Source organism: Schistocerca piceifrons, chromosome 4 (assembly GCF_021461385.2).
Source record: "Schistocerca piceifrons isolate TAMUIC-IGC-003096 chromosome 4, iqSchPice1.1, whole genome shotgun sequence".
In the NCBI taxonomy this organism is placed as follows: domain Eukaryota; kingdom Metazoa; phylum Arthropoda; class Insecta; order Orthoptera; family Acrididae; genus Schistocerca; species Schistocerca piceifrons.
In genome coordinates this window covers 525,112,976-525,257,154 of record NC_060141.1, presented here as the reverse complement: position 1 = coordinate 525,257,154, position 144,179 = coordinate 525,112,976, and the positions used below count along the sequence as shown (strand labels likewise).

General features: G+C 39.8%; 1 protein-coding gene across 1 annotated transcript; it reads left to right on the top strand.

The window, feature by feature from the left end:
- The first annotated feature begins 61,046 nt into the window (after positions 1-61,046).
- Positions 61,047-139,635, top strand: LOC124795979. Its single transcript, XM_047260061.1, has 9 exons — positions 61,047-61,164; positions 83,582-83,731; positions 84,167-84,475; positions 103,992-104,105; positions 110,651-110,791; positions 115,876-116,126; positions 130,078-130,536; positions 138,848-139,566; positions 139,617-139,635. The coding sequence occupies exons 2-9, from the start codon at positions 83,605-83,607 to the stop codon at positions 139,633-139,635; spliced, it is 2,139 nt and encodes a 712-aa protein (XP_047116017.1). The 5' UTR covers positions 61,047-61,164; positions 83,582-83,604.
- Positions 139,636-144,179: the final 4,544 nt, after the last annotated feature.

Here is a 144,179-nt window from a genome sequence, read left to right as displayed (position 1 = left end):
AGACAGGTTCAAATGGATGTTGGTTGCAACATTTATGCAGAGCTGAAGAGCCTTGCTCAGTATAGCCTATTGTGGAGAGCTGCACCAAACCAGTAACAAGATGTTCACACAAAATTTAAAGGACGTTTAAGTAACACTAACATAGTCCGACATATTCAATTAAATATCCAAAAATAATTCTGCTGCCATGACTGTTTGTGATAACACACTCACATCAGAAATAAGTTTGTTAATAAATATTAAGTATACATGTGTACTTTGTGACAGTTGTTTTCCCTATAACTCATTAGTATTTCAGAATTGCTATCTCAGCACACGCAGATCCTCTGAACGAGAAAAAACCTACTTCAAAACAAGTCATGCGCAGCAACCGTCAAAATTTAAATAACGCCTTCTGATAGTGTTAAATAGCAATTCAAACAAATATCCTTGTTGGGCAGGCAAGAAGCAGATAACTGTGGGGATCCACGAACCATAGATAACAGGCATGAACGACTGCTGCATAGATGTGTACGGGCGAAAAGACTTGCAACTGTTGAGCAACTGACCGCCCAGGTGAGCCAGTGGGCTACCAGCACTGCCACCTCAGCGAACGTTGCTGCGTATGGGCCTCCGCAGCAGGCTCCTGGTTCATGCATCCATGCTGACTGCTGTTCATTGACTGGAATTTGCACGCCAGTACCGGAACTGGACGTCCTATGAGTGACGACAAGTGGTCTTTTAAAATGGAATACGTTTTATGCTCCATCGTACAGATGACCGTTGGCGTGTACGGCGTTGAACACCTGAAAGCATCCTGTAACAATGGTCGGAAAGGTCGAGGGAAATGTTTTCGTGGCATTCCCTGCGCTAGCTCGTCATTCGGAAAGGCACAATAGGTCAACACAAGTATCCGTATACCATTGGGAGCCAAGTCTACTACCACATGCAGTTTGTTTTCCTCGTCACGATGCACATGTACCAAGGATGTAGCCAAAGGGAGGTCCAGGGGGTTCCCCCCCCCCCCCCCCCCATTCCCCTGCATCATCTAAATAAAATTACGCACGCCCTTGTTGCCGTGTAGTGAAATTAAAAGATATTTTGATTTTCAATCATACGACGAAAAAGGGATACTCACTATCAAATAGTCAACAAAGCCAACGGTCGATTTAAACTATCTATAATACATAGCGCTATCGGCTAAGCCCATCCCAATTGTACCCAAGACCAGTTGTTGGCCTTGCTTGAGCTCAGTTGTTATTTTTTTAATCAGTTCAGTCCTTACTTGCAGTTGAATTTAAAGTATGTGCTACCGTTTATTGTTTTTGTGCTATGTTCTGTTGTGATAGTATCTAATTATAGATGAGACAAAAATGTAGAGAAAACCAATTTTAATTCGTCCGCTAGCGTTTTGGTAAGTTAAAAATATGTTTGGACTACTATAATAGCCCAATTACCTATCTATAGCAGTTTAATGTTAGCAATAGCGTCATTATTTAGAGGCTGGTAGAACTTTGAGGTTGAAATATTTCCGTATTTCACAAGGCAGCGAAGCGGTAAATATCGTAACAAACAACATTAAATTAAAATTAGCGCATAAAAATATACTTAGATTTGGCTGTGTCACCCAATAATCGCGTTGATCAACAGAAATATCGCCCAAATGGCGATGGTAACATTTCTTTTAAAAATTTGCTCAATATTCTATCATTAGTAGCCGAAATGGCAAAACATCGCCATCGAGCTGCTACTACGGTCGCAGGTTCGAATCCTGCCTCGGGCATGGATGTGTGTGATGTCCTTAGGTTCGTTAGGTTTAAGTAGTTCTAAGTCTAGGGGACTGATGACCTCAGATGTTAAGTCCAATAGTGCTTAGAACCATCTGAACCAAGATATTGCCCAATCTGGTCACCCGGCGGTACTCAGTTATGAAAACCAGCTCCGACATGGAACGATGGGGAGGGATTTGTGGAGAGCGGAAGGAGAGTGTGATGACAACACATTCTATACTTCGTTCGTTCCTAAAAGGCTTTTTCAGCGGGCTGCTTGAATTCGTCCGAGCCGGCAGAGCCCTTCATCCCACCCTCCCCCTTTCGTCCAAAATCTATTTACGCTCTTGTAGTATTATAATAACTGAAGCCAGCAATCCCATGGACAATTAAATCTTAAAAAAATGCACATGGTTTTAATCCATCCTCAGGCAACCTTGAAGATGATTTTCAGTGGTTCCCCATTTTCAGTTTAGGCAAATGCCGAAGTTGATCCTTACTATAGGCCACAGCCACTTCCTCACGAAAGCCTCTTTTTCCTGACAGATTCCAATTCCCTTAAAGATGCAACCCCTCTGCTTAAATGAAAAGAGTTCCATCGAAGGCGAGCCGAGCATCTCTTCGGAGACTTCCGGCACCAAAAGCCATACGGTAAATAGACAATAATCCAAATGTTCCTGATTTACGCTCATGCATTTGTCTGCTGGGATATTCTTGGATACAGAAAAGTATCTTCTTACATTGCAAAAAGTGCTATTGACGTCATGGATTCTCTACCGTGAAACCTATCGCAGCTCGTCACTGCACTGGAGACGGCATGGCTCCAGATCCTTGTAGGTACCTTCCAGAACCTCAGTGACTCTCTTCCTGCACGACTCACAGCGGTTCACGCTGCAAAAGGTGTTTATTTAGGCTCTCGACAGATGGACACAATAATGTGACTGGACAGTGTAACTGATGTGAGTAGTAGTATGGTATTCTGCCTTACGGCAGGTCTTGTCATGGGTTAAGAATCTTCCACTTTTGTCTGTCCATAGCCAGTCTTTTCATGACTGAATATTTGCCTCCATTGATACTGTCCATCATTTGATATCTTCTTTTTCCTCTTCCTCTTTTTCCATCCACCATCCCTTCTATTCCTTCCTTCAATAAACAATCCCTCCGCAAACAATGTCCAATCCAGTTCCATTTCCTCTTTCTGATGACTTTCAGCATGTTTCTTTCCTCTCCAACTCTTCTTAATACTTCTACATTCCTTACTCAGTCTTCCCATTACACTTTTTCCATTCTTCTCCATATCCACATCTGTAGTGCCTCAAATCTTCTTTCATCTCCCTTCCTCAATGTCCAGGTCTCCGCACCATATAGTGCAACGCTCCAGATGTAACATTTGGCAAGTCTGTTCCTCATATTTTCGTTTAGGGGTCCACAAAGTAATTTCTGTTTCCTCTTGAATCTTTCTTTTGCCATTGCAATTCTTTTCCTAATTTCTGTCGAGCAATATCTATCATCCATTATTACACTCCCCAAGTAATTGAAGTTATTCACTTGCTCTATTTCCTCTGCCTATATTTTCTTATGGCATTTTCTCCCCTTTCCTCCAGTTACCATACTTTTCGTTTTCTTCTTTTTAACCTTCATTCCATAGTCTTCTATCTGATGTGAAGCCCCTGTTTAACATTAAACCATTTTTCTCTCACTTCTAGTACGAATATTGTATCTGTAGCGGGGTGTGCGCTGATTTGAAATTTTCTGGCAGATTAAAACTGTGTACTGGACAGAGACTCGAACCAGGTAAGTTCGCGGGTAAGTTCTCTGTGCCGGCCGGAGTGGCCGTGCGGCTCTAGGCGCTACAGTTTGGAGCCGAGCGACCGCTACGGTCGCAGGTTCGAATCCTGCCTCAGGCATGGATGTGTGTGATGTTCTTAGGTTAGTTAGGTTTAATTAGTTCTAAGTTCTAGGCGACTGATGACCTCAGAAGTTAAGTCGCATAGTGCTCAGAGCCATTTGAACCATTTGAACCAAGTTCTCTGCGGACTGATCTTTCCAAGCACGAGTCACGACCCACCCTCACAGCTTTACTTTCTTCCAGGACTGCCACTCCCGCGAGGTATACACACAACCTCTGTGGAAAGTAGATGATGTACTGCCGGAAGTAGTGCTGTGAGGGTGGCGTGAGCCGCGCTTGGTTAGCTGAGTAGGCAGAGCACGTGTCCGCGAAAGATGACGGTCCCAGGTCGTGTCCTAGTTAGGCACATGGTTTTAATCTGCCTGGAAGTTCCATGTGTGCTGTTATACAACAATATAGTCTCCTGTAAATTGATTTTTCTTCACGATATCTTTTACTGTGCACTTGTAAATGTGTCACAACACACAACAGAAAATTAGCGCGAACATCAGGAAAAATTTATTTCATTAAAGACAGAGACACTCGTGCTCGTGCATTCCTGATTACTTCCTCCACTCAGATCCAGACTGAAAGAAGGAGAGCATAAAATGACCCTGGATGGTGAAGGGAGATTGGAACAAGACTGCTTGTTAGTGGTTTGCCAATATACAAAGTGGCTCTAAGCGCTACGGGACTTAACATCAGACGCCGTCAGTCCCCTAGACCTAGAACTACGTAAACCTAACTAACGTAAGAACATCACACACATCCATGCCCGAGGGAGGATTGGAACCTGAAACCGTAGCAACACCGCGGTTCCGGACTGAAGCGCCTAGAACCGCTCGGCCACATCGGCTGGCTGTCAATATACGGCACACCTAAATATCAAGGTGGTATACTCGCAAAGTAATGCATTCCATTCCTCATTCAAACAATAACAGGTGTAGATGATAGCGCTTTCGATTTATAAGTATATTAATTAAAATTTACTCTCTAGTATGTAATGAATATACAAGGTGAACCAGGACTCCACTGACAAACTTTCAGAGGTTGTTGAGGGATACCTACTGGGTCTTTTGGTATAACGGATGCAAGGCCGGCTCGCTACAAAGTTATAACTTAATTATGATTGTTACCGCAGTCACACTTTTTTCTGTGAAAATGACTTCACAACAATGAAGCAGCCTGTAATATGCAATAATCAAAACGTAATACACATAAAACAGAATAATGCAACACCCCTCAGACGAAACACGTGCACTTTTATCAAAGTGTATTCAGTCTGTTCTTTCAGTGTACGGCACACTACGTAACAAATGTTCTATTACAGGCACTGTTCAAATTGTTGACTACCATGGTCACGGCTGATTCTACAGAAATGCACAAGCGATTGTTCACAAGCTCAAGAATTCCAGGAGTCTGGCGTACTACTTCCGTGGATGCGATACTCTTAGCGTACAGGTCCGTGCGATTATTATCGACCTGAGTCTCGTTAGCTTTTGTATTGGTAGTGCGCAGTAAAATTGCGTTCCTTGCGTACCAGTAACTAATCTTTCTTTTGTGTAGACAGATCTAATGTAAGCGTGCCTTTAGAACAATTTGTATTTAAATTAATGTAAATTAGTTATGTCTCATGAGTTCTCATTTTAAGTTTCCTAATAGATATAAGACACATGGAGTAGATATAAGACACATGCTTAACAGATCGTGGCGCGGAGACGCAATGACGGAATACAAGTAGTATTCTGCCATTTACTCATTTGCTACTTGCTACAGTGTCACTGAGATTAACTGCTTATCATCAAGAAGCGTTTTGGAAACTTGAATGCAAGCGCGGAACCTTAGATGATCTACCCGCAGTTTCCGAGCTACTATTCCATTTCGCCAGTATTAACAGATACAGACCCCACAGAAATGATGGTGGTATTATAAGATGTAATTTTCTCTAAATTTTACAGCATTTTTCTACAAGTAAATTTGCCCACCAACAGAAATGCAGCCACCATCAACAATGGCAGTCTGCTCCAGTTAATTTTAACAATTTTCTTTCCAGTGATTAATTTCAATTTCTACTTGAAACCAAATTTTAGCAATCTTTCTTGAGCAGAAGCGCCAAAGCCGTACGTGGGGACTTCTGCTATTAAACTTGCCCTCTCTTGTAAACACTGCCTCGTCTGTAAACAACATCAAAGTAGGAAAATAGCGGTTTCCTGCACATTTCCGGCCGGAGTGGCCGAGCGGTTCTAGGCGCTACAGTCTGGAACCGCGCGACCGCTACGGTCGCAGGTTCGAATCCTGTCTCGGGCATGGATGTGTGTGATGTCCTTAGGTTAGTTAGGTTTAAGTAGTTCTAAGTTCTAGCGGACTGATGACCTCCGAAGTTAAGTCTCATCGTGCTCAGAGCCATTTGAACCATTTTTCCTGTACGTTGCTTAGGAATGAATTTGCAAACGTCACTCGAAATGGGAAACCCCCTGGCTACAATGACTGCACGTTCTGTGGATGATACGGGTGCAATTGTTGTTCATGTAAGATTCTCAAGACAGTTGACTGGCTTGTGTTCAGAGCTCGTGAAAAATTAAGTCTGCAAGAGGCAGGATTGACAAAAATCGCGTATAACACGTTCTCTTCCATATCAGATGTCCTAGCATACCTCACACAACCAGTATGTTCCACTCTAACACGAAGGATCCAGTGTGATACAACTGCCGTCGGGTACTAGCTCGTTGCATCAGAGATCACTAAATGCTAAGTATAAACGAAGATATCGTCTTTATTAATAAAATATATTAAAACAAATGACAGGAATATCACTAAGTAGCATTCAGAATGAGAACTTACAAAAACTGAACTGTATATTACACTTTCATTCTATAAAAATATTCTTAGCCAAAATGTCCCTCTGAGAAACCACGCTCCCACAAATTACCTTATAAGACCATTAGCACTGTATCACAACACACAAACAAGCCAGAGTAATTGAAAGTCAACAGAGAAAAATAAGTAATCTCGTGCCGAGGAACGATGATAACATCAATAAAACAGCAACAGACATTTAAAATATATGTATTTCCTATTAAAATACCTTGTCCAAGTGTGTATCGTTTCTCATCTTTATTTTACGTATGATTGTACTGTAAACAATCGACCAGAATGTATTTGATTCGAGGATTAGTGAAATAAAAACCGCACACAACACTGCCAGTCAAACTTGAGCTAGCTCGCAGGACGCACCTGTGGCATAGGCAACCCGCGCTACCCAAGTGCAGTAGAGGGTGCATACAAAGCAGGAACGCATCTATCAACAGATCTGCCTACGCTTCTTTATTTTGTTGCGTAGTGAATGTATTGCAAACAATTGTTACTACTGTTGTTATTATTATTATTATTATTATTATTGTTATTATCGTATTTTGAGTCTTAGTGGACCATGTGATGTACAACAGAGCATTTTCAGAGTTTTGTTTCGGTTTTTCTGTGTGTCCATCTTACTTTCATTCCCTCAAAATGGGTTCTTTCCCGCTAGTAGGGCCAAGCTGTTACGGTCTTCATGGATTTTTCTAACAAGCGTACTGTCCAGTCTTGAATCTCTTGCATACAAATTTTTCTGTCCAATATATCAAGTTCTATTATTCCTGCTTGCTTCAAGTCATCTGTTACTGCACCGACCCATTTTGTTTCAACTTTAGCTTTACTGCGACTTTTAGCGAATTCCACAACCTGTCTAGTTAATTAGACAGGTTCCCTTTTTTAATATGCCCATAGATATTTAGCCTGCGTTTCCTTCGGATCCGAATAAACGTTGGTGTATTTTTCAACTTCTTTATTTGCTCTTCAGTATAATTTAGATCCGAAATTTTCGTTATTACTTTTCGTTTTCTACCTTTGATTTCTCAATTTTCTCTGTGTTTAAAACATTTCAGCCCGATAATAATACTCTAGACTGATGATTGTTGTAGTATCTCAGATTTGTGTATTTTGAGATGCATATTTTTATAGATATCTTTCCTAAGTCTGGAAGCTGTTTCCAGCCCCATAAGAATACTCTGGATTCATGACTGCTGTATTGTCTCAGTTTTTTGAATTTTGAGATGCATATTTTATAAACATCTTTTGTAAGTATGAAAGCTGTATCCATTTGTGGCAACGAATTTCGCAGCAAATCTTTTCTAGACCAGTCTCCTGAAAGGTTTCACCTAAATATTTATGTATGAGGTTCTCCCGTACTTAAATAAACTAAACTCCATCCCTACAGGCCATGAAGGAACAACAGTACCTACCGGCCACTGTACGCGGATATGGAGGGTGGAGGGGCATGTGGTCAGCACACAGCTCTCCCAGCCGTATGTCAGTTTAAGACAGGGGCCGCTACTTCTCAATCAAGTAACTCCTCGGTTTGCCTGACAAGGGCTGAGTGCACCCCGCTTCCCAACAGCGCTCGGCAGACGGGATGGTCTCAAATAGAAGTGCTAGCTCATCCCGACAGCGCTTAACTTTGTGATCTGATATTTCCTGTACCTAATTTCTAAAATTTTGGATGCCAGGTTGTTGCTAGTCATCTATATTACATTTTCAAATGGTATTTGGAGACCTACTCTTTCCGCTGTTTCTTTAATATATATATATATATATATATATATATATATATATATATATATATATATATAAAATACGGGGCTGCGGTCGGAAACGCCTATATAAAATAACAAGTGCATGGCACAGTTGTTAGATCGGTTACTGCTGCTAAAATGGCAGGTTATCAAGACTGGAGTGAGTTTTAAAGTGGTGTTTTAGTCGGCACATGAGCGATGGGACACAGCTTCTCCGAGGTAGCGATGAAATTTGGATTTTCCTGTACGACCATTTCACGAGTGTGCTGTGAATATCAGGAATCCGGGAAAACATCGGATCTCCAACATCCGTGCGACAGGAAAAAGATCCTGCAAGAACGGTACCAACTATGACTGAAGAAAATCGTTCAAGATGACAGGAGGGCAATCCTTCCGCAAATTTTTGCAGATTTCAGTGCTGGGCCATCAACAAGTGTCAGCGCGCGAACCATCCAACGAAACATCATCGATAAAGGCTTTCGGAGCCGAAGGATCTCTCGTACACGGTTGAGGACTACACGACACAAAGCTTTACGCCTCGCCTGGGCCCCTCAGCACTGAAATTGGACTATTATGACCGGAAACATGTCACCTGGCCTGACGAATCGCGTTTCAAATTGTATCGAGTGGTTGGACGTGTACGGGTATGGAGACAACCTCATGAATCCATGGATCATTCACGTCAGCAGGGGACCGTTCAAGCTGGTGGAGGCTCTGTAATGGTGTGGGGCGTGTGCAGTTCGAGTGATATGGGATCCCTTTACGTCCAGATACGACTCTGACAGGTGACACGTACATGAGCATCCTGTCTGATCACCTGCATCCGTTGATATCCATTGTACATTCCGACGGACTTGGGCAATTGCAGTAGGACAATGGGACGCCCCACACATCTAGAATTGCTACAGAGTGGCTCCAGGAACACTCTTCTGAGTTTAAACACTTCCGCTGGTCACCAAACGCCCCAGACATGAACATTATTGAGCATATACGGAATGGCTTAGAACGTGCTGGAGAGATCTCCACCCCTCGTACTCTTAAGGATTTATGGACAGCCCTGCAGGACAGCATTTCTTACGCTGTCTTACAAAATTATCATTATTATTAGAAGTAAGCCAAGAATTACTTGCAAAACACCATATGATGCATAAAAGGAATAGACGAACAATAATAGAATACATCGTCATTACGATTATGTTTAATAGCTTAATAACCCCGTTAGCGGACTTGAAGATGGGTGCAGAGGAGCGCGGAATAGCACAGAACGTTGTCACGTTGGATGCGTGCGAAGCGTGCCACAGGCGGAGCCACTGGCCCAGGTATTTGCCATCTTGTGCCAACACTCCTTGTCCGGCAGTTCTGACGCCAAGCCTTCACTTCGCACAGTGCTGTCTTTCCGTGTGCTCAGCTGTCGGTCGCTCGCGGTGGTCGCCTGTTGTGTGTTCCTCCGCGCTCGTTCTCTGTGTAGTTTTGGAGTCTGCTTCCCCATATATTCACTCACATGTCGAAATTCGTTCCCTCTTACGGGTTTCAGCTCACTGGCTGGTAGTCGACCACCTGTCAGCTGTTATACAGTCTAAGACAAAAAGAAAACGACGTACCATCAAAGGAATTACGCGAATATGACAGAAACCGGTAGATGTGATGCACACTATCAGACAAACAAATGATTACAGTTCCAGAAAAATTGGATGATTTATTCTAGAGAAAGAGTAGGTCAGTAGCGCGTTTGACCACCTCTGGCCCTTGAGCAAACAGTTTTTTTTTTTATCAAACGTATTAGTTACAAAGAAGGTAACAAAAATGCTTAATAGTTATAAACATGTGTGCATGGACCACAGATATTAACATATTTAAACATGGAAACAGACTAGCATGACACTAATTAAATCACTTTCACCCATTACATCACTTCCACGCATTAGAGTTACCATGCAGTTGTGAGTGTTTGTAAATGAATAAACAGTCATAAATACATTTAAGCGTAGAACTAATAAAAATTAAATTAAATTGTTTTCGCCCAAGACATTAGAGTTGGCCAGCATTAGATCCTCTTCGGTGCATAATGACAGACACAAATGGCAGTTACACGGACGATACATAATCTGCTGCTCTCCACATTCACAGGTTGACGGTCCACTAGCGCAAGCCCACTTTTCAAGAATTTCTTTACACCACCCAACACCAGTTCGTAATATGTTGAGAGACTTTCAGTTACACCAGTTCTCGTTGACACATAGTTCTTCTTTAGCTTTTCTACAGCCTAAAGGAGCATTGTCTCCTTTCTTTTTGCACATTACGCTTCAAATGTGATGCTGCTGGCGAGAGTTCAAACTTAAAAAGCAGCTGATGTCAGGTGGAGCTATACCCGCTGTTACATGTAGTTGCTCCACTTTAGTTGGTCTCAAGCGTCCAGTAATTATGCAACACGTCTCATTCACAGCGGTGTCCATTTACCTAGCATGGCAGGAATTTTGCCAGACAGCCACCATACATTTGCCCGCAGAACAGCACTAAGTCAACGCAGAAGTCCGCATTGTGGCTGGTTGTGAATCCGAGTTAGAGCTCCTTAGTTTCCGTATATTATTCCTTGCGGATACTTTTATCTTGCTGTTACGGCAATGCGTTTTAAAGGTTAAGGTGCGGTTTGAGGTCACCCCAAGGTATTTTGGGGAAAAAGGAATGTTCGAGCTGAGTGCCATTCCATGAAATATTTAGTTGTTGCCTGGTCTGTCTGCTTTTTAAGTGGAAAGCACAGATTTGTTTTTTGGTAGAAATAGGCCTTAAGTTATTATTTTTGTAGACCTATCCTAGTTCTTTAGAGGCTTCGGACAAGTTACTTTCAACATCATGAAAATCCTTTCCCAGCGTAGCAAAACGAGATAATCCGCATACAGAAAACTTTTGGTGTGTAGGGGAAGTGGTTGGTCATTCGTTCGTGGAAGGAGCCACCCCGTAAGATGTGCATGTATCTGATTTAGAGCACATCCGGGAACATCGTGGTAACAGTATAACAGCCGGCTAATCCTTCAACTCCAAAGGCATCAACCATTACAAGCAGTTGATCGGCTTAGCATTGATAGAGTTGGGTGTCTTCCTGAGGGATATCGTGTCAAATTTTGTCCAATTGGCATGTTACATCGTCAAAATCCCGCGCTGGTTGGAGGACTCTGTCAATGATCTCCAAACGGTCTCAATTGGGGGAAGATCAGGCGACTTTGCTGGCCAAAGTAGGGCTTGGCATGCACGAAGACTATCAGTAGAACTCTCTCAGTGTACGTGCAGGCATTATCTTACTGAAATATAAACCAGGATGGCTTTCCACTAAGGGCAACAAAACGGTGAGTAAAATATCGTCGACGTACCGCTGTGCTGAAAGGGCGCCGCGGATAACAACCGAAGAGGACCTGCTGTGAAACGAAATTGCACTCCAGACCATCGCTGTTAGCTGTCGGGCCGTATGGCAGCGACTGCCAGGTTCGTATTCCACCGCTGGTCATCGGGGCTCATTTCAAAGCGAGACTCATCACTGAAGACTATTCTACTCCAGTCAATGAGGTTCCAGGCTGAATGTGCCAGGCACCACAGCAAACGGGCTTGTTGGTGCCCGGAGGTCAATGTTAGTCGGTGCAAGGGGCGTCGTCAGCTCAGCCCCATTTCTGTGAACCAACTTGAACGGCCCCTGTGGTCACTGAGATACCACCTGCCCCTCGGATAGATGATAATGATGACTCCGGGGATCAGCGTGCCTCTCTGATGACTGCTCGGTCTTGTTGTTCTGTCGTCTCTTTAGGTCGACCGCTTCCTTCTTGACATTGTGTTCGGCCATAGTGTACGCATTCGTGCCAACATCGTCGAACACTGGCACCGCTTCTGTTCAAATGTCGAGATGTTTCCAAGCGATCTCTTTGAGCCCAGATACACGTCCTCTCTCAAATGTAGACGTCTGCGTATATTGTTCACGTGCCAGTCTGCGAGTCATAGTTACTGTCCAACTGACCACATAGAATGAAATCCGCAAAGAGTTTACGCCCTGGTATCGACATGTTCCGTGTTTACTATCCTTCCCAGCTGCTCTGCGAAATTGTACATGCATACATCGGCTGCCAGAGTTTACAATTTTGCATTCTCCGTCCATACCGGTGTGAATATCAATTTGCGCCAGATTTGCTTAACTCCTTCGTGATGCGTCTCTTTTTTTTTTTTTTTTTTTTTTTTTTTTTTGTCTTAGAGTGTAGTTACATTCGTGCCGCACTGACGAATTCGCGGCGCTATCACACCTGCGCAAATACTAGAAATGGGTAAGGAATTCATTCTGAAAACGTGTTAACGATGTCAGCAAACTGCTGACATACACATAGAATATTTATCAAGGGGTTCGAATATTGTTGAAATACGATTCCTAAGTGTTTTCGTGTAACTCATGCGCTCCGGTTGATGGTTACAGAGTGATATTGTAATTATGATTTATTGTTGTTACCCCAGTTAGTTATGTTTTCGTGAAAATACCTTCACAACAATGAAAAAGATTGTTGTGCACAATTATCAAAATGTACTACTCAAAACACAGGAATCTGGTTGATTGTAGATGTCCACATACACATGTAACACTGCTGTTATGTGATTTGTGTCACAGCACATCTTCGTTTTTGCCAGACTTCCATTGTTTGCATTGAACTCATACATGACGTACACGTCAACCAATTCCTCTTTGGTGAACATATGATAGTGCTTTACACTGAGGCGACAAAAGTCATGCAATGTCTCCTAATATCGTGCCGGACCTCCTTTTGCCCCTACGTAGTGCAGCAACTCGACGTGTAGTGTACTCAACAAGTCGCCGGAAGTCCCCTGCAGATATACGAGGGTCGTCCACAAAGTGAGTTCCATTTCTATTTCTATCGGTGGCAGCGCTACGATCGCGGTTCCGAGCATGCGTGGCGGTCGCTGTGACTCAAGAAGACCTGTACGCCATTTTCAGATCACTGCTGCCGACGTGTGCTTTGTAGTGCTTCTTTATAATGTCAGCCGTAATTGAAATTGCCACCGCGTGCGAAATCAGATCTGTGATTCCTTTTTTAAATGCAAAGAAAGTTAAACGAAAGGAAATTCGTTGGCATATCTGCGAGGTTTTCGGACAAAATGTCATAAGTGATTCAATGGTTAGAAGATGGATCAGACTGTTCAATGAAGGACGCAATCAAGTGCCCGATGAAGAACGAATTGGATGCCAGTCTGTGGTTACTGATGAACTGGTTCAAACAATTGAAGAGAAGATTAAGCACAACCTGCCCTTGCTATGGAAGTTCCACAAATCTCACGATCCCTAATTTATGAAATTGTTACTGAAAAACTGAAATTTCTAAAACTTTGTTCACGTTGGGTACCAAAAATTCTTACTGAACAACAAAAAAAGTAACGGATAGGTAGTGCACTTCTGTTTTTGACACGCTACAATAAAGAAGGTGATGGTTTTCTTTCTCGGATAGTCAATGGGGCTGGAACTTGGGTATCGTACGACACCCCTGAAACAAAACGGCAGTCAATGGAATGGAGGCACTCTTCATCCCCAACGAAGGTTAAGGCTAAGCAAATCTTGACGCCTCGAAAAGTCATGTGCACCGTTTTTTGGGACAGAAAAGGCACTTTGCTGATTGATTTCTTACCATGTGGCCAAGCAATCAATGCAAATGGTTACTGCGAAACCATTAAGAAATTGCGCTGCGCATTACAGAACAAGCGCCAACCATTACTACCAAAAGGTGTTTTTTCCACTATAATGCCCGACCTCACACGACGAATGTAACCAAACAACTCTTCACTGAGACACGTTTGATCATTCTCCGTACAGCGCAGCTCTCTCTCCTAGCGACTTTCATCATTTCTTACACCTAAAATCTGTCCTTCGTGGTCAACACTTCAACGATGATGACGAGCTGAAAGAACATGTTACTACATGGTTGAATACACAGACGGCAACCTTCTATGAAGAAGGCTTCCAATAACTTGCGCCACGCTATAACAAGTGCCTACAAAATTTCGGAAGCTACGTACAAAAGTAGTTAACGGTTGTAGATTTACGTACAATAAATATTTTTTCTGTATCTGTAAACGTTTGCTTTATATAACCAAACGGAACTTACTTTGTGGACATACCTCGTATTAAGCCATGTTGCCTCCATAGGCGTCCATACTCAGTACAGTGTATATCCACCTTTCGCAGCAATGCAGGCTGCTATTCTCCCATGGAGACGATCGTAGAGATGCTGGATGTAGTCCTGTGGAACGGCTTGCCATGCCATTTCCACCTGGCGCCTCAGTTGAACCAGCGTTCGTGCTGGACGTGCAGACCGCGTGAGACGACGCTTCATCCAGTCCCAAACATGCTCAATGGGGGACAGATCCGGAGATCTTGCTGGCCAGGGTAGTTGACTTACACCTTCTAGACCACGTTGGGTGGCACGGGATACATGCGGACGTGCATTGTCTTGTTGGAACAGCAAGTTCACTTGCCGGTCTAGGAATGGTAGAACGATGGGTTCGATGACGGTTTGGATGTACCGTGCACTATTCAGTGTCCCCTCGACGATCACCAGTGGTGTACGGCCAGTGTAGGAGATCGCTCCCCACACCATGATGCCGGGTGTTGGCCCTGTGTGGCTCGGTCGTATGCAGTCCTGATTGTGGCGCTCACCTGCACGGCGCCAAACACGCATACGACCATCATTGGCACCAAGGCAGAAGACGACACGTCTCCATTCGTCCCTCCATTCACGCCTTTCGCGACACCACTGGAGGCGGGCTGCACGATGTTGGGGCGTGAGCGGAAGACGGCCTAACGGTGTGCAGGACCGTAGCCCAGCTTCATGGAGACGGTTGCGAATGGTCCTCGCCGATACCCCAGGAGCAACAGTGTCCCTAATTTGTTGGGAAGTGGCGGTGCGGTCCCCTACGGTACTGCGTAGGATCCTACGGTCTTGGCGTGCATCCGTGCGTCGCTGCGGTCCGGTCCCAGGTCGACGGGCACGTGCACCTTCCGCCGACCACTGGTGACATCGATGTACTGTGGAGACCTCACGCCCCACGTGTTGAGCAATTCGGCGGTACGTCCACCCGGCCTCCCGCATGCCCACTATACGCCCTCGCTCAAAGTCCGTCAACTGCACATACGGTTCACGTCCACGCTGTCGCGGCATGCTACCAGTGTTAAAGACTGCGATGGAGCTCCGTATGCCACGGCAAACTGGCTGACACTGACGGCGGCGGTGCACAAATGCTGCGCAGCTAGCGCCATTCGACGGCCAACACCGCGGTTCCTGGTGTGTCCGCTGTGCCGTGCGTGTGATCATTGCTTGTACAGTCCTCTCGCAGTGTCCGGAGCAAGTATGGTGGGTCTGACACACCGGTGTCAATGTGTTCTTTTTTCCATTTCCAGGAGTGTAAGTAGCTTGCACAAAACTGTGCAAAAAGGCTCAGTTAGGTTGGCTAAGAAAAGCAGAGCCCTCTGCGCAGCCGGTCTTCTTGTTCGAAACCCGAAGCTTTTAATAATTCCATCAGCAAGAACTCTGTTGCGTGGCACCCGAGTTCTTCTGCTATCGAGACGCGTTTCTGTTGCTGGTACAGTTACTCTCCAGACCAAGTGATCCTACCGTTTACACGCCATGCTGAGACAGTTTAGCTGTTGCAGGCACCAGGAGGTCCATAAGAGACTGTCGGTTAGTCAGAGAAATAATTAATGCCCTTGTTGCTTGCTAATTGCCACAATAAACGCTTCCACAATTAGGATGGCAACTCGTAATTTCGTTGTATACTTGTCACCGGCGTCTGTAAGCTGCCACTATGGCAATCTACAAGTTCTTTTACCGTGTGCCATCCTTAGGTAACATATCTCTCTCTCTCGCTTTCAATTTTATCTCAAATTTCTTTCTCTATATATGTCCTTTGACTACTTATGTGTGTGGTTTTTTTAGGATTAATCGAGCATTGTCTCCTGGTCTTGTAATAACTATCTTGTTGCCAGGAATTTTTGCCACCTATTTCAGTGCCTTTTTATTTTGCTGTACCGTGTTCGCTTTACATTGAGGTGACAGAAGTCATGCAATAACGATATGCACATATACATATGGCTGTAGTACTGCGCACACGAGGTGTGAAAGGGCAGAGCATTGGCGGAGCTGTCATTCGTACTCCGATAATTCATGTGAAAAGGTTTCTGGAGTGATTATGATCTCACGCTGGGAATTAACAGACTTTGAATGCGGACTGGTAGTTGGCGCTAAGCGCACGGGACATTCCATTTCGGAAATCATTAGCGAATTCAGTATTCCGAGATCCACAGCGTCCGGAGTTTGTCGAGAATACCAAATTACAGGAATTACTCTCACCACGGACAGCACAGTGGCCGACGGCCTACACTCAGTGATATAGAGGAGTGGCACTTGCGTAGAGTTGTCAGTGCTAACAGACAAGCGACACTGGGCGAAATAACTGCAGAAAACAATGTGGGGCGTACGACGAACGTATTCGTTAGAACAGCGGAGCGAAATTTGACGTTAATGGGCTATGAAAGCAGAAGACCGACGCAGGTGCCTTTGTTAATAGCACGACATCGCCTGCAGTGCCTCTCCTGGGCTCGTGACCATATCGGTTTGACCCTAGACGACTGGAAAACCGTGGCTTGGTCACGTGAGTCCCGATTACAGTTGGTAACAGCTGATGGTAGGGTTCGAGTATGGCACAGACTTGACGAAGCCAGGGACCCAAGTTGTCAACAAGTCACTGTGCAATTTGGCGGTGGCTCCATAATGGTGTGGGCTGTGTTTACATGGAACGGACTGGGTACTCTGGTCCCACTGAACCGGTCATTGACTGGAAATGGTTACGTTCGGCTACTTGGAACCATTTGTTCTCAAACAACTATGTAATATTTATGGATGACAATGTGCCATGTCATCAGGCCACAGTTGTTCGCGACTGATTTGAAGAACATTCTGGACATTTAGAGAGACCTGCATCGCCCGACATGAGCCCATCAAATATATATTGGACACAATCGAGAGGTAAGTTCTTCCACGAAATCCTACCCCGGAAACACTTTCTGAATTATGGACGCCTATGGAGGCAGCATGGCTTAATATTTCTGCTGGGGACTTCCAACGACTTTTGAGTACACGCCACGTCGAGTTGCTGCACTACGTCAGACAAAAGAAGGTCCGAACGATATTGGGAAATATCTCATCACTTTTGTCACCTCATTATGTCACTATGGAATTAGTGATCTTTATCAAAAATACGTGTATTTGGTTGTAACTGGAGTCGACACTTGCGTAAGCAGAATTTCTGCTACCCACTTCCGTCCTTAATCCCTCATCACGCATGTTGTACTTCACTGTGCCCATGAAGACAAGGTAGAATCACAGCTGTAATAGGAGATGAATTCGATGCTTTAGGCTCGGTGAAGGTAGGGGATGGTGCAGTGGGAGCACTTTTCCAAATCACGCAGCTTGGAATGCGGTTTCACCGCTTCACAACGGCAACAGGAAGTAACCTGGCGAACTATCACACGGTCTACTTGACAGCTCATATATCCAGGTCTTGGTATGAATAAAATACAGAAGAATGGAAAAGAAAATAATACATCTGGTAGAAAATAATAAATTTGACTTTTGAAAGATAAAGGCATTAGAGTGACAATTCTGATTTTACAATTGACAATGGAAGAGACAATAAAAGCCAGGACATGTAAACAGCGTTCGACAATGTAACTTCTTACAGGATGTTCGAAATCCCCAGGAAAATAGGTATATGCTATAGGTAAAGATGTTGTGGCTCGGAAAACGTTGAGAATACTAAGTGATGGGGGCTGTATGGGCATAAATACTAATCAAGCATGAAAAAAATTATTATTAACCCAATCCAGCAAATTAGAGTGGATGAGCATAATAAAAACATAAGGAAATGTTACTTGTGTTCAAAAATCAACTGTTGGTTGTGATTCGTACGGGCCGGATGGGTGTTAATGCAGCACTGCGTTCGGAAGACCGCTTTTCCATCTTCGTGCGAAACCATGTGTGGCGCTCCCCAGCCCGGCCGTTGTCCTCGGCTGCGAGAGGCTTTCTAGCAGGCTTAAGATTAAATCGGATATCCTGTGCAGGCCATGTGCCAGGGATGCACTATTTTCACATATTTTAGCATTATTTGTGGAATAACATTTTGATATTCGCCTGAAGATGTGTACATGAGCTGGAACCAGCTTGCGCTCTTCTTTTTAAAAATAAATAAATTTTACTACTGTTTACGTTTATTAAGCATCTAGAGGCTGTCGATCCTTATAAATACAAAATTTTACAACTGTAGCGGACTTTATCATTGACGAAATACGTATGAACTTCATCTATGACTTACAACGCTAGCTTGTTAGAATTCTTGGCTCTTAAAGTAAATGCAGAGGAGAGCACAAAGCAAATCAACAAGCCTACAACTAACTGACTATCCAAGCTGGAAGATACAGTAATGGAAAAGTGTAGCTGGACACAAGTTAGGATAAAACTGAAGATCTCAGCTGAAATAATGCTAAGGGACACTCGGTGAGAAGCAGAGTAATTGCACATAAAACAATACGTGATGTGCTTTATTCTTATTAGTTGATGGCTCCATGACAAACCCAGAAATGGCAGCTCTATCTCTAATTTCAGATTCTCACTAATGGCAGTTTTGTCAGGATGTGTGCATGTGAGCAGTGGTAAGTGCCAAAAACATGGATACTAGCACTAATAATGTAAGCGATGTTCGCTCCATAGAAATACTTTTCACGGACGATTTGTACAAACCTGAGGATGATGTGAATAAGCACGACTCGGATAAAGATCTTGAATTCACTCTAAGACAAAAAAGAAAAAAAAAGTCACGCCACGAGGGAATTATCCGAATGGAACAGAAACCGGTGAATGTCATGTACACGTACAAACAAACAAATGATAACAATCTTAGAAAAATTGGATGATTCATTCAAGATTAACAGCTTCACAAAGCTAGCAAGTCATCATTCAAGAAAGTGGCGAGATTGAGTGAGCAACGGTTGGGAATTTGTACGGGCGCTGATAACCGCGCAGTTGAGCGCCCCACAAACCAAACATCATCATCGTCATCACCGAGCAAATCAACAACGCGTTTCCACGTCTGACTCTTATGCAAGTAGTTATTCGGCTTTGCGTTGACTGATAAGAGTTGTCGCGTCTCCTCCTGAGGGATATCGTGCCAAATTTTGTCCAGTTGGTGAGTGAGATTGTCAAACTCCCGAGATGCTTGGAAGGCCCCGTCCACAATACTCCAAGCGTTCTCAACTTGGGGAGAGATTCGGCGATCTTGCTGGCCAAGGTAGGGTTCGGCTAGCACGAAGACAAGCAGTAGAAACTCTTGCAGTGTGCAGGCGGGCATTATCTTGCTCAGATGTAAGCTCAGGATGGCCTGCCGTCAAGGGCAACAAAATGAGGCGTACAATATAACGACGTACCGCTGTGCTCTAAGGAAGCCGCTCGTTGACAACCAGAGGGCTTCCACTATGAAAATAAATGGTGCCCCAGACCATCACTACTACTTGTCAGGCTGTGTGGTGGGCGACAGACTCGTTGGTATCCCGCCGCTGTCTGAGGCGTCTCCAGACTCCTTTTCGGCCTGAAATCTGGCCGTCTTCAGTGACGAGACCTGCTTGGAGCAGAGCCCTATGAAAAGCGAAGACACGTCTGGATTCGCCCCAGACAGTGGTGGGGTACCAACCTCACTGTCGCCCGCCATAGGGCCCATCAATCAGAAATGGTGGTTACGTGTGTCATTTCTTTTCGCAGCAGGATCCCTTTGGTTGTCATCTGCGGCAATCTTACAACACAGTGGTCGTCAACAATACGCCCCATTTTGTTGTCCTTCATGATAAGTCATCCTGGGCTTACATTTCTGCAAGATAATGCCCGCTCGCACACGGTGAGAGATTGTACTGGCTTGAATTCGTACGTGACAAACCCTACCTTGGCCAGCAAGATCGCCGGATCACTCTCCCAATTTATAAAGTTCAGAGCACTATGGGGAGGGCCCTTCACCCAAGTCGGGATTTTGACTACCTGAATCGTCAGATGGACGAAATTTGGCACGACATCCCTCAGGAGAACATCCAACAACTATTCCAATCAAAGTCAAGCCGCGTAACTGCTTGCATAAGGGGCAGAGGTGACTAGCATTCCGTCTTCAGGCCACAAGTGGCCCATCGGGACCATCCAACCGCCGCGTCATCCTCAGTTGAGGATGCGGATAGGAGGGGCGTGTGGTCAGCACACCGCTCTCCCAGTCGTTACGATGGTTTTCTTTGACCGGAGCCGCTACTATTCGGTCGAGTAGCTCCTCAATTGGCATCACGAGGCTGAGTGCACCCCGAAAAATGGCAACAGCGCCAGCCACACCCGACAGCGCTTAACTTCGGTGATCTCACGGGAACCGGTGTATCCACTGCGGCAAGGCCGTTGCCCGGCAGAGGCGAGCTAATACGTTATTGATTTGCTCAATTTGCGAAGCTCTTCCTCTTGAATAAATCATCCAATTTTTTTGAAATTGTAATCATATCATTTGTTTGTCCTTACATGTACATCACATCTACCAATTACCGCTCCTTTCCTATAATTCTGTGTGTCCTTTTTTTAGGATGTATTACATGTTGCATCAGCAGTCCTTTGGCTTGGAATTCACTGACTGAATGCAAATATTTATTTACTAGAAAAGTGTTTAATGTCCTCTTGAACAGATTTGCTTCCCAAATTAAGTATGTGACAATTTGTCTTCCATATCAGATCACTAATATATGGACTGTGGTTCGTAATTCTTAGTTTTGTCGTCTGGCTGAATTAGTTACCCTTAGTTCCTGTCATAGTTGCTCGCTTTATTTCGACTAGGCACAAAAATATTATAAGGTTATACAAACACAAGAAATATGTTGCCAGATACTTTGGGCAATGGATTCACAGCAACACTCTCTGGAACTGAGTTGGGTTGTTTAGGGGAAGAGACCAAACAGCGAGGTCATCGGTCTCATCGGATTAAGGAAGGATGGGGAAGGAAGTCGGCCGTGCCCTTTCAAAGGAACCATCCTGGCATTTGCCTGGAGCGATTTAGGGAAATCACGGAAAACCCAAATCAGGATGGCCGAACGGGGGATTGAACCGTCGTCCTCCCGAATGCGAGTCCAGTGTGCTAACCACTGCGCCATCTCGCTCGGTTCTCTGGAACTGACTAATATTTTCTGTAATACGAGTATTGTATTCAGAGGCATGTCTGCTATGCAGTCCCAGAGTTCAATACTATAACTAATAAAAGGATAAATTGTTTCCTAGTGCACAGCTTTTAAAGTTTGGCTTCGAACGGTTTTGGCCAGCTGGCTTATAAGATACAGGCCACAGCTGCTTATCACATACACATAATTAATATTGTTTACCAAACGAAGATTTTCATCCTGGAAGAAACCACAAAATGTAAAGTTGTCTGTGTCTATTGATGAAATACCACATATACTGTTTACTTCGTCTAATATGAACTGGTTGTCCAGACACTGTACTGAGTAACTAAGTACAAGTATTACAGCAGAACTTCTATTAACAATTCAATTGGAAAGTAAGAAAGACTAATACCAACTGATGCTCTAATTTTAATTATTACTTTTCTGTGTTGATGACACTGATTTCAAATCTAAACCGCGCGGGATAGCCGCGCGGTCTAAGGCACCTTGTCATGAAGTTTCCAATCCTCCCTCTGGCATGGGTGTGTGTGTCGTCCTTAGCGTACGTTAGTTTAAGTTACATTAATTAGTGTGTAAACCTAGGTACCGATGATCTCAGCAGTTTGGTCCCATAAAACCTTACCACAAGTTCCAAATCTTCCAACTTGAAGTCTGTTTGATTTCCGGATTATTCAGTTTACTGTCATTTTATTTTAAAGGAACTCTACAGAAGAAGTAATTTAAAACTTCACATAAGGAACTTTTTGAAACTAATTGAAAATGATATATAAGTATGCAAATGAAAACAGTTTGTCCCAAAATCTTTATGTTTATCCTCTATGCTCCTTATCTTGCTCTCTGGATCTGAGTATCACTTGTCAAAAATATGAATGATAACGAAAGGAAAAGTTACACCATACGACCAAAAACAATAGTCTCAATGGTCTGTCTTCCAGGGAGGCAGCTGCGTTATCTTCGTTCGTTAAGGTAGAGGGGGCGGGGGGGAGGGGGGGCGGAGGAGGCAGCGGGGACTGACAATGCGTATTAAAGCAGTGCAAAAAGGCTAAAAATGTTGGCGTTTAGGGGAGGGCAGTTCGATTATTTACAGTCTCCCGTTACATTTGTCTACGTCGGTATCTTGTCAAAATTGACTACCAAATGAACGCAGAGAAAATTTCAGATAAAACCGAGAGAAAGCTTTCATAGAAATTATAGAGCTTAATTTGAAAGTTTATTGAGAAACCTGAATGTATTTAAATCTGCATGCAAATTATTCAATATCTGGATGTAATTTCGTTGTGGTTGCAACATAGCAACTGATACGGAATGTGAGGAGATCGCCTAATCAGATTTCCTGATAAGAAATGATATTTGTGACGTACCAAGGGACTGTTGGTCGGTTGATATTTGGGCTATGCACGGTTCTGTTCAAAAAATGTGGCTCGATGTTGTAGTAGGGTTGAGACGTGCAGTTCTGATTTCATGCCCACTGACTAAGACAGCTAAAATAAAATTTACATATAGTGATCCATCGGTGAAATAGCTAACGCGCTGGTAAGTTCAGTGAAATTTTATACAAACACAAACTGCAATTAAATAAATATTAATAAATGGCAATAAAAGATTATTATCTAGTGATAATGAATTGATGTGACGACACCACAAATCTATGCTGAATAAAGTGATAATTTTATTCAGTCAGTCACATAAAAGAATATCTGGAATAGTGGTCCTAGAATAATTCAATTTAAAAGATATTAAAATGGTAAATATTTAATTACATTAAGACTGCGTACATCTGCGCAATCAGAATGGTAGTAGACTCCCCAGAAATCTATAAATCATCATTAGTTCGCCAAAATAACGAAGTCTCATACTTTGAACTAGGTACAAATAATCCCAGAACAGCAAGTAAATAACGTCAGAACTGTTTGACGCACATCTTATGATAACCGTTCACAGCTAAAAGTTCATACTAACTCACTGAGTCAAAAGTCCCACTTGCCTCGGAATTTCGCTAAAGTACGAACAAATCATAAACTGTTCGCGACCATGTACCCCTCATATACTATTACTAAGTGCTCCCTATCACCTCTCGAAGCCACGTCCTCTCTCTCTCTCTATCCGATCTCGACACGAAGTTCACCGTACCACTTCTCCACACAAAGTGTCTCCTCTCACATATTTACATCAATTACTTCTCTCAGAAATCCCACCTTGCTCCCAAGAGCAACTCCACAAATCTGAATGTGCGAGAGCATCACCGCTCGCGCCGATGAGAAACACTTGACACTCGATCCTCCAACAAATAGCATGATTTACTAAAATCTATACAACTGACAACCATTTACGTGATTATAAAGTTACAGATTAGATACATGGATCAAATTAAGGAACGTTTTCTCCTACAATTGATAACCATTCGCGTAACAATAAAGTTACAGGTTAGATATACAGATTAAATTAAGGAACATTTTCTCCTGCTTCTGCAGAGGTCAAACACGATATTGTATATATAAAAGTATAGACATAATTAATTAAACATGATATAGTGCATATGCACAAATAATAGAGAATACTCGTTAAGACATACGAAACATATGTTTGGCCTGCTCAACTAATGCATCTTTTCACGCTTAATCTATTTGTGATATTTAATCTTACGGGTTATTTACTGGTTTTAAGTTACAAACATTTTTATACTGGCCAACATGACTTTTAGCCATCATTCAGAAACAGTTAATAATTGAGATAAACGTAACATGGTCAAATATGACTAGACTTGACAGTTCCCGTACTGGTTTCATTTGCTGTGTAACCGTGAAGGATACTATATCTGACGCACTTACATAATAAAAAAATATAAAACACAATAACTCAAAAAATAAAATGTGTGTCAGTGGGTGACTTTCAGAGATGTAGCTAGAGCACTGAGCTACCATCCAATGCATCGTTTATAAAGATCACATGAAGCCTTCAGCAGTTATACATTTGCAGTGACTATTGTAAGTATATTTGTTAACAGTGTTCTGTTCAACGTTTTTTACGATATTTATAATGTGAAAATCTTAGTAAATGCCTTTCTATGCCTCTAGCACTCTGATATGTTTGGATTTGTTGTACTGTGAAACATCGAATTATTATGGACTTAAAAAGTATTTATATATGACCACATTTCATACTGTAGCAAAAGCCACCATTGTACTGGACACGCACTATAGATTATCCAGCAGGTCGGCCACTTGCTACCTGTTAACGGGGAAAACACCTACAATTGTCCGCTGCTGGTTGGACTTTTGTCGACGCATTTGGCCCCGTGGCCCACCCAGAAAACCTCTGCAGCTGGACCCCACTCTCATGATACATATTAAAATTTCTCTCTGGCTGATTTCTCGCGGATATGCATCGTATTATGTGCCTAACTAAAGAACCGGGGCCAACGCTGCTCACATTTGTTCTGCTTCACCCAAGACGTCTGCTCACTAAATGCAAACATCATCAACATTCCTTTGGCAAAATGCTCTGAATTTGGTCATTAGACGTCAGCGACATTTCCTGGATTAAAAGAATCCTTTAGCACATTGTTCCGCACTAAATCAATTACCTCGGTGGCAGACTATTCGGCACATTATTCAACGTTTACGTAATTTGACAGTATTCGTACTTTCTACGTGTCTGACTCTCTGAAACATCGCAAAACTCCTTTTTCTAGTCACTCAACTCTTTGCCAGTCTCGACATAACATAATTAGTCTACTTTCACTTTATTAGAATATTACATTTTTCCCATGCTGTGTTTTCAGATTGCTATTGATTAGCTTGTTCCACTGAGATGAGGCTATAAATATGTACGATGTTAAAGCATCTTTACAAGTGACATACTTCCATCCAGGCTACGAATGAAAGCCGATATTTTTTGTCTGAGCATTTCTTTTGGATCTATGCGCACCATTTTGAGACCAAGGAATCATTAACACATAAGACAAAATATTCCAGCAGAATGTGCTGCAAGCAGAGTGGCGTGGTAGTTAGCATCGCCGACTGACATGTTGCAGGTCGCATAAAGTGAATAATGTAAACAAAATTTAAATATCCACAAACTTCAAACGTTTCAAATGGCGGCAAATAATAACACTAGCAGCTGAATTCGGAATACGGCCATCTTTCACCGTTCTGTTCGTCTGCCTCAAAACGATTCTACTGGTGGAAAGCAGTTTGTTTAATGATGGTCTCTATGAGACATTACAGAAAAGTGAAGACATTAAAGAAAAGTGAAGACACCAGAAGGAAATTTGTTTAAAGTATCGAGTGAGCCACTGACCCTGGCAGCTGCAGCAGAATGCGATACACAAGCTCCGACAATACCATAAAGTTCAATGCACTTGTACTTTTCTACAGTACAGCAATTAGTGTATATTTGGATACAAATACTGTGCTGTGTTTCCCAAGCGAAGAAGAGCTAAGTGTATTGCAGAAGCAAGAATGCAACGGTTTCCTCAACGTTATGATGCTGAGACAGAATCTTCAAAAGGTATTACTAGCCCTGGGGCTGGTCTAAAATCAAAACAAAAAAACTCTTTCGTCTTCAGTCGTACGGTATGTGGACGGTATACGGCTTTGCTTTCTGTATTGAAACACACAAGTCATTTATATGGACAATGTATTGTGTTTACCTGTAGAGAAACCTGCTTCACTCTCGAAATTGGAAGAAGAATTTCAGACTGGTCACTGCGGAAGGGTAGAATGGGCATAAGACCTGAACGAACAACAAACACAGGCTTGATTGGCTGCTGCTATGCTGTTAATTCAATTAAACTCATCATCTACATTCGTCAGCTCAAAAGGATTTTGAATTTTACATATACTAATTATAAACAGTTCACACTCTGAAGTTTCCTTAAAGTTTTTCTTTTCTATTGTTTCGGGCTGAATAATTTGTTGTGAAAACTTACATTTACGTCTGAAGTGTTAAATTTTGTACTCCACTGCTCCAATACTTGCTGCATGGTCACTGACTGATCAATAACATTTTTATGGCTATTATGCCTAAATGAGTGAGAATAATTCAATAAATGAAGCACAAAAATAGCTCAGCCAGCACCAATTTTTTACAGGAAATATATTCGCAGTTGCGAATATGGACCACCTTCGGCTGCATATTAGAATGACGACAATGAGTATTTGAACCAGACTGAAACTCGAACCCGGATTTCCTGCTTGAAGTGTAAAGAAGAAAATCCGGATTCGAGCTCCAGTCTGGCTCAAATATTCATTGTCGTCATTCTAATATACAGCGGAAGGTGGCTCATATGCGCAACTACGAATACATTTCCTGTATTTCTTGACGGCTGTAGTCGCTGCAATGCCTGTTCCTTCGCACCTGCATGGACTTCCAAAGGAACGTTGCATCACATTTCTTAATAACAAAGACACTGCTGTTTTGTACATTTTATTTTTTTGTAATTTAGTGTTTATAATTTGTGAAAAGTTCTAGAAATTTCTCATATTTTCAATGTTTATACATACCTGAATATTCGATATTCGTATAAATAGTAGCACGCTCTGTGGAGGAGTTCAGTTCTGCTCTGACTGTACCCTGGTGTTCGTAGTAAACATGCTTGCTATGCACACTATGTGATCAAAAAGTATCCGGACACCTGGCTGAAAATGATTTACAAGTTCGTGGCGCCCTCCATCGGTAATCCTGGAATTCAATATGGTGATGTCCCACCCTTAGCCTTGATGACAGCTTCCACTCTCGCAGGCATACGTTCAATCAGGTGCTTTTCTTGGAGAAAGGCAGCCCATTCTTCACAGAGTGCTGCACTGAGGAGAGGTATCGATGTCGATCGGTGAGGCCTGGCACGAAGTCGGCGTTCCAAAACATCCCAAACATGTTCTACAGGATTCGGGTCAGGACTCTGCGCAGGCTAGACCATTACAGGGATGTTAACTGTCGTGTAACCATTCCGCCACAGCCCGTGCATTATGAAGAGCTGCTCGATCGTGTTGAAAGATGCAGTCGCCATCCCCGATTTGCTCTTCAATAGCGGGAAGCAAGAAGGTGCTTGAAACGTCAATGTAGGCTTAAGCGGTGATAGCGCCACGCAAAACAAAAAGGGGTGCAAGCCCCCGCCATGAAAAAATCGGGCCGGCCGCGGTGGTCTCGCGGTTCTAGGCGCGCAGTCCGGAACCGTGCGACTGCTACGGTCGCAGGTTCGAATCCTGCCTCGGGCATGGCTGTGTGTGATGTCCTTAGGTTAGTTAGGTTTAAGTAGTTCTAAGTTCTAGGGGACTGATGACCACAGCAGTTGAGTCCCATAGTGCTCAGAGCCATTTGAACCATTTTTTGAAAAAAACGACCACACCATAACACCACCGCCTCCGAATTTTACTGTTGGCACTACACATGCTGGCAGATGACTTTCACCGAGCATTCGCCATACTCACACCCTGCCCTCGGATCGCCACAGTGTGTACCGTGATTCATCACTACACACAATGTATTTCCACTATTCTATCGTCAAATGTTTACGTTCCTTACACCAAGCGGGGCGTCCTTTAGCATTTACCGGTGTGATGTGTGGCTTATGAGCAGCCGCTCGACCATGAAATCCAAGTTCTCTCACCTCCCGCCTAACTGTCATAGTACTTGCAATGGATCCTGATGCAGTTTGGAATTTCTGTGTGACGGTCTGGATAGATGCCTGCCTATTACACATTACGATCCTCTTCAACTGTGGGTGGTCTCTGTCAGTCAACAGAAGAGGTCGGCTTGTACGCTTTTGTGCTGTACGTGTCCCTTCACGTTTCTACTTCACTATCACATCGGAAACAGTGGACGTATGGATGTTCAGGAGTGTGGAAATCTCGCGTACAGTCGTATGACACAAGTGATACCCAATCCCCTGACCACGTTCGAAGGCCGTGAGTTCCGCGGAGCGCTCCATTTTGCTCTCTCACGATGTGTAATGACTACTGAGGTCGCTGATAGTGAGTACCTGGCAGTAGGTGGCAGTTCAATGCACTTTATATGAAAAACGTATGTTTTTGGGGGTGTCCGGTTACTTTTGATCACATAGTGTAGGTGTTATACTTCACTGGCGATCTTGCTTGCAGATGTGGACTTGATTCTGGTTACGATGTGACAACATTAATCACCACCAGGAGACATAACGCTAAAACCACTTCTAACATTCATAATGATCTCTATTTTGTGAGGAAAAGAGTCCACAAGTTTCTTCATGAATGCTGTATGCAGCAAAACCACTCCTTGATTATTAGATCCTGTTGCACATGGGTGGGCAACAGATCTGGCCCCTGGCTGGTTTCATTCTGGCCTGTGAAAGAAACTCCGATGCGTAAATGATTGTGAAAATCTGAAGAAGCGTGAACATGAAATGAATGTACTCTCCACAAACGTGTGTTTTGGGGCGTAATTTGTTTACATGGCCTGTCAGGAGAAGGGTATCATTCACATCATTCACAAAGGCGCATTACCCAGTAAAGATTAACGTCTCAGACGCTGTAGTTTTGACTTTATGTGGTGGGAGAGCGCTGTTGTCGCATCACGTGATGGACCGGTTTGCAAGCTTTAGTACGTGAATCTGGTCACCAAAGGATGCCTATGCCTGCTGTAGAGGTATCAAATTGTGGGGATGTTAACTGTTACATTTCACCTGTTGTTCCAAATAGTCCCAGACATTTTTTGTAAGATTAACGTCGGGTGACTTAATGGGCCATTCAAAGTGCTATGGAATGCACAAGTGTTCCCGCAACCAGAAATGTATGTGTGCAGCCCTCTGAATGCGGGTGTTGCAAACTTGTAACACAGGAGTGTACACACTGTACTCACCACGAAAATGTAGAAAAAATGCAACATTTGTACATCTAGAATGTTAAAATAATGATACTGGTTCATGTTCCTGGTACTCTGGGTGAGAGGGCCAACCGTGATGTGAAAGACGCTTCCAAAACTCACAGAATCACCATCAGTCAGCACTAAATCCTTCACACATCGTAAGTTAAGTGCCTAGTTGGGTCTTTGATGCACTCGGCGCATTGCCTTATCTGAAAAGAAGTGAAATCTCAACTTGTCAGATTGCACTATAGGCCTCTAGTTAGCTACTACCCAGTTTGTGTGTTACTTGTGCCATTAAAGTCGTGCAGTATCATGTGCCACTGTGAGCCATCTACCTGTGCGAGGTACCTGCCTTCAAATGTACATTCACTTCGCATTGTTCGCTCAGAAATTGCTTGATATGGACCTGCATTCACTGGCAGTCACAATTGCTGTTTGACTCGACGAATTTAGACTTAGGTGTTAGGAGGACTTTTTTGAAGGTATTTGTAATGTAGCCAAGTAAGGAAGTGAAACATGGACGATAAATGGTTTAGACAAGAAGAGAATAGAAGTTTTTGAAATGTGGTACAACAGAGCAATGCTGAAGGTTTGAATCACAATATTGTACTCATTTTTATAATAATATTATTATAATCTTGACGCAGTTTGTCCAGCAATGGCTGGTAAACGACAGAGATTTGGTAATAAAGTAGCTGTCGTTGCAAAGAAGTGAGACTAATTTCTGGTCGCTGTCGGTTAGAATCTTTTTACGACCAATTTTCTTTCGCCACGTTAGATAGCTGTCAGTGGGCCATCAATAGTGTAGATACGTTGAACAACCAACGTCGATGCACCAGTAAATCGGAAAACTTCGTTCACAGTGTGGTCATTGGCTCATTCAAACATGATAGCTTCTCTCTACTATTCTGTCACGTCTATACGCCGAACCATCTTATTGCACTGATTCCATACAATCGACTGACACCCATTCAATACCATGACTTATGCCAGCAAAGAGGAGTCACACGGCCGCCTGGTACAGTTGTACATCATTTACAGTGTTCCAAAGTGACCGGTGTTGTTATTTTGGGGGGGCGACAAAATTTTGTCTGGTGGACATATCTTACACAACAGTTTTGTATTTATATTTGTATTTGTATTTGCTCCAGAACATTTCACACATAGAGTACAGCACGTCAGATACTGAACAAGTCATTATTTACCACTATGTGAAATGTGAAAAGATAGTTACATAATTCTGTTACATATACATGATACGAGTAAATTTCAACATTTACAGTATATTTTTGTAATAAAATTATTAATATGTAGGTGTGGTTTCTAAATATATTAACTTTAATCGGAAAGAATGGTGTTATTCCTGTGTGTCAATTTTTTTCCTTTAAATTTCGTTCTATTAAATCCTCTGTACAATTAAGTATACTAGTAGAAAAATTGTAAAACTTTCACACTCTGTGGTCACAAAAATAGAATTTTGCTTTATCTAGACATGGTGATTGGTTTAAAACACACTTCATATACCCCAGCTGTCCTTCAGCGAGGGATAATGTTGAATTTCCTTTGCTTCACTTGTTTTGAAGAAGGGATCAAACTCTTTCAATTGTATCAACAGAGAAATATAATTCATGAATAGGGATGTCTTCGCATTGCGTCGTCAAACTTGGCTTATTCAAATAGTCTATGATAGCAAGAAAGGCAAAATCCTTACGCCACTAGAGATCAGGAAAGTTGGAGAAAGTGTACATCTTTTTCTTCAGTTCCAGTAGCAGAACTGGGAGGGGGGGAGGTGGTAATTTACTTAGGATAGGCATGTTCCGGCACATACCAGGCACACTTCTCACAGAGTTGATATTTATTAATAATACAGTTTGGTAACAAGAAACTAGTTGCAGAAAGGGACTACAGTATCACAGAACACTATCAGTTACAGGGGCGATCACTAAGTCACTACACATAGCCTCTCACAAAAGCGAGCATTGAAATTATTGGACAAACTGTGTCACAGGAGCGATAACTGACAACACTGTATACACTCCATTACTCGAGCGACCATTGTATTCAATGGACATATCCGCTGCATGAGTGAGCACTCAAATCGCTATACACAATCCGTTGTTCAGGCGACCACTGTAATCAATGCATAGAATTTCTTGCAAAACACGTAACAGACAGACAGACCTTAGTGCATGCCTATGTGGACTCTCACTATATGCGAGCCAAACGAAGGTGCATAGGTGGGAACACATCAGATTCCTCTGCTGCACCTCCCAAATTGGGCACTCAGTGACACGAAAATACTGTGGCTAGAAACTGGACGCCACTCTAGAATCGTCTATCGTTAGAGTCCTGTACTTATGTTTTTATATGGGATTGCCTCCTCACATACAATCAGTCTGTGCTGTGGACGACGCTGTAAACGTACAGCTTGGCTGACTGTGCATTGTGACCTGTATTGTAAGTTCGCAGCTCAGCCAATAGATCACGATACTGGGGCAGCTGCAATAGGTGATGCAGATGACAGTCTCCACACAGCCTACCGTGACTGGAGTGTGGAGGCGAATTGGGGCGGCAAGCACTGTCGTCTCCCAGAGCGGAATCGTCAGTCTCAAAATCGGTGGTTATGCTGACTGGGAAGATGGTAGTGGTCGAGGCAAAGCCACCTGAGGGTGGTGCATAGTGTTGGACTGAGATGGAAAGGTGTAGGCTGACTCAACATGATCCAATGACACTATACGTGTGTTATCAGTGATAGCAATCTCCAGTGTACAATGACCTCACCTAACAAAGGGCTGGGATATGGAAGATAGAGACCAGGCCTGACCCCATCAATCCAAACCATTACATGCATGTCAGCAGCAGCAGTCAATTCTGTATGTGTGAAGTAAGGTGGGTTGCCATGCTGACAGTCGGGTTGCAGATAGATGATCGCAGCATGGAAGCACATTTCATCCATGAAGTTTGGGATGTCAGGGGCAGAGATGGAAGCAGAGGGCTCAGCAAATTCTCCAGGTATCCACATGGGCTTATAGCAGACTAGCGGAGCGATTGAGGCATTAAGTTCAATCTTGAAGGGATGGGAAGTGCAGTAGTCCATGCTGTTTCATATCAAAGTAGACAAGCTTTCAAGTTGGGAAGCCATCACTTGACCATACCGTTTCTGGCTGGGTGATATGTGATCGTGCGGTGATTTTGAGTGCCCCAAGAGTCAGACAAGCTCGCTGAAGAGTTGAGATTCAAATAATCTACCACAATCCAAGTGTATGTAGAAAGGGGGGAGGGGGGGGGGTACGAAACAAACCCACGATGTACTCACGAATGCTCATGTCATAATTTCAGCTGTGATATCAGTAACTGTCATCACCTCTAGCCAGTGTGTGAAATGGTCAATGATTGTTAAAAGACACTGCTGGATGTCAGAGGTGGGGAGGAGACCGACAGTGTCAATATGGACATGAGAAAACATTCCTCTTGCTTTAGGAAAACCTTCAACAGGAGCACGGAAGTGCCAGCTAACTGCACTATGCTGGCAAGTAACACAGCAGCACCCCCAGCTTTAATTGAGCCAGGCCACACATAGTGGTGGGTAACAGGCTTCGTTGTGGCCTTAGCGCCAGGGTAGCTCATGTTGTGGACGATGACAAAGCCCTGGCAGCAAAAAGTGGCTGGCAGGAAGGATCGTGGCTTGCCTGTGCAGGTACCGGGTTAATATAATTAAGGTTCAGCTACTCAGAGTGGACCAGTAAGTCAGCGACACTTGGTAGATGTTATAACATGTTAATGTGGAACCTATTTATGCTGGAAAAATTAGTTCCAATTTCGCCACCAGGCCCAAATCTGGCACTATAAGCATCTCGTCGACATCTCCAGCACTCGTGTTGAATAAACTGTGCAAGAAGCAGTTAATAATATCAGAGTTATGCATTTCTCACTTGCCTGACCTTTTCTGCCCATATCCCGTTCCTAATCGAATACATGTGGAGGCATTTCTATACATCCTTCTTTGCATTCACAGCGCTAGATTTGCAACTGGTGGCCAAAATTGGAACTTATTTTTTCCAGCATAAATTGATTCTGCATTAACACATTAGGATATCTGCCAAGTTTCCCTTCTATACGATAATATAGTCCACACTGGGCTCCTGTTAGTAGTTGTACTTTAATTATAACCACCCAGTATAATAGAGCAATATTGTGTCTGCGTCAGAGATAGACACACACTGTAGTCTGTGTCTGTGTCTTGCCGGTAAGCATCCAGCTCTGTATCGATCTCTTGTGCTGCACTGAGTGCAGCAAAATCGATGCAATCGTAGATGCTGGCAACTCGTGATAGACAATCAGCAACAATATTGTTGCCATCTGCACTAATCTGGTGACACAGGAATGGCACCTGGGAGGCACGAAGGAAGCATTTTGAGAAATTGATAATAGCCCCAAAATTGTTGAAGCACTCAAACACAGCTGTCATATGCTCACAGTGTTGCTGCAGTGCAGAAGAAAACACAAATATGTCTTCGAGGTAGGTGAAGTGTTGTGACTTGGCAAGACAGCCAAGCCCCAAGGAGGTGAAGCCGAAAGGCGCGCGTTTAAGCTCACGCAGGCTGGCGTGAGGTCTGGAACAGTTAAAGGATTTGAGTCTAGCAAATAAAGTACGTAGCTGTTGGAATACTTAACTTTAATCCATAATTGGTGAACATCGGTCTGACGGTACATGCATCACAAGATAAATAGCAAATGATAATGGCGCCTTGCAAGGTCGTAGCAAATGACGTAGCTGAAGGCTATGCTAACTATCGTCTCGGCAAATGAGAGCCTAATTTGTCAGTGAACCATCGCTAGCAAAGTCGGCTGTACAACTGGGGCGAGTGCTAGGACGTCTCTCTAGACCTGCCGTGTGGCGGCGCTCGGTCTGCAATCACTGACAGTGCTGACACGCGGGTCCGACGTATACTACCGGACCGCGGCCGATTTAAAGGCTACCACCTAGCAAGTGTGGTGTCTGGCGGTGACACCACATGAAGCAATAGGACATGTCATGTAGCACACTATTAGTAAATCTCTGCTATGTCTGATCAGTATTTTGGAGGCCAAATGTCATATAAAGTGATTCAGAGAGGTCATAGGACAAGGTTATAGCTGGCTTTGAGGACTGGTATCTCCATGAATCCCTTGACACAGTTGAGGACACTGAACACAGAATGTCCACTGAGGAAATGATAGTGGAGGTTGGGGACCAGATGTCTGTCTGGCATGGTGCATGCATTAAGAGCATTAAGGGTCGCCAGGATGCATGATGCACGGTGGATCATATCTGAACACCAAAGGAACCATCCCACAACATAACTTCGAATTTGGGTTTAGCAGCAGCAAGTCATTCAGGGATGAGATTTGGCAATCCACCGAAAACTATAGGGCCAGTCGCGTTGCAAACGTGATAGACTGTGCTGTACACCTCTTGGTGCTCCAGGTGGCCGTACAAAGGCTGAGAAACAGTCAAGAAGGTCCTAGTACGGCCTGTATCAACAGAATCGAATAGTTTCAGCACAAATTTTTGAACATGGTGGAATCTGATGGTTGACCAACTAGAGAACTTGTCAATAAGACAGGAGCTGTCAGTTTCATGGAAGAGACGAAAATGTGCCAAAATTTTAGCACCAATAATTGTGTCTGTGAAATCAGCAAAAATGCAGGCCAAGATCCAGTTGCATTTGGTGGACGCAGCAGGTAGTGACCGACCATTTGTTGGCAGTTGACAGCCAGAACGCTGTCATCTAGTGGCGTCCAGGGAGCAGTGTGCCTGTGTAGACACACAGGTCCCACTTAGTGTTTATAAGGAAATATTGTCTCAACCATCTATCTGAGCTGAACATGCACTGTGAGGCAGGATGGCATCTGTGTGCACTTACTCACGCATACCGCTGGCGTCTGGGTGGTTGCACAGTCGGTGACAGTGGGAAACTTTGTTCACCAAATGTGCGATGGTGACAACACATAGCAATGCTCAGGGGTGCGCTGGCGATGTCTGGTGGTGTGCAAACAGCATTAAGCAGAGCACAAATTACAGACATATGTGCTATGAGGGTTTTCGATTGGGGCAGAAAGCAACTGGAATTATTGACTGGCTATGGTGGGCACCTAAGCTAATGTGGTCTGCAGCACTGGCAGGCGATGCAGCTGTCATGTCAAAGACGGCATTGCTTTAGTTGATGGTGGCAACATGAGCTGGGCCAGAAGATAAGGCTGCAGTGAGAGCCTCAACTGCAGGATGAGTAGGGGTTCCTAGTTGCTGCAGTGCAACTTTCTGCTTAGCTGCACAAAAGACAGTTGCCTCTCTACATACCTGGCTCAGCCAAAGTACACGGAGCAATTCGTCGGTAACCATGCCATTGTCGACTATGCTACGGAAGTGGCACAGGATCTGTGATGGTATTCTCTCACTAGTATCATCGCTAGTAATCAGACAACGTATGCTCTCGCCTGGTGACAGAAAGGCCGCCTGAGATGCCAGTATGGCTCAACGGGTGGTGGAGCATTAATGAAATTGGCGACCTTAGTGTCATAGTGCCGGTCAAGCTGGGTCTTTTATACGGTCCAATGTTTATCCAGGTCCCATCTTAATTTCCTACATTTTTGTAATTTCATCGGTTTAAACCTGGAGCTCACAACCAATAAATTAAGGTCAGAGTTCACACCTGCCCCTGGAAGTTACTTAGTTTAAATTTTGGTGTCGAAAACCCTGCCTTACCATTATATAATCAATCAGAAAACTTCCAGGTTTAACCTGATTCTTAAAGTAAATGTTAGCAATGGTTAAATTAAGTTCTGTACAAAATTCTAATAGACGACTTCCTCTTTCATTTTTTTCCCCGAGTCCATATTACCCTATTATTTTTCCTTCTCTTCCTTCTTTACTATCGAATTCCAGACCCCCGTCGCAGTTAATTTTCGTCTCTCTTAATTATCTGAATAATTTCTATCTCTTTGTATATTCTTTCTGTCTCGTTGTTAATTGTGGATCAGGTTAGCATACAAACTTGTACGCCTGTAGTTTCACCTTGCTCTCAGCCATTCGCAGTAGCAACGTAGCAGGGTCATGTTGGCTAACATTACAAGGCCAGATCAGTCAATCCTGTTGCCCCTGCAACTACAGAGAAGGCTGCTGCCCCTCTTCAGGAATCATAGATTATTCTGCCCTCTCCACAGATACCCCTCTAGTGTGATTGCATCTACAACATGGCAGCCAGTAGCGTTGAGGCACAAAAGCCAATCCATTTTGGCAAGGTCCATGATGGTTAATGGACACCAGCATAGGTTAATGAGAGTATCAGGTAAACTCGTCAAAGGCTGGATTTTATCTTACCGTTACTTACATCTCAAAACAGCGGCTAGTCACGCTCCTATTTACTGTGGATTGGCAAACGTCACAACCTGGGCACAGTCAGATTGGACCCATCAAGAATCCATTCTATGGCAAGCTGCAAAGATGGATAGCTTGACCACCCAGTCGTAGCAATAAACAAATTTTAAAGTTTCTGTTTTAACCATCAAGGATTCAGATAACATGGTGAACATGGTCTGAATTTTTCTTGAACGTCGAAGCCCTTCCTATTAACGTATTTTATTGGAGGCGTTGAAGAATCCGCCAATAAGTTACACGGTGACTCTGATGAGAAAATTAAGCTTTAAGTATGCCGAGCATGCGACGGTTTTGGCTTGTGCCTATGGAGTGGTGCAAAGATTGTATCTCTTACGACTTTCTGACGTTCAGAAAGAAGCGACTGTTCCAGGACTATACCGAGAAGCAATTACAGCACGTGTTACTTAATTAGCAGATGTGGCCCGCCAGCCACTCATGGTACGATCTCAGGTACTGTAGCTCATTGCTTACTATGACCATATCAGTTAATTATTATCAGTGTGTGTATATTTGCGGAGTTCTCACCAATCTTCACAGCGTGTTTCTTGTCACCAGGTATTCATCATAAAGGTACAGCTCAATCAGGGTAACGTTTTTCCAGGCACGGTATCTTTCTAACGCCTATCACTTTTGTTTGAAATGGCTGTGCACCACCTACTTGCATTATTTTCTACTGATAGTAATAGTTTTACTACCTCTATGATTCGTAGTTAGTATTTCAGTTGTCTTTCCAACTTCCTACAAGTTCTTAGACTTGTGCTGGGCCTTTTCTTGCGTTGGCTGTGAAGAGAGCTTCTGACGACAGTGATTTAAGTGGGGCAGTGCCATGTCGATACAAATATCTTGATATTTCGAAGTAAACCTGCAGTACTGAGTTAACACAGATTGTTTTTACACTGAAGCGCCGAAGAAACTGGTACACGCATGCTGATCCGATTACAGAGATATGTAAACACGGTGCTCCGATCGGCAACGCCTATATAAGACAACATGTGTCTGGCGCAGTTGTTTGATGGGTTACTGCTGCTACATTGGCTGGTTATCAAGATTTAAGTGAGATTGAACGTGGTGTTATAGTCTGCGCACGAACGATGGGACACAGCTTCTCCAGGGTAGCGATGAAGTGGGGATTTTCGGTATGATCATTTCACGAGTGTACCGTGGATATCAGGAATCCGGTAAAACATCAAATCTCCGACATCGGTATTGTAGGGAAAAGATCCTGCAAGAACGGGACCAACAACGAGTGAAGAGAATCGTTCAACGTGATAGAAGTGCAACCATTCAGCAAATTGCTACAGATTTCAATGTTGGGCCATCAATAAGTGTTAGCATGCAAACCATTCAACGAAACATCATCAATATGGGCTTTCGGAGCTGAAGACCCACTCGTGTAGCCTTGATGACTGCGCAACACAAAGCTTTATGTCTCGCCTGGGCCCGTCAACACTGACATTGGACTGTTGACAGCTAGAAAAATGTTGCCTGGTTGAACGAATCTCGTTTCAAATTGTATCGAGCGGATGGATGTGTTCAGGTATGGAGACTACCTCAGAGTCGATGGATCCTGCATGTCAGCAGGAGATTGTTCAAGTTGGTGGAGGCTCTGTAATGCTGTGGGGCGAGTGCAGCTGGAATGAATGATATGGGACCTCCGATACGTCTAGATACGGCTCTGACAGGTGACACATATGTAAGCATCCTGCCTGATCACATGCATCCATTCACGTCCAATGTGCATTCCGACGGACTTGGACAATTGCAGCAGGACGATGTGACACACCACACGTCCAGAATTGCTACAGGGTGGCTCCAGGAACACTCTCCTGAGTTTAAACACTTCTGCTCGCTACCAAACTCCCCATGAACGTTATTGAGCATATCTGGGATGCCTTTCAACGTGCTGTTCAGAAGAAATCTTCACCCCCTCGTACTCTTACGGATTTACGGACAGCCCTGCAGGATTCATGGTGTTAGTTCTCTCCAGCACTACTTCAGACATTAGTCGAGTCCATGCCACGTCGAGTTGCGGCACTTCTGCATGCTACTGGTAACCCTACACTACATTAGCAATGTGTACCAGTTTCTTTGGCTCTTCGGTGTACATTTTATTAGCAACTGATTTCCGTTTGGCACAATCAAAATTAGTCCAGAGCACTATATACAGGAAAAATTCTTTGTTTTTAAGGTTGGACTAAAGTTATCCTGAATGATAGTGTAGCTTTGTACCAGCATTAAGATTGAAATTTTACTCCAATAGGTCATAGTATAAATTTTCACTTTACCAACCAATGAGTAACTATATACATTAAATTTTACAATGTGTGTTGCGATATGTAATTTATTTTGTGTTTAGTATTTTCAAAAAGTGGTAAAATGTGGTTCAAAGTTACCCCAGTTAACTGTACCAAGCCTCGTCTGTTCCAACCCCTTGGAGAGTGACTATCATTTTCAAAGATACAGTTTTACATGTGGCAAGTCGGCTTCTTTGCCTACGTTGCACAGAAATTTATCCGCACTTCTTTGCTCTAAATGTTTTCTGCTTTTTTGTTTCCCCAACTGGTCTTCTTTTGTAGAAACCATTCTCAATATTCTGTTTTTATTAATTTTAAGTCAAATCTGGTTCAACAGCAAAATGTAAATTATGACACACACTTAGAGCAGATACCATTAGTGACATAGTAGATGAACCCACTTACTGCATAGCCAGATATTTAGATTTGTTGGTGAGACCTTTTGCAAGGAAACGCAAACGCTTTATCCATAGTTCAGCGTGTTTTATTTGCGGGTTAAAAACATTGAAACTGCAACGTTTATGCTGCACTGTGATATAGTTTTTGTTTATCTGCTACTATAACAATTTATTCACATGCGAGGCGTGCGCTGCTGTAGTTGTCCGAAGTTTGAGTTGTATTAATGTTGCAGGTTCCACTAATTGTACTGTAGATAGTGGGAAGTGGGCGTGGTAATTACGATGATGAATAATCTCTTGCACTCTGTGTCACTTACTATGAATATTTTTATTCTTGTATCGTATACATAATGCGTGTAGCATAGAGCATGTACTACAGAGAACTGATCCGGCAAAGATATAATTGTTCTTACTGTGGTAGGGCAGTGATATTGTTTGGGGTAGAGCCAGTGGTTCTACGGCCCCACAGTACGAATCGTCGAGGGTCTGGAGTTGTTCCCGTTTTATTTTGATATCGGCAGACGATAAATTGGAGTTTAGATCATTTTTAAGTGAGCTGTTGATTTGTAGTTAAACGTACGTTAACGTCATAGGATACCTCTTAATATTGTGCTGGACCTCCTTTTGTTCAGCTTAGTGCAATAACACGACCTGGCAAGGAATAAACAAGTCATTGGAGGTCCTGTATAGCCATCCATAACTGAGATAGTGTTTCCGGTACAGGATTTTGTGCACTAACTGACCTCTCGACTATGCCCCATAAATGTTTGATGGGATTCATGTCCAGTGATCTTGGTGACCAAATCATTCTGTATGTATGCATATCGCTACCCCACGATTTTTGTTACCTCATTGTATAACCCCTTAACTTTGCTGGTACATGTGTCTCTTAATACTTTGTGTCTCTTAATACTTTGTAATGGAGTATCCACAAAATTTCCCAGGCTCCTCATTCTTGTAACAAACCTTGCCAATACATTTGATCAGTTTGGAGCTGCATCAGTATGCCCACACTCCAGGTTTTAATTCTCGCTTTTTGAGCTATGGAATTATGCTTTCATAACCTCCTTTCAGCACTGACTATTAACATTTCCTCGACCAGTTTTGCACCCAGTGCTTCCCTCTGTGAACTGTGATACGGCCACTTCAGTTTTTTTCAAAAGAGTCTCTCCTATGTTCTACCAAATATTCTGCATCATTCATTAATTTAAATTTCCAGGCTAAGATGCTGTGCTCGAACAGCAGAAATTATTCCTCCTGACATTTCGTTGCCAACTACAGACAACATCTTCCAAGGTGAGCCAATGACTGGCTGCTGGGCTGCGCATAGAGGGCGCCACCACTCATCACACGCTGTCGACAGTGAAACTATCTCTGACTAACAAGGTCGACTGCCATAACTTATCTAACTTAAGCCTCCTTTTTTCTGTTAAAATTATTGTGTTGTTTATAAATCTCTGTGGCTTCTCTGTACATATGTGCATAGTAATGCAATGTCTTAGCTAGCAGGCTTGTCTCACTAAATTTTATTTCATAATCATCGTCTTCAAAAACATGTTCCACTAGAGCCGATATGTCAGTCAGTCCTAGATGATAGTTCCTTTTGTGTTCGATTAGGCAGGTGTTAAACTCCTTTTTGTTGTTCCAATATAAACCTTACCACAACTGCAAGGAATTTTATACATCTAAGGCATTGCAAATGAGTGATGTGCATCTTTCACCAATCATGAACATTCACTGAGTCAAAAGATTGCTTCAACTGGAAATTTGGCCAGAACTTTCCCAATATGGTCCGTAATATAGTGGATAAATGGAAGAATAACTTTTTCAGACGACAGTTGTTGTTGCATGTTTTCAGACACTTTTCTTCTCGGATGGAGTGCTCGATCTATCTCATTATCAGCATCTCCATTTATCTTAAAAGCTGTTCACAAATGATTTAGTTCCTCTTGCAAATAAACTGGCTCACAATTTTTTTTAACTCTGTCCAACAATGTTTTAGTAAGACCTATGTTCTGTCTGGGATGATAGATAGAATCCTTATGAAGGTATATGTATCTTTCATATATACCTATATACCTCATTATGTGCCAACCCATGAAAGAAGTAAGGTAAAGAGTAAGGACCAATCACATACAGCAGAAAGGTTTCAACTAACAACATGGAATGTTAAGAGGTCTGACACTATAGAAACAGATCTAGAACAAAACTAAACAATGCTAAAATTGGTAATGCTGCCATAACTAAAACAAAAAAGAAATTCTGGGGAATAAGTGAATTATAGAATTATTTGATGATCATTGCATAGTATTGCAAGAACAAAGAACTGCTACTGCATTCTTCATCTGGGTGCGAAAAGCATTAAAGACAGTATACATTCGTATACATTTATAAACAAAAGAATTCTACTGCAACATCTTAAAGTTGAGAGAGGATGCGCTAGAAGAAAAAAGAATTCAAAATTCTACTGAATTTTATGGCATGTTGCAGAACACTATAGGAAAAATAAGTAAACATGATTATATACTTCTCATGGAAGACTTAAATGCCCAAGTGGATAAAGGACCCATTAAAGATATTGTAGATACAGAGAGTGAAGATACACTGAATAACAATGGTAGAAAGGTAATAGAGTTTGCTACAGTTAATTATGAATAACAAACACGTTTTTTAAACATTGTGATGTCAATAAATTTACATAGGCAGCTCAAGTACAGCTTCACTAATAGACAATAATCTTGCAAATAAGAATCCATAGATAAGAATAAAAATACAAGAATTTAAAAACACAAGAGTTTACATAAGCTTCGATGTATCATCACGTCACTTTCTAGTAAGGAGTTACACAACTTTTTAAAAAGGTGCAAGAAACCACACATAAACACCCAGTCAGCTGTAAGAACTTACAAAGTGCACCTGCTCCAGGAGTATAGTATCACACTATTATACCAAGAGAGACTAAATAAGAAATGTGAAATGAAACCAGTAAGCAACAGCATAAACAGAGAATGGAATACTATTAAAGGAATTATAATGCACATGGCTGCTGAAGCATTAACAATGAGAAAAAAGAAATACTCTAAAAAGGGGTTAACGATTTGGAATCGTCATATTAGCAAGTTAATAAAAGATAAAAAGGAGGTAATCTAAAACTTTCTCATTACCTAATAATGCGAATTACAGAGAGGATTACAAAAGTAAATCTGCTTTAGTAAATAAAGAAATACAGAAAATTAAATGGGAAAGTTGAGACCAATATGTGAGTGAAATAGAACATGATATCCATGAAAGACAAAACAAAACATACAAGATCATGAATCACTTGATTAAACAGGAACGAGATATTTTGCAATTGAATGAAATATCTGAAAAAGAATGGTTAAAATACTTCAAATGTCTGTAGATAATAAAGAGAAACCAGAAATAAACACCGATACCAGGGACTCTGCAGATCTCATAATAATGGAAGAGCAACAAAATTTCATAAAAGAAACAAAAAACATAAAGTCGACTGGTACTGATAACGTAAATGTGGAGCTGATTAAATACACATCTGATCAACTGAAGCTCAGACTTCAAAATTTTATGAATGTTTGCTGGCTGAGCAAATGTGTAGCACATAAATACAATCAAGTTTTGGTATGCCCTATTTAAAAGAAAGGCGATAAATCACAATGCGCAAATTACCAAGGAATAAGTCTATTAAATTCCTAATATGAACTGTATGCTAGAATTGTATTAGGGCTGCATATTCCAATAATCACACAAGTCATCGAGGAAATAACGTTTTAGCGTTTTATTCTCCTATTAGCAGACTGTAAACTGTAACTTAGTCTGTTTCTAAGTGAGTTGTTTATCTACAATTTGTCAGAAAATTCTTGAATATTCTGAAACTATTCTAGACTAACAAGATCTGTTAACTGAGTTTCTGTTAGTTCTCTAAAAGTAAAATGAAGTTGTGATGCTGAAGTAGAAGATTACTGCTATCTCTGATGTGTGAAAGTTATGATTGCCAGTATTCAATACCGACAATTGTAACTTTCGCAGGTCAGAGATAGTAGTAATCTTCCACTTCAATGTTGCAACTTCATTTTTCCTTTAGAACAGTTGTAGGCGCCCCCGTAGTCCCAGTCGCCTACGGTGGACTGGAGGCTGAGCGCTGTGCTCTTCAGTTGTCAGGATGCTAGGAAATGGCTGTAGAAGCGTCAGAAACGCCAAAGAAACATTATTAATTCATAATACCTTTATTCCTGCCGAGTACATTGTGGCTTGGTTATATCAACGACTTTCCCGAGTCCTCGCTGACTCGTAGCGATGACACCAGCTCCGGGCCGCACCAGTCTTGCTAGCGCAGCGCCGTGTGCTGTGACGTAGCGGAGGAATGTCCTTACATCGTACTTCGGCCGCACATGGCTGGTGGCGCACGGCTGGCCGGCCGGCTCTGCTGCGGACAGCAAGCTGCAGCGCGTGGAGGCTCTGGGTTGGAGTCCCGGCGCTGTCGGCACGAGAGGCGTTCTCGTAGTGTGGAGTGTACTCTATCCCACCCCATCTTCTTCCCTGATCCTCCTGGTGGCTCGTCTGCGGTGGACGGACGGAACAGGCTGCAATCCCACAGTGTCGTCACTCACCCGGTTGTGACGGCGGATGCACAGGGCCCCGCACGATCTCGACGATGGCTCACTGATGTGGTCAGCAGTGGTGGCGAGAGTGTCTGCCGCGATGTCTGCTAGTCCTGGGTTGATGATTGAAAGTGGCAGCTGAGAGGACCAGAGCTGGTACTGTTCCCTCACGTCTGCTACTGGATGGGCCGCCCTTACTGCAACATCTCCTTAATAAAGGTTAACATGTCGATGACCAAGCTGAGCGCTACGCAGTGACCCAGTACACATCTAACTGCAAGTCTAAATGTAAGTGTGAGTGCCTTGTTGCTATCAAAGCTGGCGTATTTAAAGGAAGCAAGAGCGACGTCCTGACGTCATGCTCGTTTGTAATGAACGCATTCGTTCCACTTATACTGCTGATTCATCTGTCGTACTCGCCCCTTAGATGTTCTTGCGACAGAGTTACGTGTTGTTACTGCAGACTTACGCGAAGTTGTGAAATGCAGTACAGCTGACGCTATACCTCTGTCTTGCACTCTAAGAAAGTCTCCATCTAACACAAACCCGCGTGCTAAGCAATTCTCTCTTGCCTGTTGTGTGTAGCGAGGCCATTGCCCCTGCGTGACGACACATTCCAGACATGTGCAATCCTCCTACCTCTTGGCCAACCTACTGCCTCTGGCTCTCGGCATGGGCAACGAAACTTTGACAATATTTCACGTTTCCAACTCTTTACTATTCCGCGACACTACACAGTAACAGAAACTCTGTTAACAGATTTTCTTAGTCTAGGGATTGTAAAACCTCCATTTGATGAAAGTAAACATAAATCACAATGTCAACAGTTTTACACACTCTTCAGGATATTTTTGTTACTCAGAGCTATACCTGATGTCTCTCCTACGAGTCATCAGTCTCCATTTCTATGGTGTCTCCACAGATATTTACTATTTCGTTATTGTATTGTATGGCTGGAATTAGCCCAAGAAATTACTGCTTGTAAAATCTTTTGTGCAATTCCCAGTGTCAACAGAAACCATCAGTTTGTTTCCCACCAGAAACAAAATTATTTTTAAATCACCTATTCGATAGAGTGCTCTCATGTTCATTTTAACAGTGTGTGTTATCAGGGAAGTAAAACTTGCAGAATAAACAGCAATCCAACTGCGACTCAGTAGCACAGCATGCTTGGTGGTAATGATGAGTGTGGACCAGGGGAGTCCTATCGATGCTAAGTACTGGTTATTCTTCATGTTTTACTATCCCTGTTAATGCACATCGATAAGATAAATATCGCCTTAGACTCATCTGGGACCGCTCTATCCAATCGACATACAAGATTCCGCTATGAAAATTAGTTAGTTTCTCATGGGAAACAAATCAATGCCTTCCGTCGACAGTGTGCATCGCATAAAAGACATGATGAACACTACTTCTTTGGGCTGACTCCAACTCCACAGTGCAAAAAATAAATTGCAAATATCTGCTGAAACACCAGAGAAAATACTCCCGATGACCTTTCTGAGGAACGCCCTGTATACAAACTACTGCCATTTCACTAAACTGATAAATTTTTTGATACGTTTCATTTCATTTTCAGATATTTTTAAATATATGGCCTCAAATATTCATAGATTATCTTCTAATCTTACAAAAGGACAATTTATAGAAACAGCAAAATATTTTGGATTTTATAATTAAAGAAAATGTTTATCCTTATGGAGATACGCATTCTGAAGAAGACTTACAAGGAACTAAAATACCTAAAAATATAGGTTTTTATGCGAGATGTAATAAAGATAATATTTCTGATGAAGATTATAATTGAGCAAGAATAGTTTGGAAGAAATTCAATATTAAAAATTTAGATGAAAATATACAAAATTATTATTAGATCTTAATTATGAGGATTATGTGTCTCAGTAAACTTAATGCACTTCAAATAGTAGATGCGATTATCATTCCTCTTTTAGATAGAATAAACATAATTAAATTATTTCACCAAATACCATTGTCTTTGCATCAACTGGAACAGTTTTAACAGAATATTTTAACGTAACAGTTAGAAAATTTGATTTGCGCTCTATTTTTATTGATTGGATGTCAGGAGTTATTTTGTAAGGTTTGTCAAGAGCACTCATCTGAATATCAAAAACATTAAATGTTAAGTCTCTGTTTATGTTTTCACCAACAACAACAACTTTTTAAAGAATAAAATCATATCCATTAAAATTGTGCATTTTTTGCTCACCACCAGTCATAAAAGTAAAATTAATAATTTTTATATCACTTACTTAATGATGAAGATTCTTTAACTTACTGAAGTATGGAGTGAAATCATTTTTGAAACAGCTTCTTCAATTTCCTTTTTTGAGAAGTATTTACTTAGTTCTTGTTTACTGTACATTTAAAATTAGTTGCAACTTTTGATATTTGGCTGACTGGAGGGGGACATGACACTGTTGCCTAGATAACACCAATAACGAATTTGGTTTCCCTACCACACCACCAGCGGTTTGGCTGGTAAGGGCCTCTGCTGCCAAACCATGAGTAAACACTACCATGTGGTTTCATGCATTAGATCCATCAATGTTTGCCAGCTCTCGTAGTAATGTCGTATTTTCTGGCATTGAAGTGTTCTCTAGTCGTCAGGTATTGTGAACAAGTGTTTTTTGTTGGCATTGCATTAATTATAACAGTGCAGTAGAACTGTATATGAGATTCGCAATAACAGAGTCGTCGAGGAACGCTGTCACTGGCCAGGAAGATAACGTTCTGCTGCAAAACTTTCTTTTGGAATTCGACAATAGTTATGGACTAAACGCCATACCACTCTATTTTGATGCATAAAGCTCCAACATTGCAGTGGATGAAGCAGATATTTTACTCTGGGTACAAAGAAATGTTCCCTGAGATAAAGTTCAACCTACCAAGTATAAGGCGAAGTTAATTGAACTTTTAGTGTTGTTCAAGCCAAAACTTCACGCTATCATGTCGGTGAACTGGCTAACAGTAAAGGATATAGTGCAATCAGGCTTCATCCATACCATATTCATTTAAATCCGACGGAGTATATGGGCCTAGGTGAAAAGTAATGTGGCAACAAACAGCAAGGAGTTTACACTCACTGAGATTGAAATGCTGGTAACAGAAGTCACTGCAAATGTTTCTCATCTTGAGTTGTCAGCCATAATACCAAGAACGTTGTTGTGGAGACATTGATTCATGAAGGACTATGACGAGTTTTGAGGAATATGTAACTACTCCTCTTCCCACGTTAATGTCTGCATCTCTTCTTAAAATACAGCAGTGTTTAGAAATATTCATCTCACTAACATTGTAATGATGTTGATATTGCGACAGTATCATTAAATTGTGTAATATTAAACTAACAACTGAGTGCAAGTCAGGTCAGTAGTTTATGTAACAGCGAAGTCTCAGTGTAAAAGTAAACACATAACCTCTTCACCTATATTGTTACAAAATCCACAGCAGTTCTCGTTTCACCATGGCCCTCAATAATTACATCATTTCTTTTTAAAAAATCTGTAGTCGCTTGAATATCGCTGTGGAAAGTAAAATTACACATATTAATCGTATGGCAAATGTATCGTAATCGTTATCTTTTGCTAAAATCTTGTTTCAATATCTCAAAACATTTATGGAATACAAGGAGTTTATGAATATTTCATTATAGCTTTTTCACTGACATACGAGTTAATGTTGGAGCACTTTATGTACATTCCATTTTCTCAAGACTGGACCCAGACAGCGATATCCTGACAAATTTTAAGAGTAATTCAATATATTATCTACATTTAATACATGGCAACATGTACCCTAACAAGCATCAAACACAAATTCATAGCAACAACTATTTTTCACTGCAAACTAAAACTTTCTTGCAGTAATTTACCTACTACCGAAATATCAGAATAACTATGAACATTAACAAAACGATAGGTGGTTCATCATGAAGCTGATAAATTAAACTATAGAATGTATAATAATGAGAGTTTATCACCGAATAGTTTCTTCAAAATGCTTTTAGAAAGATAGAGGATCGACCAGCTTGCTGTTCACGCTGTCAAGCGACCCTGTCAGGTTCCGTGCCGAGTAGGACTGGCATTATACTGTGGTCGTCTTCTGACAAATGGTGCACACACTGGCATCTACATTTCCCTCCATTCATTCCAATGCATTATACTAATATAATTATTGAGCTGTGTTAGAGTACTTGTGTATTCTGGTTCTGTAACAAGATTTTATAACTCATTCTGTAAATAATGTTTGTTCACTGAATCATTTGCATACATTCGATCATTTACATTTCCAATTCTTCCACCTTTAAAACTAGTATACCTTCTAGTTACTTAAACTGGCATTTAATTCTTTTTGAAATTGTTTACTTACATTCATTATTTTTTAGCCTACCAATGACTTGATAACTTTAATTTTTGAAATGAATCCATAATCAGTTTTTGGTTCTAATTTAAGAAAATATTTTATTTTTTCTACATTATTATTGAGTTGAGCATATAACTTATTTTCAAAAATGTCCATTTATTTAATTTCAAATATCATTAAACTTATAATCCATACATAATATTTTTCAAACAAATAGACACAAATGTCCATAAATTTCTTCACCAAAGTTTTATATTCTCTCGATATTGTAGTGTAATTATTTTTTCCTAAATAGTTAACTAGTTGTTTACGTATATTTCCGCCATATGTATCAAAACCAAAATTTATATTTTTATTTTTATAATAACATATCCAATGAGCACCAACATTATCAGAAGCATCTAAATTTACTATTCCACATTCTAGATTTTTTGGTTCATTAGGAATTTCATCAATCATAAAAACGACACGAAAATATTTAATTTTTAATTATTTACCTAATTCTTTAATTCCAGAGTTAGGTAAAGGATTTTTAATTTTTTTGATTATTTCTTTGAAATTTTTTCCATGACCACTTCCTTTTTTTCCATAGCTAATTTATGTCTCTTTGGTCTTCTAATTCTTTATCACCTTTTTTCTTATTTGTAACTGTGTTAACAATTATTACAAATCCACCAGCTAGTGAACCAAGATCAGTTAAATACGGTAATGCAATCAATAGTAATGATAAAAATCCACCTTCATGTAGTCTTACTCCTTTACCTACTTTCTTTTTCATAAAGTACTCAATTTTTTTTCAATACAGGAATAGCTAATGTAACACTTTTTTCTCTACATTTGTTTTTTGTGTATCAGTTGAAACTAGTGAAATAATATGTGATTGTTCATTATTGAGATTAATTTGGAGTGATTTTGATTTAATTTTGGCACTAGATAGCATAGTATAATCAACTGTAGATATTCATTTATATAGATTACATAAAATAAACAATTTTTATAATCTCCATTGTTGAATACCAAATCCTAATTTTCGTTATGCTATGCATTAGATCTGTAATTGTAGTTGAAGCTATTTTTTATTCTAACGCAGCATCCCTTACAGGCATTCTATATTTTGCAAACAACTGAAGTTTTTTTATCATCTTTGTGTCGTTTATCTAAAACTTTATTATCACTATAAGAAATATTATGTTTTTACATGCTTCTTCTGATGGAGAAATTCCTTTATCTCCTCTAGCTAATCATCCTTTTAATTTGGCTCCCAGACCAAACAATCGATAGGCTGGAACATGAATTTCAAATGCTAAGTTATTAAATAAAGATATAACACATCCTTTCCCATAGTTTTCACTTTTCTAAATCGTATATGGTAAATTATTGAAAAATCTGAATACATAAAGAATTCCTTTTGGATCATTAATAATAAAATCACTAAATTTATCAGTTAACACTGTAGTTTTTCTACTATTTTTTCATTATAATAATTTTATTGCAGCTAATTCTTCTCTGTAGATTTCTGCTAATCAATCAATTAAATCTCAAACATCATCCATCCAGACATATTCCACAGGTTTTTTTGTATATTTATTAATTAAATCTTCAACAACTTTTTCAATTGAATGATTAAGATATCTTACTGAAAAGAGGGAATATATACTTCAACAATTGTTTTTATCAAATAATAATATTTATTTACTTTACTCAATATAATTTTATTTGAATTATTTTCGTTTGGACAACAATTGAGTTGAATAATATTCTAGCATAATTTGGCAAATCAAGAGAATAAAATTCTGTACCTAAATTAATCATAGTTAATTGTTTTTTAGTTAAAAGGTTTATTAATCCCTCTGTTCCTCCATATTCTTTTTCACCAATTTTTTTATCTATCAGCATTGAATTCTACTGATAATTTACCAATATATTTATAAGGACCAACAGGTTTTAATCCAAAAACATTATATTCACTATGATTGATAAATTCTGACATTCTTTTCATTATATTTATTTTTTACATCTTTCTCTTTTAATTTTCATTCTTTTTCATAATTCTGTAACAAATTATTTATTCCCGATTCACTTAATGTGTAGTCGTTCCTAGCAGGATTATCATCAAGCCATTCGTATTGTGGAATTGATGTATATCGTCAAATTCTTCTAAATAATGTTGATTGTAAAGAAGCAAATTGTTTCTCAAGTTCTCTATTCTCTTCAATTGCTTGCAAAACTTTTTCTCCTAATCCTTCAGTTTCTTGTATAAATTTTTTAATTGTCTCAATAACTGGCTGATCTTTTTTTAAAATTTTTCATTCTCTGTTCTTGCTTGTTGTTCCGTTACTCTTTTATTTTGTCTGACTTTTTTATCAAATCTTGGATCGTATTTCTCAAGTATTTATTGAAAATTAATATATAATAATCATTTTCATTTTATGTTCAACATTTATGGTCAAATTTTATGTTCATCTTTTACATTCAACATAATGTTCAACGTTTAAAAAATTCTTCCCTATATATACCTACATAAATGTTTCTTGTCATATCTGTTGTATAAAACTAACTTTGTCTTTATTCCAATGTTTACTACACATTTCTTTAAATTCATCAAACTTTAAATTTCCACCAACAAATTCATGATAAATATGATTTAAATTTGTATCCTTTTGTCTAAAATTATTCAAAAATCAAAATTAAGACTAACTGATTGTTTTGATGTTTTTAATATGTTTGACTTAAATTAAAATAATCTAAACCTCTATATCCACCTCTAGTAAAATATTCAAAAACTATATCTTGATTTTCAAGAACAAAATCTTCCAAATCTACTACTGAATTATCTTCACATTCATCTAATGGAATAATTTCATCATTATTTTCCTTGAAAACAACAATTTTTCATTAATTTAATCATCAATTTTTTGCATCTTTTTATAAATTCTTGATATTTTGATCTAAAGTTTTTGAATAAATGTACAAATAATAAACTTTTACCTAATTCCCCATCTTGGTGCTTGAATATACTTACTAACCATTAATGTTTTTTTTTGCACAACCTCTTAGTCCTATGATTGCACATTGAATAGAATTTGGTAACAGTTTGCCATATTTATTTTTTAATTTTTTTTCTGGAATGCTTATTTTTGGTTCCCAATCAGTTATTTATTTACATTACAAAACTAATGTAACTCATTAGATAATTTCAATTGAGTGCTAATTTGGCTGTTCTGAAAGAAAGATTAAATGTTCTTATAAAAGCGTTTCACTAGTTGGTTTTGATTCAACTTTTTTTGCTCCAAATATTGCATCTAAAATAATAAATGCTACTGGGATGGAGAAATTTCAGATTCATCAAAAAATCATAAATTAAATACCTTTGTAGAAACGATAGACATTCCTGTTAGTCAATATAGTTTTTAAAATTTAGAAAAACTTATTCAAACGAAAAACCTAATATAATCATTAAAGAAAATAAAATTTTAAATATAGTTGTTATTCAAAGTGAAGTTCAGTTATTTATAGATAAAGAAGATTGTGTTGATCAAGTTTTAGGATTTCTTAATCAAATTTTTGGAGCTAATGACAAAACTATTGGTAACAATATCCATAAAATTTTTCCATTTGAATAAATAAAGATAAACTTTGATCTATTTGATGGAATGTTTGTCAAAAATAATGATCATTTTCATTGAGAAACTAATATGACTGCTTCATATAAATTCAATGCTGAATTTGATGGTCAAGTAATTTATGAATCAAATTATCCTATAAATATTCCACTTTTTGATACTGTACAGAAACTTAGTTAAATTCAGTGGTGCTTAAGAAAACTAATTTTGAAAATGAATTAATAATCATTTCCTTTAATTAACTGTGAACGAAATCGATAATTATGAATTTTACTCATTTCGAATTAATGAGAAAAAATGAATGATTAAAATCTTCCTACAAGGAAACAGATATTATTATTAATATTGGTGATGGTTGAATTCATCCTAACTGAAACTTTTTATGACCTTTGATGTTATTCACACACATGGAACAGATTTTTCAGGATATGATGGAAAAATCAAATAGTAAACTAATTGATAATTATGTTTTAGAATTGCTGGTACTATTGCAATTAAAAAACGAAATAACATTTTATCTAGAATAAAAATCCATTTATTTCTATCTCAACCCTTATTTCATTAATTTATCCCTTTCAAATGAATTAAATATGGAAGGACATATTATTAACAATGGTAAAATTAAAATGAAACAAAATTAAGTACATTATCCATTAGAATTATCTGGTGGATTTTTTAATAATTATAAAGAAATTTTGTGGAAGGATGATTTACCTGTAATTTTTACTTAGTGCTCAAGAAAAGATCAAGAAGATTCTATTCTTCGTTGAACTACTGATAATGATAATAGTACTCTTCTTAAAGAAGGTAAAATTGGTATTAAAAGTATGAAAAATCGGGTTTCTGTTGTTAAATGTGAACCAGAATATTCATTTGAACTAGAACAAGAAATACTTAGTAATACAAAAATTCCAATTTCTTTCTTTGAACCCCAAACAATTGAACTTGCTGGAATAAATGGAAAGAGAAATTTTGAACTAGATATTACTAATTTGTATAATTCTGCAAGTTGGTATTTCTTACCTTATTTTCGTTGCTCTTGAAAGTAATTGAAAATATGATCATTTAAATGATTCTTCTTTATTAGATTACGTTAAACCACTAAATATCTCTGTTAAAAATGGAAGAAATCAAGTTTTTCCTCAATTGTTATGGAATCCACCTAACAACTTTTTAAAACCTTATGATGCTTTTAGAGATTTTAAAAGAATAACGCAGTTAACTAACGATGTAAATGTAAGGCTATTCATTTTTATTGAAAATTATCCTATCTATATCATGAATATGACTAGAAGAATGAATGTTGTAACTACACAAAAACAGCAATGAAATTATTTGCATTATTTAATGAAAATATGCCATATGATGCAATTGCATACGTTATTATGTATGGTAAAAAGAATGTAACTTACGATTCATATAATAGAATGCTTAATGAAAAATTTGAATATTTCCATAAAACTAGAGACAATAAAACTGAAAACTTTGGATTATCTAAATTGGAACGCTTTCCAAACGTTGAAAAAAGTTTTAATTTTTGATTCCTTAAATATTTTCTATGTAAATGAAAGCAAAACAAAATGAACAAGAATTGTAGCACTGAAAATCTATTAACTGAACTTAACAATGCTTGTGCAGAAGTGCTCACTACATTATCAGAGCTTAAGAAATATAAATCTTATGTCATTCCAAATGCTGAAACTTTACCAACTACATCTGGAGAAAAAGTTTTATTGTTTTTAGATCATAAATTTAAAAATACTCTTTCAGAGCTTTCTATTAAAATCATTACGAATGATGAATTAGAGAAAAGTGTAGAATTAAATTTTATTTTTATCTAAAGAAGTCTCACTCATGTTATTGAATTTGAAAAAAATTAAATATTTTTGTCATTTTTATTATTTAATTAAATGAAAATTTAGTTTTTCAGGTATAGATAAATTTTAGTAGTGGGATACTGCGAAATTAGAATCCTGATTTATAGCCTGCAATTTTAATCAAAAATGCTCTTTGGTCCAGAACACTCATAAATATACTACTCTCATTCTTCCACCTCCATCAATCATGAGCAAGGAACATGAAATATTCAGGCAGACACATATCCATTTGCAATATCACATAGGAACATGAACAGACCAGAATAAATATATTTATATTTTCCAATACTTATCACTATATAACTCACCATTTATCGTGTGATGGGAGATTCAAAAATGGCTCTGAGCACTATGGGACTTAACATCTATGGTCATCAGTCCCCTAGAACTTAGAACTACTTAAACCTAACTAACCTAAGGACATCACACACATCCATGCCCCAGGCAGGATTCGAACCTGCGACCGTAGCAGTGGCGCGGTTCTGGACTGAGCGCCTAGAACCGCTAGACCACCGCGACCGGTTGTGATGGGAGAGACCAGCATTGTAAGAGGCCTTTTAAAATGCTGTATCATTACAAAGTTGGGAGCTGTTTGTTAGTTCACTTTGACATATTTTCCTATTCTTGATTCTTCAACAGTGATCGACAGAAAGTTTGAGGACAAATACTAGCATTATACTGATGGGTCAAAACATTATGACAATCTTCTTAATGTATGTATGTCCATGTTTGGAATCTCATACAGCTGCCATTGTCTTATACGGTTTCGAGAAGTAATGTGTACATTACTGTAAGTACTGGTTGGTAGCTTGTGGGTACAGAGCTGGCACCTGATAGCTTGATATGTGTTCCCTTAGGTTCAGATACAAAGAATGTGTTGGCCAAGATGTAAATGTGATTTCACTATCATTATCCTCAAACTGCTATAGTATGATTCTGGGCTTGTGACATTGGCAGTTATCCTACTAAAATATGCCATCATGTCTAGGAAGACATCTTTGGATACAGGTGGTCTGCAATAATGTTCACATGATCCTGTCATAGGGCCTATGATTACTACTAAAGGTTCCATGAAAACCCATAACATAATACTGACCCCACCAGCCTGCATCCATTACATGGCATATGCTTCAAGTAGCCGCTCACTTGGATGATGTTGTATCCTCACACGACCATCGACCTGGTGTACAAGAAACGTCATTCCTCTGACACAGTGATACGTTTCTATTCATCCTGGTTGGTAGCCCTGCGCCTGCTATACGGACGTCTGAGTCACAACTCTCATACAAGATAAGTAATTTAAGTAGTAATAAACTGTTTTTAACACTTCAAACTAATTTATTACGTTAATTATAGTACTCTTCAAGCGTACCATTAAAGGTTTTTGTCTTACTCGCGTATTTTCACAGTAATCACGTAAACTTTGTTTTGTTTACATATCGCATCCAAGCCGAACTTTTGAGCTTTCAGATTAAACTTCATACCGCATTTTTAAGTGCATTTATTGATAGTTTAGTGTGCTAAATACGTTTGCTGCCCCTTTATATCTGTAGAGTATCGTCATCTCTTAAGTAATTTCCAGTAAAAAACTTCTGAACCACTGTTTACATAATAACGAGTAGGCCTAATTTTTCGTACATGTATTTTCATTGTTTTCCGGTAACTTAATAGTCTTTCTGTCACTAAAATCGATTTGTACCATGAGTGTAAAGTGCCTGACGTGCCATAGAATCGTTAGCTCCGGGGTCTGGTGTGATGGATGTAGTAACTTTTTTCATTGGGACGATTGTAGTGACATGGGAATTGGGAAAATGAGCGAGACTCATCAGTGGTTCTGTAGGCTATGGAGTAGAGATAGAAAGATTGTGGAACAGGACGGGAAAATTGCTGCCCTTCAGGCTGAGTTAGATGAGGCTAGACGAGAACTGGGCAGGTTAAGGCGGGAGAAGGGTAAACAGGGGTGGGAAATGGCAACAGGGATAAGGAACAGGCCAAGAAATTCTTCTGACAGCTTTGTTATTAATGTACAAAATAGGTTTGACCTGTTGCCTCAGTCAGAAACTGATGAGTCTCTCACAGAAGTAGATGTAGACAGGGATCAACAAGCTTTCAGCAGCAAATTGAATAGGAATGTAGGGAAGTCTGCTAAGAGAAAGAAAGTCTTGTTGCTAGGTAGTTCGCATGCTAGGGGTGTGGGCCAACTTCTGCAGGATTAATTAGGGTCAGAATATCAGGTCACAAGTTTTTTCAAACCTAGTGCTAGACTGGGGCAGGTTACAGAGGATTTAGGTTCACTATGTAGAAGGTTTACTAAGGAAGAAACCGTGGTTATTGTGGGTGGGCCGGGCAACAGTATTGACAGAGATCTGGGGTACAGCATAGAGTGTGACCTGGCAAAGATTGCATCAACATCGAGTCATACCAGTGTTGGGTTTGTGTCGGTTCTGGAGCGCCACGACCGACCTCATTTGAGCTCTTCTGTCAGGAGAGTTAATTTGGAGTTGGAACGGCTACTTGGATCTGGTGCAGGGTCACACATTGGTGTGGTTCCTGTTGATTCACTCTGTAGGTGGGACTATAATAGACATGGCCTACACCTCAACAAGAAAGGGAAGGGTAAACTGGCTGGGCTGATAGCAGGAAATTTAAAGGGGGGAGGAACTACATCTCATGGTGGAAACTCTTTTTTAGTGTAAGATCAGTGTCCAGTGGGAAACTCAACCAGGCAAGTACTAAAGATGTTAAAAAAGTTCAAGATACTCTCAAAAGTGAAGTGAAAAATAATGTTAGTGTATTTCATCAAAATATGGGGGATTGAAGAATAAAACTGATGAGCTTCTGCTTTGTTTAGAAGATATAGAAACTGAGAATGTAATAGATGTACTATGCCTGTCTTAGCATCACATTATCACTGATATGCAAAAGGTTAGCATCAATGGGTACAAGTTAGCTGCACGTGTAAGTAGAGATAATATGATGAGAGGAGGAGTTGCCATATATGTCAAAAGCTTCCACAGTGTAAAAAATTTAGAAACTAAAAAATTTTGTGTAGAGCAACATATGGAAGTATGTACCTCTGAACTTAAACTAAATGATGGCACTTTCATAATTGTAACAGTGTATAGGTCCCCCTCAGGGAATTTCCAGCTATTTCTAGAAAACTTGGATGCTTTGTTGTGCTATCTGTCAGACAGGGGGAAGCAAATTATCATTTGTTGGGATTTCAATGTTAGTTCCCTGAAAGAGTGTAATAGGAAGAATGACCTTGTAGTATTACTCAGTTCTTTCAATTTGAGCTCCGTCATTGATTTTCCTACTAGGATAACAAAGAACAGCAGTACATTTATAGATAACTTTTTCATAGGCCAAGATAAGTTTAAGGACATAAATGCTTATCCGGTTGAGAATGGTCTTTCAGATCATGGTGCACAGCTAGTTACAGTACATGACATAACTCCATGCTGTATATCAAATCAGACTTTCAAAGCAGTGTGTTCAACTAACAATATAAATATTGCAAACTTTAGGGAAAGCCTACAGCAGCTAGACTGGGATGAACAGTATAAGGAACCCGATGCAAACTTGAAATATAATTTATTTCACAATACATTTTTCAGGGTATTTGAAAATTGTATTCCCAAGAAAATAGTTAAACATAATTCCAAGAAAACATATAACTACTAACTAAAGGGATAAGAATATCTTGCAACCATAAAAGAGAACTGTATCTAACAGCAAGAGGGAGTACTGACCCCGAAATTGTTTAATATTATAAAAACTATTGTGCGGTACTAAGAAAAGTTATTAAAACGTCCAGAAGCATGTGTATCATGTCTGAGATCAGTAACTCTGATAATAAAATTAAAGCAATTTGGAATATTATTGAAAGGGAAACAGGGCAACCAAGAGCACAGGAAGACTTTAGTGCCACAAAACTGAATGACAAGTGTACTAACAAACAATCAGAAATTGAAAATATTTTCAATAATCATTTTTTAAATGTTGTGGAGAAAATAGGATCTAGATCTTCACTAGAAGAGGCAAGGCTACTAATATAAGAGGCCATACCTGTGCAGTTTGAAACAACTGTAATTCTACCAACCTCTCCCTCTGGAATCAGTAAAATAATAAACTCACTGAAAAGTAAAAGCTCTTACGGAATTGATGGCATTTCCATCAAGGTACTTAAAGCTTGTTCCCCACAGATAAGTAGGATCCTCAGCCACATATGTAATATCTCTTTGGAGCAGGGTGTTTTCCCCAACAGACTGAAATATGCCATTGTAAAACCATTGCATAAAAAGCAGGATACGTCGGATGTCAACAACTACCACCCAATCTCTCTTCTGACAGATCTATCAAAAATAAATTAGAAAGTAATGTATTCAAGACTAGCCTCACATATTTGTAAAAATAAAGTACTAACAAAATGTCAGTTTGGTTTTCAGAAAGGCTTTTCAACAGAAAATGCTATATACACTTTCACTGATCAAATATTAAATGCTCTGAATAACCGGACTTCACCCATTGGTATTTTTTGTGATCTCTCAAAGGCCTTTGATTGTGTAAATCATGGAATTCTTTTAGATAAGCTAAATCATTATGGTTTGAGGGGGGCATTGCACAAATGGTTTAATTCATACTTAACTGAAAGATTGCAGAAAGTTGAAATAAGTGGTTCATGTAATGTCAAAACAACAGCTGATTCCTAAAACTGGGGGCTATCAAGCACGGGGTCCCACAGGGTTCGGTCTTAGGTCCTTTACTGTTCTTGATATACATTAATGACTTACCATTCCACATTGATGAAGATGCAAAGTTAGTTCTTTTTGCTGATGATACAAGTATAGTAATAACATCCAAAAACCAAGAACTAAGTGATGTAATTGTAAATCATGTTTTTCACAAAATTATTAAGTGGTTCTCAGCAAACGGACTCACTTTAAATTTTGATAAAACACAGTATATACAATTCTGTACAGTAAATGGCACAACTCCAGTAATAAATATAGACTTTGAACAGAAGTCTGTAGCTAAGGTAGAATTTTCAAAATTTTTAGGTGTGTCCATTGATGAGAGGTTAAACTGAAAGCAACACATTGATGGTCTGCCGAAACATCTGAGTTCAGCTACATATGCTATTAGGGTTATTGTAAATTTTGGTGATAAGAATCTCAGTAAATTAGATTACTGTGCCTACTTTCATTCACTGCTTTCGTATGGCATCATATGCTGGGGTAATTCAGCGTTGAGTAGTAAAGTATTCATCGCTCAAAAACGTGTAATCAGAATAATTGCTGGAGCCCACCCACAGTCATCCTGCAGACATCTATTTAAGGATCTAGGGATCCTCATAGTAACCTCACAGTATATATATTCACTTACGAAATTTGTTGTTAATAATCCAACCCAGTTCAAAAGCAATAGCAGTGTGCATAGCTATAACACCAGGAGAAAGGATGATCTTCACTATGCAGGGTTAAATCTGACTTTGGCACAGAAAGGGGTAAATTATGCTGCCACAAAAGTCTTTGGTCACCTACCAAACAGCATCAAAAGCCTGACAGATAGCCAACTAACATCTAAAAATAAATTAAAATAATTTCTAGATGACAACTCCTTCTACTCATTGGCTGAATTTTTAGATATAAATTAAGGGGGAAAAAACTTAAACATCAGTGTCATGCAATATTTTGTGTAATGTAATATCTTGGACAGACATCTTTTATTAACCTGACATGGTTCCACATCATTACGAAGTGTCGTATTCATGATCTATGGAACAAGTATTAATCTAATCTAATCTAATCTGATCTACAATCCCATCTCGAGAATATGTTGCCCACTGGGATCATAACTGACGATGTCGTTAGGTCAACATAAGAACATGTAGGGATCATCTGGAGCAGCTTTGAAAGACTTGTGCCATCATCAGCGTTATACTCTGTTACAGGTCACAGATCGCCACCTGTCCTGCTTTCCAAAGCGTGCAAGTCTCCGATCTCCACATTCTGTAGCCACCATGTCAGCTGTTCGTGATGTCGCCATCGTTCAACCGCTTTCCATAGATGCTCACGACGGCAATGCGTGAACAGCCTACCAGCTTCGTATTTCCAAGACGCTCATTCACAGGCACTGGGCACAGCAATATGCCCTTTGTCGAAGTCATTTATGTCATTTGCGACCCGTATCGCCGCCATAATGATTCCCCATTAGTATCTTCTCCGCTTATATACTTTCCTAACAGCTTCACATGCCAGGCGGCACTCAGTCTCGCTATGCGCAGTGGTCGTAATGTTGTGGTTTATCACTGTATTTAAGCATGCGCCAACTTTTGATTACTTTTAGTTTTGAAGAGATTGACGGTGTCTTTGTGTGTAGCCGTCTCTCGTTCCTATTGCATTGGTACATAAAATTACTAACTGGAGATTTTGTTTATAATGGGAATCAAAATCGACGTCGTTGTCATTGTATTACGAGCAGCCGCTCTTTTTTTTAGAAGAACATAGTCAGAGAAACTTAACTGAAAACATGTTTAACAAGTCCAAACAAAATACACTCAATAGCTATTTGGAGAAACTCTCGATATACAGGTAAAGTTAACAACAATGAAACTGTCCTACAAACAAATTTTCTCTCTACTTATGAGCAAAAATAATTGTATGGCAGTTTTAAACATGTTTCATTTATCTTAGGGCCGTAGACAAATTTCTGTTTTCGTTTATAGTTCAGAAGAAACGCTCTCATTGGCTGTTACTATAATTTCCCTCATTACCTTGAACAGTCAACGCTTAAATATATCTTCGTATTATTAATTAAAATACAAATCTGTTGAAAGAGAATAAGATTTACGATATAAAATATTTTCAATCTGATTTTCGAAATCAAAGAGGCTGGACGATGTGGGAAAACAGCCAATCACATGTTTGCTTTTGACTTATAGTTGGTGACTTGTGCAAATGCACATTTGCTACTTGACTGCAACACGCGCAAGTTTCAACTGTCATTCTGCAAAGATCTTATAAATACTTATGACCAACTTTATCTTTGGTAAGTAAAACTTGCTGCCGTGTTTGAATTGAGCGGTCTGCACGAAGGTAGTTTTGTAAATAGTGTACAGTATTTTGATTTAACGGGATGAATACTCACCAAAGAATTTAGGTGTAATATTCGTCAGCCACACATGGTAAGTGCGGAAAATGTAAAATAATCCACCGGCGTCAGTTGCCAGAGCAAATTTTATTTGTTGTTAGAGTCCTTTGCCCCTCCAAATCGGAGTTCGCTACTGTAGGATTACCAGCAGTCGTGAGGGTTGAAATCCCGTATTTTGTCTGTGTAAAATTATAGGATCGCAAGAATAAATATTCGATTTTTCATTGTGATTCTATATTTTCATTGTAGCAAGGCTGTAAGTATAAACTGTCAATATTATCAACCCAGAAAACTTAACGAAAAAAAGTGTGCATGGTGTCATTAACGTTGAGCAAATATTAGCTTTTTCATCGAATTACCATTTGTACGAAGGGCCTACATGCAGTGAATTTCTGCGTATTGGTCGTTCTTTGAACGTATGCACATTAGGGAGACGAGTAAAATGAAAGTGTAGTACAGTGAAATTACTTTGCATTAGGCGTAATTTTTTACAGTGCTGATTCTAAATATAATGCAAAACATTAAATTCAGGAGTTTCTGTGAAGTTACTCTTCAGTGGAGTAGGAAGAGTTGGCCAACAGAAAGTTCTGTTATCCAGTCTAAAACTAAAGTACATTGTAAACATGACATTAAATGTGCTCTGGTATGTTGCTGAATCCACAAATAAGACTCCTTTCTGTCGTGGTACCAACATAGGTTGTTTCTGCTCTGAGTGTTACATTCATGCGCTTCACTATTTTCATGGAAACAAACATTAGCAATGTCAAAGGACGTTAATACATAGTTATATTGTGAATTATTTGTAAAGTACCCAGCTTTTTGAAGAAGGATGGTGCGATGACATCAGACATAAGACTTGTAACTCAGTTCACTATTTTGAAACTATCGACTATGTAGATTGAATTTTCCAACAAAGAGATTCCGTAACTTGTTAATCAATGGAAATATGTAGAATAAACTTTTGTATCACATACAGCTGTAAATGTGTATTGCAAATATAGCTAATACAAGGTGCGAACACCATTTTGAAGATGTGAATTTTGGAACAGTTCTAGATACTTTGTTTGGGTTTTTTTATTTGAAAGATAATTGCTTTATGATTACAAAGAAATCCTCCATTTGGACTTATCTGTGAAAGTTATTTTACTATAGCGCTCAGAACTTTTTTACAATTTGTGGAAAAAACTTTTTTTTTTTTTTTCAAAAATGCCAATTCTTCTTTCTCCCCCCCCCCCCCCCCACATTAGTGTCGTATAGTTCTACATTCCCAGAAAAGGAGAGCTTCTACTTTCAAGTTTGACAGATTTTATTTAAAAAAATAATTTTTTAACTTTCAAGGGTACTGTATGTCTTCACTGAAGTTGTTTCTTACTAATTTCTTTGTTGCAATGTTTATTTCTGTTGGCTTTGTTGCAGTTATTTCTTTTCACTTTCATTATTGCAGATATTTCTTACACTTTGTTGTAGTTTGTCAGTTTCTTTGTCGTGGTTGTTCATTGCAGGTTTCTGTATTGTAGTTGTACAGTGCTAATTTGTTTATGGAAGAGGCTTCTAAGAAACCTGAGACCATCCAGTGAGTTCTGTGTTTTTGTGAGGAATTTGCCAGTTGACAGAGTTGCAGTGTGTTTTGTGAAAAGGACTCTTTGAAATGTCTTCTGATTGCGGGCACAGGAAACTATTTGCATATCCATAAAAGAACTATATATAAGACAGACAAAAAACATACTTTGTTTGGGTTGGGAATAAGTGTTCTAATTTGAAGACTGTTTCAAAGTGAAGATGTTCCCAGTGATGACGTTTTGTGTTCTAAATGTTTTGAAAGAGTAACTACAATGATTGTATCTGAACAAGGTGAAGCCTCCCATGCAGATTTTGCATCAATGGAGGACGAATTGAATACCCTGAATCAGCCAACTACAGAGGTAGTTGGGTCATAAGCTCTATGCTTCAAGAAATCTTGGAGAAATTACTAAATCTATGGATTAATACACTACAGCTAAACTTTACTAAATCTATGGATGAATACACTACAGCAAAACTGCCCACACTCTTCAAAGTAGAAATTCCATCTTCAGAAGAAAATTAACCAAAGCACTCTTGCGTCTCTTGCCAGGAATTTTTCACAAATATCAATTCAGCTGTTGAATATTGTGCATCCTACAGTGAAAATGTGCAAGTTTTAACTGTTATTCCAGAGACATTTTCAAAGAAAACAATTTTGAACCACTTTCTATCAGTATCGAAGTACACAGTAGACAAATCGAGAAATGTGAGGTCTGTAAAAGAAGTCTCTATAAGACCAGGTCCCAATTATGGTCATCCTGTAGAAGCAGCTCAAGTTCAAAGAGTGCAGTCATTTTATGTGGAAGATAAATGGGACTGTTCTCACCAGAGTGCCAACAAAAAAGACACTATAACTGTAACAGTTAAAGGTCAAAAAGTTGTAAAAGATATTGGAAGATCAAAATTTTTTGCAGTATGACCTAAGTGGGTAGTTCCACACCCACGTAGAAATGTCTGTTTATGTTGTACTGCGTGAATTTTGAACTTCAGGTGGTAACTTTGAAGAACTTACTGGAGCATGTGACATATGACACCTTGGTTGGGCGTGTGAAGTCATTAGTAGTCTGTGACGTAAAGTGAGAAACTAGTTTGTTTCAGGAATGTGGTGACTGTCCTGGAAAGGGAGGACTGTCTTCACTGACACTTGGCCTGGAAGACATAGCAGATAACTCCGCAGAAATTACACATGTGAGAGGAAAATATTTAACTAAGAAAACTATTGCTGTTGGCAGTGTCATTGATGTTAACTTTGTAAATGGTCAGTGAAATGAGTAACACACCAGCATCTGAAGGAATTGCAACACCACCACATTGCAGAAGTGAAAGGGTATGTACAGGCTGAAGAATATGTTTAGTGCTTCGCTGTGATTTTGCTGAGAACTGGTTTGTAGTTCTCCCACAAAAAGTACAATGGTGTCATGGAGTAATGACCAGGTTTCAATTTTTACAGGAGTAACATATTTTCAAAACAAGACCACAAGTGTAGCAGTTATAAGTAATGACACAGGACATGACCCAGCACATGCTGCAAACAGGGGCAGAGAAGATCATCTTTATTTCTGATGGTGCTTGTAGTCATTTTAAAAATCGTTACCAGCTGTTTGAATTGAGTAAGTCATTTGTGCCAACTGACTGGGTATGCAGTGTACTAGTCATGGGAAGGGGCCTTGTAATGGTGTAGGAGGCCTGCTGAAGAACTATGCTACGAAACATTATCTTTCCAGACCAAATACAGAGGAAATCGAAGAATTCCATGAGCAGAAGAAAAAGAATGGTCCAAGCAAACTACCCCTGGGAAAGGAATTCAGAAGACACATTTTTGGACTGAAAGTGATGGGCGAACTCATATTGCATGCGCTTTATAGAGCAAGAAAGAAGAAATTACGTTCATTCGGCCAACACCTCAGAAACAGCAAGATAATATTCAGATTCACAACCTGAGAAGGGAGATGTTTGTCGTGTGTGTGTGTATGACTGAGACTGGTGGATTGCAGAGATTATAGATACCAGTTATGAGTTAAACAAAATTGTAGTGAACTGTATGCTACCACATGGACCAGCTGCTGGACATAGGTTTCCAGCTGAATGACAGCTGCAGCACCATCAGTGCTCATTTCCTGTTCACTATGTTTTGAAGATTGTAAGTGCTCCAGTTCTTCTTGGTTCAACAGGAAGGCATCACTCTATATCAAAGGAAGATACTGAAGCAATGGAACACATTTTTAGTTCACTGACTGGCTAATTTCAGTACAAAACAGAGTGCACAGAAGTTGTATAAATTGAAACCTTTAGGTCTTTGGATCTTTTTCACATACATTTTGGAACCATTTAAAATGTTTAAAAATGAGTCTCATACTCATCTTTCAAAACTAAAATTATGTTAAATAAGGTTAGGTTTGGATTTTTATGAACCTGTCATGTGATGATAAAACAGATTTTATGTATGGCATAAATTTCAGTTGTTCATAAAAACTGTTCAACCTAAAAGTGGAAGCTCTCCTTTTGAGGGAATGTAGAACTGTATGACAGTGATCAAAATTTTAAGGATTGGCATTTTTGAAAAAAGATCCATAAATTATTAAAAAAAGTTCAGAACACTATATTAAAAACACTTTGACAGGTAAGTCCAAATGGAGGATTTCGTTGTAATCATAAAGCAATTATCTTTCAAATAGAAAAAACCAACAAAATACCTAGAACTGTTCCAGAGATACAGCATTTTAAAATTTTTTCCAAAATTTGCATCTTCAAAATGACGATCACAGTGTCATCTTTGGAGGGCTTTATCTTGGAGCAGAAATTTTTGACGAAAGTTTTGGCGAAAACAAGAAATTACGTGTTCCTCACTTAATCCTTCATTTTAACATATGCTAAATTCAATAACATCCAAGACTATAAGGTAAAATATTTTCCTAGCCTGCCTGAATTGACACAGACTATGCCTTGTTGTTGTTGTCTTCAGTTCTAGCTAGTTAGTTTCATGTCCCATTGAGTATTTTGCATGATTGTTCACTTGTATTTAAGCTCCACAATCATACTGTAATCATCAGTGAGTCAATCCAAATGAAGTGGTCCAATAAAAATTAAGTTGGTTACTTGGCCATTTTTAAACATTTTTTTTTTTTAATATGTAATTACCCTATCATCAAGAAGTTCAAATCGGTTTTTTTAAAAATTTTACCTTTCACCTTTACTGAATGGTGGCCATTTTTGTTTGTGAGCGTGCGACGATGTTTGTTTAGAGACATTAGCGAAATTTTTAATATCTCTGCACTGGGTTAAGTTAAAACAGTGCAACTGACATGATTGTTCTTAGAAAAGTATCCTCTACAACATTGTCTATTACACAAAATACCCTCAATTCAAAAATAACCAGTCAAAATTACCTCCAAAGTTTGGTATCAAAATTTTCAAAAATAACAAGCAAGGAGTGATTTATGAGAGTCTATTTTTTTTTCTATAGTTGGATATCGTACACTACTAGCCTCATATAGAGAAACAACACTTACAAATGTTTCCTTAATTTTTTATGAATTTTTGAAGTTTGAAAATTTTCATGTTTTGTTAAGTTTGGGGTTCGTTATCTCAGGTGGAACTGAATATAAAAATATGATTTTTGCACAGTTTGTACACCTATATGATAGCAATGTACTGTAAAAATTTCAACATTGATATCTGACTGTGAACAAAGATATGAATTTTTGAAAATGAGGAAATAATTCACATTACTCTGCAACTGATCTTACGGCTGTTGCCTATTCATGTGTGATACTGGTGGGATATAATCAATTATTATTGAAGTAAGATACCGAATGATATACAAAAAGTGGAAACATCACTGAAATTAACATTTATATCATTTTGATATACTTAAAATAAATATTTTCAATTAACATCAGTCGAGGTGCGACTGTTCCTAAACCTGGTGGTGAATGTTAAGAACACCTATTTCTTCAGACAGATTCTGTGTTATAGAACAAGATCTCCCAGTTGCTGTGGTAAGTTCAAGCACTGAAAGTTTTCTTAAAACATTTTTCATTGGTATCCAAATTTTTTCACTAGTAGATTTCTTGAATGATGTTCTTGAGCCAGTGGGGTGGTAAAAATGCACAAAAAGATCATTTTTTTCCAAACTTCTTCTTTCAACCTCTGCAAGCTACCACTGTCCATGATACACATTTTCCACTATGTCATTCAACGTTAAAGACAGAGATGTAATTTTACTGACACAATATCCTCATAAATTTTGGTTTCTGATGTTACATAGCATCAGGCTAAGTTTTCTGCAATACCAAGGAATTTGTGGAAATGCCTTATTCCTTTTATTGCTATACAGTTTTCAAATCTGGTTTGAAGGGTTGTTTTCATATGCAGAACCACTTCTTCTTTCTTGATCAGAAAATAGGTAATGCCTTTAATATTATCCTTGCCAAAGACGTAGGTCACCACACACCACCCAACTTGTTTTCTGGTAGGGAAAGAAACAGCTTAGTTTCCACCCACCTTTTCTTGTAGCTTGTTCTTAATCAACTAATGAGTTAAACATTGCTCACAACGTATCGGGCAAGCAGACATGAAGGTAACTTTCTTTCTACTGATGACACGGCCACGTACCATTCTGTTAATGTCCTACATGTCCTGTACTGTGAGAATTTGGTATTTGTAGGCTTACTTTACTTACTTCATGTACCTCCTACTCCACCATATGCTTTTCTACCATGGCAAGATGCTAAAAAGTGCCATTCAGCCTCCAACCAAAAGTCTACTTTGTGGTTGCACAGATTTGAAAAATTCTTTTTGTTCTTATACTGACCACCATTTCCATCTGAAAAGTATATCAGCTTCTCAACCTTGGGAAAATTTTCTTTAATGTAATTTATTACATACTTTTGAAACACATGTACAGCCAAAGTGTTGTGCTCCAAGTAGTCGCTTAGAATGCAAGTTGAAGAACTGCAAACTTCATCTTTCTCATTTTTAAAGCAGAGAATAAATTGATGTACTGTTGCCTGGTCATCGACCCAGTGGTGTCCTTGAATCACAAATGTAAAATTTTCTGCAAAATCAGCTAGCACTATCCATTCAGTTTCATGAAGTTGTGCTTTTTTGTCCTTCACAAACTTACTTTGGATTTTAGAAACATAGTGGTGACTTTTGAGTTTTTGTAAGTTATCAATTAAAGATGACAAGTATTCTCCCTTAGATTTAACCTCTGTTATCATTTCTGCCCTGTTAGTTGTGACCCTCTGTTGAAGGTAATACAGTCTGGTATTTCTACATGTTCGTGAAACAATTCAATACTGGGGGGCGACGCTTCAATCCCGCGTCCGGCCATCCTGATTTAGGTTTTCCGTGGTTTCCATAAATCGCTCCAGGCAAATCCTCGCCATCTGGTCCCCCCCCCCCCCCCCAACTCTTCCATTTACTCTCAGCGCATACTCTATACTCATTAGACTGTACATTCCATCAGCAGATCATTTAATTCTTCTTCACCTTCACTCAGGATAGCAATGTCATCAGCAAATCGTATCATTGATATCCTTTCACCTTCAATTTTAATCCCACTCCTGTACCTGTCTCTCTCCTTGTAGCTTACCACTATTTTTCTCAGAATTTCGAACATTTTGGCACCATTTTACTTTGTCGAATGCTTTCTCCAGGTCGACAAATCCCACAAACCTTTTTTGATTTTTCTGTAGTCTTGCTTCTATTATCAACTGCAATGTCAGAATTGCCTCTCTGGTGCCCCTACCTTTCCTAAAGCCAAACTGTTTGACTTCTTACACTTCCTCAATTTTCTTTTCCGTTCTTCTATGTATTATTCTTGTCAGCAGCTTGGATGCATGAACTGTGAAGCTGATTGTGTGATAATTCTCGCACTTGTCCGCTCTTGCAGTCTTCAGAATTATATGCTGATATTTTTCTGAAAGACAGGTGGTATGTTGGCATTCTCGTATATTCTACACACCAATGTGAATAGTCATTTTGTTTCCTCTTTCCCCAATAATTTTAGAAATTCTGATGGAAAGTTATCTATCCCTCCTGCCTTATTTGATCTTAAGTACTCCAAAGCTCTTTTAAATTCTGATTCTAATAGTGGATCACCTATCTCTTCTAAATCAACTCCTGTTTCTTCTTCTATCACATCACACACATCTTCCCCCCACATAGAGGCCTTCAGTGTACTCTTTCCACCTATCTACTCTCTCCTCTGGATTTAAAAGTGGAATTCCCATTGCACTCTTAATGTTGCCACCCTTTGTTTTAATTTCACTAAAGGTTGTTTTGACTCTCCTATATGCTGAGCCAGTACTTCTGACAATCATTTCTTTTTCTGTTAGTTCACATTTTTCATGCGGCCGTTTCATCTTAGCTTCCCTGCACTTCCGATTTATTTCAGTCCTCAGCGACTAGTATTCTGTATTCCTGAATTTCGCTGAACATTTTTCTACTTCTTTCTTTCATTGATCAACTGAAGTTTTTTTTTTTTTTTTTACCCATAGTTTCTTCGCAGTTACCCTCTTTGTACCTATGTTTTTCTTTCCATCTTCTGTGATTGCTCTTTTTAGAGATGTCAATTCCTCTTCAGCTGTACTGCCTACTGAGTTATTCCTTATTGCTGTTTCTATAGCCTTAGAGAACTTCAATCAAATCTTGTCATTCCTTAGTACTTCCATGTCCCACTTCTGAGAGTACTGATTCTTCCTGACTAATATCTAAAACTTCAGCCTGCTCTTCATCCCTTCTGCATTGGGATCTGAGTTTAAATCAGCTCCTGAGTATGACTGACAATCTAATATCTGGTTTTGGAATCTCTGTCTGAGCATGATATAATCTAACTGAAATATTCCCTTATCACCTGGCTGTTTCCAAATATTCCTCCTTCTCTTGTGATTTCTGAACAGAATATTTAGTCTTTCTCATCTCTCATTCCTTGTTCAAGACCATATTCTCGTGTAATCTTTTCTTTTGCTCCATCCCCTATAACTGCATTCCACTCCCCCCATGACTATTAGGTTTTCATCCCCCTTTACATATTGTATTACCCTTTCAGTATCCTCATTCTCTCTCTCTCTCTCTCTCTCTCTCTCTCTCTCTCTCTCTCTCTCTCTCTCCATCTTCAGTTTGTGATGTCGGCATTTGTACCTGAACTGTCAGTTCTGATAAGAACAACCCAGTCACTGAACTGTCCACAGTAACATACTCGCCCCGTCTCCCTATTCATAATGAATCCTACTCTCATTATACCATTTTCTGCTGCTGTTAATATACTCATCTGACCAGAAATCCTTGTCTTCTTTCCATTTCACTTCACTGGCCCCTATGTAGCTAGTCTGAGCCTTTGCATTTCCCTTTTCAGATTTTCTAGTTTCCCTACCACATTCAAGCTTCTGACATTCCACACCCCAACTCGTAGAATGTTATTCTTTCATTGGTTATTCAATCTTTTTCTCATGGTCACATTCCTCTTGCCAGTCCCCTCCCGGAGATCCAAAGGGAAGACTATTCCGGAATCTTTTGCCAGTGGAGAGATTATCATGATATTTTTTCAATTATAGGCCGCATGTCCTTTGCACACACATTATGCATCATTAATGCAGTGGTTTCCATTGCCTTCTGAATCCTCATGCCATTGATGAATGCCGATTCTTCCACCTTTAGGGGCAATTTCCCATCCCAAGGACAAGGGAGTGCCCTGAACCTCCGTCCACTCCTCCACCCTCTGTGAAAAGGCCTTTAGCAGAATGAGGGTGACATCTTATGCCGGAAGTATTCAGCTGCCAATGCTGATTATTAATCAAAATTTAAGCGGTGGTTGGTTTCAACCGGGCCGAAGATGTTTTGATTACTAACCATAGACACTACCCCTAGATTATCCAGCTATAAACGTGTTTTAAATAGTTTTTCATTAATCCTTCCAGGCACCAACCAGTAAAGCATACTCTCTCCCATACCATGACTAAATTAACACATCTCTTGTGTCTTCTGGCTGCTGCTATATCAGTGTGATGAATTATGTTGGTGATGTTATTCACCGCATATTTTTCATGGCATCATGCTAAGGCATTCATAATACAGCTCCTCCATTGCTGCAGCAGCTTGTGAAACCTTTTTATGCTGTGATTCGTGTCTTCCCGAAGCGATGTGAATGTGACACATGAGAAATCAGAAAAGGAGGGGAGGGGGTTACGAGATGACAGTGCCACAGAAGCTCCTAGGCTACAGATAGGCAACCAGCAACCCTTGGGCTGGATGTGACCCCCAGAAGAAATACTTTTGGGGGGGGGGGGGAGGTGAGAGAGAGAGAGAGAGGGGGGGGGGGGTGATGGGGCAGGAGGAGGCTGCGGAGTGGGTATTTTTAGGCATAATTTGTTGGCATGGTGTATAGGGAAATTTGTGTCATTCATTTCGGTGCATTACCCCATAAACATTAACGTCATGGATGCTACAGTTCTGATGATGTGCTGTGACAAGGTGGCCCGTGAGCTTAAGTAAGTATGTTAACCAGGGCCATGCTTGTCCTAGGCACTCAGTTCATTTGCACACCAGATGATTGCAATGTAGTCCTTTGCCAAAAATTTGTGTCCCCTTAGAAACTGACAGCTGACCTCTCATCCATGAACTATTTTGTCATGAATTATTCCTAGAGAGGTTGAAGAATCTTACACTGTGATGTTATTTTCTGTTTCTTAAAAGTTTTATTTTCTACTGAACTCATCATTACAACAACGAAAAATGATCCCAAGTGGCTCACGTATCAGTGACATGGAAGAAGTGTCTGGGCTGCATGATTTTGCAGTCAGCTGCTGTCACCAGCAGAGAGTGAATATCTAAAAATTAACAGACCTTCCTTTTGTAAGGAAAGTTAATTGCAGTGTGTGTGTGTGTGTGTGTGTGTGTGTGTGTGTGTGTGTGTGTGTGTGTGTGTGTGCGCGCGCGCGCTCGTAATTATATTATTGTGTAGTGTTACCTTACAAAAGGAAGGTCTGTTAATTTTTAGATATTCACTCTCTGCTGGTGACAGCAGCTGACAGCAAAATCAGGCTGCCTTCCTGTGGCATGTCATGTAAAAATCACTGAATTTTGTATATCCCACCGAAGCTCAACAGACTTCATAGGCCTGGAGCCATTGTTGCACATCAATACTCACGGATTGGTGCGCTCAGAAACTTCACCCTCTCCACATATTGTTACACACTTATTTACTTTGTCGCTGCTGCTAGTATTGTTTATATCTTTCCAAACAGTGCGCTTATTTACTAGGTCAGCCAAACAAACCATGGCCTCCTTCATTTTCTTGAATCCATGCATTCTTCTCCAGGTGGTCCCATCGTACTCATATCCTCTCTTATCCCATCAACCCATCTCAGATATGGTTTTTCCCTTGGTCTGTTACCTCTGATGTCTTCTTCCACAACTTTCCTGGTCATCTGGCCTACTCAATGTATTATTTGCTATTTCAGTCTCCTCTATTTAACCACGAACACAATGTATGATGATTTGTACAGCTCAGTTCACAATTCTCCCTCTCCCTCTTTTTCCAGTCACCTCTCTTTGAAATTGGTCCAAAAATATGCCTCAGAACAGCATTCTCAAGTGTCAGAAGTTTTCATTCTACCTCTTGGGATAGAGTCTCTGCATTGTAAGGGCCATATGTAGCATTACAGTTCTGCAGATCGTAATCTTTCAGTGATATTGCAGTGTAGTGTTTGAATGTAGAGATCAGGCGCCTTCCCGTAGCATGCCAGAATGCAGCCCCACTGTGAGTGGTGTTCCCTAACAGGGCATAAGTTGGTTGATGTTTGTAAATCGCCCTGACTACTGTCAAATGATTGGCAGCTGCTGCAAATCGGTGTGTTGGAAGAGCTCCTGAGAGTCATCTGCTTGTGATACTTGTACCAGAGGTACCTCAAGTACTATCCTCTCCTGTGGATCCTGTCTTCACTGCAGAAAGTACAGGACGTGTCATTACTCACCCACTTGACTGTGAGAGGTGTGTCAACGGTGGATTTAGGCATCCTATACAGGGTGGACGGGGACCAGGAAGCACTCAGGGTGTTGTACTGATACCCCAAACAACAGTTCTGAGGTGCTGTCTTAAACTGAAACTGAGCCAGTAGGACTCTCTTCACCTGTTCTGGGGAAACCATTTTGTCTGGTGTCAGGAGAAGGCAAATGCAAAAGGGTAGGAGTCTATTAATTGTCAGCAGTTCAGACGTGCCGCAAATAATGGTACCCCTTAGGACACAGCATGTTATCTTGGAAGAAGATTCATCATCCGATGGAGAAGTAACTTCAGGTATGCCCCAGGGAAGTGGGTTGGAACCTTTGGTGTTCATGTTGTAAATTAATGACTTTGCGGACCATATTAATAGTAAAATCGTGCTTTTTGCAGATGATACAGTTATCTATAATGAACTACTATCTGAGAAAAGCTGCATAAATATTCAGTCAGATCTTGATAGGATTTCAACATGGTGCAGAGATTGGCAACTTGCTCTAAATGTTCAGAAATGTGAAAATTTTGCACTTCGCAAAACAAAAAAATGTAGTATCCTATGACCCTAATATCAACGAGTCACTGTTGGACTCGGCCAACACATACAAATACCTGGTTGTAACAGTACGTAGGGATATGCAATGGAATGATCACATAGATTCAGCCATGGTTAAAACAGATGGTGGATTTCAGTTTATTGGTAGAATACGGGGGAAAGGCTGTCAGTCCAAAAGAGATTGCTTACAAATCACTCGTGCGACCTGTTATAGAATATTGCTCAAGTGGATGTGACCTGTACCGGATAGGTCTAACAGAGGATACTGAATGTATACAGAGAAGGCAGCACGAAAGGTTGCAGGTTTTTTTTTAATCCATGGAGAGTGTCACAGAGATGCTGAAGAAACTGAACTTGCAGAGTCTTCAAGACAGGTGTAGACTACCCCGAGAAAGTCTATTAAAAAAGTTTCAAGAACCAGCTTTAGACGGTAACTCTAGGGACATATTACAACCTCTTATGTATTGCTCACATGGGGATCATGAGGATAAGGTTAGAATAATTACTGCATGCATACTTGCATTCAAACAGTCATTCTTCCCACACTCCATAAATGAATGGAATAGAAAGAAACCCTAATGACTGCTACTATAGGATTTACCCTCTGCGTTGCTCCTCATGGTAGTTTGTGGAGTGTAGATGTAGATCTAGATCTCAATAGCAGTGGGACTGGAGAAGCTTTCTGAGTGCGACTCTTGACATGTTTCTGTGTTGCACCAGAGGAGTTGCTGGCAATGGTCCAGACGGGTTAAATGAGGCTGCACATTCCTCCAATAACTTCAACGTATCTTCTATATCACGTCCTTTCAGGTGCATCACTTTTTCACTTAGTACAGGTAAATTGACAGATTGTTCCAGCTTTAGGTATTCTGCATTTAAATACCTTTCTAATTCATCGTATAAGACTTCTTAGTTAGTTTTCAGTGTTTCTTTCGATATCCTCACGTCCTCTAAATGAAAGTTATCTTCACAGGTGCACACTACTCGGCTACCATCTAACTCGTGCACATATGACAAACTACCTTGTATGAAACATTGCGTTGCATCCAGTACCTTGTTGCCATGTATTGTATTAATCGGGGTAGCAGCTTCTACATTCACTCAGACCCGTCCTACTGTGCCTTTCGGTATCGTATCCCGCAAGTAAAACTCAGAGATTGTGTTTGCAGTTTAATAGGTTTAACCAACATCTCAGGTATTCCTTGAGACAGTTTGGTTCTTTCAACCATAAAACCTAGACTGAATTATGTCTTGCCCAGCTCTATTATGCGCTGCTGTAAATCTCTTTGGGTGTGATGTTTAATCAGGAATTCCAGACCCAGAATGACACCGTAGCTAACGCCCATGGTAGGAAGAACTTCCACACACACACTTGAAAGTCTCTCCTTCCAACTCAGAAACCCAACAGTGTGGAACTGAGAGAATTCACACTTTTACCACCCACACCAATTAACCTACAGCATGTTGGGCTCAAATTCATTGTACTCAATATACTCTGGCCAGCCATGGGTATCTGTGATCCTGTATGTAACAACAGCTTATGTGACCTACCTTTTACACAACTGAATAGATTTTGCCCCATGGTGTCCCTTACTCGAATTTACTGGGAGTGTTGCACAGTGGTCACAGTGCCTCTGTTCTGTTTAAAACAGGGGCACAAGTGTTTCATTGATTCCATCATCTTAGTGCCTATGGACATTTTCTAACAGAGTGCCCCATTTGCTTGCACCTCAAATATTGTGGCTTCATACAGAACTTTTGAACATGCCTAAGAGAAAGACGTCTATAACATACAGTCTATGCATTAAACACTTCTTGCTTCACCCTTGGTCTAGTCAGTGAATCAGTTTCAGTCAAAGCTGCTGCATTTGCTGCTGCTGCTTCATCCAAAGTTATCAGAAGCTCTTTCCATACCTTCTGCAGCACTTTGGATGGAAGGCCCTGCAAAAATGCATCAACCACCTGTTGTTCTGCTTGATGAAATTGGCTTTATTGACATGATCGTCATTCATTAATTCATACATATTGACCCTGATCCTTCTGATGCAGTCCACACAACACTCTAAAGATTTTACTTCCTTCTTTGCTACACCATTAAGTTGTTCATGATAATGCCATTAGATACCATATTTTTCTTCCTGAAACTCTGCGAAGGGCTGAGCAACCTGCAATTTTTCATTGCCCTGACGTGTTGTAGCATCCCCTACCAGTTTTAAATGAACTGCGCCCAACAACTGTTCATCACTCCAGGAATACTGTTCAGTTTCTCGCTGCAGTCTGGACAAGAATGTAATATTTTTAGAAGGCAGTTCCCCTTCTCGGTTCCAAATCTATTGGCTTCAGCTGCAAACTACTCACTTAAGTAATTGCACCATTCTGGTACTGTCAGGTGAGGGGGTCAAAAAGGGATCTTGTGTTTCAGGCCATACGCAAACTACCTATGAAGACAAAAATGCATTTCCCAGATTTACCTGGATTGGTGCCACCAATGAGACTGTACCAGCATGAAGGATAGGTGAAGACACGTCCAAAGATGAACCTTCCATTCTTTGACCTTTCAAATTATTTGCTTCTGTACTCGAAGCTTCATGTCAGCTCTGACCATAGCTACCTTATTTTTAGTATATGCTGAATTGCCTCCTGGGTTGTTGATTTCTCACTGACAGAGATTTTGCTCAGTATAGCATACAGTATACTCATAGATAAAGGAAAGTACAAAAATAACCAGACAGGCTTCATGATAATGCCATTAGGTACCATATTTTTCTTCCTGAAACTCTGCGAAGGGCTGAGCAACCTGCAATTTTTCATTGCCCTGACGTGTTGTAGCATCCCCTGCCAGTATCCCCCTACAGTATACTCATAGATAAAGGAAAGGACAAAAATAACCAGACAGGCCAAAAAAAAATTGCCGACACTTACTTGCAAACTAACACTGACCATGACTGCTACTGCACCGTCTTCTCTTCAAGGCTCTGTTGGAAGACCCAAGTCTAGTTCCAGCAGATATTCTGACACCAATACTATAGCAAGTGTAATATAGGATAGGATTGGCTGAGTGGTTCTCTGCTGGAGGTTGGTGGAGGTCCAGGCAATGAATGCAGCAAATCAGTTATTGGAACACTTTATCAACAGACACTAACAGATGTGGTTCAATGCACCTGAAACTGACAGTGGGAGGGATATCCTGTTCCTGGCATGTTGGTACAGATGCACTGACACAGGCATTCCCCATGGACAGCAACGGTGGCCTGACTACCACGGCATGACAGTGGATGGCAGCGGATGGCTGGTGGCTGGTGGTGTGGCATGGAGGTGACATCTGTGTGGCTAGGTTGGACATGGAAGCAGTGGTCATATGGTTGCAGCTCTGTGGAGACAGTGTCATAGGTGCAGCAACAACTGACACAGGCTGTGCATCATCAGACAGCCCAGACCCACCTGCGGGTTCGGGGGTTAGAATAGGCCCACGGTATTCCTGCCTGTTGTAAGAGCCGACTAAAAGGAGTCTCAAACATTTTAGCTTATAGGTGATGGTCCCCTCTTGGGTTTGACCTCCATATTTCCAAATTCTTCTGAAGAGCAAGCAAATTGGGGATGGGCACCTTACATGGTGCATTGTGTCCATCGTGCATTGAGACCTTTAGCCAGCTTTCTTGTCATCACATTGCCGTCCTGCTCGTTCTCCATCTCTTGGGCAAGGATACATTCCTGGGTGCGATTTACACCATGCACTACGCAGTGTTGCTTTTTGCGGAGATGACGATTATGAACTTCCTTGCGCACCTAATATCCAGCATGGTAGCCAGTCCGTTGTGGTGGGGCCGCCATGTACTCTGTTGGTTGAAGCACCCTGACAACACAGGGATCACTCTGCTGATGCCTGCGCCGTTAACTCCCCATATATGCCAAGGAGTAGATGCCTATCTCCCTGGGGCATTAGGACTCCCAACAATGGCCGTCCTGCCAGCTGGCCCTTGCTGAGGCTGGGTGGCGCCCGTGGGGAGGGCCCTTGGTCGGAGTGGGAGGCATCAGGGCGGATGACCCACAATGAAGTGTGGTACGTCGTCTCTTGCGGGTGGCCAGCCACCAGCAGTCTCTAAGCATTCTCGGGCTCAATTCGACGCTCAGAAATACGATCCCAAATCGTTACACTCCCTGGCCACACAGTGGGTGAAGCGTAAGGCTCTGGATGGCAGTGACAATTATTCGCCCTGGTTCCTAGTTTGTACGAGAGCTGATGGGGAGTCTTTCATGTCAACAAAGCCTCAATTATTCGTAGAGCATTTAGAGGACAAGTTTGCGGAGATGGAGGGCTTGTCCAAATTGTGCTCTGTGTCAGTATTGATAAAAACGGCATCCTCTGCCCAGTCGCAAAAGTTACTTGCTTGTGACAAGTTGGGGGATGTTTCAGTTACCATCACACCCCTTAAGAGTTTAAATATGGTCCAGGGTATTATTTTCCATAGGGACCTTCTTTTGCAGTCTGATGCCGAGCTGCGCGCCAGTTTAGAGTGACGAGGTGTTCATTTTATCCGTCGCGTTGATCGGGATCTGAAGGATAATCAGATTGCTACCGGTGCCTTCATCTTGGCCTTCAAGGACCAAGATCTCGCCGGACTCTCAGACACAATGGATGTCACTCGCACAGATACTCAATTGGTGGTAGCAGGTGACCCAGCGGCATAATCTGCCTCCTCGATCCCTTCACGCCTTTCTCGGCCATGGAAAATGTCATTCTCTGGTGGAACTGCAGCAGTTTTTTGCACCATCTTGCTTAGCTCCGACAACTTTTCAGCCTTCACCGTTTCCTCCGCATTGCTCTTCAAGAAACTTGGTTTCTGGCGATGCGAACCCCTGCCCTCCTTGGCTGTCGGGGTTATCATAGGAACCAGGCAGCTTATGAGAGGGTATCTGGTGGCATCTGCATCTACGTCCTTCACTTCGTTTACAGCGAGTCTGTCCCTCTACAAACACCTTTAGGGGCTGTCGCTGTTCGGGTGTGGACACCTCAGGCTGTTACTGTCTATAGTCTCTATTTTCCACCGGATGGTGACGTCCCACAGCGTGTCCTGGCTGCGCTGATGGCCCAATTGCCGCCACCTTTTCTGTTACTGGGCGACTTCAACGCCCATAACCATCTGTGGGGTGGATCAGTAGCAACAGGCCGAGGCAGCACCGTTGAGCAAGTATTGGCACAGCTCGACCTTTCTCTTTTAAATAATGGTGCCTTCACACATTTCATTGTGGCGCATGGCATGTACTCTGTCATCGACCTTTCAATCTGCATCTCTAGCCTATTACCATCTGTCCAGTGGAGTGTGCATGACGACTTGTGCGGTGGTGACCACTTTCCGATCTTTCTGTCACTGCCACAGCATCACTCTTCTGGGTGCCCCTGCAGATGGGCTATGAATAAGGCTGACTGGGACTTGTTCACTTCCATTCCCACTATTGAGCCTCTTTCCAATGACGCCATTGATGCGGTGGTTCACTCGGTCACCACCGGCATCGTTACTGTTGCATAGTCTGCCATTCCCTGTTCTTCTGGGTCCCCTCGGCGGAGGACTGTGCCTTGGTGGTCGCCCGAAATCGCTGAGGCGATTAAAGATCGCAGGCGGGCACTCCTGCGTCACAAGTGGCATCCCTCATTGGAACACCTCATCGCCTTTAAATGGCTCCATGCGCAAGCCCGTCACCTCATTCGCCAATGCAAGCAGGAGTGATGAGAAAGGTATGTCTCCACCATTGGCCTCCATACCTCTCCATCGCAGGTTTGGGCCAAGATTAGGCTATCTGACCCCCGTCAGTGTACCTGCACTTTCACTGAATGGAGCAGTCTTTAATGACTCCGACGCAATTGCAAACTGCTTGGGGGAGCATTTTGCTCAGAGTTCCGCTTCTGCGAAGTACCCACTGGCCTTTCACTCCCTGAAAGTGCAGTTGGAATGTCGGAGCCTTTCATTTCACACGCGCCACCCTGAATCGTACAATACTCCATTCAGTGAGTGGGAATTCCAAAGTGCCCTAGCCATTTGGCCTGATACGGCTCCCGGGCCAGATCGCATCCACTGTCAGATGCTCAAACACTGCTCGGTGGACTGCCAGCGACGCCTCCTAGACCTTTTCAACCATATCTGGGTTGAGGGTGAGATCCTGTCACAGTGGCGGGAAAGCATCGTAATCCCCGTGTTGAAACCTGGCAAGAACCCACTGGAGGTGGACAGCTACCACTCCATTAGCCTCACCAACATTCTTTGCAAGTTGCTCGAACGCATGGTGAGCCGGAGATTGAGTTGGCTACTTGAGTCTGGGGGCTTTCTGGCTCTGTCTCAGGGCGGGTTCCATAAGGGCCGCTCTGCCACTGATAATCTTGTGTGCCTGGAGTCTGCCATCTGTACGGCATTTGCCCGCTGTCAGCATCTGGTCGCCGTCTTTTTTGACATGCGGAAGGCATATGATACGACATGGCGACATCACATCCTCTCTACACTTCATGGTTGGGGTCTTTGGGGTCCGCTCCTGATTTCATACAAAATTTTCTGTCACTTCGTTCCTTCCGTGTGCAAGTTGCGGCCTCCCATAGTTCCTCCCGAGTTCAGGAGAATGGGGTACTGCAAGGACCTGTCTTAAGTGTCTGCCTCTTTTTGATTGCAATTAGTGGGCTCACTGCGGCAGTGGGAACATCTGTCTCATCTTCCTTGTATGCTGATGACTTCTGCCTATACTATAGCTCCACTGGCATTGCAGCTGTTGATCGGCAGCTGCAGGGCGCTATCTGAAAGCCACGGTCTTGGGCTGTAGTGCATCGCTTCCAATTTTCGGCTGCCAAGACCTGCTTTATGCATTTCTGCCGGTGACGCACTGTTCACCCTGAGCCATGGCTTTATCTTGACGGCGAAGCTCTTGCTGTGGTAGAGACGCATCGGTTTTTGGGATTGGTTTTCGATACCCGGTTGACTTGGTTGCCTCATATTCGGCAGCTTAAACAAACATCCTGGCGGCATCTTAACGCTCTTCATTGCTTGAGTCACACCAGCTGGGGTGCCGATCGGTCTGCCCTTCTACAGCTGTACCAGGCATTAATTCAGTCCTGTCTAGATTATGGGAGCCTGGCTTATGGTTCAGCATCACCTCCTGCATTGCGGTTGCTGGACCCCATCCTTCACAGCAGGATCCGATTCACCACTGGAGCTTTCGAGACAAGCCCTGTCAACAGCATACTTGTGGAGGCAGGAGTCCCTCCATTGCGGTTCCGGCGCCAACGATTACTGGCCACTTAAGCTACACACGTTTGTAGCTTGCCCGGGCATCCCAATTATCGTCTCCTTTTCCCTCAGTTGGTCGGCTATCTTCCGGAACGACGGTCCCGGTCAGGGTGTATGATCGCGGTTCACGTCAGAGCTCTTGTCTATGGGCTTGAGGTTTTCCAGCTTCCACCTCTTTTCTGGGACCCTCTGCGTATACCCCCGTGGTGTGTGCCCTGCCCAAGCCTTTGGCTCAATTTGGCACAGGGCCCGAAGGACTCAGTCCCTCCTGAGGCCCTCCGCCGCTGCTTTCTTTCAATCCTTGCCGCGTTTCAAGGCTCTGATGTTGTCTATACTGATGGTTCGATAGTTGCTGGTCATGTCAGTTATGCTCTTACTCTAGGGGATCATTATGAACAACACTCATTGCCGGCTGGCTGCAGTGTTTTCACTGCCGAGCTGGTTGCCATCTCTCGCACCCTAGAGTATATCCACTTCTGCCACACTTGGTGTGATTTTAATTCCTTTTGTCTGATCTCTGCCTGTGTCTTTCTTGTCCTGTGTCATCTCTTGTCATCTCCATTGTTTGTTTATCTGCAGTGACTCCCTGAGCTGTTTACGAGCTATTGACCAGTGTTACCGTCGCTCTCGTTTGGTGCTGGCTATCTAGGAGTCCCTCCATACTCTTGCCCATTGCGGCCGCTCTGTAGTCTTTGTGTGGACCCAGGGGCGTGTCGGCATCCCGGGAAATGATCATGTTGACACGCTGGCCAAACAGGCTGTCGGTGCATCAGCTTTGGAGATAGGCCATTCGGAGAGTGACCTCAGGTCAGTTTTGCAGCAGCAGGAACTTTGCACCTTTGGTGAAGAATGGCACATGCTTCCTTCACCCAACAAACTTCCGGCCATCAAGGAGGCTACCGGTGCGTGGTGCTCCACCTTGAGGGACTCTCGCAAGGACTCTGTTGTCCTCTGCCATCTATGCATTACACCTGGATAACACACAGCTATTTATTGCGCCGCTAGGACCCATCTTTATGTCGCTGCGTGTCAGCATTGACGGTGGTCCACATCTTCTTGGACTGCCCACTATTAACTCCGCTCAGGCAGACGTTTGCGCTGCCTGATATGCTTCCTGCACTTTTATCAGATAACGTTGCGATGGCAGATTTAGTTTTGAGTTTTATTCGTTCAGGGGGTTTTTATCGCTTGATCTAAGTGTTTGTCCCCTCTCTCTCTCTCTCCTTTTTTTTTTTTTTTTTTTTTTTCCGTACGATTTTAGACTGGGATTTTTAGTGCATTCCTTGGTGGTTGGCTTTTCCTTTTTAGTTTCCGTAATCGGCCAACCACTGCCACACTTGGTGTGATTTTAATTCCTTTTGTCTGATCTCTGTCTGTGTCTTTCTTGTCCTGTGTCGTCTCTTGTCATCTCCATTGTTTGTTTTTATTCCTTGTGGGGGGTTTCAAGTTCATGGAAAAAGGGACCGATGGCCCTAGTAGTCTGGTCCCTTCAATCCCACAAACCAACCAACCAAGACAGCCCAAATGTGACGACACCTTGTCAGGCTGGTCGTGGTAGTTTAAATCCCCCATTCCATAGGCTGACAGTTGCAGAAAGCCCATGTATCGAAGTTGTGACAAAACATCTGGAGCAGGGGTGATGGTCAGGTGTTGCATAACCAGTATGTCACTTGGTCATGTAGCAGGGGTCCACGTGATACCCCTCCAGTTGACTTGCAGAAGCAGGCCTCTACTGACATTGCTGAGCTGATAGTGCATTGGCTGACAGTTTATAGCATGGTTTCATTGCTGAGTGGCTTTTCTGGCTGCCAGATTCTGCAGATCTGTACATCTCGAGAATTCATTGCAATCTTAAGTTGACATGCATAAGTTCGAACAAGTACACCTTCGTTGAGTGATTTGGGTATCCACATGCCTTCCATGTCATTATTGAGTGAGTATATGGTGTGATCACTTTTGAGGAATATAATTATTTCCACAATACAGCATACATGGCAGGTGCATGTTTGCAGTTAAAATTCACTCCACTCTTGTTCATTGTTCCTGTATGGTATTGTACCTAAGATCATTACTGTATAAAAAATATTTCCAATTTGAGTTAATGAGAGCACACATGAAGTTCCTTTTGTAATATTTTTCACTTCATATACAATAATATTGCATTCATTCCTTGTAATTCTTCAATTTTTTATGCAAGTTTCAATGCAGAATCCTTTCACCCAAAATATGGTTTCACTACTAATGAAACAAACAAAATACTCTTGACTATCTAAATTTCCTTAAGGTGTCTGCAAAGTAAAGTATTTTGCTGCTAATCCTTTCATCAGAAGTTATGATTTGTTTTGTTTATTGAATTTTCCTGATGATTCAATGATATTTTCTGGAAGATGATTGACATAACAAGAATTACTTTAATTCACTATTGCACATTTTGAAAATACATTCTTCTGGATGTTAAATGTCTCTCACACATTTCACTTGTGGTACAAGTCTATATTCAAAATCTGTGATTGTTACATTCTGTAAATTACAATGTAATATGATGGTGGAAAGTTCCCAAAATGTGCTCTGCAAATAAGAAAAAAGAAAAAAAAAGAAAAAGAAATGTAATGTGTGTGTCAAGGAATCATGTACGCAGGTATATCACGAGCTAAATGCAATTTTGACAGAAAAACAGAAGGTAAATTGGAATGGGACAAAGGAATATCTCCTGGATTTGTAATGAAAGGACTGTTTTGCAAAATCCACTCATTCTGTTTTGTACTGCAGACATGGTTGCCAACATTGACTGACTACCCATGGTACGAGATGTAAAAGCAGAAACTTTGAAGTTCTGTGTCAAACACATAAAATATTCGTATTTCCAGTAACCTGTAAATACATATTTGACCTTCATTCCTATTTTAATGGTGACAGTGCAGTGTTACCTCATGTTAATGTATGATAAAATCCCATTCTCTGCACTTTTTTGGTATGCTCTGTTTTTGTTTTATTTTAACACATGATTAACTGTGTTGCAGGTGTGTTTTTGTTTTATTTTAACACACGATTAAATGTGTTGCAGGTGACATTGTGTCTTTTGTACTCATGTCGAAAGAGTTCTTGAATACAACAGACATTTCTGATACCTTTGCTGGTGTTCCAAGAAAACAGAAATTTGTAACAAATCCAACACCTTCGGCCGTTACCAGATATGTATGCATTTCAAAAGAAGGTAAGATTTTACAATGTCCAAATTTTTGTTTTCTTTGCAGTCACAAGAGGATTCTACATTATTTATTTCAGCTTGGCACTTAATGCAATTTTCTCATGTGGCAAAAATTAAAATTATTATTTTTTTCATTGAGTAGTATTGCTGATATTGAGAATATTGCTTATAATATTTTGAATTTGACTTAAGTAGTGAACAACTATCTCTATTTAATAATAGAAAGTAATTTTCCTGTTAAAACCAGAAAAACAGTTTATAAATGACGATTTGGAAAGGGAAAGAGATTGAATAGACCTAACAATATGAAATAATATTGTAAATATGAAAATAAAAGTAATCTTGTCATAAAAATCAGGAACAGGGGATTAAACCATTGCTCAATGAGAAACACTGTTTTCCACATTGCAAATTGTTTGTTCAAATTTGTTTACTTTGCAGCAGATGGTTCATCCCATTCTCAACCCTTGGCATTCTGGGAGAGTGTGAGAAATAATGATCCAGTAGTTACTCAGCATGTGTGCTCTTTTGAAGAATCGGGAAGTGATGTTAGTTCATCAGTCGCATCCACCAATGTGGTGCTGAAAAAACATGTTGCAGTCATTCCAGCAGATGCAATACCAGCATTTCCTGGTTTTTGTTCTGCTGAGCGTCTTAATCAGAAACGATACAGCCAGCATGAACATGTTTCTCACAAACAGCATCCACCAGCACACATCAAGTCATGCCGAGAACAGCAGAAATCCACAAGTGGGCAGAAGCATGCTTACTTATAAGTCACTTTTGCTTAGTAAATCATAATTCGCATGATCTGTAATCAGGAATGCCACTGGAGTGTGTTATGTATATATGTAGAATAGTGCTCACCAAATACATAATTTGTATCAGAATCAATAGTGCACAACATTTTGTTAGCTAACATTGTCACATAGAGCCAAAGAAAAGAATAGTGAAAGGAGAACCTGAATGAATGTTCAAAAAAAAGAATGATCAATTCAGTTCCTCGTATCAAAGGTGATAGGCAAGAGCAGAAAGGCTTGTTGTATGGTATGTTCTATAGGTAATCAGGAAATGTTTAGTAGATCAAAACCTGCTGCACAATTCCTATTCAGACATTGAAACAAACAGTACTACTCATAAAAATTAATAATTGAAGTAAGCAAGCAAAATACAGCAATTGTAGAGAATCTGTTGAATGAAGTTACAAATGTATGCCAAAACAGGGCTAGCAGAACATATCTTTTGTAATAGACTTTTGTAGGAAAGGATTAATTTGCACTGTTGATAAGTAATTTTGTTATAGAACAATAATCATTCTCTTGTGCATGTTTTTGTTGACAAATTATGTTGTTGAGGTAGCACTATGTAAATGTCAAACTATAGACTGCTTCCCCAGTAATTAATGTAATTCAGGATTGTGGTGAAAACGATTTTTCTTCATTTCACATCCATCTTGGGAGCCTGCAAAAGATTTTCAAATTAGTAATGCCATTAAGTTATGTTTTATTTTAGTTCTTTTTGCAATTTTTGCGTGTTCTGCTTTCATGTACTGGTCTTTTGTTTACAGTTGTTCCTGTAATTTCTGTGTAGCTTTATTTTGCTGCTTCTACATTGCGTGTAATTTTCTCACTTTCTGGTCTTTGCTACTTACATACCTCTTTCTCATTAGTTTTCTTTGCTGTTGTCATAGTTACACTCTTAATATCAGGTGGTTATATTAAACTGACGATGTTCAGAGTGCTGCAGTGACGGCTTTATACATCGCAGGATGCCAGAACATTGTAGGTATGTTCATTAATTGGTGCACTCATGGAGTGTACTAAAAAAAAATAGTAGTTCCACTTTGTGTCACCAGGTGAAAATATGGCACAGTAAACAGAATGTGAGATGTTTCCTGTTTTGATGTTAGTATGCTGTTTGTCGCTTGATGACGTGTGTTGATTTCTTGTGTGAAGTGACATAGCTGGTGCAAAGGATTATAAAGGTTGAAGTTTTCCATACAAAGCGCAATGGTATTGAGAAGAAAGGCCATGCACTGCTGATAATTTTTTTTTTTTTTAATCTGAATTGCAGCAGTAGCAGCACTACATTGTGGGAACATCGCCAACAAAAACAGCTGTGAGGAGACCTCGTGTCAATAAGTGAGCTAAAAAATATGATCAAGAAGTGTGAAGAAATGGGTAAATTAGGTGGTGCAGCAGGGGCAGGGAGGTGTCCCATTCCCATGCCAGTTGTTGAAGTTGGTGTACCTGTAGTTGACTGTGCAGCACATGCCTCAAATTCTGCAGCAAGTGCTCAAGCGGTGTCATGGGAATTCTCTCTCCTCTGGTCAACAGTTCAAAAGATATTGGGTGCATTTTACACTCGTATCTGTACAAGATTCAGGATGTGTACCATATGATGCCCCAAGGTAGGCTACAACACCATGAATTTGTCATTTTGTCATGTTTCCCCCCCACCCCCCGCATTTGTTGAGATGTATGATTTGAGACCAGGGAATATTTTTTGGACAGATGAGGCACGTTTTACTCTGCATGCTGCCATGAATACACAGAACTGTTGCACATAGGGTTCTACTCTGCCACTTGTTGTGCAGGAGCATCCATTGGACTCAGCTTATGTGGCTGTGTGGTGTGGTTTCACAAGCTCCTTCATTCTCGGTCCATTTTTCTTTGAGGAGATGATGCCTTATGGGCCTGTTAGGTGTACAGTGACATCTGTACTTTATTAAGGACCTCCTTGTGTAACATGTGATTACAGTTTTGCAAGAATGCAACTGTGTCCACACCACGATTTTCATGCAAGTTGGGATGACACCACATGTTGCTTGCAGGTGAAAGATTAACTTCGAGAAACCTGTGGTAATGACTGCATCATTTCCAGGCAGTTTCAAGATGTGTGGTCTTTCAAATTCCCCGACCTAAATCCATGTGACATCTGGTTTTGAGGATATCTGAGAGATCAAGTCTATCAGGGATGTATCTGGACTCTTCCTTATATGTGGGACAGCATAAGACAACATATCACTCTGCTTACACTGGATATGCTGCAAGCAACCATGCTTTAAGTAAGCATCATGTTGCTGAGTCAGGAGACTGTGTATTGAACACATTTTATAACTTTGAGTGTATCCTAATAAACATGTCAGTAACACTATTATCATGTGTTTGATCATTCCCCTTATCCTGCACCCACACCACATTCTGACTGCTTTTTTTGAGTCGTCAGTCTTCTGATGGGTTTGTTGCTGCCCATCATGAACGCCTTTCCTGTGATAACCTTGTCACCTCAGATTATCAATTGCACCTCATGATAATAATTGCAACCTATGTCCTCAGTTATGTCCTCAGTTAGTTGCTGGGTGTGTTCCAATCTCCATCTTCCTCTATAGTTTTTACCCTCTACAGCTCCCTCCAGTGCCTTGGAAGTTATTGCCTGATGTCTTGACAGATCTCCTGTCGTCCTGTCCCTTCTCCTTTTCAGTGTTTCCCATATGTCCCTTTCCTAGGCTTTTCTTTGGAGAACCTCCTCTTTCCTTACCTTATCAGTCCACCTAATTTTCAACATTCTTCCACAGCACATCATCTCAGAAGCTTTGATTCTCTTCTGTTCCAGTTTTCCCACAGTCCATGTCTCACTATCAACAATATTGTGCTCCAAACGTATACATTCTCGGAAATTCCTTGCTCAAATTAATAATACTAGCAAACATCTCTTCATTCCATTCAACACATCCTGTAATTCTTCTTTGCGTTCACTGAGGATAGTAATATCATCAGTTAATCTTATCATTGATATCCATTCACCGTAAATTTTATTCTGGCTCTTGAACCTTTCTTTTATTTCTCTCATTGCTTTTTGTATGTACAGATTCAAGAATAGGGTCAAAAGACTACATCTCCGCCTTACACCCCTTTTAATCAGAGCACTTCGTTCTTGACTTTCCAGTCTTATTGTTCCCTATTGGTTTTTGTACATTTTGTATTTTATATGTCTTTCCATATAGCTTACCCCCATTTTTCTCAGAATTTTGAACATCTTGCACCATTTTACATTGTTGAGCACTTTTTCCTGGTCGACAAATCCAATAAACATATCCTAATTTTTCTTCAGTCTTGCTTCCAGTATCAGCTGCAATGTCAGAAATGCCTCTCTGGTGCCTTTACTGTTCCTAAAGCCAAAGTGGTTTTCATCTAACAGATTCTCAATTTTGTTTGCTATTCTTCTGTATGTTCCAGAGGTTGAAAATACCGCTACAGTTGTAAGGTTCTTTTATTTAACACACAACCAGTTTCAGGCATCTTGTACTCATCTAATTTGGTGCTCGGGGTCACAGCACCAAGCTACGACACCTGAAGATGGGTGTATAAGAGCCCGAAACTGGTCGTGTGTTAAATAAAACAACCATTCAACTGTAGCAGTATTTTCAACCTCTGCTATAATCCTCAGTTGCAGATGTTCCTCCAACAGTATTGCTTCTGTTTATTATTCTTGTCAGCAACTTGAATGCTTGAGGTGTTAAACTGATTGTTTGGTAACTCTCACAGTTGTTGGCTCCTGCTATCTTTGGAATAGTGAGGATGATGATCTTCCAGAAATCTGATTGTATATTGCCAGTCTCATATATTCTACACACCAACGTGAATAGTCGTTTCATTGCCCCTGACCTAATGATTTTAGACATTCTGATGGAATGTTATCTATCTCTTCTGCCTTATGTGACCTCAAGCCTTCTAAAGCTATTTTAAATTCTGATTCTAATACTGGACCCCCTATCTCTTCCTGCTGACTCTTGTTTCTTCTTCTATTACATCATTGGACAGATCTTCCCACCGATAAAGACCTTAAATGTACTCTTTTTACCTCCCAGCTGTCTCATCTGCATTTAACGGTGGAGTTCCCATTGTTCTCTTAATGTTAGCGCCCTTGCCTTAAATTTCACAGAATGTTCTTTCGAGTTTTCTATAGGCTGTGTCCATCCTTCCAGTGATCAGTTTCTTCACATTTTTCATGCAGCCCTTTTGCTTTAGCTGTCCTGAGCTTCCTGTGTATTTCATTCCTAAGTTACTTGTGTTCCTGTAATTCCCTGAATGTTTTTGTATTTACTTCTGTCATTAGCTAGCTGAACTGTTTCATATGCTATCCATAGTTTCTTCGCAACTGCCTTCCTTGCACCTCTTCAACTGAAATGCTTACTGGGCTGTTCATTATAGCAGTACCCATAGCCTCAGCAGGTATGTTCATTAATTGGTGTGTGTCTCTTCTCTTCATCATTATTAAATTGTGATCTGAGTCTATATCTGCTCCTGAGTCTGTCTTACAATCCAATATCTGATTTCCGAATCTCTGCCAAACTATCTAACTGAAATCTTCCCGTTTCTCCTGATCTTTTCCAAGTATACCTTCTCCTCTTGTGATTCTTGAACAGAGTATTCACTATTACTAACTGATATTTATTGCAGAACTCAATTATTCTTTTTGCCCTCTCATTCCTATTACCAAGCCAATATTCTCCCATAACCCTTTCTTCTACTTCCTCCCCTACAATCGCATTCCAATCCTCATGACTATTAGATCTTCATATCCCTTTACATACTGAGCCACCCATTCAATATCTCTCTCTCTCTCTCTCTCACTTCATCTTCTGCCTGTAACATCAGCATGTATTCCGGAACTGTTGTTGTCGGTGTTGGTTTGCTGTCAATTCTGGTAACAACCCTAACACTGAACTGCTCACAGTAACTCACATCCTATTCGTAATGAATCCTACTCCCATTATACCATTTTCAGTTGCTGTTGATATTACCCTATACTCGTTTCACCAGAAATCACTGTCTTTTTTCCATTTCACTTTACTGACCCCTATTATATCTAGATTGAGCGTTAGCATTTCTCTTTCCAGATTTTCTAGTTTTCCAACCACGTTCAAGCTTCTGACATTACGTGCCCTGACTCATAGAACATTATTCCTTAGTTAGTTATTCAATCTTTTTCTCGTGGTCACCTCCCACTTGGCAGTCCCTCCTTAGTGATCCAAACGGGTGGCTTGCCCGCAATCTTTTGCCAATGGATAGATTATCATGACACATTTTTCAATTACAGGCCACTTATCCTGTGCATACACATTATACGTTGTTAATTCTGTGGTTTCTATTGCCTTCTGCATCCTCTTGTCATTGATTGTTGTTGATTCTTCCGCCTTCCAGGGGCATTTTCCCACCTTAAGGGTGAAACTGCCCACTCCTCTGCCCTCTTTGACAAGGCCATTGGTAGAAAGAGGATAGCTTCTGATGCAGGAAGTCAAGGACCACCTTTTTTGATGATTGTTTAAATTTTTTTATTTATTTATTCAAATTTCAAGCAGTGGTGAGGTTCGAACATGGAACTGAGGACATTTTGATTACTATTCAAAGACACTGCCTTTAGACCATCAACACACCTACAATATTTCAGCACTCTGCAATGTATACAGCCCACACTGCAGCTTTCAGGACATCATCAGTTTAATTATAACCACCCAGTACTTATTGTAATTTTTATTTATGATCTTGTAAATTAGCCTAGATACTAATTCTGAAGTGTTGTGGGAGATAGTTAACATTTCCATTGCATGGCAGCAGCAAACATGTAAGATGTTCCCTTTTTAATAAAGAGTTGTTTACTTACTTTGTGACTGTTAGATTACAAATGTAAGGAACTGTAATTTGATTCTCAATTGTTTCTGGGATTTAATCTAGTAATTAACATTATATTAACATCCAACACTGAATTGTGTGTATGAAACAGAGTTTTGTTATGGTTTGGACTTCAAGTTAAATGATGGCAAGAGCATGCTATATTTTTGAAATCACCACAAAGGTGTAACACACCAACTGGTTTACAATGATGGCTAAAGATGTTGCCCATCTGTGTTAAGGATTCAGCACTTTTATCTCCTCTAAGTGATCTAGTTCTACTTTAACCTCATCCTACAAGGCAAAAGATGCATGCCAGGCTTTGAAAAGAAAATTGATGCTGCCGATTCTTCTAATGTAATGTGGGAGAAAAAATTATAAGTGTGTTCCAAGCCAAGGGAGACACAAAGAATCCACTTCTGCACATGGTACAGTGTTCTGAATTATTGGACAATGTTGGAGGGAACACCCAAAGGCTGTACTCTATATGCATGCTGGCCAAAGCTATTTTCCACTGTAGGTTCTGCCACTGCAAATACAGGAAGGGTTCTGGTTCTGGCATGTATGTTAATTCCAGAACTACCTGGCCTAGTATTGAGATTTCATGATTTCAGTTTAGCTGCTACTGATTTTAAGGGTGGAGACCCAATCTGAGATATGTGGGCTGATTAATAATTGAGATGGGGACCCATGTATCAGAAAGGAATAAAATGGGTATACAATGAACTGTTTCTGATATTGTAAGACTATGTGGGGCTATGCTTGACCCTGTGATGTCATTTATTTGCATCGGCACACTAGACTGTTGATGATGTGTCTGGCTCTGGCGTACATCTGCTATAGAACCTGGAAAAACACTGTTGACAGACATAATTATAATGTGGGCAACTATGTATAGCATGTAAAGAAAAACAACCAGGATAATTAGGTAGTTTGCAAAAATTTTGCTGAAATTGAGTGGAAAAACTGTTAAGACACTGGGTTTGACTTTTATCTGGTGATGTGGCAACTTCTCCACTGATGTCTGGACTGCAGGACATTTTTGCAGTTTCATTGTCATGCTGTATTTGCCAGTTCAGATGGCAGCTCACAGTCTGTACTGCTTGAGAAACCTTGGGAACTCAAGCTATGCAAACCTTTCGTATTCTTCTCGGAGTATCATTGTAGGCTGTGTGTAGGATGGCTGTAAAAATTGGCTGTCAGCAATAATAATATTCACCACACACATTTATTTTCCCTTTACATATGTATTGGAGCTATTAAATCCACCAGTTTCAGTTTTCACAGTAAATGAGTTTTGTAGGCAGGTCCCTTCACCCTATCAGTAATCAGTACAACATTGACAGGATATTTACAATCACAGACAAACCCTCAACACAATAAACACATGACAATTGTGGCTTTGGTTCACATAAACACTGGCTATATTACAAAGTTTGAAGTACAACTCGGTGGGATGAGTTTTTACGCTCTCAAAGTACATAAACTATATCAAAATCATTCACACATTGCTTCAAAAGGGAAATTCATGAACTACACAAGAAGTCACTAATAGAAACTAATCTCTTAATTGACCCACATGGATACACTGGGAGTATGAGCGATGGCATTAAACTAGCCTACATGATATTACTCGATTATTACATGAGTCTGGTCTCAGAACAGACTCCAACATGAATCAGTGTAATCGCACGTTCCCAAACTTTCACATCAGTGTTGTTCACTTAACTTCTGGTTGCTGACTTTCGTGTTAAGAGTGATAAGTGAAAAGATGATTTCGGAGTGTGGTTGAACTTGTAAAGAATGGAGTATGAACGTATAGTAATTTCAGGAACTATGTTTTAGTTTGAAATACAGGTGGTTCAGATTTTGCTAATTTGAATGGTCTATATGGTTTACACTTCATGTAGTAGTTTAGAAATTTGTGGTAGTTTAGGTAAATGGCTGAGATTGTGGAACTATTTTGTACATTTTCGTTGGGAATAACCCAGTTATGAGTACAAGTGTCAGCATTATTGAAAATTTATGCAAAATTTTAATTAATGGTGTGATTAGTGAAATGTGTTATTTGCTGCTTAAAATTTTGTACGACAAAAGAATAGGGGTAAAACCTGGACTCTGACAAGTACAATGGGTAAATCTGCAGTGGAAAGTCTAGGTGCTTCTGAACTTGTACCTTAATTACTTCCAGAGAAATCAAAGTACATTACTATACAGTCTGAATGCTGGTCTTTCTAGTGAGTGGTGCCAGAATTTTCAACTTGACTGATAAGGCCAGTCAAAGCTGCCTATCTTGTATTGTGGTAAAGTTTTCAGCTGTTAATAACCGTTAATTAACATGGTTTCCAGCAAAGCTAATTACACTTACACTATGTGATCAAAAGTATCCAGACACCCCCAAAAACATACATTTTTATATTAGGTGCATTATGCTGCCACCTACTGCAAGGTACTCCATATCAGCGACCTCAGTAGTCATTAGACATCGTGAGAGAGCAGAATGGTGTGATCTGCAGAACTCAAAGACGTTGAACGTTTTCAGGTGATTGGGTGTCACTTGTCATACGTCTGTACACAAGATTTCCACACTCCTAAACATCCCTAGGTGCACTGTTTCTGATGTGGTAGTGAAGTGGAAATTTGAAGGGACACAGGGGTTTATGACTCAACCTATTTCCATTTATTCTGTTTTCTCTTGGTTTGTCAAAAGTCCCATTTTGCTGGCACTGTGCCTGAGATCTTTACATGTCCTTCAGCTCTTCATCTGTTTTACTGAGTAAGACTATATGATCTATGTATGCTAGGAGTTTTAGTTCACTGTGTTTGAATCGTGGACCGTTGTATAGCTGTAAATTACTCCCTTGAAGTATTTTCTCTAGTGCAAAGTTGAAGAGAACACATGAAAGAGCGCCTTTCTGTTGTAACTGTTTTGACTGGAAAGTTGGGGGATATGGATCCTCTGTACTTCGCTACAGCCTGTGAGCTATCCATGCAGTGTTACATCATCCTAATGATTTTACTGGATATCCTAAATTCTCTTACTGTATTGTAGAGACTGTTTGTGTAGATGCTGTGCTAGGCTGGCTGGAAATCAATGAACAGGCAGTGGATGTTTTTGTTAAATTCACAGAATTTCTCAAAGATCTGCCGTAGTGTAAACGTATTATCATTTGTGGAATGGTTGGTCAAAAACCAACCTGGTACTCTTGAATAATGTTTCCTGTGTAAGACTTAATTTTGTCAAGAACGATCATTGACAGAACTTTGTAATTTCCACATTCCTTTTTGTTTTCTTTCTTGTGTATGGGGCAGATTATTGCCGTTTTACAGTCTGTGGTCAATGTTTCAGTTTTCCAAACCATTGTGATAAGGTTATAAATTTCTTTGTGTAGTTTGTTTCCGCCCACTTTTGACATGTCTGCTGATATCTGGTCCTCACCTGCAGCCTTGTTGTTATTCAGCTTTTGAATGGTGTGTAGCAATTTCTGTTCTGTCATTCTGTATTTGTCAGTATTATTGCTGCTACTCTTGAATTCTGAGAAATACTCTCTCCATCCTCTCCATCTTGCTAGAATATCTTCCAACTGTGTTGGCATGTTTTGATTTTTATCTTTTATGAATAGTTTTTCACTTTGATAACTTCTATTACTGTTCTTTGTATATTGAAACAGCTTTGTTGAGTGTCTGTTCCTGCTTTCCACATCTACAGATTCCAAGACTCCAGTTTCCTTTTCTCTGTTCTTACAAGGGAAGCTCCCCATCGCACCCTCCTCAGATTTAGTTATAAGTTGGCACAGTGGATAGCCCTTGAAAAACTGAACACAGATCAATCGAGAAAACAGGAAGAAGTTGTTTGGAACTGTGAAAAAAATAAGCAAAATATACAAACTGAGTAGTCCATGCGAAGATAGGCAACATCAAGGATGATCTGAGCTCAGGAGCACCATTGTCCCTTGGTTAGCGTGAGCAGCTGCTGAACAAGAGGTCCTTGGTACAAGTCTTCCTTCGAGCGTAAAATTTTATTTTTTTATTTTCAGACAATTACCAATGTTCAGGCACTCACACATAATCAACTTCATTCTCCAAAATTCCAGGACATGTTCAGATTTGCTTGGACATATGCAGGATTTGACACTCTACACACGGAAAAATTTGAAAACGTTAAAAACACATGTTTTGACAGAGCACAGGGAAAAGTGTGCGACTGTGAAACTGTTGGATTCATTTGTTGCAGTTTATGTGACAAACTCTTATGTTTTTATCACTTTTTTGGGAGGAATTCTCACATCCACAAGAAAACCTAAATCAGGCAATGTAGAAGAATCTTTTACCCATTCGCCAAGTGTACAAGTTAGGTGGGTCGACAACATATTCCTGTCATGTGATGCACATGCCCTCACCAGTGTCGTATAGAATATATCAGACGTGTTTTCCTGTGGAGGAATCGATTGTCCTATGACCCTGCAATCAAATGTTTTCGGTTCCCATTGGAGAGACACGTCCTTTCGTCTACTAAACGCACGGTTTTGCGGTGGGGTCGCAAAACACAGACACTAAACTTATTACAGTGAACAGAGATGTCAATGAACGAATGGACAGATCATAACTTTGCGAAAATAAAGAAAAACTTTTCTCTTGAAGGGAGACTTGAACCAAGGACCTCTCGTTCCACAGCTGCTCACGCTAACCATGGGACCACGGTGCTCATGAGTTCAGATTATCCTTGATGTTACCTATCTTCACATGGACTACTCAGTTTTTATATTTTGCTTATTTTTTCATAGTTCCACACAACTTCTTCCTGTTTTCTCCATTGATCTGTGTTCAGTTTTTCAAGGCCTATCCACTGTGCCAACTTATAACTAAATCTGAGGGGGGTGCGATGGGGAGGTTCCCTTGTTAGAACTCTCGCTGTCTCTCTTCTCACTGTGTTGAAGGTCTCTCTGCTGTCCTCATTCTCCATATTTTTCAGCCACAGCATCCTGGCCTCTTTCTTCTTTTCGACTGCTTTCTGATACTTTTTGTTGAATCATTTCTGTTTCATCAGTTTCTTTTTCTTCCTAATGTTTTTTTCTGCTGCATCTGTTACTACTGTCTTTATTCTTTCCGAAGCCTTCCCAACAGTATTTTCCTCACCAGCTTCTTGCAGTACTGTAAACTGGTTATTTATTTCAATCACTTAGGTTTCTTTAACAGACAATTCCTTCTGTTGTTCTACATTGAACGTAGGTTTTGGTGTGTATTTTGGTTGTTGATTCCAAAGCATTTTAATTTTCATCTTTCCTGACACTAGGAAGTGATCTTAGCTACAATCTGCTCCTCTGTACATTCTGACATCTCTTATGAATGAACTGCATCTTTGGTTTGCCATAGCATTGTCAATCTGATTTACAGTTTTGCCATCAGGAGAACACCATGTACACCTTCGTGAATTTCTTTTGTGAGGGAACGTCGGGGAGCAAATCCCCATGTTCTTTGAAAGTGTGAAGTTGATCATTTTTAATCCATTTTCATTTGTGGTGCAGTGCTTGCCATATTTTCCTATAATGGGGGTGAACATATGCTCTTTACCTATTTTTCCATTAAAATTTGTTAGGATGGTTCTTAAATTTCTTGTTGAAATACTTTCGACTACCCTATCTAATTCTTCATAGTACTCATCTTTCTCATCCTCAGTTGAATGTTCAGTCAGTGCACGAACATTTATGAATGTTATGTTCTATCACTACAATGAAAAATAGTTGTTTCAAATATGATAACTTTGCCAGAACCTTTACAGGCAGACATGATCCTGGCCATCTAGTACTGACACATTTCTTGTAGCATCTCCTCTAGTGACAATAAAATCAGCATTGTGAACCTCACGGCCACTAGTCAGTACTCCAGTATCATCCAATATTACCCAGGTCTTTGACTATCAACTGCCATAGCTGAAATGAAGAATTCGCTACCTAAAAATCTTTTCTCCCTCCTCCCTAGCACTACTAAAAGTGATATCCATGGCCCACTGAACATAAACAATATTCTTTGCCAACTCATTGCCATTAATTTACTTACCAGCTCCTACTACAGTACAATCAATGACTCAATGTGGGAATCAGAACTGTGAAGACCATAACTGGAATAACCCATGTACATATCTTTCTCCTTTGCTATGATGTTTGCCTTTGCTAGGGCTTTGTGTTCATGGCTGTCCATCAGCTTTTGAGATAGTCTCACTGAACCATCTGAAAAGGATTGGACTTGTTTACTTCCTACAGAGTGGCTTTTCACTGTTGTAAGGAAATGTTAATTTGTTCACCACATCAAGCTTGTTTTCTGTTTCTAATCTTGTCTAAATATTCTTCCCTAATGTATGTCAGATTTCACCTGCGCTGCTCCTTTCAGTGAACAAACAGAGGTTAACATCTGTTACAGTTTGATATAAATGTTTGAAATATGGAATCCCGGACGAGGCCCCAGTTGAAATATGCTCACTATTTTTTATTTACTTAAATTTGGCATATTTCATGACAGTACCTTTTCCGTGAAATGTTTACAAGATGATATTTGTCTTGGCTTCAGTCATCTAGTGGAAGTATGATTCCACAATGCAGTTTCGTCGGCTGCAGAAATGACCTGTTCAATGCGTTTGCCTCATTTTTGGTGCTTCAAATACCATTTTCTTCGAATGTGGTTTCTTCTTGAAGTTTATATAAAAAAGGTTGTAACACAATTCATTTTTCCTGTTCACTAGCAAATTATGTATAAAGGCGAACTGCACATTGTTCTACCGTCAACACACACCAAGAGTTAACTGCCGACTGATTACAGTCAAAGACGACTCCAGCGTCAAAGACATTTTACACAACACACAAGCTTCCATTTGTAATCAGTCTCTTTGATATTCTTCGTCACATTCACTAATAGTAATCAATATGCTGTCACTCTCAAAAATATAAGTAAATTAGCATATAATAAGGCAAATTACAATAAAAAAATTCTGACAGAAACGTAAGAAAACACTTACAATTTGGTATCGACAAATCCAGTAGAAAATAACGCATCTCCCAGATCCATTACAATTGCTCCCCAGGGCTTTTGTTGTTATGAACATATACAACAAAATCCCGACCACACTCAGTAATGGATCTGTATTACACAATTAGTACATTAATGATGCAGTCTGATAACCTCTTCCAAATTTGGACTCTTTGAATCTGTGGACTTGTTACTGGCTGTTGTTGCAATGATCATCCCCATCAATCTCATACACAGAAAATTCAAGTAAAGAAATTATTTAACATGACAAATAAGGAGTCATTCCCGGGAGCGGAAAGACTTACCTTAGGGGGAAAAAAGGACAGGTATACACTCGCGCGCACACACACACACACACACACACACACACACACACACACACACACACACACACACACACACATATATCCATCCACACATATACAGACACAAGCAGACATATTTCTCCGTCCTTTAACGTGTTTTGGCTGCAACACAACCACCTAACCTTGATGCACATCGTTGTCTATCAACCCAAGTCCAACATAGCCCAGCTGTAACCAACACCTTTTCGCCTTTTTTCATTCCAGATCTCCAGTTACTTTCCGGTTCACCTTTATCTCTAAGAATATGTCTGCTTGTGTCTGTATATGTGTGGATGGATATGTGTGTGTGTGTGTGTGTGTGCGAGTGTATACCCGTCCTTTTTTCCCCCTAAGGTAAGTCTTTCCGCTCCCGGGATTGGAATGACTCCTTGCCCTCTCCCTTAAAACCCACATCCTTTCGTCTTTCCCTCTCCTTCCCTCTTTCCTGATGAGGCAACAGTTTGTTGCGAAAGCTTGAATTTTGTATGTATGTTTGTGTGTGTTCGTGTGTCTGTTGACCTGCCAGCACTTTCATTTGGTAAGTCACATCATCTTTGTTTTTATATATAAAGGATGTGGGTTTTAAGGGAGAGGGTAAGGAGTCATTCCAATCCCGGGAGCGGAAAGACTTACCTTAGGGGGAAAAAAGGACGGGTATACACTCTCGCGCGCGCGCGCACACACACACACACATATCCATCCACACATATGGTATATTTTCAAGTTTACTAAATTCCCAAATTCAACTTCATCAGTATCAAATCTATGAATTTCAATATTCTCCAATCTATTTTCTTTTAGTAAATTGATACTGTCAAAATTTCCATTACTCTGATCACCAAGTGTGTTCACAAAACTTGTCTGAATGTATTCCCTTTCACTAGTTTCTATCAAAAGTTTTCTTCCAACCCAATCAAATGCTGTATTTACTTTTACTATCCAATTCATACCCAAAAGAAAATCCTAATTAAATTCCTGAATTACAAAACATCCATGTGTGAACAACTTGCCTTCAATTAAAAATGTCACTAAAGCCTGGCTTTTTACCAATTTACTGCTCTTCCCAGTAGCACCTTTTCTCTTTACCCCAACAACTGGCATTTCAACATAATCTTTCCCCTCTTTCAATTTCTTGCTTAACCTTTCAGATATTCCCGAGATCTCATTTCCTGTATCAATTAAACATTTACCAATCCATGACCCAATTTGAACGTTTATATAAGGACTGCAAAATTGATCACTTTTCTCAGAACCTGTGTCCTCATGTAATAAATCACTTTCAATTTCCCCAAACCTATCCTTATCAGAATCATATGGTATACCATTATATGTATTATTTGTCACAGTTATAAAATTTGTACAAGATACAAAATTGTCATTAGTACTCTCTATTATCTCAAATAGCCAAGAATTTTCATCCAAATCTCATTGTATACTATTGAAGTACTTATCCTTCAGCTTTTCAAAAATAATCTTTTTCCACCACTCAGGACATATAGTTTCACATACATTAATAAGCATCTTTCTAAAGTTCTTGTCAAAAGACATAGTTTTAATGTTCAGCCATAGATTCATAAGAAATGTGTGTGTTTCATTAGTATCTGTAAATGTTTCACTTAGGCTAGAAGTTATACATGTGTCATCATTCTTTGTGTAGTCAGATTCTTTACCAACAACATCAAAATTCACACTTTCACATACACCCTGCTTGCGAGCCTTATTCATCCTGGTAACATCCCTGGGAATTTCTATAATATTCTCACTATTTAATCCATTTTCAACCATGTAGATACCCAACTCCCTATTTAAACTAATGAAACACCTTTCCTCAACATCATCATCAATACCATTACCATCATTACCAACTTTATCAACAACATCATTATCATTATACATATTCAGGTCATACACATTCAAATTATCCCCCAAAATATTATGTCCCCTTTCTAAAATTACCAGATCCCTTTCACCAATATTTTCATTCTCACAGCATGCATTCTGTCTTTCATTCACACACGTCTCTGAACTACTACAAATTACATCATCTGACAAAGTGTTGTTCTTTTCTGCGCAAGTGTAAAATTCTGTTAAATTAAATGAATCACAATTACTTTTATCTACTGTATGTTCTTGTTTACTGAAAATGTTATCTTTATCAATATCATTATTATTTTCCTCTTGACATTTTTTCAATAAGTAACAACTAATAACCTCATGTGATAGCTTAGGTTTGGAACTGTCATGTTTGGGTTTATGATAGTAACATCCATTGGTCCTTTCATCATGCTCACCTTCTGCCTCAACCTTGCGGACCTTCAAGGGGGCCTCTACTCAATTTTTATTTCCTGAATCACAACTGATTCCTGTTTGAACTGCTGATTGTGGTTCTGCCAATGTCTCTGATCAACATTTCTGTTCCCATTCCTATGCCAAACATTACCTGGTTGTTGGTAGTTTCTGTTGTACTGATCTCTAGCAAAATTTCTGTGATTTTTATCCCTAAGGTGTTCTCTATTTTGTTGATTATTTCCGCGAAAATCTTGTTCTTGTTTTGGATGAAAATTATGGTCCTTCTTTTGAAAATTGTTATATCCCCCTGAATTTTGACTGACATCATGATAATTGTTTTGTTCCCTTTTTTGAAAGACATCATTTCCCCAATTTTGACCATTACCCTTCTGAGTAAACCCACTGTGTGTTCTTGTTGTTACCCTATCCAACTTTTCAATATAATTGAGAAACTGCTCAACATTACTATCAGGACAATGAACTAAACTCAACTGCTTGCTGATGGCAATCTTCTCTTTAAGGTATCAATTTTGATCAAGTCATCCAAAGGTTTTGTTAAATGAATAAGTTTTTGAAGTTCACTTTTGCAAAATTGTTTCATGCTCCCATCTGATTCTCTATAGTTTCTCCCATTCAAAAATTCACTTTTGATTCTAGTTTGTTTAAGATCATCCCAAAAATTTTCCAGAAATTTTGATTCAAATTCTGAAAAGGTCATCCCCACAGTTAAAATCTGGTTTGCCCAAGTCAAAGCTTCCCCTTCCAAGAATTTTTTCACAAATTTAATTTTCGTATCATCTGGTGAGTGAGGTAAAAAACAATCCTTACAACACTGTATAAAATCAGTGGGGTGTAAGGGTCCATCTGCCGAAAAGTGCTTCACTGGAATATTAGATACAAGATTGCATGTGTTTACATTGTGATTTTTGCTTTGAAATTCAATGTCAAAACTTTCAATTTTTTCGCTAAGTTCTTTGACAGATTTTTTGTTTTCTAAATCATTGCACTCTACTTTTTTTTCTAGAGTAACCAAACGATTGTCAGTTTCTTGTTCTACATTTTTTACTAAAACTTTTGTGTTCTCATCCAAATTTTTAATTTCCCCTTTTATCTCATTAAAATCAATTAAATTTCTTTCCCTATCTGCCAGTGACTTATTTTTTACTGTATTAATTTCATCGCTCAATTTAGCATCAATTTCATTTACTTTTGCTTCCACAGATTCAGTTTTTTCCTCAACACTGCCAACTCTGTTCGAAAGATCACCCACTTGGGCATTGACTGCTTGGACTTGCAACAAAATATTATCAATTTTTTCATCCCAGTAAGTCTTATTATCGTCAGCTGATTGTTTAATTTCTTTCGTGAAATTTACAAGAAAACTTTTTAAAGCAAATTGATCGATTCTTTCTGTTTCATTTGACCTGTCCTGATTTTCGAAGTCTATTAAATTACTACTTTCTACTTTAGGCACAATACTCTCGCAAATCTCATAAGTCATTGTGGAGAAAGAAAATGTATACCCAACAATACAAAACATGATAAACAGATTGTTTTAACAAAATACGAGGGTTTCGTGACTTATCTGGAACACTCTTCTACTGTTGCAAATCCACGTTTTCCATCCATGTGATTATTGACCAAAATTCTTGAAATTTTTTCTTCTGTTGAAAATTATATTTTTTTGCCAAAGCATTTCTTCTCCAAAACTTTTACTTCCCGATGAACACACATGCTGTAACACACATTCTGAAAAAACTGGTATTAACACACAAAAATTTTCTTCCTCGTAGTACTGTTTAAGATCTCGTGAACACAATATCCCGGCTACAGTCCCCAGTTGAAATATGGTATCCCGGCTGAGCCCCCAGTTGAAATATGGAATCCCGGACGAGCCCCCAGTTGAAATATGATCACTATATTTTATTTACTTAAATTTGGCATATTTCATGACAGTACCTTTTCCGTGAAATGTTTACAAGATGATATTTGTCTTGGCTTCAGTCATCTAGTGGAAGTATGATTCCACAATGCAGTTTCGTCGGCTGCAGAAATGACCTGGTTCAATGTGTTTGCCTCATTTTTGGTGCTTCAAATACCATTTCTTCGAATGTGGTTTCTTCTTGAAGTTTGTATAAAAAAGGTAGTAACACAACTCATTTTTCCTGTTCACTAGCAAATTATTTATGACGGCGACCTGCACATTGTTCTACCGTCAACACACACCAAGAGTTAACTGCCGACTGATTACAGTCAAAGACGACTCCAGCATCAAAGACATTTTACACAACACACAAGCTTCCACTTGTAATCGGTCTCTTTGATATTCTTCGTCACATTTACTAATAGTAATCAATATGCTGTCACTCTCAAAAATATAAGTAAATTAGCATATAATAAGGCAAATTACAATAAAAAAATTCTGACAGAAACGTAAGAAAACATTTAAAATTTGGTATCGACAAATCCGGTAGAAAATAACACATCTCCCAGATCCATTACATGTTGAAAAAAGTGTAAACTTCATAGACGAGATCTCACACATACTGACTATTTGATGTGTTTTTGTACATGCTTCAGAAATAAAGGAGACCCCTCATCGATAAGAAGCAGCATTGAGTCGTCAACACTTACACTCAAAAAGAAAGAAGACTTGCTAGCTTGTGGAGTAGTTCTTTTTCGAGCTAGAGCGCGCGCCCACACACACGCACACACACACACACACACACACACACACACACACACACACACACACACACACCTATGCCCCTATGCCCCTACTTGGCACTGGCTGGACACCCAATGCCAGTGCTGAATTTCAGCAGGTGGGCTAAGGTGGGGTGGATTTTGTGTTAGTGGGGGCAGGGGAGGAGAGAGGTGGGAGGCATGTATAGGATTTGAGAGTGGGTGGTCATGTGACTAGGGCCTCCCATCGGGTAGACTGTTCACTGGGAGCAAGTCTTCCGATTTGACGTCACTTCGGCATCTTGTGCGTTGATGGGGATGAAATGATGATGATTAGGACAACACAACACCCAGTCCCTGAGCGGAGAAAATCTCCGACCCAGCCGGGAATCGAACCCGGCCCTTAGGATTGAGATTCTGTTGGGCTAATCACTCAGCTACTAGGGACGAGAGAGGCAGTGGGTTTGCTGGCTATAGGAATGTGAGAGGGAGGGTAGCAGATGCAAGGGCTAGGCATGGGATTTGCAGTTGTCAGAGCAGGTGGGGCACATGCTGAAGGCCAGATGTGTATGTGAATTGGGAGGGGGGGGGGGTGACAAGATAACTGGAGGGGAAACTGTTGGGTGGAGAGTGTGGGACCATGGACTACAGGAGATCAAGGCCAAGACAATTACAGGAGTGAAGAATGTGGCATAATTCAGGGAAGCTGGTGTTGTAGGGAAGGATCCAGATGGCCTGCGTTGTGAAGCAGCTGTCGAAACGAGCATGTTATGCTTGGCTGCATGGTACAGGTACTGTTGGTGGTTAGTGGGTTTAATGTGCACAGAGGTGGATGGAGCCAACAGAGATGTGGAAGCCGATGTCAGTGTACAGGAAGTTGGCGTGCTGGATTGAAGAGGAGCAGGTTAAGCAGATAGGAGAGAACAAGTTGAGGTTGTGAAGGAATGAGGATAGGGTGCCTTGGCCCTGAGTCCAGATCATGAAGATATCACCAGTGAATCTGAACCTGACTAAGGCTGTGAGAATTGGAAAGGTTTCTAAAAAAATTGATGTGTTTTTATGTTTGTATGTAATTCTGTACTCAAAATCATTCACAATACCACCACCTCAGATGTTTTCTGCTTGTACTGAAGCAATAAGTAAAATGCACTTCAGCATGAAAATATGTGTATGTTACTCCCAATTATACCTAGAGTGATATTACCTTGAAGTATTTTGAGTAAATTGTGTTTTACCACAACTTTGTTATTTTAGGGATAACTCCACACACATGGCGTGAGCAGGTACAGATCATAAAGAAGGAAGATGCTATTGCTGCGGCAGGAGGAGTGAATAGCATTGTAACTGTCTCAGCTGTTAAGTTGAAAGGTAAAATTACATATTTTACAGTTTCTGAAAACTTTAATAAGATCAGTATGTGTCATTTAATACCTTGCATCATATTACATGCACTTGTCCACATCACAGTTTTGTAGTTATCTCTTTTCAGTATATTCCGAATTCCAAATGGAAGTCAGTATTATTAAAATTATTTACAGGGAGTGCTGTGATAATTGTCATTAATATTTTGCTTTTATATTGGATTAATCATATATTAAGAGGACTGCCAGCTAATTCGGAACATTTGTTAGTATCTATATGTTGCATATTTTTGTACATGTGGAAGAGACTAAGAGCTGAGTGAAGGCTGAATGCAGTGTGTCAGTTGTCAGTTGTGATGAATTTTGCATGCTTCTGAGTGGCTGAGTTAGTGCATTCACCTAGTATTCCATGTTGAAGACTCTTTTCTTTTTTTTATTATTATTATTAGCTTATCTCTTGAATCAGGAGCTCTTGGGAACCATATTGTCACTCCTGGACAACAAATTTGACATGTGGCTGTAAAAGCTTATCAATAAATTGTTTAATTGTAATAAGGAGAGGAGAACAGTGATTAACCAAAAAGAACAAGGCCTTTCTAACTGCAACATACAGAATTGAACTTCACTTTCTGCCCTCTCTTTTTCTCTGAAAAACCAAGTGAGGTGGTGTGTAGGTCTGTCCACCCATATTTGTGTTTTCTATGGTTTATATAATTAATTTTTTAAAAAAATGCCAAGATGGTTCCTTTCAGAGATTTTATCTAATTTCGTTCCCTAAACATCCTCAGTGTGAGGCTGTTTTGTGTGTCTGAGACCTCATTGTTGATGGGATGTTAAACTTTATTCTTACTTACTTCCATGTTGTCCTTCCTTCACATCAGGCCTTGCTGCCCCACAATTCACAGCTGCCCATGCTGCCTGTCCCCCTCGCCTTATTATTCTTCTCCCTTCCTTTCACAGCCTCTCATACTGCCCTCCCCCCCCCCCCCCCCCCCCTTTCAAAGATGCCTGTGTTGCCTTCTCTTCCTGCTTCTCTTCCTGGTCCCCTTCACAGCTGCCCACGCTACCTTCTCTTTCCCCTTCCGTTCCCTGCTCCCTTGTCCCTCCTCGTTTCTGTATGTCTTCCTTGCACACTGTGAGGTACTTTTATGGATACAGAAGCCAGGAACAGATGTTGTTCATGAACAGTGTGTTCAGAGATTAATTTATTTTACATCTAGTATCAAATAGTGAAAAAATACATAACTTTGTTGTTGAAACCACAGCAGCAGTTGTTAACAGTACATTTGAATGTTGAAATATGTACAGATACAAAAGATTTATAAATCTGTCACTCTTAAATACGATGTCTATTCAGAAAGTATCCAGACTTGGCCACAATGAAAATGTGTAAATGCTATTCAGCTGGCAAATACAGAAAAAGGCTGTTGTGCACGAATGTTGGAGCTTAAGTACACCCACACTGGAGCTCCGGAGAGGGGATTCTTGCATCTCATTGGCAGTGGCGTAATCGTTCGTGGTAGTGCCCTTGTGCTGCAGTGGCAACTCTAGGAAATGCAGTGGTGTACATGGCGGCATGCAACTTTGAAAGTGTGACTGACCCAATAACGGCCGACAGCACCAACCTGGAAGGTATGGGGGAATTCTGTGCTGTGGATAGTGAAGAGGCAGGTACTTGAGTTGGGGACAGAGAAGACTAACCTGCATCCCAACATTGTGTCTTGTGAGCACCGGGGAAACTGCCCCAGAAAATCAGGAGCAGGATGCATCCAACAGAACAGGTAGGAGTATGGAGAGTGCTGCAGAGGGTGCTGGCGAGTAGCTGACGTTGACGGTGTCAATGCCCACAGGAGAGGTGATCTGCAGCGTACATTGTGTCTTGCGAGTGCCAGGGAAACTGCCCCAGAACATCAGGAGAAGACGCATCCAATGCAACAAGTAGGAGCATGGAGGGTGCTGCAGAGGGTGCTGATGACTAGCTGATGGTGATGATGTCAGTGTCCATTGGAGAGGCAACCTGCAGTGTTGGCGGCAAAAGCTTCGCAGGGGACCAGATGTTGACTGCCATTGGTGAGACTGCTGCAGGTGGAGGCACCCATTCAGTAAACTGTGTAGGAGGCTGCATTTCAATGGATGGATGTGGTTTGTGTCACAGCGGCTGGATGTCGTGCAATGAAGAAATCCCTAACAGTGTGATCTAAAGCAGGATTACTGAATTCATAGGGCTGTAGCTGCCTGCGCTGCTGTGTCATTCCAGTGTTCGTTCAGACATGATTATGTCATCAAGGTAATTAAAACAAGAAGGCATCTTGGACATAACTTGTATGAGAAATTTTTGAGACAATGCAGGCACGGAAGCACTTCCGAAAGGTGAGTATTGATATTCAAATAAGATAACAGAGTATTCAGAATAAAAATTTTCTTTGTCTCTTCTTTCTAATGGTAATTGAAGATAAGCTTCTGCAAGACCAATTTTTGAGAGTTGGCCTCCCACCAGGTGAGCAAAAATTTCCTCTATATGTGGGAGCAGGTAGGAATCAATGACTGTCTGTGAACTGAGTGTGCATTTGAAATCTGCACAGCGACGAATCTTCCTATTTGGCTTATGAATGATGACTAAGGGTGGATGCCCACTGACTTATTGAAATAGTTTTTAAGACACCAGTAGATTCCAGTCTCTGAATTTCTGTAGCTACTTCATTGTGTTATCCGAGCAGCACAAGGCATGCACGGCAAAATTTGGGTTGCGCATTAGCTTTCAGCATAATGAGAGCATGAAAATCTTTTCCACATCCTAGCGTACTGTTGAACAAATTTTGATACTTGTCACAGAGTTGTTGAATTGCATCATGGGAAATTTTTGTATCAATAGCATGCACATTGTCCTGTATGCCTAATCTGAGGGAATGAAACACATCCATGCCAAAAATATTCGGACTTTTGCGTGAGCAAACTATAGTGAAAGGTACTTCCTTACTCATGTTTTTGGATTTTGCAGTTATGCAGCATCTTCTACGACTGAAATGCTGTTGCCAATATAGGTGGTGAGATGTGGACTTGATGTTTGCGAATGTCGTTGGCCAGTTTTTTCGTATGTATCTAGGTAAAGCAACATGAAAGGAGCTCCGGTATCTAGTTCAAAAAGCACTGGCTGGTTACGAATTTGCCGTGTAATCCACAGTTTGCGATGTGTTCTCTGAATAAAATTGTCCATCCCATGTTGTAAAAACCTATCTTCTGTCTCTGTCTGTGCACCAGAGCGCTTTCATGAATTTTGAGATTGGGAGAGCCTTTTTGATGTATGTGGTATTCGAATCAAATGCATGTGTGTGCATTTTCTGCATCTTCATTTATCTGAGTTTTGCACTGAATTTGAACGCGAAATATATTGGTTTCCAGTTGTTCCTCCTTTGCTTTATTCCCACGTGAAACAGACGAGGGTTGCCTAGTCTTTTGCAGCAGGCTGTCCTGTGCGATGACAAAAATTGCATTCAGCTCGCTTGAAGAAGCAATTCTTCCATTCGTGATTGACATAGCATTTGACACATGACTTTGCTTTGTATGCAACTGGAGCAGTGTAATTGGGTTTGTGCCAGCCCAGAAAACACTGTATGTACAGGGCTACTACAAATGATTGAAGCGATTTCATAAATTCACTGTAGCTTCATTCATTGACATATGGTCACGACACACTACAGATACGTAGAAAAACTCACAAAGTTTTGTTCGGCTGAAGCCGCACAACAGGTTTCTGCCAGCAGAACGCTCGAGAGCGCAGTGAGACAAAATGGCGACAGGGGCCGAGAAAGCGTATGTCGTGCTTGAAATGCACTCACATCAGTCAGTCATAACAGTGCAACGACACTTCAGGACGAAGTTCAACAAAGATCCACCAACTGCTAACTCCATTCGACGATGGTATGCGCAGTTTAAAGCTTCTGGATGCCTCTGTAAGGGGAAATCAACGGGTCGGCCTGCAGTGAGCGAAGAAACGGTTGAATGCGTGCGGGCAAGTTTCACGCGTAGCCTGTGGAAGTCGACGAATAAAGCAAGCAGGGAGCTAAACGTACCACAGCCGACGGTTTGGAAAATCTTACGGAAAAGGCTAAAGCAGAAGCTTTACCGTTTAAAATTGCTACAAGCCCTGACACCCGATGACAAAGTCAAATGCTTTGAATTTTCGGCGCGGTTGCAACAGCTCATGGAAGAGGATGCGTTCAGTGTGAAACTTGTTTTCAGTGATGAAGCAACATTTTTTCTTAATGGTGAAGTGAACAGACACAATGTGCGAATTTGGGCGGTAGAGAATCCTCACGCATTCGAGCTCGCATCAACGATGCTTTCGAACTCATTGATGGGGACATGCTGCGCCGAGTGTGGGAGGAACTTGATTATCGGCTTGATGTCTGCCGAATCACTAAAGGGGCACATATCGAACATTTGTGAATGCCTAAAAAAACTTTTTGAGTTTATGTATGTGTGTGCAAAGCATTGTGAAAATATCTCAAATAATAAAGTTATTGAAGAGCTGTGAAATCGCTTCAATCATTTGTAATAACCCTGTAGTTGTGTGTCTGGCCTTGTTTACTTGATGCTGACTTATGAGTGCTGGGACCAGGGCTGTGCCTGGGGCATGGGTTGTCTGCCTCAAGTCAATCACACTCGGCTAAATCGTGAACTTTGTATACATTGATAACTTGAAGCACTTCACCTAGGCTAAGGTTGTGATGTTTTAGAATTTAGGCACTCAGTCTCTGACCTGATAGATTCTGAATAATAGCATCCCAAAGCATTTCATCCTGATCAGTTGCACCACAGACACTGCTGAATTTATAGTCTTTGGTTATGCTGTGCAATTCATTCTTTATAGGACTGATTACTACAAAGTTGCATGCAGAAAAATTTATACTATGCAGCAGAAACATTTACTTGACTCTCAAAAAATTCGTCTAATCTTGCAATTATAACCTCCTAGGGCTGTGTTTAGGGCTAACTGAGGGGAAACACTCTCACTGTGAAGTGATAGGTGCACTCTACTACACGTGGAAAGATAAATGCACAACGTTATCCACGTGTGATTTTGTAGGCACCAAAATGTTGGTGCAGCTGCGTTGTGTGTTCTTTCCATGTTTCCTTTGTCTCACCGAACTGTCAGAAGGGCGGAGTGGCTGCTGAATTCTGTCTGTACCTTGTGGTGCCTTTTGTTCCAGGGCTGCTTGTGCTTGTACGTGCAAGAAACTGCTGAAAGCAGTTCTATTATTAGTTTAGTTTGAAACTGACAGGAGATGTTAGAAACTGTTCAGCACTTAGGTGTTACTCTTCCTGGTTTGCCATGATTCCTTAAATATCTCAATTTAAATATTGCAACTTATGTATTTCAGATTAACACACACACACACACACACACACACACACACAAAATAATTCAGTAGAAAGAAAAAAAGTTCTGCTCTGGTTTCCTGGTTTCCCAAGCTCCTTGTACCACTTCTTTTTTCTTGTTGCCAGTCTGTTATGTCTTCCTTGCATGCTGTATGGTTGTTTCGTGGATTTAGGAATGAGAAACAGATGCCATTCATGAACAGAGGATTCAGATATTAATTTATTCTACATAATATCAAAGAGTGAAAATAATACATAACTTTGTTGCTTAATTCACAGCATCAGTTGCAAACAGTATATTTGAATGTAGAATTATATACAGACACAAAAAGTTTATAAATTTGTCACTTTTCAATACAATGTCTATTCCAATGTCGAGCCCTGGCCACTGTGAAAGTCTGTAAATTCTATTCAACTGGCACACACACAAAAAGGGGGTTGTTCAACAGTGTTCAAGCTTAAGTACACCTGCTGCTGGAACTGCAGAGAGGGTATGCTTGCATCTCATTGGCAGCAGTGTAATTGTTCGTGGCAGCACCCTTGTGCCACGGTGGCAGCTGTAGGAAATGCAGTGGTGTAACTGGCTGCATTTGTATTTGAATGTGCAGCTGACCAAATAATGGCCAAAACCACAGTTTCTTTCTATACTTTCCTCCTTTACTGTCTCAGTATCCATAACACATTTAATGACTTCCCTCCCTCCATCACTATCCTCCCTCTTACCGAGAACAAAGGTTCATTTCTAGTATGTGAATTATTGTACCCTGTATTTATTTTGTGAAATTCTTTTTGTCAATATTACTATAATGACATCTTTCATACACCACCTCTTTTTCCCCCCCTAGACAATATAGGTTCATCTGTCATCACTAAGTCAGTCATTTCTGAAGCAGAAGCTCAAACTACTTTAACAGAATGTATCAGTGCTACTAATCCAGGTGACATAATTATTGAGAAAAATATTATTACCAGTCAAAGAAATGACAAAGAATTCCATGAATTAGACCATGGTGATCTTGGTAAGAAACTAATATTTGGTGTAGTTAACCAGTTTTGGTTTTAAATAATGTGATAACTAGACTAGTGTATGCATGAGATGATCTGTGTGTAATTTATTAAATTTAGTGTAGTATTGACATTATACGATTCAATGTTTTAATTTTTTCATATTAGATGTAAATGAGCCAGAGGTTTTAAGTGCTGATGGAAACAATGCTGGAACTGAAAAATTAGCCACTAATATTAAAGTGAAAAGTGTTGGCTCCATGCAAAGAGCTTCAACTGAAGTCAATGATCTGAAAAATGCAGATTCTGGTAAGAAACAAATACTTAATTGCATTAATTTAGTTTGTGGCAGATCTATCAGCAGTGCAAGAGTAGGAAGAAATAATAGTTTAGTATTTTGGATGCGAGTCGTATTGCAGTCAATTTTACAGATATTGCTGTCTGCCAGGTAACCTGCTTCTAACGAGAACAGCAGAGGTCAGTTATCTGTAAAATATATACAAACTTTGTATCAGGGTCACTCAAACGATTTTTGAATGATTGTAGTCCATACCATTGTTATATTTCAAAGAATGACACATAGCAGGAACCACTAAGTCACACTGGCTGTAGGAAGCTTCCACAGTGTCTCTCCATGACTGATCATTTGGGAAAGGCACACATGCAATTAAATACATTCCCCCTTCCATCATCTGACATCTAGCTCATCAACTTCCGTTACATGTTTCACATTTATTTTAGTCAAACTGAAGTTTTGTTTTTGACCATATGAGTATTCAAAATGAAGATTTTCGTATCATATTTTTTATTGTTATACTATACCAAAATGGGCATACTTACAAGTGCTGGGAGTAGGAAGTAGTTACTCAAATCTAAATTGGGAGATGACACAAGGTGCAGAAATTGACACTAGAGTTACTAGAACCCAAATGGGGTAATAGTACATGGGGAGTTATAAGAACTATATTGAGTGGCACATAGCATGAGCTAAATGAAATGCTTTTGGTAAAGGTCCTTTTTGGGAGACTACTTTAACATGTGAAAAAAGAGAAATATTGTATCAGGGCTGGACCACTATCATTGATCTGGTGACCAATCTAGTGGCATGGTTATGCTTATTATAGAATAGGGGAAAAAACTGCCCCAATGAAAACAGCGAAGGTAATTGTTATCTATCACAGTTTCAAAAGTGAAGAGAAAGTAAATTCTTTTAGGCAGATAAAAGAAACAACAATCTGAAAACAAAGTAAGAAATGGTCAACAGGTATTTATCCCCTATACCACAAATAATCTAGAGAATCAAGTACCCTCTAGTATGTCTTTCCTGAATCAAATATTCTCAAATGGATCTTACCCTATTCACATGTCAGGAAATGAGGAACGTTTAGTGTAGGGGTCAGGATACTGGTCATTATGGTACATTCATAGGCCCTAATGTGTGGAGTCAGGTAAAAAAAAATGAAGGATATGTGAGACTAAAAAGAAGTGAGAAAAGGAATAGTTACTGTGAAAAAATGCCGAGACCAAAGAAATTAATGTAAATTAAGGCCATGTGGGTGACAAGAACCAAGGACATCATGTGTACCTTGCTGCTCTTCTCAGGAAAGAAAGAAAGAAAGAAATACCTTGTTTCCATACATTGGACTAGGAATGTACATTGCTTTGTTAATGTTGATTGTTACATTTATATGTATATAATTAACTGTTTGAGAATAGATCACAATCCACCAAATAGGAAGGTGCTCCACAGTAGATGAGCAAATAGAAAAGATGGAGAATAGCTTGCTTATTTTTCAGATCTTTATACTTGAACACTCACCCCACCCACAAAGACACACCAGGTGTTATTAGTATGTCCTCAGAATCCTATTATGTTACATCTTAAGTTTTTTTTAAGTGGGTGGTGGTGGCGGCGATGATGACATGTCTAAAAAGTTGCAAATAATGTTCTGATATCCATCTGGGCATCCAGATTTAGGTTTTCCTTGATATTCGTAAATTGGTCACAGTAAGTTTCTTTGAAAGGGCCTGACCTAATTCCTTTCCCATCCTTCCTCAGTCTAAACTTATGTGTTGTCTTCAGGACATTAAATGCTTTTCCAGTGACGACTATTATTGAATCTTTGGACATGTGTTATGTTGTAGTGGTCTCCACATAAGAAGGTGAATGGTGGGGTGATGCACAGTGGCTAGCAGCAGTGTCCCACATGATGCTCCAACCAATAGTGTCACTGTGCTGCAGCTGCCTGTAGCACTTGCTTCGGAGTGTGCATGGTGCATTTAGCATTGATTTTCATGTACTGTTAGGTCACTTAGTCCTATAGTGTAAATTATGGGTGACTTAAAGCAAACATAAGAAGTATTACGTTGTGAAGCAACAGTGATCGTTTCCCAAACATACAAATTCTAACTAGGGAGACTCTGAATAAGAAACAGCAGCCTGATGTAGCTCTCTCTCATCTTGCCAGTTATCAGGGAAGGTGATAGGTGGAAGGTGAGGCATGGGACAAAGGCAGAGAGTACTCTGGTGACACAAGCATTTTTCATCTCTCTCTTTGTGCAGAACGTAACACGCTGCTGCCATCTTATGTGCACACTATAGTGTTGGCATATGTAATTATTTAAAATTGATTAGTTTGTAAATAGAACTTGTTGAAATGTTTGTATCATTTGCTGAAGTTAAATATTATATTTGTCTGCAAAATCTGACACACTTATCCAACAAGGTGTTTGATGCTCTTTTGTACAATATGTGTTCTAAAATGAAAACACCTACTTCTGTTAAAAACGTAAAAATAGACTAGTCTCCATGGTAGGTTTCTGTCCAGCAATGTGACTGATGGAAATGACAATTTTTATTTTCACTTTTGATGTTTTTGTTTTGCTCAGCAACTTCAGGATTGGTTTGGTGCAGTTCTCCATTTCTTTCACTTGCCAGTTACCCTCTTCCTTTCAGTATATCTGCTGCATTGCCTTACATGGGCTCCTATTCCCTAAAACCCAACAGCCTGCTCTCAATCCAGCCTCAATTTTTCACTTCCATTCTGCAGTAACATTCTTTTTTGAATATTTTTTAGTCCTGTGATAGTTGACTTACGATATTAATTTTCACATCTATCTGATCTTGCCTTCTGTTGGTATGTCATCAGTATCTGTGCCTTCCTTCCTTTCACATTTGAGCAAAACTTTTTGCAATTTAAAAATAAATATTGAATATCCCCTAATATCTTCTTACACTTTGTCCTCAGTTTCAGTAGATCTGTTTTCTTATGTTCAACTACAAAGCTTCTGTTTGTGTTGTTCTTATCTTCTCACCTTATTTTCTTCTTCCATCACCCAGTTATCCTTCTCGTCTCTCATCATTGGTCTCCACCTTTTGTGCTCCATAATATGATCATCAGTGTGCAGCATCTACATCAACCTGTTTTGGTTTTGTATGTATCTTCTGACATCTTTCCTCCATCCATTCTTCATTAGATTTTGTACATTTTTGATTGATTTCATACCCGAGTTACCTATATTATAGCTGTTCCCCACAATATTTTTACATTTTTGATGCTTCTGTATTTGAGTATCTTAACTGATACCCATAACTGCCTGTTTTTTATCTTGGTCTTTCCTAGTAGACTTCTTTCAAGGTATTCCATCAGTGTTCCACAGCAATAACTCAAGAGTTTTTTTTATTTGTATTCTTACAAGCAGTCAGAGTTTTTAGTTCCTTCAGCTTGTTTTAAGTCTCTCAACATTTCAACTGCTTTCTCATTAACTTCTTAAATGTAAACTGTCATTAGGTTATGACCATTATGAATATATAACTTCTTGGATAACTCCTGTAGTTCATAATCAATCTTTCCTTTTCAACGTATCCACTAAGTCTCCTATGAACTGTGGTTCAGGGTGACTTCTTCAAACTCTACCCCTTTTCCTAAAGCTCTCCATTTCCTTTCCCTTCACCCCTGTTCCTTCGCCTTCAACCCTTCCATCAGGAGGAGGAGCCACTGGCTTCAAAAGCTTGCATTAGTAAAACCTTTTTTTTGTATGCGTGTTCTCCTGCTAACGGATAGTGAGTAGATTTTTTTATGTATCCAATTACATTATATTGTCAAAAATTTATTATTTTCATTGTCATACATTAGTTAAGTTTCACTGTCACCTATATCCGTGATTGGCGTGTGTAGTTGGATGAATGTTTCTTCTATTTGCTGCAGATAACGCTTCATTCTGTTAATAATTTCCTTTTTTGTTATTGTCATAGTTTTGAACTACCATTTTCTAACCAATGAGGAAGAATTCTGTGATCCCCATTCCAAAATTCCTGCCTCTTCTGACCATTGCATCATTGATTTCTAAAATAACTGTCTCCATCCTGTGTATTTTAGCTTCTAGATTTTTCTACTTTCCCTGTACTACCTTGGCAATTTAGGATTCCACATGCCCTTGCAAATTGGTATTCTCCACATCTCATGACTGGACCCTTGATTTTCATGTAGTTGAATATTGTTTTCCTTTGCTCCTGTGCACATGAAAACTGTCAATATTCGTAAATTATGTTGCCAGTGTTGATGCATTTTATTTTATTGTTACATATTTTTATGTATTTCGCTATAATTAAATGCTTTTACATATTTTAACTGTATACTACACAAAATTACATAATGCGTTTTCACCCTTCTTCTTACTTACCAAAAAATCTGAATCCAACGTACCGTAAAAGTTTGACAGGAAGTACATTATCTTTAAAAATTATCTGGAGGGAATTCTGCCATCTTCCAAATGTAACCTTTTACTGTGAACTAACCTGAACAGAGATACTAACTGGATATGGAAGCATTGGGATAAACCCTGTATTTAAATATTATGCAGTACATACTAATATTTGATTTCTTATGTTCATAGCTTTCAGACTGTGGACAATTGTCCAGTACTATTAAAATCTACTTCTGATATCCATGTTTTAATCCCTTGAGCCAGATAATGTACTTAAATTTGGTAATGAAAAATTGAACTTAATTGAAGCTGAATGAATGTAATACTATAAACAGAATTTTGATACTTGAAGCTAACTTTTAACTGTAAGCAAAATAACAGAAGTATTGAGTCACCGAGAGACACACACAGGAAAGGGAATGAAAACTTCTAGCTTTTGGAAGAAATACTTTGACAAGCTATAGTAACAGACACACACCTTTTTGCTGGCTGTTTGACAAAGGATGTCTTCTGAAATTGTGTGTGTATTTGTGTGCACCTCTCAATGCTTCTGCTCTTCGGCAAGTGTTCTCCTTCACTCCTAAATTATTTAGGTTCAACCAGAACTTTCCATGCTATATTTGCAAGCAAAATAAGACATTTTTCAGTTTGAACAAAACAACATTGCTAATTTATTTATTTTTCAGAGAAAAAATGCACTTCAGATACTCCAAAAAGAAAGTTATTTCATAATCGAAATAAAACTAGGGAATATATACTCCAACAGAAACAGAAACGAAAAGAAAGATTTGCCACTGAACAAAGCAAAAAGAACATGGAGGATGAAATGAAGAAAGTTAAGCTTCAAACGCTGAGGGAAAAATCCCGAAGAATTGTTAAAACAAATGTTAAGAAATCGTTATCTAAGAAAAGAAGTCCAGAAAAAATAAATAATTTGGTAAGTCCAAATAATAAATTCTTTGTTTGAGTATATCTATTTGGCCTGGTAGAAATAGGTAAAACATGTATTATGTTATCTGAAAGTGTAGAGAAGTTTGAAAAAAGTAAAATCTTTTATTATTATTATTTTATTATTATTATTATTATAAAAAGAAAGAAGGCTTGCTCACGCAAATTTAAAGGAACCTGAATTCCACTCTGTTACCTGAATGTCTTAGTCTCTGTAGTAGACATTTGCTTTATGAGGTCTGTTCAAAAAATTCCGGAACTTTGTCCACAAAATTTTTCTACATTTACAATTTACTTATTGTGAATGGTCTCCTTCAAAATACTCTCCTCCACAATTGATAAAACGCTCGCAGTGCCGTTTCCACTTCTAGAAGCAGTCTTGGTACGCCTCTTGCTGGATCGTGAAACGTGCTGTCTGCGAATTTTCTTTTATCTCATGTATTGCTGCAAATCTTCATTGTTTCACAAGGGTTTTCAGCTTTGGAAATAAAAAACAGTCCACAGGTGACAGTTCTGGAGAGTACAGAGGATGAGACAGCACAGTGGTTTTGGCTTTTGTGCAGTAGTCACACACTAACCACAGTGAGTGTGCAGATGCGTTATTGTGTTTCAAGAGCCATGAACTGTCTTGCCACATTTTAGGCCATTTGCTTCTCACATTTTCTCTCTGACATCACAGCTTGTCCAGATACTACCGTTGATTAACTGTTTGTCATTGTGGCACGAATTCATGATGAAGTAATCCTTTAAAGTCAAAGAATATTATCAGCATGGCTTTGACATTTGACCTGACCTGACAAGCCTTTCTTGGTCTTGAACAACCTTTCCCGACCATTGTGAAGATTGAACCTTGGTCTCATCATTATAATCATTGCCGTTATGATTCTCTTAAGGAAAATCTCATTCTCACTTGCACAATCCAAAAACTCTTCACAGCTTGCGAGGCGAAGGTCTTTCTGATCTTGACTCATGAACTGTGGGATGAACTTGGCAGCAGCATGATGCATTGCAAGATGTTGTATCAGGACTTCATGACATGATCTATCTGAAATGTTAATTTCTTCTGCAAAGAATTGGATTGGAATGCACAATTTCGTTGACATTCCTGACATGAGTGTCGTCATCAGATGTTGAAGGGCATCCAGAACAAGGGTCTCAGTATAGCTTTTCTTGAGTTTCACGCAAAATTTAATGCAGACTTGTTGCTCCTCTAACTCTTACAACTTGAAATTTGTGAACTGTGTGACACAACATTCTACTCAATACAGCACTGAACAGTAACTAACAGACATACAACAATGAAACTGCTGACGGCTAAACATTAAACAAAGGTGTGTGCAGGGATGCCAACTGCATTTCACTCTTGACACACCATTGACACGAAATTACAAATGTTCCAGAACTTTTTGAACAGACCTTGTATTTCTAACTATTGTTTTATGAGTCTCGTTGGGAGGGAGTGGGGGAGGGGGGACTTGAAAACTGTAACAGTTTAAAATACTTTAAAAAATTGGAAGTGGTACATATCTTAACGTTACATTATTTTAACATTACATAGGCCTATAATAACAGTAGTATACAAGAGAAATACTTTCACTGTTGACATTTTTGATGTCTACAATAACTTTAGATAATAACATCACTTTCGATCTGATTATATATCTGGAACATGTAACACTAGTGGATGGGTAGATGTGTGGTAAAAATATCCATAATGTTCCTGCATATATGCAGTAAAAAGCAGAAATAATGTAGTGATGTGTCTGGTAACACCCCTTTGGTAATTTTTACTCTGGAAGAAGCTTTAATGAACTTATCATTTGTGCTAAAAATTGCAGCATACCCTTCAGAATGTAGGAATTTTAATGCTTCCATTATTCTGGTATGTGCCAGACATGTGCGTGCTTTAATTTGGCGTATAAAACCATAAGGTTTTGTTCTATTTCTTCACATCTGAGGTTACATCTGTGACCTTTACATGGAAATTGTAATGTTAATAGCAGTCTTAGTAGCCTGTAAATTGTCTAGTAGAAAGTATGGAGACAAAAATCATCCATCACAAGCATATCCAATAAACTTAGGCAAGTAATGTGTGCTCTGCCACGAGGAAACAGTTTTCCCAACTCCTCTCTAGAGAGACCACAAAAATCATTAGGTCTCTAAGAAATAGTAACTCTTCTGACAATATTGGTACCTCAACCAGTGTACTAATATCTTATGCTGACTTGATAGGGCCACCCTTGAGTTACCTTGTAATCAGCCAATGAGTCAAGGAATGTTTCCAGAAAGATTGAAATATGCATTAACAAAGCCAATACGCAGATGTGGAGATACATAATTACTTCTAATTATATACTGGTCACACTTCTTCCTGTGTTCTCAAAAAATTTTGAGAAAGTAGCTTGTGACAAAATAATGATTTATCTATCGGAGAATAACCTTTTAACATCAGTTCTGTTTGGACTCCTTAAGGCCTTTTCTACCGAGAATGCAATATACCATCTCACAAAGTCAATTCTACTACAATTAATCAACAAAAATTACCCTGTCGCTATTTTGTGTTGTATTACCAAGGGCTTTGACTGTGTAGATCATAAAATTCTGCTTTGGAAACTGAAATGGAATGGCTTTAAATGTCTTCCACTGGCATGGAGGAAGTCATATCGTAACAGTGGAAAGCAGAGGGTCACTTCGGCAACTGATACAATGTGAATAAGATTAAATTCGGAGTGGGGAAACATTAAATATGATATGCTGCAAGTGCAAAGCTTGGCCTGCTGCTATTCTTGGTCTACATAAAGGACTTTCAGAGGGGGAGCATTGGAGGGATTTTCAAAAACTGTATGGTTCGATGATACAAGTACGTTGACAAAACATTCAAATGTCCATCCATATCAGATACAGTCAGTAGTAGCGTGGAAGAGGCTTACAACTTGTTTGCATTCTTTAACCTGCAAAGACTTACTTTAGAAATCAATGGGGATACACTGGATGAGGCACCATGTGTGAATTTCCTGGGCATTTAGATGGATAATAAACTGAGGTGGCAGTATCTTGTGGAAGTTAATGACGAAGCTCAGTTCTCCTGCTTTGCTCTCAGAAATCTCTTTATCTCTGTTGGTCCACGGACAGGATCGTTAACTTACTTCACATACTTTCACCAATGCTATTGTGCAGCATAATCTTCCGGGGCATTGCAGCTAAGATAGAAAAGTGTTTATTCTGCAGAAGTATACAGTAAGAATACTGTGTAAAGTTGATAACTGAACATTTTGCATAATCTTGTTCAGGGACTTACGAACTCTTCCAGGTAAACACCAATGCATGTATTCTAATGGTATTTTTGATTAGTAACAGGAGAGAATTTAGGATGAACTAAGCAGTTCTCAACCACGATAGTACAAGTAGAAATAATTTTTGTATAGAATATGCACCCTTCTCTATGTTTCATCCTGGGCAAAAGTCTGTAATAGGTTGCCAGCAGAAATCAGGAGAAAACTGAAAATCACAAAAATATTTAAATTCAAAGTAAAAAACTCTCACTATCTGCTCCTACAATATATCCAAGCACTTGGACACAGGAATCTAGTTTCAGCATAACTTAATATTTGTATAAGATTGATCCTGATTTTGCCAGCTTGTAGGCAACTAATAATGTTCTGTGTAAAGTTAAAATGCTTTATTTAAATGTTAGGAGCTGAGTAGTAATAAAGTTAAGATGAATTATTAAAGTGTTATAAGCTGAGTAGTAAGGGAGAAGAGGCAGTGGTTTTTTTTTTTTTTAAAAAAAAAAAAAAAAAAAAAAAAAAAAAAAAAAAAAAAAAAAAAAAGAAGCTTTTATTTCCCCTAATACACAAATGTATTTTAATGCAGAAGAAATTATCAGTTTGAGTAGATTACTGCTAGTCGTAATTGGTCGTTGTTATACTTCGCAGAAGTAGCAAGTAGTGGTTACTTGATGTATAAATTGACTTATTCGTCGTCCTTGGAGGCTCTCCTTTATGATGAGATTGACTGAACATGTTGAATGAATTAATGAATATCCATCTTTAATGTCAGAGATCTGCTTTAATCCACTGAAAAAGCCGCCACATACCATGTAAGAGCAACAATGTTAGTGTTAAATACAACTCAGCATAATAGTGCTAGTTTTCCGTGATGTACTGTTTTCATGGTTTGGTTCAACAATAGAGAAGGATTGCTTAAAAATATAACAGTAGTGGTACTGCAAAAACCAAGACTTGATGTATTTTCAAGACATAAATATGCTACCATGACAAACATTTGGTACATCCATGATTTTCACTATTTTGTTTGTGGTGAACTTATGCTGCAGTGTTATTCTTTGGAATACCTGTGTAGAAAGCTAAGTATTTTCCTTTGTGTGAGACCAGTGGCAGATTTGAAATTCTAGATTCTAATGTTTTACTGTTGGCTTGGTTTCGCATACTCTTTCATTGTGTTAAGACTTGGGTGTATTGTGATATAGTTGTATTTTTGTACATTTGTGAGTACTGCACAAAATTCATACTATATTGTGAATTGTAAACTTAGTTTGTGGTTTTTAGAAACTTTTGTCAACTTTATCTTTAATAACACACTCAATTGAGAATGCCAATAAAAATACAACTACTTCTATGCCAAAACCAAAAACATGTGTAATACATCATCCTTATGCATTGATACTAGTTGGACATACAATAATCTGCAAGCAGAGTGAAGTTAACAAGAGCATAAACTGGCTAAATACAGTGAGATGACATTTCTGCTTGGTGGTGCTGGGCGGTGGCTGCGTGCACCACTTTTGATGCACGGCTGACAGTGTTGTCTGAAAGTGTTGCATCCTGGCAGCTGAGCTTAGCCACCAGTGCAGGCTAACTGAATAAAACATGACAGGCTGGTGCCTCGTATACAGCTGAACTTTGATGAATGGCAAGATGCTGGTACGGAGCATGGATGGTGCTTGGTGCTCAGGAGTGCGACTCCCTTGTCTCCTATGGTGCCTCCGTGGACATCATCTGTGCCACAGATAGCTCCCTTTCAGTGTGCCGTGGAGAATGGGGCGATAAATCACTCGGGTCCTGATGAACTTCCAGAGGGCTGAAAACTAGAACAGAGGAAGATGAACTAGATCTAGTATCCTATAGGGCAGAATCAGCAGGACTGTCGAGGGCGGAGGTGAGGAAGGAGGAACAGATATGGGAACAGCAGATGATCTTGTAGGAGGGTGAGGGGGTTGTTGGTGGCAAGCCTCCACTCAAAGGCGGAGTTGATTGCAGTGGCAGGTCACCAGCTGCAATGTTAAGATGCACAGGCTGTACTGGCTGTGGATGACTGCCAGAATCCAACACTCCCGGCACCCACACACACGAGCCCAGACCAGAGTCCATGTGCGTAGCGTGTTGTTGGAGGTTCCTTGACTGCCTCTGTGTTGTGAGCAGTAGATTCAGCATCGTGCATGGCATCTGTGCGGTAGCTCTGCCCTCTTCTCACCAATGTTAAAGGGCCTCTACGAACTAAGAAAGTGTGCGAGAGCCTCATTTTCGAGTGTGCTGCCAACATACTTCATTTTATTCTGTGAACCATAAAATAACCCCGCTGATGAGCATGAGTCTGTGCCATAATTGCAGACAGGATTTGATGCGTGAGCCAAAGGTTGTTTAGAAAAAGAGGGTTGGTGGCAACAGCTTGAGCATTGTGAGAACTGGTAATAGGGAATCCATCCACTGTTCACTGAGCTTCCTTATCGAAGTAAAAACAAAATACTTCATCCCGATTGAAACCAGGGTCAGTTTCCATCAGTAAACTCAAAAGAGCATATACGTTTAACTGCTGAACTGTGAGACAGGAATGAATCTCATAATTTTATCAGCTAGGGAAGAGAGCCCACCTTTGAAGTCAATGAGCTGTCTTATACGGCAAATGAGCCACAGGGCTATAGAGAGACACTAATAGCTTGTGATCAGTCACCAAGTGAAACTTAACATTGTAGAGAAACACATGAAAGTTTGTGATAATGTAAATAATTGCGAGAGCCTCCTTCTCTGTTTGAGAGTAATTCTCTGCATCATTAAGTGTCTTTGATGCAACCATAATGGGCTGTTCCGAACCATCTGCACAACATTGTGACAGCATGTCCCCCCCCCCCCCCCCCCCCCCCACCCACACCCACACCATACTGTGATGCATCCATTGCAGCCAAAAGCTGGAGCCCTAACTGATAGGTGGCAAAGTACAGGGCAGAACACTAACCATCCTTTGATGTCTTGAATGCATGGTCACTCCAGATAGGGGTCCCACAAACACTTTGCCTTTCTTGTCTTAAGCAGTTGATTTAGAGGATGGTAAACCAAAGCTGCCTACAGAACAAACCTGTGGTAGTACATGACTTTGCCCATGAATGCCTGGAGCCCCTTACATTCATAGGGCGCAAAAGGGTCGCAATAGCCACTTTGTGACTGTCAGTCAGCTGGATCCTTCTGTGAGAAATAACATGTCCCATATGTTCTATAGAAGATTGCAAGAAATGTGACTCTTTCAAACTGCACTTAAGATGTGCATCACACAATCTCTTAAACAAAAGATGAAAGTTGTAAAGATGGTCCTCGGTGGTGGGACTGGTAACGACAGTGTTGTCTAGGTAATTGATGCAACAAGGAATTCGTTAGGTAAGTTGCACCAAGCAGTGTTGAAAAAATGGGCGGCACACTTCCAATGCCAAAAACCAATTGGTTGTATCTGTAGAGGCTGTATGGTGTATTAACAACAAGCAGCTCACATGGTTGTTCATCAGGTAGCAGCTGTAAATGTGCTTCCAGTGGACCTAGTTTTGAAAAAGTATTGCTCACCCACCTGCTTTATCATAAGTTCATGCGGGCAAGGAATAGGGTATGTTTCGACAGCAGACGGTGAGTTAACCATCGCCTTAAAGTTACAACATAGACGGAGTTTGTCCAGCAGTTTTTTGTTAATGCCTAATGGTGTAACTCATTGTCTGGATGAAATGGGTTCCATGGTGCCTAAAGCTGTCACTCTATCTAATTCTTTCATTTGAATGCAAGCAGTACAGACCTGGCACCAAAAAAATGGTCGCACCATGTACTTGAGAGTGATTTGCACTACATAGTCAATACTGTTGCTAGTTCCTGGCAAAAAAAAGGGCAGAATAGTCCTTGCACAAATCATCAAACTCCTTATAAGGTGCAAGATCCAACACAGTGAGAGCGGAATTGGAGACTAAATCCAAATGCCTGGAAAGTGTCCAAACCAGGCAAATTTTCTGTAAATACACTGTCCATTGCCATAAATTGAATTTTCACGTTTTGAGAGAACTGAAGGGTGATCTATTTAAATGTTAAAAACCATTCAACAGTCGAGGTTGCATAAAATATTTCTTTATTTAAGACAGCTGGTTTCAACAGACTATGCTGTCATCTTGCGATCTGTAAAAAATGCATATATGCAGAATATGTCTCGTAACTTAAGATGTAACATTTGATTTAAAAGTTTTATTTTGGTATTACAAAAACTGGCATTGCACCTGTAAATTTTACACGGACCTCATCCGCAGGATGTCAACTGGATAAAAATAGCACATTATAAAAAGTTTGCCATGGTTTGAATATTTAAAAACATAAAGCACCTTGTGCTTTATACGACCATATACAGATTGCCCAGAGTCACTTGTTGTATCATTCAAACAGGGTACACGATAGCACAACTGTTTACAACCTAGCAGTTGCACCTTGTATGCCTTTTAATGTGGATTTGCGCCATTTGGAATATGTCCAGCATATGTAAACAATTGTGCTATTGTTTACTGTGTTTGTATGATGCAACAAGCAACTGTGAGCAATATGTACATGGACATAGCCTGTTGCACAAGGTGCTTTATGTTTTTAAATATTTCAGCAATGACAAACCTTTTACGATGCACTATTTTTATCCACTTGACATCTTGTGCATGAGGCCATTGTAAAATGAACATGTTTTACAGCAAAAAGATTTTAAGATATGTGACTACACAAGTCCACTTTTGGTTTTTATAATACCAAACTAAAACCTTTATATCAAATGTTACATCTTAACGTATGAGACATATTTCATGTATACGCACTTTTTTTATAGACCTGAAGATGACAGCATAGTCTGTTGAAAGTGTTTACCTTAAATAAAGAAACATTTTAAGTGATCTTGGCTGTTGAATGATATTTAACTACCATAAATGTCACTGGTGGAACTGGTGTGTTGTACATTGTTTTTGCAGTAAAGTGTCAGAGGAAAGGAATCTGCTGTCCGTTGTAATGGATAAGACAATGTGAACTAACCAACAGCGGAGCAGAAATAATACAGAGATATGTATTAGAATAGCAAGGCCACTGCACCTTTGTCTACTTGGAGGCATAATGACATTCTGTTAATATGCAGATTGATGAACATTTTGTTAGAAGCAGTTGCAATATTATCACACACCTGACTAGCAACATTAATGTACATAGGTTGAGATGCGGGAGGCACAGCGGGAGCTGGCCAAGCATTCCATAAAGGTGCAGTGTGACATTTTTTATGACATGGATGGCATGATGCTTATCGTTACGGACAAGCCAGTCAGTCATGTTGAACAAATTAAGGAAGGCAGCGGCATGCAGAAATTTTTCCTCTGTGGCCAAGTTTGTTTGGAGAGCAGCAGTCGGGCATGCTGCACTGCCGCTACCTCCACTTCCACAGATGTACTAGACTGTGTAGGGCTGTTGCTGTTTGAGTTGACAACAGTTATGTTGGCCCCAGAATTTGATTGCCATCAGCATGAGAAACTTCAAATGCTTGCGCTATCTTGAGTACTTCTTCTAAAGATGGATCTTCAAATTGCAATGCCTTTTGGTGAACTTCCTTATCACGAGCTGCCCATATGATAGCATCTCCAACCTTGGAATCTGCTTAAATTCCTGCAGTGAAGGAACAACTCTTGCAGCTTAACACTTACAGTTCCACAGCCCAAGTGTGACAGGATTGATGTGATTGCTTTTTGCACTGATAAAAGTCCACTTTCACAGAAATCACATGGGTATGCTTGTGGTAACAAGTAGTAAGCAAATAACACATTTTGAGAAACAACGAACACACAGGATCCTGAAGAGTGACTAACTTACCTAAAAAGTGGTACTCAAATATTTGCGTAGAGGTCCATGACACAAAGAGAGCTCTGTTACCTTGAAGACTGAAGTGTTGCTCAAGGCATTTTTCATATGCTTGCCACTCTTCGATAGCTTTACAGTAGGTGGGGAATGGAAGTGGGTAGGATGGCAAAGTTTGAGACCTCATTAACAGAAAAATTAACACTCTGCCCAGCAGTTTCTATTTTTGCATTTTTGAACGTCACTGATTTTCCAATTGCTGCTGCATTTAGCACTGCAGAACCACCTCCAGGGATGCGCCTGTCAACATTGCCACCTTTTTGCACAAAATGTAAATAATGAACCTTACGTGTCACCACACACACACACACACACACACACACACACACACACACACACACACACACACACACACACACAGAGTTGACAATGCCAATAAAAGTACAAGCATTTTAATGCTGAAACCATAAACACGTACAATACATTGTCCTTGTAGGTAGCTGGGTCATTGTTTGTTGGATACACAGTGATCCGCAAACGGAGTGATGTGAAGAAGAGTGTAATCCATTATGAACTAGAATTAGAGAAAGCCATTCTGCTCCAGTGTTAAACAGTATGCATGTGATGTTTCTCCATGATATGCGCACACCATTCTTAATGCACAACTATCAGCACTGTCTGCAAGTGCTGCCTCCTGCCGGCCAAGCAGACATGCCTGGCACCAGCATGTGCTGATTGAACAACACATGATAGCCAGTGCCTTGCATAGAGCTAAACTTTGACAGATGGAGGTGCCAGTGCGATTGACCGTGGGTTACCACAGTATCCTCTGTCAAAAAATAATCATCCCCTAATTTTATTGTGAATATACGCAAAAAAGAGGTATATTGTTGAGAATTTGTGGATGATTTACATCATAACATATTCTGTAGTCAGTTGTGAGTTACAAATGTGTATTGTGTAAGCTTTGTCAGGAATACCCACTTATTACAGTGCAGGTATTTATGTTATTAGGCCAATATTTCCACTTTTACTGCTCATAGCCCTGTTTCTTCTAAGTTGTGTATGAAATTTTACGATCACGGTGTAAACTCAGCTTTTACAAATACATTCTGTGCCATTCAAGTAGAAGTACACAGCTGCTAAACACATCTTAAAATCCTGTCTGTTGTATTTGGCAGCTCGATGACATCCTTTCTGTCAATCCATCATATCCTGACCAGCCTCTCTGGAAAGTACTGATAGATGCCTGAAGTACAGCTGATGTACTGCTGCTGCTCCTGAATATAACAGACCTTTGGAACAATGTTCTGCTTGTATTCTGGATCTTGTCCATATGGATGAGAGTTTTTACACTGCCTAACTGAAGCCATAGTAATGGAGACGTTTTGAAGTATCAGGTGTCTCCAGCAATGTCATGTCATCACCATAATAAAGTCCAAATCTGAAATAAAGATTCACAGTGAAGTTCAACACTTAGTAGTGGAAGCACTTTTATTATTGACACCAAAGTACAGTCGGGACAGAACTGACATTGTGGATGGAGAGTGCACCTATTTATAGTGTGTGTATATGTCCCAGGACAACTGGAAAAAAACAAAGGAATTTTTTCATCTGGAAAAAAAAGGGCTTTTAAGAATTCTGGGAAGCTTTTATTGTTTTAGTTTTTGGTTAAATCTTTGTTAATTTTTGCTTGTAAGAAGTGACACCATAACAGAGAATTTTGTTTTAGCCCACTACTGCTGAATAATACTGCAACAATGAAACATAAATGAGAGACTAACACAAAAATAAAACTGTAGTTGTAATGAAAATGCACCACCTATAACAACAAATCACTGCACACACAAGTGTCCGTCTGTAGCAAAATGTGTAAGAGACTTTAGGGCTAAGACTATGCAGTACTTCATAACAACAAACTGCTTTCAAAGAGCGTGATGTCACAACTGATTACATTTCGTACAGATTGTGGGAAAATATTGTGAATGGTGGTTTGACTTGTATTATTTCCAAAGTATATTTCCCTTTATGCAAGATGAATTGTCTCACCGGTGAGAATGTGCAATGAATTTCTTAAATCACAATGTGTTTGACTTTCATTCAAAACTTAACTTTTGAGAACCAGCCGCTTAAGAAAATTTCAGGCCCAGAAGACCAGCCATTTATGCCATGATACAAAATTTGACTGGCACGTTTGTGTTTGGTTTCTGTGAAAAGATAACACATGACAAGAAAATTCAAGCAAGAAAAGTTTTTCTTGTATATTTGGTGTAGTGGCAAAGTCATAACAATGGATTAATGGGCACTCAGCAGAACCACTAGTTCCTATTGAGGATCTAAATGTCTATTATGCCATTCTGACAACTTGACTTAATGAACCCATGAGGGCACAAACCATCGCCTCCATTAAAGTATCAGTGGTTGGTAAAAACTAAAAAGTTTTTCTGCAGACGGTAAGCCTGAACACGATCAAGAAGTCTGTTGTGTGTATTCATTCGTTCATTCGGCAGCCTCTGGATGAGGTAATATAACAGTGCAAATGATAAATTTTCTCATGGATCCTCTGCTGCCCAAAATAATGAACATTTTCACCATAATGAGATTTTTGCTCTGTAGTGGAGTGTGCGCTGATATGAAACTTCCTGGCAGATTAAAACTGTGTGCCAGACTGAGACTCGGATTCAGGGCCTTTGCCTTTCGCGGGCAAGTGCTAGAGCAAGCGGTACAGCATTTGCCCTCGAAAGGCAAAGGTCCCGAGTTCGAGTCTCGGTCTGGCACACAGTTTTAATCTGCCAGAAAGTTTCATTTTCACCATACTTTGACCAGCATCTTCCCAAATCCTGAAAGCAGGAACTTGTAAAAACATTATCCAAGAAGGAATCTGTGAAACAGCTTCTGACTACAGACACGTTTGCATTCTACCAGCATTATCCAGGACTAGAATTCATGAACATCTTAACCGGCTATTTAAAACATGAAGGAATTACACACACAAGCGTGAGCGAGCGCCCACACACACACACACACACACACACACACACACACACACACAAAATTATATGACACCAGATAATCTTTTAGATGAATATCAGTCGGGTTTCCGGCAAAATCACACCAGGATAACTACTCTTATCAATGTGACTGATGAACTGAAACAAGCTATTGATAAATAACATGCAACTGTTATGTACTTTTTGGATTTCAGCACAGTTTTTGACGCATTTGACTTTGACATTGTGCTTACTAAAGTCACAAGTCAAAGTTTTTCTGTACAATGGTTCCACTTGTACCTTACATCCTGCCAACAGTGTGTAATGATTGGAACCTCCCACTGCAAATATCATCTATATGCTGACGGCATTCAGTTATTTCTAAGTGCAAGTCCAACAAACTTGTACACAACCATCCAGCATGTAAATACTGATTTGCTTCTCTTATCTGAGTGAGTGCAGAATGTAGGTATGAAGCCACCTGAAATACAAGCAATCTTAGTCTTTCACAAAAGACTTATTACTATGAATTTCAAAGAATCTCTTCCACCCCTAACCCTAAGCAGCACAGAAATAACTTTTTTCTTCTTCTGCATAGAACTTAGTGTTAATTCTGGACACTTGCTTAGATTGGACTGAAAACATTTCGAGCTTAAAAAGACACTCATATAGACATGAACACTCTCCATATTGACTGTGGCGATGCTGTTCTCCAAGGACATTTAAACAAAAGCTCACAGGATGGAAATGGCAATGTTTGCTTGTGTGAATTCATTTGCGATGAATACTATTTTGACACTATCAGCCTTGCTCATGAACAACTATCATGGCTGCGTATCGGTAAGCGTGGGGAATATCATACACTATGTGTGCCTTATCATTGCCTCAATAATGGCACTCCCTCTTATTTATCTTCAATTCTTACACTACTGTCTGAACAGCACAGCAGCAATACTTGTTCTCAACAAAGTAAAATCCTCTCTGAACCTTCATGCAACAGTGTCATATTCTCTAAATCATTTTCTGGATCAGGAACCCGACTGTGGAACAATCTTAAAAAAAAAATCAGAGAAATTACATTCCTTTCAAACTTCAAAAGACCATTAATAGCTGACCTATCACAATAGCAATCTCTCCCATGTATATGAGTTTGCAACTTTTCCCTTCCCCATGTTGGCCGAGTTCATTACTTAAATTATGATCTTTCCTAAGAGCCACTGTAACTGTCATTTCGACTTTCTCCTCTTTCTTTATTGCTTCTGCTTATGTAATACTTAATGTGTATTCAAATGTGCTAAATTAATCTGTATCATTCTTAATGCCCTTCACTATTACCATTATTACTAATTATTATTATTATTATTATTGTGTGCCAACTATTATTATCATTATTATTATTATTGATCTTAAGGACATAATTTGGTCAGGCTAGATAAGCTCTAAATAAATAATGGAATAATAGTGTGCAAAATTCAGGCTGTCTGTCCTGACTTCTGCAGTTTTACATTGTCACTTCAAACTTATCACATGAGTGTGTGTCATGCACTGTTGTGATGACGCATACTCCCACCATTGTTAAGACAGTCACTGATGACTAAATTGTTAATTAAAACAAAACTCTGGCAAAGAAATGGCTTTTTAATATAATTAGTTAAACATCTTAGGCTACATGCATCTGTTAGAGCAAATTTTGATGACCCATTTTAATTATTAGTGGTATTGTTTCTGTTCAGATTGTGGGTGTTACTTAAATATTTAAGTCCCTGTATCTCTTGACACAAACAATTCATTATTTGTTTTGTTACTTCTTTTTCAGGGCCCAGATACTGCTATTGATCGTAATGGGAAAGAAGATGACTTACAGACACCTGATGTTGCTATTACTATGAAAAGTGTCACTCAGAAATCAGTTTCAGTAACTAAATATAAAGTTACAGAGTCCATACCCTCAAGAGATCGTCTGTCAGCTGAACGTGATAATGACATAGATATGGCACACAATTCTTCTCTGCCTGACAGCAATGGAGGAAATTCCAACAAGAGTAGCAGTGTGGATCGAGAATTGAAAGGAGACCAGCAGATAAGAAATGAACTTGATTTGAAGATACGTGCAGTAGCAAAAGCACTCAGTGCAGAGCTAGAATCCAACATTTTGCATTCTAGTTATGACCTAACAGACAAGGTGACCAATGATAGGAACCATCTGTCACTACAGCGTCCATTGTATAGACTTCGTGACACTGTATGCAGTAGGCAGCCAGTTACTCATAATATGGTAATCATGTTTCAAATTTTAAAATGATATGATATAACAAAATTAGTTTTTGTATGTCACTGCTGCCGTGTCCTCAGACATTGAAGAAACTGTACTTCCTCAAGGCACTCGGGATATGTAACTGATTAATGTGAAATATTGCTCCACATGTATAACATTGCATCTTTTGTAAATTATTCCATTTATGGAGAGATAAACAATTATAATTATATCTGCAGTTAATTGTAACAGAATTATGTTTTACTTGCGGATTATTAGTCTTGTTGACGTTTACCTCACCACGTAGACAATCACAATAAATAAATCAAAATTACTCTGTTTATGACAGGTAGACAAACAAACTGTCAAATGAACAGAGCAATATTACATGCCAAAAGGCAGTATTCGATGAAGTTACCATGGGGTTACAGGGAATTAAACCAGTTTTGACTTAAAATGACATTCCGGCTACCTTGTACCTTTATACAGGTATTGATTATATTAGCTATTAAGTACAGGACAAAAACAAATCTTCAAGGGATAAAATTATGGGTATGTGCAGTGTGTGAAAAGTTACGCTAATCAGTATGACCTGGAAGGTGGTGTTGTAGAGAATTGCAGTTGGTATTCAAGATAGGGGCAGATATGTCACATTTATGCAGCATTCATTCCAAGGGCAACAGCAAGGGTCGACTCTAGTGAAATGGGCCAGTAGACTGTCATAAATGGGTGTGTGGCTTGCTATTCATAGGGAATAGCATTGTGCAATCTGATAGGCTTGTAATGCCAAAGAAGATACATTGAAAGTTCGATCATTTCATTTGAGCTGTAATACTCATTTTTACAAGGCCAGGAAAGAGTTACACTAAAGGAAATATTTGTTGTGCATATTGATGGCAACAGAGGGGGGCATAAAAATGTTTCACTGGTGTTTAAGAAGTATATAGGTCACTGCCATATAAGTTTCCAATATACGTTGTCCTGTCACATTAATGTGACGACATGTTAAAAGCCTGAATAACGACATTTTGCAACCCAGACCGCTGCGAGACATTCGGGAAGAGTGGCAGTGAGATTCTGGAAAATACTGACAGTGATATGGAACCATTAAAATTTAGTAAAACAGTATTGATTGCAACAGAAGTTTATTTAGGTTGGCAACCAGTGAGCAGTTGATGCCCATGTTCTTACAGGTATTGCTCCAGACACCATCCTTGGGCTTAGAGCCTGAAGATGTTCTAAATTATAGACTGAAATCAGTTGCCAACCTAAATAAAGATTGTTTTACTGAATTTTAACATTTTATACTGTTTATGCTTCAGTAACAGAACACTTTCCAAATCTTCATATGGAGCCATGTTGACTCCAGTGCCGTGGTCAGATGAACTAGGTGTCTCAGTTGAGGATCCTTAATGAGAGCAGCATGACTGAGGTGGTCCCATAGATTCTTAATTAGGCTTCAATCTGGGCAGTTTGGTGGGCAGGGGAGTAGACTTATCGTGGTGCGCTTCGAACCCACACTTACACTGCAAGTTGTGTGACATGTTTCAGTATTCTGGTCGTAGATGCCATCACGCTGAGGAAAAACAAACTACATTTAGGGGTACACATGGTCCCAGGGTTCATTTATTGTGGATCATAAAACATAATTCATCTGAAAAGGCCACCTTTTGCCACTCAGTTGGCGTCCAGTGGTGGAACTGGAGAGCAAATTCATACTTGTGTCACCAACGAACAACAGTCAGCATGAACTGGGAGACTGCTGCGGAGGACCATACACAGCAACTTCTGCTGAATGATTGTTGAAAAGGCACTGTTGGTAGCCCCTTGGTTCATCTATGTCATCAGTTGCTCAGCACTGCACACCTATTCGCCTACACACATCTCCACAGCCGCCATTCACCCCTGTCATCTGTGGCTTGTGATGCACCACAGTTTCCTTGGCACCAGTTTTATATACTGCCATTTTGCCATGCATGGTATGCTTTAACCACAGTGGCAAACTGTTTACAAGCTTAGCCATTTTGGAAATGCTTCCACCCATGGTCCGAAAACCAGTAAACGTGCCATTTTGGACATTTGTTTCCACAATACGACAATGACTGCACTGTTTGCTGCATCCCCCCGGCATGCTTTATATACCCTTACTTGTAGTGCTGCCACCTGCCATCTGTGAGTGGTTATTGCACGTTGACGTCGAACAAAGGCAGTGGTCACATTTATCTTGTGCATAATAATGCTTTCATTATGCTGTTTATAGCAGTTTACCAGTCGCTCTACACTAGACTCTTGCTAATCCATGATTCCTGACACCTATGGGTGCTGGATTAGCGGAAGTGCTGGACTATTGAGTGTCTGAAATTTATTTCATTCATTTTCTTCGTTTTTCATTTATTTTGAAAATGTAAGGGATATAGTGTACTGTACTTTATTAAACAGGAGGACACAATTTTAAAACATAGAGAATATACTTTATTAAATCCAAAAACACATTAATTTTCAAAGAAAAGTTAGTCCTGTACATGATTATACACTCATATCACTCACTGTGAAACATGTCCCTAATTTTTAACTGTCACAATGATGATATGCGACAGTGGCATGCTTTATCATGCAACCGCTTTACAAGCATTACATCGGTACTACACGTATCTGGTTGTTGCATAGTGTACTCCAGGAAGACGTCAGCAGCTTCAGCACCAGCAGTGTGAGAATTCTTCATGCACTGTCCTCCTGTGTCCTCTTATTCATCACTTTCATCATTACTTCCTTGCACACTTTTGATTATTTCTTCATATGTTAAAGTTTGGTCTGTATCACAGGTTTCCTCATTCAGTCACTTAGTAACATCTTCATCACCAATTTCTTCTCTTCCTGGAAGGTTGTGGAACATGTCAGTGTACAAAGTAATTGATAATTCCGAATTGACTGGCTCATTGTTGTCACTCACAACTGGATCCAACTCGGCATCAGTGGAAGGCCACAATTTTCTCCAGCTCTTCATTACGGTAGCGCTCTCCATTTTATCCCATGCTTTGGCTACTTGGAAAACAACGTCACATGCATTAATTGCTTTCCATGCCTTCAGCATAGTCTCGATAGAGTCATTTTCACTTTCGTTCAGCAAGGAGATGAGAAGTGAATGTCGATAATGACGTTTAATTGATTCCAAAATGCCCTGCTCCATGGGCTGAATAAGGGCTGTCACATTGGGTGGGAGAAAGGGTGCTCGTATACCATCAGACTTTAGAGAAACATCTGCAGGATGACTGGGAGCATTGGACTGGGAGCATTGTCAGTTGTGGTTAGCACACTGGACTCGCATTCGGGAGGACGACGGTTCAATCCCGTCTCCGGCCATCCTGATTTAGGTTTTCTGTGAGTTCCCTAAATCGCTTCAGGCAAATGCCGGGATGGTTCCTTCGAAAGGGCACGTCCGATTTCCTTCCCCATCCTTCCCTCACCCGAGCTTGCGCTCCGTCTCTAATGACCTCGTTGTCGACGGGACGTTAAACACTAATCTCCTCCTCCTCCTCCTCCATTGTCAGTTATAAGTGTAGCTTTCAGTGAAAGCTTTTTCTTTTTTAGCTCTTTTCTCACTTCTCATACAAATGTTTCATGGAACCACTGAGAGAATATTTATCTGTCCAACCATGCTTTCTTCTGAGTTCAATACTGCACTGGTAGAGTATTTATGTCAGTGCATTGAAAACAGCATGGATGTTGGGATTTTCCAGTCACCATGAGTGGTAGTTTATAACTCCCATTTCCATTACAACACACCATTAATGCTATGCACTGTTTCTGTTGCTTGTAACCACAAGCTTCCTTCTCATTCTTGGCAGCTAATGTTTTTGAAGGAAGCATCTTGTAAAAGAGTCCTGTTTCATCGGTATTATACAAGGCATCAGCAGTTTAATCATCTTCCTCTATTATCTTCCGTATCTTGCTTACAAACTCATCAGCATCCTGAGCAACTTTCCCCGGTGACTGTCAGCTGCCAAATGCCATGCCGTTTTTTCCAGTTCGATAACCAACCTTCGCTCGTGGCAAACAAGTTACTACCGCTGAGTTGTTTGCTAAATGCAGCTGCTTTTATCCTTTATAATCAGGCCACTGACTGGAATTCCTTTACTGCGTTGTTGTATGAACCATCTATAAACAGTTACGTCCAGTTCATCGTTCTGACTCTTTCACATAACCTTCCATTTTCCCGACTCACTATCCATTTATGTTGGGTACTGCTGAATAACATATTCTTTCTTTTTGATATCACAAATAGTAGCTCGTCCAACATTGAACTCAGCAGCAATGGTTGTCTGTGAAGAACCTCGATTTAACTTATCTAAAGTTTTGAGTTTCTGATTGAGGTCTAGCGTAACACGTTTCCTTTTAGAAGACATGATTCCGAACTGTAAAGAAAGCTACAATTTCAAATACAGTATATACAGCATTGTTTAACCAGGCATTGTTGCAGACAATAATTCATTATGCATGTGTTTTTGGATGTGTGCCGCATTACTGAGAGGCCGGGCTACTGAAGGCCGGATTAGAGAGAGTGTAGTGTATTTTCACACGTATTATTAGACACACTTCTACATTGCCCTTATTTGATTTTGTGTTGATAATCCTCTACTCACTTGACCAGGAAACCTGCTCTTCCTGCCACCGCACTACACTAGTTACCACTATCTTACTTTAACCTATCCATTTCTCTTTTCAAATTTTCTAACCTGCGTGTGTGATAAAAGGATCTACCTTTCTAGATTTGTTTTTCTTGATGAAAACAACCATCAGAGTAATACCCACCTAGAGATCAGATTGAAAGACTATTTTATGTCCAGAATAGTTCCCCCAAGATGATGATGTTGCATATTAAACCGTACAGTACAATTGCATATACTTGGCAAATATAACAGCTGCAGTTTCCCCTTGTTTCTGTCATTCACAGTATCAACATTGCAATGCCATGTTGGCTAATGTTAGAAGGCCATGTGAGCCAATCATCCAGATTGTTGCCCCTGCGACTACTGAAAAGGCTGCTGCCTTCTCCGGGAATCATATGTTAATATGACCTCTCCACAGACACTTTCCATTGTGGTTATGTTTCTGGGACGGCTATGTGTACCATTGAAGCATGCAAGCCATCACACCTGGTCCACAGTTTTGAGAAGGTGAGGAGAGCAGCAGCAGTGATGTGTACAGAAGAAAATATAATCATGTTAAGATTATGATTGGATTGTGAAAGTCTTAAGGAGCACATTAAAGGATATTATTTTATTCTTGAAGTTTAATTAACTCCCCTTTGAATCGTTAGTATATAGGATAGCGTAGTGCAACACCTGCTCGATTGTGCAGGTAATGGTTTGGGTGGACAAAAATTTCAAAATAGTTAGTAGGAGTAATAGGTTTAAAGCCTTTACTTGACAGCAGGCTCTTGATATTGGTGCACCATTAACTGCCAATATGAATTATGCTACAAAATTTAATTTTTGAAAGGAAATAAATGATTAATCATTCAGTCCAAGAATAATTACAGGGACGTGGCAATGCAAATTAAAGTCTCACCAATAGCAGCTGTAGACATTTATTGTTATCTCCAGTTATATTCCACAGATCTCCATATAATATTTGAATAATAAACATAGTGACTCCATACCCAAATTGACGTACGCATCTATCGTCTACTATGAGCCGATGCAGAGTCTTAATATTTCATTCGTTCATTAGATAATGGATAGTGAACAAAAGACTGGCAGCAGTGAGAACAATAAGCATTGAGCAGAAAAGGTTATTACCATGAAGGTTGTAGGAACCCTGGTGAACAGAAATTTCGCAGCGTAGAACATGATATACTGTAAGACAAAAATTAGTCACAAATGGAAAATTTGTTAGTGCTATTATTAACATACTGTACTAATCACTTGGAGAATTGCATTCAGTCAGCAAGTCATTCCAGTAACCGCTCATCTCTCTCTCTCTCTCTCTCTCTCTCTCTCTCTCTCTCTCTCTCTCCTCTCTCTCTCTAGGCAGAAATACAGTATTGAGCCATGTCAAAAATTTTGTCCCAGTATGGCTCATTGACACACTGAGTGTCAGACTGCAAATCCAAATGTCCAGGTTGCTGTTGTGAAGCCATAATACAGCTGTTTAGGGTTCAGTCACTGTTTGTTCCCAGGATTTTTTTGGAGTCCTTATCACTGATTTCACTGTAGCCAATGGTTTATGTATGAGAAAAATGATGAGTTGGTTTGTGATTAGGAGTTCAGATTTAACTTTAGGTTCCCTTATAACTGGCTGGGTCGTCAGTTCAAAGGTCAGAGGAAGACAAGAGTTCTATTGTAATAGGACTGTGTCTAATGAAGAATTGTCATTTTCCAACCAGTCTTTGTTTTGTTGACACCATTTTTAAGATGGCTCCCATACTACAGAGGAACATTAATATGTTCACACAGCGTGTGGAGGAACTAAGACACTTGACACAGGTGATAAATATGTGTCTGTAAGCGACACTGTTTAACATTCTCAAACATGCCTGCGTTAAGGATTATACTATCCACATAAAAGATACCTCAGTGAGGGGAATGCTGATGTTTTATGAATGATGAATATCGTGACTTGTCTCTTCCACCAACTTAACAAATAGTTGCTGCTGCAGTATGTAAGCTGAAGTAGTTCTCTCTCTCTACCTGTCGTGCAGTGAAGCTCCAGTTGTCCCTACACCATCTTACCATGCAGATCACATGTCCTTTTCTCTGTTATTAAGATGTTAATATACGTAGTGTGTAATTGTCAACTTACACTGGCATGGTAGAGGTTTTGAGCACCTCAAAGAGAAAGAACCATTATGTCTTCTGAATATGGAGCAGGGCAGCCATGTTGGTTCTGTTAAGAGAATGTTTCATGCCTTACATCTCACAGCTAAGCCTTGTTCTAAAGTCACTGATGACTTTCAATTCAGTAACAGTTTCCTGATCTGCTTACACCTGACTAGTCGAATAGTGCGTAATAAATGCCACAGACCTGGATACTCTTCTGGGCAACCTTGTTATTGGGCAGAAAACTGTTCCTTAAAGTAAAACTATGCTGCTATTGGTGCACGTAATTACAGTGTTAAGTTTGGCATGATGGAATTCGGCAGCATGCTGCCATCATGAGGTGCCCATTTATTAATTATTCATAGTTAATTGTTTTTGGTGCCATCAACAGGTGCCCTGGTGCAATAATTTTGCAATAATTTTGTTTTTATTATGTGTGCGATTGCTTTTTTATTAACATAAATTACAGGGCAATGTATTTTATGTTAATGAAAATTTAATTTTACTAAGCGAAAGCTCAAAAAATAAAACAGATGCTTATGTTGTTAGTGAAGCAGATGTTCTCCTGTAGATTAGTTTTAGAAACAAAACACATTATTCTCACTAGTTTACCATTCCGCAGCTTACTTCCATAATTTGTGCCATTTATGAAGATATAAAGTTCTTCACATAAATTCATTTAATATTCTTCCAGAAAGCGTAAGGTGGTTATTGTTGTCGTTGTTCCTCTCTTCAGGCTGAAGACCAATTTGATACAGCTCTCCATGCTAGTACATCCTATGTATGTCACTTCATCTCTGCGTAACTGCTACAACCTACATCCACTTGAACCTACTTGCTGTAGTCAACCCTTAATCTCCTTTACAGTCTAATGTAAAACATTTCAAAAACTTATTTTCCTCGTGTCTCTGCTGTTATTTGTCCACATTTCACTTTGACATAAGGCTACACCTCCAGACAAATGTTAACAAAATTCTCCTTTTCAGAAATGCTTTCTCCCTTTGTTTGTGTTTTATATGTTTTATATTTCAGCTGTCATCAGTTACTTTGCTACCCTAACAGAATTTCATCTGGAACAAACTCATGAGTGATGGGACATCAAACCTTATTCTTGCTTTGTAGATAGCAAAACTGGTCTTCTGCTTTTAGTGCTTCATTTCCTAATCTAACTCCCAGCAGTGCCAGATATAATTCAACTACACTCCACTACTGTTGTTTTTCTTTCGTAAATGGTCTTTTCACCTTTTTCATGAGACTGCTTCTATTGCATGAGCCTGACTGCCTTGATCCATGGCTTTCTGGATGTCATGTCAGAATATTGCAAATTGGGTTTCACTTGTTCTATGTTCTCAAAATTCATGCTGGTTGTTCTTTACCCCATTATTGCTGTGCATCCTTGAATAGGTGACACCTATGTGGGTATGCTGAAATATGATAAAAGTTGTGATTTATTTTCAGTATTAAACTCTGTACCCAAATAATTTTTTGAATTAGTCTTTTAAAATCTCTTACAGGAAAATAGCAGAGTGGTGAACACAGACAGTGCAATAATAAATATCAGTGATTCACCTCCAACCAAACTTAAACGCTATGATCATAGAAAGCAAATGAAGTCATTGGAAAAGAAAATGGAGTTAGCGAATAACACAATCAGTATGCTCAGAGAAAACAATATTATTAAATCTTTTGAACGGTCTACCAGAGAACAGGCAGGAAGTGTCAAGGGACCTGAGAAAATCCTAAAGGAAAACTCCATTGAATTGGAGAAAAAATCTAGGCAAAAAACTGTGGACAGTCCACAGCAGTATTTTTCCAAGAGAAGTGCTTTTCCTTTTTGCCCTGAGCAGCATTCTGAAACAATTGAAAAAAGTAGAAAATTGCTTAAGAAGCGAAGAATTGCCGATAAAACAAACCACGTTCAAAATCACTCAGGTACTTCGACACAAACAGCGTTAAACCATGTTCCACAAATAAGCATGAAATACTCACCACCAACATCACCTCATATTTCAGAATCTGGTATTATTGGAAAGAGTGAGAATGTACAACCCCAAGTGCGCAAACATTTGGATGAAGTAATTAATTTGAATTGTCTACCTTCATCATTCCCCAACAATTTGCAGACAATAGAAAGAAATACTCATGTTACTCCTGTGGAACAAAAAAAAGACCCAGAACGTAGGCATGAACGTGTTAAAAATAGACAAACTGCAGATGATGATTATAACAAAAGGTCAGATAGAAAATCACAGCTGCAGACTGACATGGTCACTACTCACTCAGATCCAGTGAAAGATTGTGAAATTAAGGTACAAGCTAATGAGAAATTGAAGAAATTGTTGATGCAACAAGCATTTGAAAAAGACCAATATGCAGCAAATTCTCCATTAACACATGATGTCACAACCAGATCTTCAGGTAAGCAAAAATATGAATATGTGGATAATTTATTTAAATGAACTATTTTATTCTTTTACTTGTAAAGTTAATTGCAAGCATGGAATTCATTTTCCGTGGAATTTGAGTACTGAATACATTATTAACTTCTGAAGAAACACAACTATTACAATCAGTTTTTCTTTCTGATTTTACTTTACTGTTCCTCTGCAGTTTTCTTTAATTTTTCTCATCTCGTCTGTGAAAATATCAGAAACACAACACATTACCAACTGTAATACAGTGTAGAAGAACCATTGACATTTGAAATAGTTTCCAATCATCCTGTAATAGATAATATGGGTTCTGTTTGGTATAAAAGGAAATCTTAAACCATTCTTCCGGCAAAATAGTGGCAAGTTCAGGCAACAATGATGGAGATGGTAAGTGATTCTTCCCTCTGAAGTGAGCCACAAAAGCTCAATAATATTGAATCTAGCCACTGTGGTGGCCAGGGGAGATGGATCAATTCATCCTTGTGCTCACAAAACCAGTCTTGGACAATGCAAGTCATGTCACCACTGGGAAACAAACATTGTACCACGGGATGGACCCGATCAGTTAAAATGATCACATAATCCTTGACAGTAATGCAAACTGGGCCCCATGGAATATCACAATACGGCTGCCCAAATTGTCATCTGATCTCTGCCATGTTTCACTGTCAAGAAGCAAACTCAGTCAGAAGTTGGAAACACTGCGACAGTAAAACTCATCTGACTAAATGACTTTCTTCTATTGCTCCATGCTCCAGGTTTTATGGTTTTGGCACCACATTTTCCTCTTATGGGCATTTGTATTACTGAAAAGTGGTTTCTGTATCCAGCTCGCCCTGCAATTCCGTGCTTGTGGAGCTCCCTTCATGTTAGTTTAGTACTGAGAGGATTCGTGAGTCACATCCAGTTCTGCAGTGAATTTTGCAGCTGTTGTCCATTTTTTCCCATCACAATCCTCTTCAATGACCATTTGTCATGATCACTCAAGACACAATTTCATCTGCACTGTGATGTTTTTCCTTTTTCCCTGTATGTGATATAAACACTAAACACTTAGGCTTCATTGGTTATGGAGGCACCCACCATACGAGCACCAACAATTTGCCCAGTTACTAGACTTTTTTTTTCTTATTTGGTCGATAGTACCACCTCTGAAAGTTGCCTACACTACTGTTTCAGCAACAACAATAGATACATGTATTCCACTAACAGAGGTATCAGAACAATTTTTGCCTATAATATTTGACTCATTTACTTCAGACCAGGGTCCCTTATTTCAGTTTCATAAATTTACCAATTTCCATCATCCCTGACATTTTTGACATCATCATAGAATCACCCTGTATGTTAAGCAATTAGATAAACTTAATATGCATATTTCCCCCCATAAATTAATGGCATGCAAAATTCTGAAACTACTAATGGTTCTGGAAGGATAGTAGTATCAGATGTCAGAATAATTATGTGGTTACCATGAACCATTTTTGTTAAAAATTCAAAAAGTGGCATTTGTTATCGGGCAAAGCTTTTCCTATTCACCTTTTGATCATGCCCAATACAGACTCAGAGGGAGGTGATTATCTACTTGTCCTCACACTGACACCATGTGGGGAGTCCAACCATAGAGCTAGAAAAGTTCACACTTCCATCACAAAAATGTAACAGTGGTAGACCACTGCGACTTCCCCACAGTGGTGGGAATGCAACGTTCTTTATCAACGTGAATATTACTGCTACAGTCTGCCTCCATGCTAGATAAAAACATGCTCTGACCTCCAGTACTTTGGAGTGAGACCTGCAGAGTCCAACCTATTTTAATTCTGTCACATAGTGGTAATGTAGAATTGATGTATGCCAGAATTGAGGCCATGCTCACCTGGGGTTAACACTATGAGCAGCAAAATACTGAATGTGCTGTCAATAAGCTGGAAACACTAAGATGTCTGCCATTCCTTACAACAACGTATCTATAGATCTCTCATGGCTAGTTAAGGACTCCCATTCATACTCTCTGTGGCTTCCCCCGATAGGTTATTTCAAATTCAAATTATTTTTTTGTTTCCTCCACAAGCATGATCATTTATTTTTCTGCTACCATCTTGTCTTTCCATTTTAATATGCTATAGGCTGTTGTAAATTGAATTCTCTATCTCCTTAGTTTTTCTGATATCCTTTTAGTGTGTACGTTGATAATCTCACATTGTGGGTTAGTGGGTACCACAATTTAAAAGCTGCTTCAAATTTCATTTATGCTTAAGAATACATATAACAAGCAAACCCACCCAAGGGATGCACTTCGGTTTTGATAGGCTTTGAATATTTTGTAGTTTAGAGCAAAATTAGACACACTTTTTTTTTATACATGCCCATACAGCTCTTAAGGATGTGAACCACCCCCTTGAAAAAATTTGACTGTAGTATGTTTGAATGAATACTGTTAAAGTGGTAACAGACATAAAGAAACTTCAAATAAAATTTCTATATTTTTTAATGTACATTACAATGATGCACCCAAATTTGTAAAAAAAGTCATTTTTTTAAAAAATCCCTCCACTGTTTTGTTTTTCATTTTGACATTTGACTAATAGCAAAACATATAGCATCATTAATACCAACTTCAGTCATATGTGATGAAGTGGCATTCCAAAGACACATTTGTCAGAAATAAGTTAGTAATATCCCTATTATTGCTCTACATGTACCCGTTATGTGTTCACTTCAATGTCAGTTGTCATGTTGGGTTGTTTAATAAGTCATCCTCAGATCAATATATTCTAAATGTACACCGAGTTGACAAAAGTCATGGGATACTTACTAATATTGTGTCGGGGTCTCCTGTTGCCTGGCATAGAGCAGCAACTCGAAGTGGCATAGACTCAACAAGTCATTGGAAGCCCCTGCAGAAATATTGAGCCTTGCTGGTACTATAGCGTTCTATACTTACAAAAGTGTTGCAAGTGCAGGATTTTGTGCACAAACTGACCTCTCAGTTTTGTCCCATAATAGTTCAATGGGATTCATATTGGGTGATCTGGGTGGCCAAACCATTCACTCAAATTGTCAGAATGTTCTTCAGAACAATTGTGAACAGTTGTGGATAGGTGACATGGCACATTGTCATCCACAAAAATTCCATTGTTGTTTGGGAAAGTGCAGTTCATGTATGGCTGCAGAGGGTCTCCAGGTGGCCAGACAGTCATTTCCAATCAATGATCGGTTTCATTGAATGAGAGGGCCAAGTCCATTCCATGCAAGCACAGCCCACACCATTATGGAGCCACCACTAGCTTGTGCAATGTCTTGTTGACAACTTGGGGTCAATGGCTTCATGGGGTCTGCACCACACTCGAACCCTACTGTCAGTTCTTATCAACTGAAATCGGGACTCATGTGAACAGGCCACAGTTTTCCAGTCGTCTAGGATCCAACTGGTATGGTCATGAGCTCAGGAGAGGCACTACAGGTGATACCATGCTGTTAGCAAAGACACTCACATCAGTTGTCTGTTGCCATCGCCTGGTAACACCAAATTTCACCACACTGTCCTAACGGATGTTGCACGTTGATTTTTGTGGATATTTCATGCAATGTTGCCTGTCTGTAAGCACTAACAACTCCATGCAAGTGCCGCTGCTCTGTGGCGTTAAGTGAAGGCCATCAGCCACTCCATTGTTCGTAATGAGGGGTAATGCTGCAATTTGGTATTCTCAGCACATTCTTGACATTGTCGATGCGGAATATTGAATTCCCTAACGATTTCGGAAAGGCAGTGTCCCATGCGTCTAGCCCCAGCTATCATTCTGCGTCAGAGTTTGTTAGTTTCTGTTGTATGGGCAAATCCCTTCAAAGACATTTTCACATGAATAACCTGAGTACAAATGATGGTGATACTAGCACCATCTGTATGTGTGCATATCACTATGCCATGACTTTTCTCACCTCATTGTGTGCGCGCACGCGCCCACACACACACACACACACACACACACACACACACACACACACACACAGTTATGCATGCAGGGAAAATTTCAATGAACCCAGAAAATATTTTACCTTTACTGTGGACAGAGTTTGATCAGCCACAATATATCGTGGATACTATGATCCCTAGCGAAGAAATTACTTTTGCATCTCAGTTAGAAGATTTGATTTAAAGATATATTTATGGAAAGATACGCTACTTTAAGGTTTTAAGATGAAAGTGCAGTTTCCGATCCTATTCTGATTGCAGGAAATAATGATGATGATGAAGAAATGGTAACAAAGCAAAACATGATATAGACCATGAGAATAAACAAAAAGCAGTTACTTTTTGGCACTCTGGTAAAAACAAATTTGAGACTGTAAAACATATATACAGGAAGGTCACAAAGAGAAAAAAATCTGTGTAAATGGGAAGCACAAATTGCTG

What these genes read in the sequence shown, in the direction of transcription:
- LOC124795979 (XM_047260061.1), top strand. Translation starts at nt 83,605, where the DNA reads ATGTCGAAAGAGTTCTTGAATACAACAGACATTTCTGATACCTTTGCT. An exon ending in CTCAGCTGTTAAGTTGAAAG is followed by an intron (nt 104,106 to 110,650) that starts GTAAAATTACAT and finishes TTTTCATATTAG; the next exon opens with ATGTAAATGAGCCAGAGGTT. An exon ending in CAGAAAAAATAAATAATTTG is followed by an intron (nt 116,127 to 130,077) that starts GTAAGTCCAAAT and finishes CTTCTTTTTCAG; the next exon opens with GGCCCAGATACTGCTATTGA.